This window comes from Monodon monoceros, unplaced genomic scaffold, assembly GCF_005190385.1.
Source record: "Monodon monoceros isolate NGI ecotype Baffin Bay Population unplaced genomic scaffold, NGI_Narwhal_1 Super_Scaffold_18, whole genome shotgun sequence".
NCBI classification, from domain to species: domain Eukaryota; kingdom Metazoa; phylum Chordata; class Mammalia; order Artiodactyla; family Monodontidae; genus Monodon; species Monodon monoceros.
The window spans coordinates 157,405,103-157,549,281 of record NW_021703774.1 but is presented as its reverse complement, the minus strand read 5'-3'; the positions used below and the strand labels follow the sequence as shown (position 1 = coordinate 157,549,281).

General features: G+C 49.0%; 1 pseudogene; it reads left to right on the top strand.

The window, feature by feature from the left end:
• Window positions 1-90,846: 90,846 nt before the first annotated feature.
• LOC114898011 lies at window positions 90,847-143,575 on the top strand (annotated as a pseudogene).
• The last annotated feature ends 604 nt before the right edge of the window (window positions 143,576-144,179 follow it).

Below are 144,179 nucleotides of genomic sequence, written 5' to 3'. Positions count from 1 at the left end.
ATGGAGGGAGGGAGGAAGGAATAGGGTGAACCCTGCCAGAGGCTGCTGGGAACAGGCTTCCTGAGGCAACGAGAGGCTTGGCCGTCTGCCCACCCACCATGGCTGCGTCCTCCACCTCTGGGAAACTCACCTGTGGGCTCGAGGCCACCCAGGCTTGGACACTGATGGACCTCTGTGTGGGTCATGGAAGGAGATCTCAGGCCATGGATGTCTTGGGAGATCCCCACAGGGGGCCAAGCCCAGCCCCTGCTGCCCAGCCTGGTTCCTCCAGGAAAAGCCTCCCTGGGGTGATCCTGATGACTGAGTCCAACTCTGTCCAAGCCATTTTTCTTTAAACACCAGAGAGAAAGTTATCCCAGGTTCTATTTTTAAACCTTAATTACACAATCACTTCAACAAAATAAACTATGCGGCTTTTAATGTTTACCTTAGTTATAAGTGTGAGAGTTTATTTTTATAAAACAAAAGTGAATGGGCTCTTTCAGCCAAGTCAGCTTAAGGAACTGCAATTATGTTATGTGCCAAACTTATTTCTGTATATTTCATTTTGCAGAGTGGTTCATGCATACAGTTGAAAAAAATAGCGTAGAGAGACTGATAATGAAAAGTAGTGGTCTCTTGAACTTCTCACCCTGAGTTCTGCTTGTCAGAGGTAACCAATTTTAACTTGTTTAGCTGTTTCTCCTACCAGTTTCCTCATAAAGCTAAATAACATGTTTGTACCACCATCTCCTGGCTTCCGGGGTGATTGAGGCTTTAGCTCATTCTACCAGCCGGTCTCCCCTTCTGCTAACATTATTATATTTTTAGTTCTTCTTTTGGTTACCTTGGAAACTTTAAGTAATGAACTCATACATGTCTTTCTGTAAAAATAATATTATAAGTTTTAAGGTAAAGGGGATTCATTTATTGGCCCATGGAACCAGAAAATACAGGAGAAGAACTCATTTCATTGGTGGCTGGATCTGGGGCTCTATCTCCTGCCTTCAGTCTCCTATCTCTACTTTCTTGTGCTGACCTCATTCTCAAGCAGGCTTTCTGCACCCTGTGGGAAAGATGGCTTAAGCCATTTGGCCTTTGCAATGAAAAGTTCTGCCTAAACACAACATAGTAAATCAACTATGCTCCAATAAAAATTAAAAAAAAGAGAAAGGTTCTGCCTAAAATAAACCACACTCAAGGGTCAAAACCATATTCCTAAAGGGAAGTGAGTCCTAGGACTGAGATGTGCAGCGTGTTTTCCAAGGCCAAGCTCCTAACCACACAACCTTGTGACATGTTTTTATTACACTGTCACTTTGTGCCAGGCCCTGGGGACTACAATGTAAGCCATGACCAGTACAGTCTCTGCCCTTGTGGAGTTGACAGTCTAGTTTGGCAAACAGATACTAAAGAACAACATAAATTAATGTGAATTCACAACTGTAATAAATACTATAAGGGAGAGGGGTGCAGTGCTATGAAGACATATAGATAGGGGGTTTGACCTTGTCACAGAAGGTCAGAGAGGGTACCCCTGAGGGGATGATGGGTAAGCTGGGATTAAAGAGTGAGGGGTATGTTGTGGAAAGGGGGGTCAAGAGAGAACTACAAGCACAAGGAGCCTGTGAAGAGGCCTGTGGCAAGAAGAAGAGTGTCAGTCACAGGGGATGAAGATGCCCAAAGGTCTGGAGGGAGGCGGCTGTTATGTACCATCCCAGGATGGAAGGGTTCTGGCTGTGCAGTGTCTTTCAGGCCAACAGAGTGGGTCTTTTCTTTATCCCAAGAGAAGAGGAGCCATGGCAGTGCAGGGAGGGCCAGAGGAAGGAAAGAAAGTGACCAGTTATGTACTCTGAGATTTCTTTTCTGCCATGTTGGGAACACATTGCGGTTGGGAAGTAATGGAACCTGGGAGGCCTGCTAGGAGCAGCTGCTGCTGCACAGGCACCCAGGCTAAGGAAGAAGCTCTTGTGTGCACTGGCTGCACCTGCCCCCAGAGCCAGCAGACACGAGCCGCCCTCATTTGGAAGAATCCCAAATGTCTATAAAATAGCTTTAATAATGTCCAAGATATAGGGCATTCCCTGGCAGTCCAGTGGTTAGGACTCTGTGCTTTCACTGCTGAGGGCCCACGTTCAATCCCTGGGTGGGGAACTAAGTTCCCGCAAGTCATGTAGTGTGGCCAAAAATAAAAAAATAAAATGATGTCCAAGATAAAATCCAAAATTACTAGAAATATAGGGCTTCCCTGGTGGCACAGTGGTTGAGACTCTGCCTGACGACGCAGGGGACATGGGTTCGTGCCCTGGTCCGGGAAGATCCCACATGCTGCGGAGCAGCTGGGCCCGGGAACCATGGCCGCTGAGCCTGCGCGTCCGGAGCCTGTACTCTGCAACGGGAGAGGCCACAACAGTGAGAGGCCTGCGTACTGCAAAAAAAAAAAAAAAAAATTATTAGAAATATAAAAGTGTGAACTAAAATCAGGAAAAGGGCAGTCAGTGGAGAACAATCTCAGGATGATCCAAACATTATACTTATCAGACACAGGATAATGCAAATGCTAGAATTACGAAGCAGGTATTATAGTTAAACTCATGATGGTAAAGAAAATTATGTTCAGAATAATGAATGAAAAGATTTAAAAAATCCCAGCAGCAAAATAAAACTATAAAAATGAACCAATGGAAACTGTAGACTTAAAATATACAATATTAAAAAAAAACAGTAGATATGTTAACAGAAAAGTGAAGACAGAAGAAAGAACCAAGAAATTGAAGATGCATCAATAGAAATTTCCAATCTAAAAGATATAGAAATTAAAATTTAAAAAAGAGTCTCAGTTATCTGTAGAATAATATCAAAAGAAAAACCTAACATATATGGAACTGCAGCCCTAGAAGAATGTGTGTGTATACAGACACATGTGTGAATGTGTGTGAAAGGTAGAAGAAACTACTTGAATAATATTGGCTGGAAATTCCTCGCATTTGGTGAAAGACAAATATTTGCAGATATATGAAGCTTAGCAAGCCCCAAGCAGAATGAATTCAAAGAAAATTACACCTAGGTGTATCATAGTCAAACTACTGAAACCCAGTTGAGAAAATTTTGAAAGCAGTTGGAGAAAATGACATATTACATGGAGAGAAACAACAATTTGATTGACTGCTGATTTCTACTGAGAAGCAATGGAGGTCATGTGACAATCAAATTGCATCTTTAAAGCATGGTCAATCCAGAATTCTATATCCAGCACAAATATCACTCATGACCAAAAGTGAAATAGGAACATTTTTAGGTAAAAGAAAACTAAGGGAATTTATAACCAGCAGAACTGAACTATAAGAAATACTAAAGAAAGTTCTTTAAGCTGAGGGAAAGTGGTGCCAGATGGAAATTTAAATATTCAAGAAAATATTGAAGAACAGCAGAAATGAGAAATGTGTGAGTATAAAAGACTATTTTTTTCATTTTATTTCCTTAAAATACATCAGACTCTTTAAAGCAAAAAAATATCATATTGCATTGTGGAATTTATAATTTATGTAGATATAATATATATGACAACTATATCACAAAGGATAATGAGGGAAGGCACAAAATGGACTTACACAGATGCAAGGTTAAAAGTTACAGATGTGCTTTGTAATCTTTAGATCAATCATTTAAGAAATACAAGTAGGTATAGCTAAAATGCCAATAGATAAATAAAAGTGGAATTCTAAAAGTTAGATTTAACTAATTCAAAAGAACACAGGAAAGGAGAGAAAGAGAAACAAACAACAAACCTAGAAGAGATGAACATAAAGCTGATAGTAAAATGCTGACCCTTGACCACCTCATAGCTACATTCAAGGTTAATACGCCGAACACTCTAATCAACAGAGTCCCTTTTCCTCTTTTCTTCCATTTTCTTTTTACAACCTTCCTGGGAGGTAGCCAAGGGCATGGTTCTGCCCCACATTACTGATGAAAAAAACCCACGGCTCAGACAGAGGCAGTGACCTGCATGAGGTCACACGGGGTCACAGGTAGAGTCCAGGTGGTAAACTCAGTCTCCCACTGGCCTCCACTGGGCTTTGCTGTGCCCCATCCCCCAGCTCTGATATGAGGAGATTTGGCGGGTGGTCAGAGGCTTTGTGTTTCTACCCTGAACCTCTCCACTGTTGAGACACAGCACTGACCTGCCATGTTCCAACTTGAATAACAAATAGAAAAGAATAAACCTCAGGCTGGAAAAGGGGATTAAACCTTGTTGAGGGGAGTTCAGAGTCCAGACAGAGGCAGATCATGAGAACAGGGACAGCTCCCTGAGAATGAGCTCCCAGCTCTGAAAGAACCTGCAGAGGAGACCATGGTAAAAAACTAACAAGGATGACGGCAATCACAGAACACGGGGTGGCATAGGTTGGGGAGCACAGGCATCCTTTATGTGTCTAAGTCTCCCTTCCTGAGGGGGAAGCAGCCCTGGGGGGTGCAGTGGGGATGCAGGGTTATGACTTGAACCTGAGCCTCTGGCCGGTGCCCTGTCCTCCCCACTTGCAGGGCAGGGGCTCAGAGGATGGTCAGGACCTGTCCTGGGGCCTGGAGAACTTGGACAGGTGTGTTGGTCTGTTTCCTTCCACACAGAACACCATGAGATGCTCTGGCTAGCTCGGGAGGTGGTGAGCACCCTGTCTGTGAAGGGGTCGAGCAGAGGCTGGGAGACCAGCCCCCGGGGCTGCTGGGATTGAGAGAGTGTGTCTAGGGAAGGGATCAGCAGGCCCTGGGTTCAGTCTCGGCTCTAACTTCCTGGTAGGTGATTTGGGGCAGGTCGTTTGGGGAGGGCTCAGATGGAGATGCCATGAGCACGTGCTTTACCCATGCTCATGGTGGAGACCCAGGCATCTGGCAGGTGGCTGCTGACCAGCCAGAAACCCTCCCCCTCCAGAGATGCTGAGTGTGGCCCTTGAGCCCCCTGGAGATCCCTCACACTGACATAGGTGTGGACAGAGTGCCCAGTGCTAGATCCTCTGAGCTGGGTCCGCCTGCCCCAGGTGGACCCCTCAGTGGGGATCTGGGCTCAATAGGTTTTGTGTTGTGCTGGCTGATTCCAGTACAGAGCCCACACTTGGAGAAGCTCTGGAACTTTCTCTGCACCCCTGCCTAAGCAGCCCTCATTTTCTGCAAACTCCATAGGCTCAGCCAGCCTTGGGAGGGACCTCCCAATGTCTCTGGCCCAAGCATTTCTGGGGGAGTGGCAGTCAAGATCATTCTGTGTGGAGGACACAGGGGCCCTGGGTTCCAGGGTAAGCAAATTGTCCTTAAACAGAGCTCTTGTGGGCCAAGGTCCCAGATTCCTGCTGAGTAGGCAGAGACTAAACTGCTCTTGGGAGCAGAGTGGAGGGGATGGCTATGAACACAGGCATGATGATAAACCTCATCCTTGTCACATCAGGTTCTCAGTTAATGCCTAGACCAATGTCCCTGCAGCCCCGAGATACTATGATCCTATGAATTTTGATATTTAGAACTTGATACTGATCAGAACTTGAGGGATCAGGGACAGTGCCCCCTTGGTGACTCTCATTTCCCTGATGGCTCCAGCAACCCCTGGACACTTCCACCCCTGCCATGGCAGAAACCCACCTGCAATAGAAGGGTCTCAGCTATGCCAATAAGCCCTCTTATCAGAGATGTGAATCCTGCTTCCTCTTCACTGTGACTCTACCTCTGACGGCTGACCTGGGTCAGGAAGTGGGTTTCAGGCCACCTGGGCAGGGAATTCTGGGGTCCCAGGCACCAAAAAGTGCCAAAAAGTGTCTGGAATTGTGAGGGTGTCAGGTAGCCTCCAGGTGGGCCCATCACCTCTTTGGCTCCAGAGACTCCTGATGCCATGGGGCGGGCATGGACAGAGCAGGGTCCTCTACATTGTCCATGGCACAGCCTCTTGCCCAGGCCTGAGGATGGTATGAAATCCAGCTCTGTTCCACCTGCCAGGTCATCTGCTTGGTTCTGCAGTGGGAAGGACCTGAGGCTGGAGCAAGACATTAGGGAGTGCAAGACTCATAGACCCCATGCCAAGGCCACAGACAAACGTCCAGAGTCAGGGCCTGGAGCCCCAAAGTGGAGTCAGCCAGAGAAGGGACCTGGGCTCAAGGGAGCTGTACAGGTGAGAAATGCAGGTGGGACCTTACCTGGCTGCGTCACAGGGCCGAGGCAGGGTTGAGGGACCCACATTTGCTGCATCACTTTCTCTGATTTCTCAATTTGAAACTGAGGCCATGAGCACCAGTAAGAAGCAGGTAATTACAGACAGCTCTACAGCGAAGCAATTCAAGCCCCCACCTTCCTGGCCCCATGAAATTGCCTGGGGTTATACACATACGGAGCCATATTTCACGCTGTAAATGAGTACGTTTTTAGGAGCCGCAACTTCCCAAGAGTTCATGAATTCCCTAGAATCATCACACTTTTGAGATCTCCCATGAGACAGAATAATGAGCAAGGGAGACTGTCAAGACTGTTTAAAAGAAAACAAAAGAAAGGAAAAAAGGAATAGCTCATACTGTGGAAATTCTGCTTTTTACATGAGGTGTCTAAAGAATTGGCTGCATTTTCCCCAATTGCTGGTGAGGAGGGAGTGAGGAGAGTGTGTGCAATCTGAATTGTTCATAGTTGCGCCAAGAATGCTGTGCTCCAGCCATTAACCAGGTGGAGGAGAGTAACGATTTCAGTGGGATACTGACGGCAAATGGACAGTTTTGTGAGCACAGAGAATCCATCTCCAGAGATGAAGTTCAGGTCAGATCGGCCCTGCCAAAGCTGGACAGAGAGACAGGATATGGTCAGGGGGCAGAAGAGGGACAGCCAAGGATCCCATGGAAGATTCTGGAAAGAACACCTGAAGCAAATGATCATTGTGGGAACAAACTTCCTATGGGTCCAGGGCTTCACTAAGAGGCCCCTGCAGAGCCCTCAGCTCAAGGTGATGCCAGTTGCCTTTAATCGAGAGTGCCTTCTGTGCAGGCCCTGAGCCAGGCACATTACAAGTATCATCTCACTGAGTCCTCACCTCGACTTGGAGGAAGATGCTATTATTATCCTTAATTTGCAAATGAGGAAACTGAGGCTCAGGAGGGCTTGCCCAAGGTCACAGCCAGGAGGAAGTGAGTGGAGCAGGACACGAGTCCCAGAAGCATGACGGTGTTGTCCTGGCCTGGGGTGGGTGGAGTGGGGGCTCTGATTATCAGGGACCTTCCATATGCCATGCTCTGGGTTGTGCCTGTTGCATATTTCAGGTTATATTACCCCCAATGCAATCTTTGGGGGTGCTATTACCCCTGCTAGAGACTAAATGTGTCCCCCCAAATTCATATGCTGAAACCTAGCATCCCCTGTGGTGGTATTAGGAGGTGGGGCCTTTGGAAGGTGCTTCAGTCATGAGGGTGGGGCCCTATGAATGAGATCAGTGCCCTTATAGAAGTGACCAGAGACCTTCCTTCCTCACCCCTTCCACCATGTGAGGTTATAGCTACAAAGAACCTCTAGGAACCAGACACTGGATCTGCTGGTGCCTTGATCTTGCTCTCCCCAACTCCAGAACTATGAGAAATAAATGCGGTTTATAAGCCATCCAGTCTATGATAATTTGTTATAGCAGCAGACCTGGGAGGTCCAGGGAACTCCTGTACCTTTGAGCTGCTAGCACTGCCACCCCCCAGTCCATTCACACAGGGGGCACCTCATACCTGCCTCTCCCTACTTGCAATATTATTCTCCAAAGCCCTCAGCCCTGTTTGGAACTATCTGCCCCTCCCTCTCAGCTCTGAGTCACCCCCCCTTTCACTGCCACCTCATCCCTCCAACCGCAGTCCTACCAGCTCCAATCCATCCCACCTTTGGTGCTGACTCAGCTCTGCCTTCTCTCTCATTCCAAGAGAATGACCTCTCCCTGTATGGACCCCAGAGCACCCCTCCACCCAAACCTAAATCCAACCCTGACACCAGGCATCACAGAAAGATCCCATTGTGTTCAACTTAGTCTCCACAACTAAGGAAATTTAAAACCAGAACCCAGAACCCATATTGTAAGGTTCAGCCCTCAGGTTCTCAGCAACTGTGGGACATTTCCTTTTTCTTCTCCCAAATCTGGCAACACAACTGGATCAGGGATCATTCATTTCACACAAATAGAAACCCAGATGTGTTACTGCTGCAGTTACATCTCAATGGCTCCTCTCCAGCCAGTTTCATCCCTCTTTTCCAGCTTCCAGACTCCCACTGCTGTGGTCTATAGGTTCTCTCTTTCTTTGCATCCTCTATATTTTTGCACATTGCTTTGGTCCCAGCAAAGTAGGTCTCCAGCTTTGCAGAAAGTTCATACTCTCCAGCCCTCAAAGATGGCTATCCACGCTCCTTCAGCCTCCTCCAGCCTGAGACTAATTACGTTTTCCTGAACTCCAAGGGAAGATGGAATAGCGTGTTTTCTGTGAGAGAAAGTTCTCTCTCCATGATCCTCAGTGTGGCTCTCCATGAAAGGGGGCTCACTCACCATAAACACGCTCCCCATGTGGACTGATGGGCCAGGTCATGTGATAGCCATCATAATAACAGTGATGAGCCCTAACATTGCTGGGGTGGTCACTGAACTGAGCTCTTTTCAGACGCTGCCTCTTTCCTCCAGCAGCTCTAGGCGGTGCGTGATGGCTTCCTAATGTGATAACCTGGGCACAGCTTTTTTCCCAGAATTCCCTTCTACCCGCATTTCCTGTTAGGATGGTACAACTCATGAGACTTGGCGGTACAGCAGGGGCAGCAGCTAAGGTGCAGCGCACACAAATTGCTGCTGATCTGCCGATTGTCAGCGGGAAGCAAGATGAGCCTGAAATTTCTCTCCATTCCCCCAGATCTTCCTTCAGTTCTCTGACTCCTGGGTCAGGTGTGTGGTGGGTTCAGCCCGTCTTCATGGGCTTCCATCCCACTTGTGATCTTCCCTTACTGCCTGCCTGCCTGTGGACTTTGGGCTCCAGCATCAAATGTGGAGACAGCCTTGCTTAGCCAGCTGCACTGTTACTGCAGAAGCTGGTTCCCTCTGATAAATCCCTTAGTAAACACACACATACACACACACATGTATATCTAATTTGCTACTGGTTCTGCTTCTCTGGATGAACTCTGATACAAGGTGGAAACCATTAATATACCTGTTCTATGGATGAGGACACTGAGGTGTCCAATTCTAGTTTCAACAGGTCTCCAGATGAAGAGGAGTTTTGCCCCAGGGTGTATCATACCCAGAATCTCACCAGATAACTGACTTAGATGATTTAGATCCTGAGATTTGGGGCTTTTGAGCTGAGGAGATTTTTCACTCTGATTTGATGCTATAAATGGATTGAGACTTTTGGGGATGTTGGGATGGGGTGAATGAGTTTTGCATGTAGAATAGACATGACTCTTTGGGGGCCAGAGGACAGATTGCGGTAGGCAGAATAAGGGCTGTCCAAAGATATTCACATTCTAATGCCTGGAACCTGTAAATATGTTGCCTTACATGTCAAAAAGAACTTTGCAGATGTCATTAAATTAGGGATCTTGGGATGGGGAGACGATCCAGGATTTTCGAGGTGGGCCCAATGTAATCACAAAGGTCCTTATAAGTGAGAGAGAGGAAGGCAAGTGAGCTGGAGGAGATGTGATGACAGCATCAGATTGAATGATGCAGGGCCATGAGTGAAGGCAAGTGGGCCACCTGTAGAAGATGGAAAAGGTAAGGAAACGATAAATGAAAAAGGAAAGGAAAGGAAGCTTTTCCTAGACTCTCCAGAAGGAATGGAACTCTACTCACCCATTTTAGACTTCTGATCTCCAGAACATTAAGATAATAAATTTGTTGGGTTTTTTTAAAGACTTTATTTTTTAAAGAGGAGTTTTAGGCCTACAAAAAATTGGGAGGAAGGAAGAGAGATTTCTGATATATCCCCCACTACCACACATACCTAGCCTCCACCATTACCAGCATCACTCACCAGAATGGGACATTTGCCCCCACGGTTGGACCTAAGTTGACATCATAATTACCCAAAGTCCACAGTTTACTTTTAGGGTTCTCTCTTACATTAAGAGTACAGTGGGGTTTTTCAGAGGAGGAAGTAAATTACTTAGGTGTTCATTTACTGAGATTTGGGGGTGGTTTGTTACTGCAGCAAAAACCTAACCTAGGGCTACCCTGATGGCGCAGTGGTTGAGAGTCTGCCTGCCGATGCAGGGGACACGGGTTCGTGCCCTGGTCCAGGAAGATCCCACATGCCGCGGAGCGGCTGGGCCCATGAGCCATGGCCGCTGAGCCTGCGCGTCTGGAGCCTGTGCTCTGCAATGGGAGAGGCCACAGCAGTGAGACCCCCGCGTACCGCAAAACAAAACAAAACAAAACAAAACAAAACAAAACAAACCTAACCTAAACAGATGCCTTTGAGAATCTGATGAAATCTTTTCACTTTCTGCTCAGGAGAATGCCTACCTGCCTGTAAACATTACATTTGGGCTCCCCTGGGTGTCTGCTACCTGAGATCTCAAAACTGTTGGCTTAAACCCTGGCTAGTTTCACGCTTTATGACCTGATTTACAACAGAGGTGACCTTCCCTCCCATCACAACTGCTCTTCCCCGCACCCTCTTCCCTCCAGAGATGGCCTCTGAGTTCCATATTCCTTCCCCTCCTGGATGCAGAGGTATCCAGCACCCTGCTCCCACCCCATCTGGGATGGACCTAAACCCATCAACAGGATATAAAATCATTGTTACATTCACTCAAGCTTAAGGGGTTCAGGGAACTTTGGCATCCCTGAAGCTCATCCAGGGACCTCCGATCAAGAACTTCAGCTCTCTAAGGTTCATGAAATCTCTCCAGGATCTCAGACCTGTCTGATGCAGGACACTGAGAAGAGCTCACAGTTAGAGGGAGCCCAAGTTTTGAAACCTCAGGTGCGATGAGAACAACCCCCAAACTACCTCAGTGACACTGGAAGCCAAAGCTTAGGCTTAGGCTCGGTGTGGCGGTCACAGAGGCACCCTGCCTGTACGCCAAGAAAAACTGGCCACTCACTGTGAGGATTGAAGGTGGCTGTGGTGCCTCTGGGTCCTGCCATAGTCCTCGAGGCCTGTCCCTGCTCTCCAGTGATGGAGCACAGCACAGATACTGGGGGCGGCCCTTCCTGCCCCATATGGGACTGCTGATGCCAGCCTTTACTCAGGTGCACCCCAGGGGGGTGATGGAAACTTGATTAGAACCTCATCAGAACCCGCCCCACCCAATTCTGATGTCTCCCTTTTATCTTTCACAGGTTTTACTCACAAATGAAACTGTCACCTTCCAGATTCCCTCTCAGTGTCTGCTTCCCGGAGAGCCAGGGCTGACAAACATGACGTTCTCGGCCCCAAGGGCTTCTCTGAGCCTCAAAGTCATGACCTTGAACCTCCTTTCCGAGGCTCAGTTTCTAGGGCTTCAGCTGGTGGAAAAACACCAACACCTGAAGACCCCAGACTCCTTCTGCCTGGGTCTCTGCTTCCCGTGAAGCTCTGCTCTCCCCTGGCAAAGGGGAGCATTCTGGAGACACTCAGATGTAGATTCAAATGCTGGATCGGCCACTGGCCAGCTGTGCGAATTACTGTGTGTGTGTGTGTGTGTGTGTGTGTGTGTGTGTGCATGCACGCAACTCTTTGCGTGAATGCCCCTACGTGTGCAGGTGTACCTCCTTCTCTGAGTGGGCATAAAGCCCACCTGGTATCTGTGTCTCTATCTGTCAATGAATCCATTAATTTTTCTCTCTCTGACTTGCTTACACCTCCCACCCCGTATTTGCTGCCAATGCCAACATGAGGATATGGGGCTCAGACCTGAGGGCTTCAAGGTCTGAGGGAGGAGAAGTCTGTTTTCAGCAGCAGGCAGCTCTCAGCTGATCCTCGGGGCAGGAACATGTTGCAAATCCCAGGGGGCTCTGAGTGCCCCCCACCAGAGTTCATTGAACTCTAAGACCAGGGGCTGCTGTAAGGAAGGAGTGGCTGGCATCTCCCGCTGCTGACCACCCCTCCAGGAAGCCTCCCCAGGATGCAGACCCTGACTCAGCCTTGACTTTGGGAACTCCCAGGCAGGGCAGCAAACAGCCACCCACAGGTGCAAGTCACCCACCAAACAACGTCAAGAACCAAAGTGCCGCAAACATGGTCAGTGCAGCCTAGAGGTTAGGAATCTTGGCTCCACTGAGCAGCAAAGAAAACCAAAACTCAGAGATGGGAGTAACTCACATGGGGCCACAAGTTCACGCCACCAGTGAGTGGTAAAATCTGGATTCACACCAGACCAGACTGGCCCTCAGCCCCTTTGCTTCCTCTCTACCCCATGACAGCTTTGAAATCATCTCTAGGTTTTTGATTTTTAAGACAACAATAATCCATGAAGGAAACTGGGGAGGTCCCTGGGGCACTAGCCAGGCAGGAGGAAGGAGGCCAGTCCCTACTTGTGGATGCACTGGTGACCAGTGCTGGAGTTGATGACCCACCTGAGGATGTACAACAAGGTGAGGGGCTGACCTCTGACTTCTCTGGGCTCAGCCAGAGTTGTCTCCAGCCTCCAGGAGAGTGACCCAACTGGAAGTTTCTCTTACACTGGCCACCTGCTTCATTAAAAGCACTAAATCTCTGAGCTTCCCTGTCAATGACCAGGGAGGGTCAGGAAAGCAACAGCAGAAGGTCTTGGGCAAGGGCTCGCCAAGCCCTGCAGTGGTAAACCTTCATCTTCTAACTTATTAATAACTCCTGCTGCCTGCATTTAGAGGCTCAGTGACTTTCCTGCTCGGTGTCACGGAGTCTTCAAGCTGCCTCTGGTCCAGCTCCATCTGGTGCATAACCCACTTCTGTACTTGCAGATGGGCCCAGCACCCACTAGACATCCGTGCAGGTTGCCGCTTTGAGGCATGGGAGGGGAAGAGTGGGGAGGGTCTTAGGGTGGGGATGTGCAGGCTGTGTGGAGGGAGGGAAGACATTGCACTCCTTGACAGGCCCTGCTGTGGAGGCAGAGGCTCTGGGCGAGGGTCCTGGGTGGGCTTCCATTGCCCCAGTTCAAGGCCAGCTTCTCCTGTGACCAGCTGTGTGATCCTGGCTAAGATACTCAATCTCTCTGAGCCTGGCCTCATCTGTTAATGGAAGTCATGATAGTGCCTACTCCAAGGGATTGTTGTCAGGATGCAATGAGACAATGACTGGATAGTGTTTCACCTGGCACTTAATAAATGCTCATCGTTGCTGTAAATGAGCTTCTGCTCCTAACTCTACTCCTGTCTCACATTCTCAACAACTCTGTGAGTAGATGACAACACCCCAGCTGATAGACGAGGAATCCAAGGCTCTTTGGAGAGGAGAAGGAAGTTTCCTAAGGCCACACACAACCTCATGGCAGAAGACAGAGATTCCAGCCCCAGGCCGACACTGTCTCACCTCAGAATCCTCAGTTTTCCTCCCATGCTGAGAAAGGCTGCTATCTCTCAGTAGTTCTCAGCATTTTCTTCTCCAGTGACGTTTGACAAATGTCCCCTGAAGTCACACACCAGCAGGGGAACCTTGCAGTCAGGGCTCAGCTCCATCAGAGAAGGTGTATCTGCCCCAGCCCAGAAGGTAGCTGGGCTTGGATGAGGCCCAGGGGCTCTAGGTGGCTTGAGGAGCCTCCAAGGACACCGAGCAGAGACCTGGCCCTGGTCTGTCTCCCACATCAGTCCTTGAAACTTAACACGATTCCAGAGGATAGACTTTTGGGACAGGGAGAACTAGGGTCACTCTAGGCTCCATATAAGTCTTCAGTGCAAAGGTCAGGAAGAAACCATGTCAGGGGAAGCCAACATGGCCTTACCTGTGTGTGGAGAATGATGTTATCACCAGCTGCTAACTTCTGTAAAGGCCGTGCTCTGTTTGCCAGCTGCTGTCCTGAATGCTCAGCATCCATTATTCTGCTGTGACAGCCTGTTGAGATAGGCTCTACTTTTATACCCATTTAACAGATGAGGAAGCTGAGGCCTACCTTAGGTCTCAAACACATGAAAGCTGAGATTGAAGCCCAGGACTGTCTTCCTGAAGCTGCTCTGTCACCTTCTCACCTTCTCATCCAACATAGGAGATGCCAATTTGAGATCTCTGGGGGTGAGGATCAGCAAATTGAACCTAGAGTCCCCTGAGAGGACACCTGTCTCCTGGTGAGCATTGTCTAAGTCTTAAAAAATGGTTTTAGGTGGGTCCAGGAGGGTATGAAGAGGCCAGGGCTCTACCCCACCCTAATCCCTTCCCCAGCCCCCAGGACCTCTTCTCCCATCTTTAAGGGGCAGGAGCTAAGCTCAGCACCTGAGGTGGCCTCTCCTGACAGCCCTGTGTGGCCCTACCATGCAGGTGCTGGTAGGAGGGCAGGGTCTGGAGCATGTGCCATTAGTGCAGGGCAGCCTAGCAGTTAAGACCACTGACATTAGGGTCACATGGAATGAAGTTTGAGATCCATCTCTGCAACTCACTAGCTGTGTGTCCTTAAACAAATTATCTAAACTTTCTGTGCCCACCCTTCCTCACCTGTGAAATGGGGCTGAGGATAGCTAGGTTTTAAGATTGTTTCAACTACTAAGTAATAACAAAGAGAGCTGATATTATAAAATGTGTACTTTGTGCCAGGTACTATTCTGAATGCTTTAACCTGAACTAGTAAGTGCTGAAGTCTGGGTTGCAATGCAGGTAGGCTGGATCCAGAATCTGTGCTCTGAATAGCTGGCCCAAAATGAATGTGAAGTCCTTAGAACAGGGCCTGGAATATCCTAAAACCAGGATTTCTCCATGTGTGCCCTGCACGCAAATTTGCATCAGAGTCACCTTGGGTTGGGAAGAGGTGGACAGAAGTAAGTGGGGGGTGCCTGTTTGAATTATAGATTCCGCAGCCTTATCTGATACCCACTGAGTCAGAATTACTGGGGCCTGGGGATCAGCTTTTGAACAGACATGTCTATCCTCCTTGACCAGATAATTCTTAAGCCCCCTGAAGAATTAGCATCAGGGACTTAGTGTGCCATGAAAGCAGCTATGAATTTATTTCACAAGTTTCAAGACTAAAGATCTAGAGCCCTATGTTCTGGAGCAAGCCCTGGCACAAGCAAGCCACAGTACCATGGGTCATTCCCTTGTCTCAGATTTCCCATATGTCTAACAGAGATCCTGGTCCCCATGCTGCCCACCTCATGGGACACATGTGAGCGTGATGGTGATGGTGACTGCAGAGATTGCCTGTAACAAAGCAGGCAGGCCCAGAGTCACACTGCCCCAAGATGAAATCCTACTGCTGACAGGGATGTCATTTTAATTTCCTTGTTGTTTCTTTTATTATACTTTAAAATTATTTTCTAAGCGGTTGTCTCAGGGATTATCATTAATGTTAATTTAAAACAATCTAGTTCAAATTAATGCTAGTTTAATTTCAAAAACATAAAAAAATCTTTGCTCCAATAAAGTCCTATTACCTCCTCCCATGCTATTATTGTTATGCAAATTATCTTCATATGTTCTAAGCCCATCAGCACAGATTTATAATTATTGCCTTGTGCAGTTATCTTTTAAATCAAATATGAGAAGAAAATGATTACAAAAATTGCATTTCCACTGCCTTTTATCTTTACCAATGTAGCCACCATGGCAGTGCTCTTTATTTCTTCATGTGGATTAAAATTGTTATCCAGAGACCTTTCATCTCAGCCTGAAGCACTGTTTTCAGTATTCCTTGCAGGGCAGCTCTGCTAGTGACAGATACTCAGTTTTTTGCATATCTGGTAAGATCTTAATTTCTCCCTCCGTTTTGAAGAATGTTTTTCCTGGATATAAATTTCTTGGTTGACAATTTTTCTTTAAGCACTTTGAATATGTCATCCCACTGCCTTTGGGCCTCCATGGTTGCTGATGAGAAGTCAGCTGTTAATATTATTGATAGTTCCTCATCTGTAATGGGTCATTTTTTCTTGCTGCTTTCAAGATACTCTCTTTGTCTTCAGCCAGACTGTTTTCCAAATGACTATACTTTCTACATTCCTACCAGCAATATATAGGGGTTCCAATTTCTCCACATAACACTTGTTATTATCTGACTTTTTTATTCTAGTAGGTATGAAATGGTTTTCCTGATAACTAATGATATGGAGCATCTTTTCATGTGCTTATTGGTCATTTGTATATCTTCTTTGGAGAAATGTATATTCAAATCATTTGTCCATTTTTAACTGGATTGTTTGTCTTTTTTTGTTGCTGAGTTGTAAGAGTTTTAAAAATATAGTTTATCTTTATTAGGTATATGATACATTCAAATACATTTTTCCAGTCTATGACTTGCCTTTTCACTTTCTTGACAGTGGTGTCTGAAGAACAAAAGTTTTAAAAATTTTGTTAAAGTCAAATTTACCTTTATTTTTGTTTGTTACTCAGGCTTTAGGTGTCAAATCTTGGAATTTGTTGCCAAATCCAAGGTCATGCAGGTATACCCTTATGTTTTCTCCTAAGAGTTTTGTAGAGTCATCTCTTACACTTATGTCTGAACCATTTTGAGTTATTTTTGCATATAATATAAGGTAACGGTCCAGCTTCATTCTTTTGCATGTGGCTATCCAGTTGTTGCAGCACCATTTGTTGAAAAGACTATTATTTTCCCATTGATTTGTCTTGGCACCTTTGTTGAAACTCAATTGACCACAGAACCATGGGTTCATTTTTGGACTCTCAATTATAGTTCATTGATTATATGTCTGTCCTTATGCCAGTTCCATGTTGTCTTTATTACTGCTGCATTCTAGCATGTTTTGAAGTTTAAAAATGTGAATTATCCTACATTGTTTCTCTTTTCCAAAATTGTTTTGGCTGTTCTGGGTCGCTCACAGTGCCACATGTATTTTATTTATTTATTTATTTATTTTTAGTTTTTTAAACAACTTTATTGAGATATAATTCACATACCATACAGTTCACCTATTTAAAGTCTGCAATTAAATGGTTCTCAGTATAATCACAGATATGGGCAACCACAGTCAATTTTAGAACACTTTCATCACCTCAGTAAGAAACCCCATACGCTTTAACTATCGCCCTCCTGCCCACCTATTCCACCCCCTCAACCCCACCCATTAGTGGGTGCCCTAATCACCCACTAATCTACTTTCTTTCTCTATAGATCTCCATATTCTGGACATTTCATATGAATGGAATTATGTAATCCATGAAGAGATGCACAACATCACTAATAATCAGAGAAATACAAGTCATAACCACAATGAGATATCACCACACACCGGTCAGAATGGCCATTATCAAAAAATCTAGAAACAATAAATGCTGGAAAGGGTGTGGTGAAAGGAACCCCCCTGCACTGTTGGTGGGAATGTAAATTGATAGAACCACTATGGAGAACAGTATGGAGGTTCCTTAAAAAACTAAAAATAGAACTACCATATGTCGCAGCAACTCCACTACTGGGCACATACCCTGAGAAAACCATAATTCAAGAAGATACAAGTACCATGATGTTCATTGCCGCACTATTTACAATAGCCAGGACACGGAAGCAACCTAAATGTCCCTCGACAGATGAATGGATAAAGAAGATGTGGCACAGATATACAATGGAATATTACTCAGCCATAAAAAAGAATGAGAGTGAGTTATTTGTAGTGAGGTGGATGGACCTAGAGTCTGTCATACAGAGTGAAGTAAGTCAGAAAGAGGAGAACAAATACCGTATGCTATTGCACATATATGGAATCTAAAAAAACAGTCTGATGAACCTAGTGGCAGGGCAGGAATAAAGACGCAGACACAGAGAACGGAATTGAGGACATGGGGTGGAAGGGGAAGCCACATATATTTTAGTAGCAGCTTGTCAATTTCTACAATGAAGTCATCTGAGATGCTAATAGGGATTGTATTGAATCTGCAGATCAATTTCAGGAGTATTGCCACCTTAACAATACTGCGTCTTCCAATCCATGAACATGGAATGTTTGTCCATTTATTTGCATCATCTTTAATTTGTGTCAATAAAGTTTCATAGTTTTCAGAACATAAGTTTTGTACTTCTTTGGTTAAATCTATTCCTAAATACTTTATTCTTTTTGATTCTATTGTAAATGTAATTGTTTTCTGAATTTCATTTTTGGTTTGTTCATTGCCAGCGCATAGAAATACAATCAATTTTTATATATTTATCTTGTATCTTGCAGTCTTGGTGAACTCATTTGTCCTAATAGGTTTTTAGTGGGTTTAATTTTTTATTCGTTTTAATAAATTTAGAGGATGACTTAAGACTTTCTATACACAAAATCATGTCATCTGTAATTAAACATAGTTTAACTTCTTCCTTTCCAATCTGGTTGCCTTTCATTTCTTTTTCTTGCCTAATTATCCTGGATAGAACCTCTAGTACAACATTGAATAGAAGGGGGTATGCCCACAGCCACCCTGGGGTGACCAGACCCAGCTGTTAAGTTCCACTTACTGCTGGCTAATTGTTCTGTTGTTTAAAAAAAAAATGCTCTGGAGCACAAACTGCTTCACAGACAAATCTAATCAATCTTGGGCTCCTTTGAAGGGATAGTTTCAGAGGTCAGTGTTAGAGATTTATTCTGACCTCCAGAGGGTTCTTCTCACCTGTCTCTTTCCCTAGTTCTCTCTGGGAAAATAGCTGGCCTTCAGTTTAACCTATATCTCCAATGAATCTATCAATCTCTTCCCAATTACATTTCACTACAACTTTCACTAATTTTGACAATTACCTTACACTTGAACTTCTCCACATTCTGCTGCAAATAAAGTCAGCTCCTTTGGGGCGGGGGTAATTTGGTGCGCTCTATTCTATACCCAGCTACTCCCCTTGAGCAAAATCATCTCTCAGCCTCATCTCTGGTTCTGGGGTGGGGAAAATGGCACACTTCTCTCTGTATGACATCCCCATTTCAGGATCTGAGTGTTTAGTGGATGAGGCAATAGCAGCTCCGGATCTCTTGGACTTGCCTCTTTGTCTGAAACTCCCACCCCATGATGCAGGGCAAGGACAGTGAGGGTCCCATTATTCTCAGTGATGTTGCACTCAAGTAGAGCCCATGAGTGGGGGATGGGCAGAAGACGAGCACCTCCACCTCTTAGTCACACTTACCCTGAACTTAGCCTTGACAACAGGTAGCTGGGGGCAGGATTAGAAATCCTGATATCCTACCCTTCCTGGGAAAATAGGTCTCTGGCTGGAAGAGGGATCCCTGTGTTCTCAGCTGTACCAATATTGAGTGCACTTTCCATCATGTAGAACTGGGCAGGGGTGGTAAGGATATGAGTCTTGGTTCAAATATCCCAGACTCCGCAGGTCTTATCAGTTTTTGTGGGGTTTCTTAAATAAATGTTTCTGTATTTGCTTTATGTCCATAGGACCATTTCCGAAGATTTTAAAGGTTTGGGTGGGGTTTATTTTGTTTTGGTTTTTAGTATTTTTCACCAGTTTCACAGAAAAATGGGTTTCTGGAGCTTTTCATGCTGTCATGTTAGAAGTGGAAAATTCTTATCATTATTTTTGACTTTTCCCGTCAAACATGCTCCTTTCCAGGTTCCCACTGAAAGATGCCACCATCCACCAGACAAGAGAGCTCAGTGTTGTTGTCCCTGGTTCTGTTCATCAAGTATCTCAGGGCTTGACCTTTCTGGTCTTCTTGGTTAGGGCTTGTTGGGTAACTAGCTCTCACCCACTCATTGTGAGTGGAAGCAGCATGTTTCAGTTCTGGCCAGGGCACTTAAACGCCAATGTGAGACACTCTCCTCTCTCTCCTCCTAAAGGCCAAAGTTATTTTTTTCTTCTTACACAGTGAGAAGAAACTTTCTAAACAGTGGCTAATTCAAAAGCCTGGTTTCCTGAGTGAAGAACATATAAAGCAGGGCCATAGCTGGCCATTGATGGACATGTAGCCCAAGCAAGAAGCTAGGCGTGGAGCGAAGCACTCCCTTACTCTGTATAATGAAATAATAGCATGACCACAAAACATTTATCTGTGCTTTACATGGTTGTCTCCAGAGGCTTAGAAAAATCAATTCATTTGCCTGAATCCCTGGGAAGGAGGGGGCTGGAAAGTGAACCCAGGTATGACCCACAGCCCTTGTTCTCAACTGTCCCCTTCAATGACCACACCAGGCACTGGACCCTGCTGGCCTTGTCCCTGACCTCCTGGGGTGGCTGTCTTTGTGCTGACTGATCTGACAGGCAGAAAGTGTTTCTTCCCTTTGAATTCTTAACTGCTTCCTGGAAGGTTCTAGCAACTGGCTCTTGTTTTGTCCTCTGGAGCCACACAGAGTGAGTCTAATTTTCTCAGAAACTGCAAAATAGATTTAATAAACTCCACTAAGGTGTGTAATCTCATAGACAGGATGCAAATGTTCTATCCTTTGGATTTTTTTTTTCATAATTACTAGAACCATGAAAATTGCAGGGATTAGAGACTTGGCTGGAAACGAGGATGGATTGTATCGCCAAGAAAGTAAAAATGAACTGAAACTCCTGCACAATAAGGCCAGCTAGGATTTGCATTAAATTAGGAGGAAGGTCCAGGGCCATTAATTCCATGGGGACCAGCAATGACCTTCTGGGGTTTGTTTAGGATACTCAGAAGCAGGGAGATTTGAGGTCTTTCTTTAAAAAACAAATTCATTACTAACACCGTACTCAATGGTGAAATACTGAAAAAGCTTTTCCTCTAAGATGAGGGAAATGAAAAAAATGCCCACTTCTACCACTTCTGTTCAACATAGTACTGAATGTTCTAGTTGGAGCAGTCAGCTTGTTTGTAAAAATGAACAATCTGAAAAGGAAATTAAGAGAACAATTCCATTTATAATAGTACCACAAAGAATAAAATACTTAGGAAATAGGTTAACTGAAGAAGTGGAAGACTTGTACACTAAAAACTATGAAACATTGCTGAAAGAAATAAAAGAAGATGTAAGTAAACAAAAACACGTTTCATGTTCATGGATTTGAAGATGTATTATTATAAACTTAACATTAATATGTCAATGCTACTCAAAGCAATCTACAGATTAAATGCAATCCCAATGATTTTTTTTTGCAGAAATAGAAAAATCCATCCTGAAATTAATATAGAATCTCAAGGGATCCTGAACAGCCAAAAATATCTTGAAAAAGAACAAAGTTGGAGGTCTTACACTTTCTGATGTCAAAACTTATTACAAAATATAGTAATCAAAACAGTGTGGTACTGGCATAAAGACAGACATATATACCAATTAAGTAGAGTACAGAGCCCCAAAATAAAGCTTTGGTATGTGGTCCAGAGATTTTCAACAAGAGTTCCAAGAGAATTCAGTGGGGAAAGAACAATCTTTTTAACTAATGGTATTGGGAAAACTGGATATCTACATGCAAAATAATAAAGATGGACCCTTATCTTAAAACATATACAAAAATTTACCCAAATTAGATTAAAAACCTAAATATAAGAGCTAAAAATATAAAATGTTTAGAAGAAAACATAGATGAAAACTTCATGACATTGGATTCAGCAATGATTGCTTTGATATGACACCAAAAACACAGACAACAAAAGGAAAAAATAAATTAGAACACATCAAAAATTTTGTAAAAACTTTTGTGCATCAAAGGGCATTATCAACCAAGTAATAAGGCAACCCACAGAATGTGAGAAAATATTTGCAAATCATATCTGATAAGGGAATAATATCCAGATTATATAAAGAACTCCTAAAACTCAATGAAAACAACAACAATTTTAAAAGGGGCAAAGGACCTGAACAGACGTTTCTCCAAAGAAGATATACCAATGTCCAATAAGCACATGAAAAGATTCTCACAAATGATAAAAATTAGGGAAATACAAATCAAAACCACATAAGATACCACTTCACACTCATTAAGATGACTATAATCAAAATGATAGAAAATAACAAGAGTTGGTGAGGATGGAACCCTTGGACACTGCTGGTGGGAATGTAAAATGGTGCAGCCACGGGCTTCCCTGGTGGCGCAGTGGTTGAGAGTTCGCCTGCCGATGCAGGGGACACGGGTTCGTGCCCCGGTCCGGGAAGATCCCACATGCCGCGGAGCGGCTGGGCCCGTAAGCCACGGCCGCTGAGCCTGCGCGTCCGGAGCTTGTGCTCCGCAACGGGAGAAGCCACAACAGTGAGAGGCCCGCGTACCGCAAAAAAAAAAAAAAAAAAAATGGTGCAGCCACTGTAGAAAACAATATGGCAGTCCTCTAAAAAAACAAACACAGAATATAATCCAGCAATTCCACTTCTGGGTAGATACCTCAAAGAACTAAAATTCGAGATTCAAAATATATTTTTATACCAAGATTCACAACAGCATTATTCACAATAGCCAAAAGATGGAGACCACGCAAATGTTCATCAACAGACGAATGTATAAACAAAACGTGGTGTATACATACAATGAAATATTATTCAGTCTTAAAAAGTAGTGAAATTCTGATACATGCTATGACATGGATGAAGCTTGAAGACATTATGCTGTGTAAAATAAGCCAGACACAAAAGGACAAATATTGTATGATTCCACTTATATGAAGTACCCGGAATAGTCAAATTCTTAGAGACAGAAAGTAGAATAGTGGTTAGCAGGTGCCTGGGGAGAGGGAGAATGTGGAGTTATTGTTAAATGGGTACAGAATTTCAGTGTGGAATGATGAAGTTCTGGAGATGGATAGTGGTGATGTGAATGTACTTAAGGCCATTAAACTTACACTTTGTGAGAGAGTGGTAGTGTATATTTGGACATATATACACTACCAAATGTAAAATAGATAGCTAGTGGGAAGCAGTCGCATAGCACAGGGAGATCAGCTTGGTGCTTTGTGACCAGCTAGAAGGGTGGGATAGGGAGTGTGGGAGGGAGGGAGACGCAAGAGGGAAGAGATATGGGGATATATGTATATGTATAACTGATTGACTTTGTTATAAAGCAGAAACTAACACACCATTGTAAAGCAATTATACTCCAATAAGAATGTTAAAAGAAGGTAAATTTTATGTTATATATATTTTACAATTAAAATGTAAAATGCATACAGAAGTTTGCATTTTAACAAATAAAACCCAGAAAATCCCAAATTTACTAAGTGTCTGCTGGAAGAATTCCTAGAGATCATCTAGGCCAATTTCACTTTCCAGGATAACATTCATCCACTACCACCATCTGTTCCCCCCTACTCCCCACCCCCAAGAGGAAGAGGCTTGCTCAAGGACAAGCAGCTGGTCCATGGGAACCCGGAACTAGAATATAGGCTTTCTGACACCTCCCAGTGACCTCCTCACTGCATCACTTATTCTTGGCTCCCCTTCAGCTTAGATAATGAAAGTTACCAGACTGTCATCAGAGCAGTAGGGAACACCATGGTGGTAAAAGCAGAGCCTTCTCTTCATATACCTGTGTGGTCCACAAGAAACAGTGGGATATGTGTGATGGAGCAGGGCCTGAACATCCCAACCTCTCTTTTACTTCCCACTTCATATATGGCAGCACACAAATCACAGCTTCTCATCACATGCACATGGCAGACATTGTTAATCAATTATAGCACCTGCCCCACTGAGTCTGGACCCAACCTCATAACTGTATTCAATACTAGAGTTTACACATGGGGTGAAATCTGTCTCCCCCCATATTCATAAGCTTCATCAAGAGAAGAATAATAAAAAAAAAAAGAGAAAAACAATACTTTTTTTCATTTCTTTCTAAAAGTACTATTGAATATCTGTTATGTGCCATGTGCTTGGTTAGGAACTTTACCAACATTACCTCATGTAATCCCCCAACCAACTAAATGATCCTTATTTAACACATGGGAAAGCTGAGATTCAGAGTTGCAAAAATATTTGCCCAACTTTGCCCTTCTAGGCTTTCACAGAACTGGAATTCAAACCCAGGGCTCTCTGACTGCACAACTATTCAGCATACCTGGAAAATCTCTAATACCAGGTAGGTAGACAAGTTTCATTTCACAAACCCATGCCAGTTGGCTTGTTTTGTTTTCCTGATATGTAGCCTTGGAAAGAAGATTGGGGCTGGGTTCAGGATCAGGAAGAAAGAGTGCTGTGATGGATTAGTGATGTCTGCCATGGGAATGCAGAGGCCTTGCATAGGCCAAAGCCAGTGTGTGAGAGAGTTATGGGTCACATGTCAGGATTTGTTTCTGAAGTGGGACAGGGTACATGTGAGTGCTGCCTGTTCTTGCCTATGATGGCCATGCAGTCTTACTCTACTCTCAGGCTCTGGGTCCCCCAGTTCTCTGCTCTGCTCTGTGAGGAAACCACCCTGCCACTTCCCTGGGTTGGCAATGGGATTGAAAAAGATAATGGAGGAGAAAGCACTTGATGCCTAAGTGAAAATGGTGGAGTAGACACATATTTACCTTCTTCTCTCAAAATCAACCTAAAACAACAATCACAAAAACAAAAATGAAAAATAGAGGAGGTGTCTTTTCATTGTGAATTATACCAGAAATTGGCTACAACTCCAACCACAAAATCTGAAACGTGCCAAGTTTTGTAAAATCTATCAAAACAAGTGAAGAGGGCTTCCCTGGTGGCGCAGTGGTTGAGAGTCCGCCTGCTGATGCAGGGCACATGGGCTCGTGCCCCAGTCCGGGAAGATCCCACATGCCACAGAGCGGCTGGGCCCATGAGCCATGGCCTCTGAGCCTGCGCGTCCGGAGCCTGTTCTCCGCAACGGGAGAGGCCACAACAGTGAGAGTCCCACGTACCGCAAAAAAAACAAAAAAAGAAAAGAAGCAAGGATGATGGCCTGAGAGGGGTAGGGGCAGTGGCATGCCAGAGCAGGCTCAAACCAGCTTACGGAACTGATGGTTAGATTTTCAGGAATTTCATCAGTCAGTTGTTAAACACAGCCACAATGAACACTTAAATTGTTTTACTTCACAATGAAACAGATTATATTAAAACCAAAGTTAATAAACACGCAAAACCTATCAATCCCTAATTACAGTATAATACTGTGCTATTGAATACACGTTTGAGGCTAGTTGCATCTATGGTGCAGAAACACTGTAGAATGGTGTACTCCTCTATGTCTCTTCCAAACCTCCCGTTCATTAACATCTCATTGGTAGCTTGAAATTGAACATGGTGGGAGTATTCACACCACAGAGACTGGCCAGCACTACAAATCAGGGCTTTGTTTCCTGGAGAGCCAGTTGTGAATTATTTACCAGTACATCACTGAGTGTGGGAGAAGTCCAGGGCAAGGAGAGAAGGGACAGATTCCAGTGTGGAGGCAGAAGCAGCACTCCATGTCACACAGCCCTCAGCCAAGGATGACATGGGCCCAGAAAGGCCCAGGAACTGGTCCACCATGACACAGAAAGTCTCTGGCTGCACACCTTCCAGGGTGGAGGGAGCCAGAAAGGGTCTGTGTCTCTGGAGGGGAGCCCCTGGCTCCCTGATGATGCCCTTCTGTCTCATGCCCAGAGCTCAGGGTGGGGGGTGCCCACCTATGAGAGGGTCCGCCTCACCCATGGTCTCTGTCGGGATGATGTAAGCTCATGTCTCTGTGAGTCTGCAGGGACTCAGGTTCCTTATCCCTCTCAGGGGGCCCCTGACTCCAGTGAGCACTAGAATTCCTCCATCAGACTGGAGGTTTGTAAAGGCAGGTCTGTTTTTCTGTCCAGACTAGGGGCTCCTAAGGGCAGGACCATGCCTCCCATATCATACTGGGGGGACAGGACTGCTTCTCTCTTCAGGTTTGGAACTTTGAGGACTGTCTTACTCGGAGCCTCTGTGGGCATAACTGTGTCCCCTCTTCAGGTGAGGCTTTCTGTTCAAGCATACCCCACTGGACATCTTCCCTTGTTCTTTGTAAGACTGGGATCTGGGGTGGGTAGAGTCTGTCAAGCCAGCTCTGTCCAGTCCAGGGGGACCCTGAGGGGAAGATAAGGAGCTGGTCTGGAAGAGGGAAGGAGAAGGATGCTGACTCTCAAACCCCTTGGATACAGGGGAACATCTGTGCCAGAAGGACGAAGGGCCCAGAGATCCTGAGGACAGTCCCCCACTGTGTCTTCCATCCTGGGAAAGACCAGGCAGAGCTAGGACCAGCCCCAACCCTCTTGAAGTCCTCACTAATAACTAAGGAACAGAGAGAGCTGGGCTTATCCACCTACTCATGCATCCATTCATTCATTCATTCAACAAGCATTTCTTGAGCACCTATTATGTGGCTGGCACCATGCAGAGCACTGGGGATGCAACAGGGCACAAAACAGACAAGGTCTCTATACCACAAAGCTTGCAACTTATGGGGGAGATTGATAATAAATACACCAATGAATGAATAAGCAAGATAACTTCCTACAGTATTAAATGCCATGAAGGAAATAAAGCAGGATGATGTGGTACAGATTGCCTGGGGTGGGGGTCCTTTCTCCAGGGGTCTGGGAAGGCTCTCAGGGTTTAGGCTGAGATCTGTGGATGAGAAGGGCGTCCCAGGCATCAAGACAGTGAATACTATGACCTTGGCACCATCTAGGAGTTCTCCATAGGCCAGGGTGGCTGAGCCGTTGTGCACAAGAGGGTGTGGGGCAGGATGAGGTCGTGAGAGTGGCTGGAGACAGCTGTCATTTCATGCACAACCTCGTGACCGTGGTGAGGACTCTGAAGTTTATTCTGGGAGCAGCAGGCGGAGTCAGACAGGTGAGGACAGCCTTGCAGCTGCTGGGCTGCTGGGCTCAGAAATGCTGCAGCGGAGGCCGCAGGGGCCCCGCGGGGCCGAGCAATTAAACATCAGGGAGGTGGGGTCTTATCAGCACCAGGGCTGGAGTACAGATTAGACTGACACTTGCTCTTTATTTCCAGAATTCAAGGTGGTGGCCTGGGGATGGGTGAGCACTGGGGAGGGTGGTGTGGTGGAGGTGCTATTGCGGGAAGGGTGTCAGTGCGCAGAGCTCAGGGGTAAGAGGCCAGCTTGGAGTGGGCAGGGAGTGACAGGGACAGCAGCCTTCACTGAGCTCAGCCTATGAGCCAGGCCCTGAATAAAGCACCCACATGTCCTCTAGCTCATCAGCACATGCTCTGTAAATGTCCGCCCTCCTCGCTAGCTTTCATGATCACAATCACCATCGTCGTCCTCCAGCTCCTTCACTGAGCACTCACCTGGCGCCGGGCCCTCTGCCAACTGGGTCTGTGTCTGTAACAACGACCCTCATCACACATCTGCATCAGGGCTGCTTCACCACCGTCCTCCCATGGGGAGTGGAAGCAAGGAGCTCAAGGTCATGCAGGGGGTGCTGAGGGTGTGATTCTGAGCCCAGCACACTGTGCACAACCACTGCTCTGCACCCTCTCTGTGTAGACTCCACTGATACCCCCGGTGGGGGTCCAAGGCTAAGAGGAGGGGAGGTCACACTAGAAGCCCTGCAGTGGAATCTGTACCCTGATGGGGAGGGGTGCCTACTCTCCTCGTGTTCTCTCCACCACCCTGACATTTGGTGGGGCTCATAGGCTCACCCCAGGACCCCGAGTGAGTGGTCAGTGGAGGGCCGGTGGGAGAGGAGTGGGCCCTGTTCCCCGACAGACCCAGGCTCATGCCACTGGGGCTTGCGGCTCTGGGCCAGTCATTCAACTTCTCAGAGCCTCAGTTTCTTCCTCTGTAAAATGGGGCAGCGGCAGCTTGTTGGGAGGCTGGGAACCGAGGCAGGCCCAGGTGTTTAGCACATAGTAGGTGCTCAGGAATGGCTGTGCCTTCCCATCCCCCTTGGGGCTGAGGTTCCTGCAGGCTGGGGCCTGGGGGTCCCCTCCCTTAGAGGGTCCTAAGCTCCCTCTGAGAGCACTGGGGGCGGGAGAAGAGGCTAGACTGGTCTTGGCACACTGTACCTCACTCAGCACGGAGGCCCCCTGAGGCCTTGGGAGAGCTCCACCACTGCCCACCCAAACGCTAGAGGGAAGCTCCGAGGCTGGCTCAGAACAGATTCACGTGCCTGAGGTCCCAGCAGTCTTGTGGACCCTCCACAGTGAATTCCCACCTAACATAGGATGGTGCTGCTGGAGCCAGATGAGGTCCATCTGAACAGGGCACTATCCACAAACTGCTTCCTGGGCCGAGGAGCCCACGATTCTCCACTGGGTCAGATGGGAAACGTTGTGCAGCCACAGCAAAAGCCTGCCTTGGGGACTGTGGCCTCCAACCAAGGTGAGCTCTTCCCCCTGCACTCCACAACCTGACCTCTCATCACCCACAGGTCATGCCCTGTCTCCTGGGAAATCACCACACTGCCCCTCACTAGATAGCCACTGTATGGGTTTTAGCCCAGAAGATCCTGAATCCCAGGGAATCCTTCAGACTTGGGCAAATTGGGAGGGTTGGCCACCTTAACCCCCCACCTTGCCACCCTTCAGTGGTGGGCGAATACTAATAACTAACTCTCCCAGAGCACCCACCTGAGCGCAGAGACCATCGCGCTTAATTCTCCTAATGGTCTTATGCAGGAGGAACGGTAACTGTGTCCACTTTGCAGGTGACAGAGAAGAGGTTTGGAGAGGAGAAATAAACAACCAGGAAGTGGGGGACCTACAGGCTTCCAGGGCCCCCCAGCTATCACCCCCAGGGCAGACCTGCACCCTATCACCCACCCCCAGGTACCCTCACACCACCATCTGTCCCCTAACCCCACTCCCACGTGCTGCCCCTGACCAGGTGCTGCCTGCCAGTCCTTGCACGCGCATGCAAGCACATGCTCACACACTCACACTTGCTGGTTGCACTCTGCACGCACTCGGGCACTGGTCCCCAGATGTGTCTCCACATCCATATTCACGCCCACCACCTTCCTACATGAAGCCCCCTCAGAGGCTTCTTCTCATAGCTCTTGTGCCAGGTGTGCTATGAAATCAGCATCACGTTCAAAGGTGAGGTGAGAGACAGATAAAGTAGAGCAGAGTCTCCTTTTAATTACCTGTAGAAGATCCCAACTTTTCAGATGACGATTATAAGAATTAAAAATTCTCTTATCAGGGGTACAGAGGGAGTTTCTAGAAGGAAGGACTGGAAGGGAGGGAGGCAATGAGGGCTCTAAAACAAGACCCAAAGAACCGCCTCTCCCTCCCTCAGTCCCTAGTAAATCCGCAGGAAGTTTTGGGGCTAGGAGTGTATGGGAGAATGGGAAGCTTGGAGAAGGGAGTCAAAGGATCACCCAAGAGCCTCTGGCTGGGCCTGAGGTGACAAAAGCAGCCAGTCAGGGCTCGTCCTCCACCTGTGGACTGATGCTCCTCAGGGAAGCTGAATGTCTTCAGAGAAGGAGATGACTTGACTGGGTTGAGGGACTGAAAATCAGTAGGATCCCGTGGTGGGTCCCATCACAGGGGGTGTGTCACGTGTTTGCTCTGTAGCCCTCTTGGTCTGGGCTGTGCTGATGACCCACCCGTGACTTTGGGCGTGTCACCCACGCACTCTGATTGCCTCGGCTCTTGGCCACTTGCAAATACCTTCCCTGCCAGCTCCTTGCTGCAGCCACCGAGCAGCCCACCACGATGGAAGCACCGAGAGAGCAGAGGCCTCTCCACTGTCCATCTCCGTGTCCTCAGTATCCAGACCAGGGCCTGGCACACAGGAAGCTCCCAAGAAATGTTTGTCTAAGGACTACGAGAGCGTGTAAATAATCAGGACACATCCATGAGGTAGGCATTCTCATCCGTATTTACCAGGGGAGGAGCCTGAGGCTCAGAGAGGTGAAGTGCTTGCCCCAAATCACACGGCTGGGGGAGGGGGCAGGGATTAGGAAGGGGAGGGTCAGTGGTAGGGCTGGGAGAGCAGCATGGATCTTGGGGAGAGACGACCAGAGGGCTCCTGCATTTAGACAGCAAATCACATGTTTTACAAGCCTCCAGCCATTCCTGGGGAAACTCAAGCCAGCCTGTGTGAGGCCCCAGTGATGGTGGCCTTGGGGGAAGAGGGAGGGAGGGAGGGAACAGCCTTATTTGCCTAAAGGCCCCACCTTGTCCAATCAGCTGGGCTCTCAGGGGCGGGAACACCAGGACCTGGCCAATCACCAGGAGGCTGGGAGCAGAGGCCAGTGGAGCAGAGCCAGGCCCCACCCAGGTCAGTGGCCAGGCCCTACACCCTGTGTTCAGGATGGACCCTCCCGACTGTCTTTTTGCTCCTTGACCTCCTTGAGGTCTCCCAATAGCCCAGCATCCAGGACAGGAATAATCACCTCTACTTTGCAGATGAGGCAACTGAGGCCGAGAGAGGCCAAGTGACTTGCCCAAGGTCACACAGCCAGTCAGCAGCAGCAGAGCTGACCCAGACTCTGACTCCCAGGCCAGGGTACTGAGTCCTGCCCCTCTGGCTTCCTCTCGGCTGCCATGGCCCAGGGTCCTGCTGAGCACCCCTCCCTGGGCCTGTCCTCCATGACCATCAGCCACCTCTTCCCACCAAACACCCCCACCCAGAGCTTGGCTCAGAGCTGCTGCCCACTCCCAAGCCCCCTCTCCAGCCTCCATCCCTGAGCCTCAGACCCTTTGCTCCAGCTGCCCTCGGATACCCAGACACTGGGGTCAGAGACCCTGGAATGTCAGGGTGGTCAGAGGCCGCAGGAAGGGTCTGGACCCCCCGGGGGCTGCAGGTGGGAACAGTGGTGGTCCCTCAGCACCACGCTGTGCCCCTCCCCTCCATGAAGCCCCCCAGGGCCTGAACTGGGGTGCTGGTCTTCTCCCTGCATCTCTCCCCCTGCTTCCTGCCTCACTTACCCCCAGAAGATTCTGAAAATCCAGGTCTAAGGTGTGACTTACAAACTTCCTGGGGAAGGAGGGCAGCGTCTACACCTGCAGTGACCAAGAGGCCTGGTGATTTACTCGGCCGGGAAATGCTTGCTTCTCCAAAGTGATGGTCTTGGCCACTCCTGGTTGAAGACTGAGACTTACTGAAGCTTCCCTCTCCCAGGGATTCACCTGATGGCTTTGGGGTGGGGGACAACAGAGGTGAAGGAGCCATGGGGACCCCCACACAGTGAGGAGCAAACCTAGACAGTGTAGTTAGAAAGAAGATACACTTAGGGGTCACCAGGGGTCTGGGTGTGAATCCCTGCCCCACCACGGCCAAACTGTGTGACCTTGGGAGGGTCACTTAATCTCTCTGGGCCTCAATTTCCTCATCTGCAAAATGGGTATAATCACACAATGGGGTTGGTGACATCTGCCCTCCAAAGATGATGAGACTTAGATGAGGGGGCGTGTATAAATGCCTGGCACATAGCAGGTGCTCAGGAAAGTTGAATTCTCCCCTCTAGCCCATTTGAAGTCTCTCTTTCCCTGCCAGATCACCTCCTCTAGGTCTCCTCCCCTAGCTTTCCTCTAAGTGCCCACTTGCATCCATCTCTGTCCTCGGGGAGAGCAGACCCTGTCAGTCTCTCAGGTTCCAGGTCCCTGTGGCTCAGGAAAGAAAAGGGCGAGGTCCCACTCGCAGGGCAGGCCCAGCTGCGTGCCAGGACGCCGGGCACAGATGGTTCACATGCCCAGGGATTGTTAGCAGTGCAGCTGCTTCCCTGCTGATGCGTTAACACATCTTGTCTATAAACAGTCCTTGGCAGAGTAAGGGGCCTCTGGGGCCTGAAGTTGTGCTGTGATCCAAGGGGTCAGCAGAACTCTTTAACCTGTCTGGGTTCTAATAAACCAAGGAGGGACTGGAGAGGTGGCTGGCCTAGTTAGCTCTGCAGACCCGGGTCCATTTAGACGCCGGTGGGAAGGGAGTGGGAGTCTTCCACACTGGAGCCAGAGACCCCAGCCTGAATTCACATCCTCCTGAAGGTGTGTCCAGGCCCCTTAAAACTATGAGGGTGAGACTCTGAGTCTGAGGACAGCCCCTGCACTGTGGCAGCCAGCAGGGTATAGGGTCTGAAGGAGGGGGCTCTGGAATCAGGCCGACCAGGACCCAGAGGGACCACCAAGATCTGGGCTGTCCCTGACAAATCCCGGCCACCCCCCTCGTCTCTTGGGCTTTGGTCTTCTCACCATGTGGGCATCACACAGGGGCTTGAGGGCCATCTGTCCCTGAGCTGCCCCATGTTTTCATGGAACTTGGACCCTGATAGCCAAGTAGGCCCCTTCATCGGGGTAGAGGGCTCATGACTCGTCCCTCCCACTAGGCACTGGGGTCTCTGTGGACCCTCTTGTCTGTCATGGAGGAACCATCTCTGAGAAATGTATGCCTACAGACCAGACCCACAAAAATGGGTGGAGTTTTAGTAACATAATGTTTTTTGTCATTTCATCAATTTGCTAATATATAAAATCTGAGGACTTCATGCAAAAATCTAGAGTTCTGTTTTTTAGAAAAAATCAGAAGACAGACATTGTCCCAGCAAAAGGCAGCAGGAACCAAGACGTAGACTGGGGTCCACATGGTCCCTGCAGCCTGTGTGAGTCATTTGCAATGCCTGCTTGACCCCTGAAGACCCTTGGGGCTGTGCTGCTGTCCTGGACTCCCCAACCTAGCCTGCTTTGTACGGACGGGTAAACAGCACCCCCTCTGTCCACCTTACACTGGAATGCCACATACATGTGGGCAGGAACTGCTGTGTCCACTGCTGTATCCCCAGTGCCAGAAACAGTGCCTGGCACATAGTAGGTGCTCAGTTAACACTTGTTGAATTTATTGACTCAGTGAATCAGAGGCAGAACCGTGGGTCAGACCCACATCTCCTGATTCACAAGCCAGGAGCCTCCTCAGCCCCAGTGGTTTATCCCTTGACTACCAGGCCCCACAACAGGGTTCCTACCCTCAAGTGCCCCCTCCCCCATTCAGAGGTACATACTCAGCCTTTTTCTCATTCGGCTCAGATGCATTATAGCCCGTTTCCAGTTAGCCCTGGAGAGGAAGGGGAGCCTTCTGCAGAAACATTCACTTATCATCATCTTTTTTGAGCACAAGGACTATCTTTAACATTTAAAGGAAGTGTGGGACACCACGTGCTATGAGCTCTCCATTTAAGTGGGAGGTGGTGGAGAGCAGTGGTGAGGCCATGGTGTTGGGAAGACCTAAGATCAAATCCTCAATGCACCATGTTCCAGCTCTGTGTCTTTGGACACAACACTTAATTCTCTGAGCCTCAGTTTCCTCACCCATAAAATGGGGATAATACAGTACCTACCTCCAAGGGGTGTTGTAAGTATTAAATAAAATAATCCAAGGAAATCACTAAGCTCCATGCCCAGCACACAGTAGGTGTTCAAGAGATGGTGGCTGCTATTGTTATATTTCTGCCCCAACCACCAGTATTAGATCCCAAAGACAGAGGAAATGCACAAGACAGAGGCCACCAGGAAGGCAGAAATGCTTCTCAATAACTTTCCCTCTCACTGTAATTGCAGTTGCACACATATAATACAAGGGAGCTGTGTTATGTGTTGATTATTCCATCAACAGACAGTGTTTGGTATCCAGGTAAATTCAGGGGCCTCTTGTGATAGGCACCTCCAGGAGTTCTGGGGCTCCAAGTTAGGAACCTCAAAGATGGCTCTAGTCAAAGCCAGTGGGGATTCCTGCCATTCAGTTATGGTGGCAGTGCAGTAGCAGGGGCCACCTGGGCCCAGCCTCACCTGCCTTCCTACCCCACCCCTTCCAGCCAGAGCTCTGGGGTCCAGGCAGCTCAGGCCATTTCCTGAGGCTGAGAGAGAGCAGTCCTCCCCACTGGCCCCCATTCACCCCTCCAACCCCAGGCACTTGCGGCTGAGCTTTGTGGCTCTCTTCCTTTCCAATGAATATATAATTGCCTCCCAGGATGGGCCGAGATGATGGCTGTAATAAAATCGCTTCATTACATCTCTCTACACAGAGCCGTTTAACGAACATGCAGCTTCAGGCCCTCCATGGCCCCTGAGCCAAACGCAAATGAAACACAGAGCACAGTATCCATATCATTTAATTAGCTGGGGATGGGGGAAGATGGGGAGAAGGAGGTGACATCAGAGAGAGGCAGAGGGACAGAAGTTGTGTGGGGGTGGGGTGAGAGGATGAGGGAGGGCGGGAAGGAGGGGAGAGGTGAAAAAGATGAGATTGTAAAATGATATCATTTGAGCCACTGGACTCAGCTGTGCCTGAAGCTATCAACCCTTGGACATTTTAGATGAATGAGCCAGGAGATGCCTCATTTTTGCTCTGATTTGTTTAAACCTATTGGAGTCAGATTTATGTTCCTGGAACTGAAAGTGTCCTGAAAGATAAAACACATTGTTGGCAAAGGGAACGGCGTTTGGAAAGGCCCTAAGGATAAAGAATCACAGTCTATGCAAAAAACCCCAAATAACGCCTGTGAGTCTGAAGAGTGGTGAACGAGACAAGATGAGTGTCTGTGTATCAGGCAGAATCAGAGGAGCCTGGAAGCCTTATCAGAAGCTGTGCAAGAAGTGAGGACCAACGCGGGGGCTAAAAGACTTAATGTACTCCACCTCCAACAATAGGCATCCCCCACAGTCTTCCCCAATAGCCTCACTTCTCAGCATCCCCAGATCCCACTTGGTCCACTCTTGGAAAGTCCAGAATCAAAGATCCAGGGACAGTCAGCGCCAGAAGAGACTGTTGATATCCACTAGGGCAATGCACTCTTCTTTTGTATTGTCCAAGTCATACGTGAACACATTTTCATGTATGTATTGCATCCTCATGCGTGTACAGGGTAAAAAGTCTAACCATATAGACAAAGGAAATATTCTCATGTTACATGAGGATAAGGGTGTCCTCTGACTCACCTGAGTTGCTGGGAGGGTGACAGGCAGTGCTGTATGTAAAGCTCGTAGCCCGTGCTGGCACACAGCAAGTGCCCCATGATGTTGGCTGGCTCTGGGATGCCCTCATAACACTGGGGGCTGTTGTCTGTTTCTCTGACTGCTCCTGCAATGATCTAGGAGTCCCAAAAGGGCAAGGACCAGGCCAATTTACAGCCTTTTCCCAGGATCCCAGACAGGCCCCGTGAGGAGTCAGGATGAGCAACGTTTAATGAAAGAGGAGTTGGGGTGCAGACATGTCAGGTGACCCAGAGAGCGTCCCTGAGGGCAGAGGGTGGACAGAGAAGTGGCCCCAGATCCACCCCCCACCCATCCCTTATACCCAAAAGGCAAAAGGCACCACCTAGTGGCCAGTGAACAGAATTTGTTCCCATGCTGTGGAAGACCAGTGCTGAACCCCTCTTGAGGAAGAGGTGGGTGAGGCCATTGCCTGGCTGCTGTCCAAGTCCAGCCTCTGTGCTGGGCTATTCACGTGGGTCACTTGTCAGCAGAGACACGGCCCCTGGGGTCTCCAGAGCTGCCCCCAGGTGAGGACAGCGAGGTCCTAGGAGCAGGTGTCTCTCTGCACACACATGTCCCCTAGACTCAGTCATTCCTGCTGACCCCTGGGGTTCCCCTGCCCCTACTTTCTGCAGGATCTCCTGTGCTCTGCAGGCCCTACAACTGCGTGTACCCTCCTGTCTCTGCTGGAGTAAGAACAAGGGTCCTCTTAAAGGGTCTAATTAATAGACATTCTGGGGTTTTTTTTTTTCATATATAATTGAATTTATTTTTTACTTATTTATTTTTGGGGTATAGTTGTTTTACAATGTTGTGTTAGTTTCTACTGTACAGTGAAGTGGAGTTCCTTGTGCTATATAGCAGGTTCTTCTCAGTTATCTATTTTATACATATTATTGTATATATGTCAATCCCAATCTCCCAATTCATCCCCACCTCCTGCTTTTCCCCCTTGGTGTCCATACACTTGTTCTCTACATCTGTGTCTCTATTTCTGTTTTCACAACTATCTCCTTTCACGTTTGTCCTGCCCCTGAACTGTCAACATGTGCAAACCCACTTCTCATCCACTCTCACGCCCGTTTTGCCTCTCTCACCAGGACGTGTCAGGGCAGTGTCCCCTCACAGAGGGACTGTGAAGCAATATTTCAGCACATGTGAACAGGTTGCTCTGGCCCTTAGGTCTCCATGCTGGGAGAAGGTGGTCATAAAAACCTGGGCTGTTCAGTGCTTGTCTAAAACCTCTGCACAGCACTCCATCAAAAACAAAGTCCCTTAAGTAACTGGCCATGTGTTGTATTTGAGTAGAGACCTGAGTGAGGGTGGGAGGGAAATTCACAGCTAGGGGAGATTCAGGGCTTATATAGACTTGGGTTTGTGACTCAGACATAAAACATACTGGCTGCATGACTTGGAGTGTGTCACTTAAACTTAACTGAGCCTCAGTTTCCTCATCTGCAGAGTGGGAACAATTATAGGATCTACCCTGCTTGGAAGGTTTAAAGTTCAAGTACATGGAAAAAAATGCACATTTCCCTAGACTTCTGCTTCTATGCAAGATGGAGTAACAGGAACTGAATTACTCTCCTGCCTGAAACAACTAAACAAAACACACAAAATATTTAAAACAATGTTTTTTAAGACATTTGACCTCATGCAATGAAAGACAGTGATCCCTGAGAGATGGGAAACAAATGAAGTGAGCCCTGTGATTGCCCAGCTTACTGTCTTGAGAGAGTTTCCAAGACATGGTTCAGGATAGGGGAATCCAGATGGAGCCTGGAGGACTCTCTTGGTTGAAGAGATGGAGCTGAGAGTCTGGGAGAGCTCCCAAGACAGAGTACCGAAGAGGGGAGAGCTGCACAGAGAGACCCCCAGAGATCTGTGAAAGATCCTCTTTGAATCTTTAGCTGAGTAATGACCAGCACATGCGTGTGGGAAAAGAACCATCTAAAAAGACTAGAATAGGAAATAATCCCTGTTGTTCACACAAGACTGGGGATAATATCTGTTCCAACCAGCCAACTTGGAAAACATAATTAATAAGGAACTGAGTACAATACTCAGAAGGATCTTACCTCAGTATTGGGAAAAATTAGTCCTAGATTAAATGCTGCTCTGGTCTGTCTATCAAGTCTTAAAAGCAACAACCAAAAGGATAAAACTCTTTTTAAATAATTTAACTGCATCTCAGAACAAAACTCATGAATACAGAAAAACAAAAATATCCAGCATGCAACAAAGTAAAATTCACAATGTCTGATACCAGCCAAAATGATCAGGAAGCCAAAGAGACAGGACAATATGACCTGTGATGAAGAGAAAAATCAATCAACCCGGAAGTCTCAGACAACAGAATTAGCAGACAAGAACATCAAAACAATTATTATAACTTTAGTCAATATTTTCAAAAAACTAGAGGAAAGATTTAGCATGATAAGTAGAAACATGGGAGATGAAAAAGATTCAAATAGAATGTCAAGAGGTGAAAATTTCAAAGTGTAAGACTTTTTAAAAAATGCAGATGATGGGATTGATGGCAGATTATACACTGCAGAGGAAAAGATCTGTGAGCGTGAAGACACAGCAATAGAAACCATCCAAAGTGAAACACGAAAGAAAGAAAATAATTAAAAAAGTTGAATAGAGCATTCATACACTGTGGGAAAACTTTAAGAGCCTAAAATATGTGTAACCGGTGCCCCTGAAAGATAAGAAGCGTGGAAGTACAGAAAAAAAAATTAATGAAATTATGGCTAAAAAGTTTCTGAATCTGACAAAACTTATTAACCCAGAGATGCAAGAAGCTCAGTAAACCACAAGCACAAGAAACATGAAGTATGACAAGGCACATCACAATCAAATTGATCAAAATTTTTTGTGAAAAAGAGAAAACGTTAAAAGCAGCAAGAGAGGAAAAAATTAAATTACGCATTGAGGAACAAAAATAAGAATGTGAGTGACAAAGATAAAAATGATAGCGAGTTTCTAATTAAAACAACGTAAAAGTGACATCAGTGAAAATGGCATAGTAAGGACTACTGAAAATTCTCTCTTCCATAAATCAATGGATAAAGTGGCAAAAATTCTCAGAATTGACTTTTTCAGAACTCTAGAAACTAACCAAACCAGGTTTGAAGCAATCCTGGGTGAATTTATTCAAAAAAAATAGGTTGAATCTCAGTAAGAACAGTGAGCTTTCTAGCATTGTGTCTTGCTGCAGTCCCATCCCACTCTCTCCAGCACGATGGTAACCTTGAAATCCAACATCTAAGAATCATGGTGAGAAGAGCAGACTGGCAACCATGGAAGGAGGCAGAACAAAGTTGGAGCAACTTCAAAGTCACATTTTTGGAAAACTGTCATTATTTGACCTGTCTGGTAGTTCCCTAGAAGATCCCACTCATAAGGTTGTCTTCATTTTACCTGAGTCAAAACTCGCCCAGTGCAAAAAGCCTTTCTCTGGGGAACATTTGTCAAAAACAATTACAGATTTGCCTGACACAGTGGACAACAGTTGGGGTTAACAATAGACTAACCACAAGCTTAAAAGACAAAACTGGGGAGTAGGCTGTTCATACAGGCTTTGAAAAGCTCCAAAATATTCCCAGAAATCTAGGATGCCATGAGCGTGGTAAGGCTGTGTACATACTAAGAAAATACCTGAGAAGGCCCTAAGTCCTCACCTTTGGCTGACCTCGGGGCTTTGTGAAGGCTAAGGCAGAGTCATAAACAGGTTGAGGGTTGAAGGCATGCCCTAATCCCTACACAGAGCCCCTCAACAAAGACTGAGAAACTTACTGTTTCTAGGTTTTTAAGGCAGCCTCTGTCCAATCATTAGCTGACCACCAAGTTGTCTGAGCAGAGACTTCAATGACTACACATGACAAGGAATACAGACTTTACAGAAACATCACTAAACACACACACACACACACACACACACACACACACAATGACTAAAACAAACATCAGCACAACAAACTCTGAGAAGTGGAGAATCTGATTTCCAGAGTTGCCACATTATATCATTTAAAATGTCAATAAATTTTAAGACACACAAAAAGAGGAAAATATGGCTCATACACAGCAGATTTGAGTTGGCAAAAGAAAGAATCAGTGAACTTAAAGATACATCAGTTGGGATTACCTGAGTCTGAGGAATGGAAAGATAAAAGAATAAAGAAAATTTATAGAGAATCAAACATCCATGGGACACCATCAAACATACTAACATACTAACATATAGATAACAGGAGTCACAGAAGGAGAGAAGAAAGAGAAAAGAGAAAGAGGAAGTTTTTTTAAAGAAATAATGACCAAAACTTCCCAAATTTGATGAAAACCATCCATCTACACATCAAAGATGCTCAACAAAATCCAAGCAGGTTAAATTCAAAGATCTATACTTAAATACAGCATAGACAAACTGTCAAAAGACAAAGAGAGAATCTTGTAAACAAAGAAGGGGAAATGATCCATCATATACAAGGGAGTTTCATCAAGCTTACTTCTTCATCAAAAACTGTCAATGCCAGAAGATGATGGCATGACACAAAGTGCTGAAAGAAAGCATGTTAATCAAGAATTCTATATCCAGAAAAACTATCTTTCAAAAATGAAAGAGAAACTTCACATTCCCAGGTAAAGACAAATTGAGAGACTTTGTCCCCAGTCGAGCTGCCATATGAGAAATACTAAAGCGGATCCTTCAGGCTGAAATAAAAGGGCAAGAGACAATAACTCAAATCTATGTGAAAAAATAAAGTGCTCTGGTTAAGTAACTATATAGATGGTACTGTCATGGACATCTTGGACTCTCCTCTCTACATCTATTCTTACTTCTCTTACCTCAGCAGATACATCAAGCCTTAGATTTCTATTTCAGCTCTTATTTACATTCACTCCTCCAATTCCATTTCCATATCCACCATTCTTTTTTTTTTTTTTTTTTTTTTGTGGTATGCGGGCCTCTCACTGTTGTGGCCTCTCCCGTTGCGGAGCACAGGCTCCAGACACACAGGCTCAGCAGCCATGGCTCACGGGCCCAGCCGCTCCGCAGCATGTGGGATCTTTCCAGACCAGGGCACAAACCCGTGTCCCCTGCGTCAGCAAGTGGACTCTCAACCACTGCGCCACCAGGGAAGCCCCATATCCACCATTCTTATTCATTCATTTACTATAAGTTGTATTTATACATCAAGATATGTAGCCACTTGAAAATTTGCAAGAAATAACATTTTGTTTCACAGAGACATCGTGAAATCCCAAGTCAAATTCAATATTATGGTATATCTTGGTATCCTTTCACTCTGTATTAAATTTTAGCAACACTGGCCAATTCTTGTGGAAGTTATCATCGTACAAATATAAATACAAAAATCTCAAAAAAATTATGTAAAAAGAGGGCCTTTGAGCTTCTTATAAAGATAAACATACATTTCCCATATAATCCAGAAATCCCCTTTCTAAAAGTATACACAAGTGAATTGAAAATTTACATTCACACAGAAACCTGTACACAAATATTTACAGCTGCCACATTCATAATTGCTCCAAACTGTACCAAGATGTCTTTCAACAGGTGAATGGATAGACAAATGGTGGTACATCCATTCGATGGAATACTACTTAGCTATAGAGATAAACCAGCTATTGATTCACACATACATGTGAGAATATTGACCTTTTAAACAAAAATAATAATTTAGTGTGGGGCTTATATGTATAAGTAAAATGCATGATAACACTAGCACAACCATAGGAGAAGAGCCTTACTTCTGTAAAGTTCTTAAACTAGTGAAATGTAGGTAAGGTTCTTAAACTATATGTCATGTAGGTAAACTGTGTTAGGCTCGAGATCTATACAGTAAATGTTAAAGCAATCACTAAAATAACAAAACAAAGAGTTAAACAGCTAACAAGCCAACACAGAAGCCAGAGTAGAATCATAAATGATAATCAATCCGAAAGAAGGCAAAGAAAAGGGAGCAGATACACAAAGAAAGAACAAACAGAAAACAAATAGGAAAATGGTAGATTTCAACCCTAAAACATCACTGCTATGACTGCCTTTCACCAGGGAAGGAAACCAAGGCACAGAGAAGGAAAAGAGCTTGTCAGGAGTTACAGAGCCGGGAAGGAGTAGGGCCAGCCTTTAATTCAGCCTGTGGACCTGTGCTCCTAACTTCACAAGGAATGTGCCCCCAGCCCTGAAGAGCCTGAAAACTTCTGTTCTCCAACCTTTCACCTCCTGACAGAATCCCCGATTGCTGTGGAAACAGAGCTGCCTGGGGTCACAGAGATTTTGTGTTCAATGCCTTCCTTTTATAGCTGAGGAAACTGTGGCCCTGAGAGGCAAAGGGGCTGTTCAAGGTCATGCTCAGAAGTAGAGACACATCTGGTATTGTGACCCAGCCACCCGGCCCGGCTCTCTTCCCCGCTTCCAGCTGCCAGGCTCCTTGTCCCTGTTCCCAGAGCCTTTCCTCCACCTCCCAAACTGCTGTGCAAACCTGGCCCTCGATTTTCTCTCCCATCCCGGCAGACGTTAATTATAAGGACTCATCATTGCATTTTCTTCATCTTGGAAATGCTCCCGGCTGTTTTCCAGGAGACATTTTTCTGGATTATTTTCCTCTGTATAAATTGGTTCAGTCATCCATCCCCCATAATCGAAAAACCCCAGGCTCCAGGTGTTGATGACTTCTTCCTTCTCAGAGGGCTCCTGGCCCGTGGGAGCTGGGAAGCCCACTAGTGATCACTGGTGCAGACTGGGGAAACTGAAGCCTAGAGTGGGAGGGACTTACCTGAGCTCACACTGCAGGTAGGAGCTGAGGCAGAACCTGAACCCAGATCTCTAGGCTCCTGGACCCTGCTCTTTCACTGCAGCCTGTTTGCACCTGCTAAGCCTCAAGTATGACCTGGAGACCCAGTTTCCGGTGGGGAGGGGTTTCATGATGTCAAGGTCACCTTGTTTCTGTCCTTGAGCATGAATTCATCTGATTTCCCTTTAAAATAGCTTAATAACACAAATGATTCACAATCTTTGTGAAAAATTCCACTGATACCAAAAGAAAAAGACTATAAAGAGCTCTCTGAAGTAACACCATTAGCTTTGGGGGGAATATTCTTCTAGCCCTCTCCAGCTGGTTTTTCTCCATAGTCCAGTTATCCTCCAGCCCTCTCTGTCCAGCTCTGAACCAGTGAGGATGACCCGTGTGTACCAACCGTATCAGGGCCTCTTGCCGGCTGGCTTCTGTTGAGTTCAGCCAATGGGAAGTAATGCCAGTAGATGAGGGATGGGAGGAGAGAAAGTTTGGGGTATTTCTTCCTGCTCCCTCCTGGATTGGACTCTCTGTCTGTAGCTCTTGAGCCCCCAGGGACAGGGACCAGGCTAGTTCATGAGAAAGGTGCCCTCAGGGATTCTGAGCCAACTCTGGCTGTCAGCTGGGATATTTCCTGGGCTCTGCCTGCAACACAGACTGGCCTCCTGCTTCCTCACTCAGTACCGGGGCCCTGCCCCAACTGGGTCACAGCTCTAGGAGTGGAGATTCTGAGGTCTCTCCAGTTCCTCTGTCCTCACCTCCACTTCCCTTAGGACTCTGCTTCCCACGGCCAGGCCTCAGAGAACAACCGACCTACCTGCCTATACTTCACTCATCCTCCCAACATTACTCAGCCCCAGGCTTGTACAAGGAGCGGGCAGTCATGGTGGGGAACAGGTGATGACAAAGATAGGGACTCCTTCACTCACCAGTTCCGTCCTGACTTGCCACCTCCCTTCTCCTCCCATGCAGGATGTCTTTCAGAACCTGGCATTGTGGAGCACATCTCCTCATTCTTCATCAGTTTCCCCCACTAGAACGTAAATGACAGGAGGGTAGAATTGGGTCTGACTTGCTCGTTTTTGTATTCCTAGAGCCTAGAACAGTACCTCTAGATGCTTAATAAGAAGTGCTCAATAAATATCTGTGTTATGTTATATGAATAAATAAATATAAAATATGAAGAAATGCAGAGCTCCCAGTCCAGAGGAGGATGTTGGAGGGGGACAGAAATGCTCAAGTAACTATGGTTACAAGGGTGTTTAAGGAGGCATCAAGGAGGAGGGGCCTGAGCAGGATGATGGACACAAAGGAGGAGGAAGTCCTGGGTCAGTGTTCTCGTGCTCACGCACCCACGCACAGCTCCATTCATCTGACGTTTCCTGAGCACTTTCTGTGCAGGCCCTGAGTAAGTGCTGGACACATCACACCCTGTACCTGCCCCAAGGAGCTCTCAGGAAGGAGACAGACACTCCCCAGGCATCTGAGATCAGGGTGATAATCACCAGGGTAAGACATGCAGTGACTTGGGCTGAAGTAAAAGCCAACATTGATTGAGCTACTAACTTCCCAGCTTGAATGGAGTCTTCAACACTTCCAACCAAAAGGATCGGCTGCTTTAACCAAAGAGGGACTTCAGTAGTTTGCACGACTGGGACAGATAGTGGGGAACAGCTTCAGACATAGCTGAATCCAGGGGCTCCAGTTGCATCTCTCATTCTCTCTATCTCCACACCTCTATTTTTCTTCTGACTGTGTGGGAGCATCTTTCTCTTTGCTATGGACTTATTCATGAGGCGGGAGGTGGGAGCGTGAAGCAGAGTTATAACCAATGGCAGCCCCAACTAGTGACTCCAGAGGGATAGCCATATATAAAGTCCTGGTCGAGGATTCTGATAGGTCTGCTTTTGGTCATGTGTTTCTTTGGACCAATCACTATTTCCTGGGGGAATGGGGTGCTATGATTGGTTCAGTCTAGGCGTGTATCTGTTTCTGAGGTGGGGGGAGGGGGATAGGGTCACTGATTGATAACCCTACCAGAAACTCAGGGCCTGGGGAGTACAGAGGCTTAGTTTCCTGAAGGAAGGTGGTGGGATTGATGGGTGCTGAAAATTAAAGGTGGAAAGGGATGCTGCCTGGGCCAAAACAGTGCATCTGCCAGTTACAGAAGATATTTCTATTTCCCTTCTGTAAATGAAGAAACTGAGTCGCAGAGATCTTAAGTAACTGGCATAAATTAGAAGATGACAGAGTAGGATCCTAAACCCTTTGGGATTATAAATGCTCTTAACAACAAAGCTACAGAGCTTCTCAAGGACCCTGGCTCCTGCAGCATCTCCAGCACTCCTGAACCTGAGTTCCAACAGGTTTAGACTCCTACTTCCTGTCCAAACAGGAAGATCCTCAAAGCTCAGATATTCAGGCCCCAGAGCTTATGAATCTAATCTTCATGAAGGATTTAACTGGAGGCTCCCTTTCCTTCTGGACCACAGGGTGCAGAAAAACTTTGCTCCTGGCAATTTCTTGTCGACTAAGCAGTGCTGACAGGGGTCACATCAAAGAGAACAGAGGCCAGGTTGGTGCTGCCAGGGGCACCATTATCAGGGAGATACAGGGAGCATTAAGGCAGCTGAAGTGTGAGCCGTTTGATGTGTGAACATATTCTCCAGTGAAGTGCACCACTCAGAACATTCCAACTCAGCCAAAGCCTCCCCACGTCACCCCTTCCCTCCGTCCCTCCTGCCAGTCCCAGCCCGTCCATCTCATTTAAGGAGTGATTCACAGTCATACAGCTCACGGGGCTGGAGTGAGCCTGTAGTCTAACCCCATTCACTTGACAGAAGAGAAAATGGAGCCCAGAGAGGTGCAGGCACTTGCTCAAGGTCAAAGAGTAAGTTAGGGGTGAGGCTGACCCTGATAATATCAAGCCCCGTGGAGGGAGGGCATCTCTGTTGCCAGGCCCTCACCTGGACACCTGCATACAAAGACCCATACAATGACTTTGTGGGGTGGACGTCATTATCCCCATCTTACTTAAATGATGGGCACAGAGCTGAGTCTGAAACTTGACCAGCACCAAAGTCTAAGGTCTGAACCCCACTGTATGGGTCATTTTGTCACTTATCCACTCGCTGTGTGCTCTCTTCTTCATTAACACCATTGTGTGATGCTGAAGCCCACCTAACACTGTTTCCCAGACCCCCTTGCCTCTGGTTAGCCTTGGACATTGGAAGGTGCTAGCGGAGCATGGAAAAGTAGGAGGGATAGAAGCTGTTTGCATCCCGTCCCTGCTTCTGGAAGAGATTCTGGCTGCACAGGGGTATGCCAGCTCCTCCACTCTTTGATGACACCGGCAGCAGCAATGGTGGCCAGTGGTAGCTGCAGAGGGCTTGGGTGGCTCTGGCATCTGTAGGGTCAGTGGCAGCAGCAAGGCCCCCAGAGCCAGCAAGAAATGCAGTTCCCAGCTCGGAAGCACCTCCCCGTCCCTTTCTTTCCTCTAGCCCTAGATACCCTCATCTTCCTTTTTCACTCTTTCAGCCCTTTCAACACTCTATAATCAGCTCCCTGTGTTAAATCCCCTCTGTTTGCAATTCCTCGTGGAATTTCTGTCTTTTTTTTTTTCTTCTTAAATGAGCCCTGAATGATGCAGCATTTGCTATCAGCAGTGACAGCAGGAGACAAGCCCTCACTGATGGGTTTGGGGCTGGGCTGTCTGCCTGGATGAGGCTTGAGCACAGTGAAGGAGGACCTCACTGCCAGGGCAGAGCAGGCCCTTGGTACTTCACGGCAGGTGGGGCGGTCAGTCAGTGGAATCATCCCCTGTGGTTGCCAGGGATGAAGTGCCCACATAATAGTGGCCTTTGTCAGACCAGTGGCTGCTGTGCTGGCCTTGGAGGTGGTAATGACAACTGTTATAAGGAATGAGGTGTGTAATGGCCACTCAGGACAGGACTGGAGAGTTTGCAGAAAGAAAATGACAAGCATGGCATTTTAACTCTCCGTGCAAAGCATGGCCAGAAAACCAGTGATCTTCTATGATTGTCCTAAGGAAGCTTTTATGCTTTACAGCCGTAAGTCAGATGCAAATGAAAATCAGATCTAAAATTTACTCCTGCGGGGTGTAGATTTGCAACAGAAACTGAACTCACAAGCTCGCTGTCTCTTACTTGAAGGTAAAGGCACTGATTAGGAATGAGAGGCACAATCTAAGGATGAGACACAACCCCGGGTGGGGGGCACTCTCTGAACTTTGGAAGCCACCTACATGACCTGCGTGTGTGCTGCCTGGGCCCACTTTCTGAATAACTGGCCAAGCTGGGTGGGGCTCAGAGCTAGAAAAGGTCCTGCAGCCATTTCAGTCTCCAGGGCCAGCTGCCCTGACACCTGGGCCTGAGGGCCCAGGCCGTCCAGTGGTCCTCAACTCTGCACGTAGGGATGCTCAGGAGCAGGCCTCACTAGGACCCTCACAGCACAGCTGTCTTGGTGTTCAGTACAAAGCCATGTCTTCTTCTGCAGGTAACTGTCACACATTTGAAAATAGCTCTTGGCTTTTTACTGGCCCTGGTAGAGATGGCACGAACGCTGAGTGCTGGGCCACCAAGTGATCTTGAAACCTGGTGGCCCATCTTTCCCTGGGTGTTGTCTGAACACTGGGGTATAGAGTCGGCCTCAGCACCTGTCCAGCATCCGGTGAAAGTGGCATGTGTAACTGGGGCTCAAGCCCATCCTGGAGACAGGTCAATCACATGAGCAGGTGACAAGAGTCTCACAGCATCCTCTCCAGCTGTATGACCACCTTCTCTCAATCCACACCATTGACCTCGTACAACATTCTCCATTGCCAGCCATATTCGCTTCCTATGGCTGTTGTAACAAATTACCAGATGCTTGGTAGCCATGCTCTCTCCTGGGGGAGAACCTTCCCGGCCTCTCCCAGTTGCCTCCACCTCCACATGGCCTTCTGTACCCTGTGTCCCTGTGCCTCCCTTTCTGTCTCTTGTAAGGACATTCATCATTGGATTTCAGGCCCACCCTAATCCAGGATGATCTCATCTTAAGATCCTTACCTTAATGACATCTGCAAAGACTCCTTTTCCAAATAAGGTCACATTCTGAGGTTCCCGGTGGACCTTTTTTTTTTTTGGTGGAGATGGAACAATTCACCCCAGTGCACCAGCTAACTGGTGGCCTTCCTCAGCCACGCTGATGACCCTGAAGACAGGAAGCAAGAGGAACCCTCCCAGGGGACAGGTCTTCGAGCAGCACACCTCTGTCCACTGAGCTGAAATGGGGAAACGGCCAGAGGCAAAGATCTACCCAATTCACAGGCAATGGCCAACAGTTTGGCCAAATGATCAGGGTCTGGAGAGAACCGGATGGAAAGATTGGGGACAGGGAGGTTTGGGGAAGACGTGTGTAGGTGGATCTCTCAGAACAGCATATAGTGTGAGAATATTAGGACCCACACAGATGCTCACCAAGGAGCGCTCACTGCATGGAAGTGGCCCTTGGTGGTCCCAGCAGCATTCATGGGCTCTCTCAGCAAAAGCAGTGGGTGGGCGTGGGCTCTAGTGGACCTTGATGGGTCTGGCAGTAGAGGTCAAGGGTGGCCCCAGTGGCAGCATCTCCACCAGCATCACAGCAAGTGGTCCTGGGCTCCGGCTACATTACCCCTCCCTGTGTTGTCCCAGCTCTAGAAACCCGTGCAGGAACTAACCTCTGGGTTATCTCTATTTCCCTTTGGTTCTTTCAGCCCTTCCAACACTCTTGTAACTTGTTCCTTTCATTAAATCCCTCAGTTTAAAACACCTGGTGTGGTTTCTGCAAGACTAACCCTGGTCCTGCCTTCAGAGGCCATGGCACCTGTATTACATGGGGCCACCTTCCTCAGTTCTTCAGCACAGCGCCCTGTGGCTTGGTCTGACTCTACCTGGAGGGAAGCTGGCCCATCGCTGTGCCCACCTGCCACCTCGCAGATGTGGTCCCTTCAGAATCATGAAAGTGGAGCTCCCAAGACTGCGGGGTGTATGAGAGAGAGACAGATCGAGGTATTAGGACATGACGTCCAATGTCCCATCCAGATGGGGGACCAAATCTTTAAGTTCATCAAACATCAGAGCCGGCAGGGGCATCCAGACCACCAGCCATGCCCCTCTTGGTTCTGAGCTATGGAGGCGAGTACACAGAGTTGAGATGAGCGCCCCAAGGTCACAGGGAAGGCCATGCCTGCTGGGATGAGAACCCAGGGCTCCAGACTCCCACCCTGGCTTCCACTGCACCACTTCACTCCACCCTATCCATCAGCCCTGAAGTTGGTGTAGAAGCGGCTGGGACAGCATCTTGCATCGTGACACATGTTGTGGGTATCTTATTCACAGTGTGATGCCTGCTTCTATTTCAATGACTAACAAGGGGAGGATGAAATTGCCACCCAGAAAATAAGAGAACAGCTCCTGAAGGAAGGCACACTTCCCCCCACCATCACCTTAAACTCCCTGCCAGCGCTTAGCTCACCGCCAGGGTAATTAAATTTTACATAGTTTTCTTTTTTATCACTTCAATAAATATCACCTGTGAAAATCAATTGGCATTTTCTGTACTTAATGCATAATAGCTGGTCTTATAAATTTAAATTATCCCTATAAATCTAAATTAAATGCTCGGGTTTCAATGTATTTAGGACATTTAATTAATAAGGTGCTAGCACAAACCCACCACTAATCTGTTTACTTCAAGCGAGCTTTCATTTTCAAAGCCTGTGTTTCTCTGCAGCATGTGGGTGGGAGGAAGGAGGGAGCCCGGGGTCCCTGGGCAGCTTGCTGGCTGCTGTGGGCACTGCCCATCTTCATGGCACCCTCCAGAGTTGCCTGGGCCTCTCTGTGTCTGGCCTCCTCCATCCTCTGAGTCACCTCCCTCATGGTACCCAGGGAGAAGGTGGCCAGAGTGACCTGCAGGTGGAGGAACCCCAGGCAGGCTCAACCACAAATGCCCTGTGTGGCCGTGGAGGAGTCGCTTGCCCTCTCGGCCTCTTATGTAATAAGGAAGGGCTTTTTCAGCAGCTGTGGGGAGGGAATTGTGGGGCATGGAGAGGTTGGTCCACGACTTATGAGCAGTGCAGTGTGACCTTGGGCCGATGACTTAACCTCTTCGTATCTCAGTTTCGTCTTCCATACCCTGGGGAGAGAGATAGCCCCTACCTGGCAGGGTTGTAGTGAGCCTGGGACAAGGTAATGAATGTGATGTGCTCAGTTTGGAGTGCTGTAAATGTCAGCTGTTGTTGTTTTCCCAGGGTTGCATCTCCTCAGTAGCTTTTCAAATGGTTATCGAAGTATGATAAAAAGATTTGGTGGAAGTGATATGAAAGCCAGAGGAATATAGGGCTAAAATACCAGCAGTCAGTGACTGTATCTTTCCCTGGGCCTCACTCCCTCCGCTGCCTCTTGAGTTTAGGACCTGCCACCTCTGCTCCCACTTTGGACAGCCCAAGGTCCCAGGCTCAGTGTGGCAGTTTCTCTGAACATCCAGGAAAAGGAAGCGCACATCTGGAGTATAATGCAGCCCCAGAAGAGGCCCCAACCTCAAAGCTCAGGGAAGAATATGGAGGCCTGACACAGACTGCTGTCAGGAGGTGGAGGAAAGAGCGGGGTCTTGGCATCCAAGTACCCAGAACGTTCCTTGGAATCAGGCCTGTGCCCCCACCCCTCCCAGAGGAACTTGTCTCCAGAAGGCTCTTGGGAAACTGCCTGGTAGTGGGCCTGGGGAGAGTTTCCTTCCTCTGGGGAGGGAGGCAAGCAAGAGCCTTAGTCCACTTGTGACCTGGCCCCAGTAGGAGGCTGGAGATGAGGCCTGATCTGCATCTCAGTCTGGAACTGTGGACAGCACGGCAGCCTGGGGACACCCGAGGCTCCCGGGAGGGTCGGGAGGAGGACCTCGGGAGGTTTTCTGGTGGATCCCACGTCAGAGCGCTGCTGACAGTTATAAGAACCTGTGTGCTAGCCGGCCCTGCGGGAGAGCCACGCTGAGACCAGCGAGAAGCAGCGAGGCCATTCCAGCAGCTGAGCAGGCTGAGGGCAACAGGTCTCTACGTGCTCCTGCTGTGCTTATCCTGGATGGGCTGCAGACCTGCTCATCAAGACCCACCAGCCCTCCACCCACCCAGCACCCTTCCCCCACCCCAGCACCCTTCCCCCTCCCCACCACCCTTCCCCCACCGCTCCACCCTCCCCACCACCCTTCCCCCACCCCACCACCTTTCGTCCACCTGACCCTTCCAACCACCTTTCCCTTTCTGGGTTGTGTGAGTCCTGAGTCTGCATCTGGTGAGCAGAGGCAGAGGGTGCTTGGGGGGAGGGACCGTGGGGCAGCAGACAGCTCGGCCAGGCCAGCCCAGGTCACAGGAGATTGACTAACAGTCCCAGAACCATCTTCCTTCCCTCCCTTGGCTGTTTTTGCTGCCTCTTGACACCATCCACGCCTTGGCAGATAAATGAACTTTCCTCACCCCTAGATTTCAGCACCTTCACTCCTGACCCTGTATGACACTGCCCCGGCACACAATAGGTGCTCAGTAAATAGCTGTTGAGTAGATGAACAGACACATAGCATGGATACAGTCACCAAAAGGTTGGTCTAACAGTTTTTGGTAAATTATTTGGTCTGTTAGTCCTTCTGTGGATAAGTTTTTGCACGATTGATCATCTGAGAGGTTGGGCTCTAAAAATGCATTTTTTGTTTGCGGTACGAGGGCCTCTCACTGTTGTGGCCTCTCCCGTTGCGGAACACAGGCTCCAGACGCACAGGCTCAACATCCATGGCTCACGGGCCCAGCCGCTCTGCGGCATGTGGGATCTTCCTGGACCGGGGCACGAACCCGTGTCCCCTGCATTGGCAGGCAGACTCTCAACCACTGTGCCACCAGCCCTAGAAATGCATTTTCAGTGAATTGACCTAACCCTGAGGGAGAGTGAAGCAGGTTCAGAGAAGGGTGTGATCTTCAGGGGTGGATGTGTCAGGAGATGCTGCTGGGAAGGGCCATGAAGTCCCAGAGGAAGCACGTGCGTGCTTGGTGGTGAGGAGCTACTGAAGGGCACTGGGAGGGGCACCACGCCCATGGCTCTGCTCTAGAAAGGGCACCCACAGGCACGGCCCTCAGCCTTTATCCTCTTAGAGAAGAGCCCTGCTCCTCTTCTTGCTCTTAGAACAAGCAGGTGAGCACCAGCCCTCGCCCCACAGCTCAGTTGGGAACGACTTCCTTGCTTGTCCCTTTATTTTGATTATTATTATTTTAAAACTTAGAAGCAATGTTTGAACCACAGCTGTGGGTGAGGAAGGAACACTGGCCCATGAATGGGAAGGTGTGACCCCAACCCCAGCAATCTGAACCACTCATTTCCCTCCTGAGGCCTCAGTTTCCTCATCTGTAGAATGGGACTTTTGGAGTCAACGATCTAAGCCCCTTCCAGTGCTATACTCAGGTTCCCTCTGGCTTGGGCTGCTCTCAGTCATCTTCATAGGTCACCATGAGGCCTGTGCATAGAAAGGGACCATTTATCGAGCACCTGCTGAATGCCCTCACTGTCCAGATGAGTGATATCAGGCTTGAAGAGACACCCTGTGCCACTCAGACAGGAAGGTGTATAAGCCAGGCTGGAGTCACTCTGGAGCCCAGGCTTCACCACCCTCCACTCAGCAGCTATGAGGCTTTGGACAAGTGGCCACATCTCTCTGTGCCTTAGGATCCCGTCTGAAATAGGGAGAGGGCTTCCCTGAAAGGGCCAATGTGAAGGTTAAACAGATTAGTATATGTGGGGTGCTGGATTCAGGCCTGGGCATACAGTAAGTGCTCAATAAATGCCCATTGCTATTAGGCTCACTGGAGACCCTGCTGAGTGCGGAGACTCCTCATCTAAGCCTGGGGGTGATCGTGACGAGAGCCATTGAAAAAACTGGAGCCAGTGAGTTCATCTATCAGTGTGGAGATGGCTCCTCCCAGCCCTCACTCGCTCAGTTCCAGGTCCCAAATCCCTTGATTTTTTTTTTTTGTTTACAAAATAGAACAAACAAGATGCTTAAGTGTCAAGTAGAGTCTCTGATCTCGAAGAATGAGGTGAAGAGTTTCTCCCAGAAGTCTCTCAGAAATTCCCCAGCCACGTGCCTCTGCACAGCTCATTCCTTCACGTGCTGTCAACGCTGTGCTCACCTTCCAAACCAAGCCCCCTCCTTGCCGCCTGTCACTTGGTTTGCTCCCTTTCTCCTTCACTCGTTCAGTGAACAAATGCCTGATTAGTGAGTAACTGCTATGTGCTGGGGGAAAGGCAATGGTGAGCATCCCCCCACCCCAGCCATCCCTGCTTTCCCAAAGCTGCGCACAGTCTAGTGGGGTGTACATGATGATCTAACAGCCACACCAACAAACGTGGAATTGGGGGGTGATGCGTTCCATGAAGAAACGTGCTGTGTTTGTGTCTGTGTGTGTGCACATGAGTGTGTGAATGTATGCGTGCATGCACGTGTCCATGTGTGTGAACATGTGCACGTGCATGTGTTTGTGCAAGTGTGTGCACGGGTGCATGCGTGAGTGTTGTCTGGGAGGTCAGGGAAGCATTCTCTCTCTCTGCCTCTTGTCTCACACACAGCCTGTCCTGATTGGCTCATGGAGTAAGATCAGTGTCTTCCTGGCCTTGTCTCCTCAGCCCCACTCCCACCCTCTGCTACCCCCACCTTCTCACTGCCCTCTGCTCTCTCCTCAAACCTGGCCTTCCTTCCCCCTGGGAGGGTCACCTGGACACTTGGCACTGTGGGCCCTGGAGCTGCCCAGCTCCCCACCCAGCAAGACATTAACTTGGACGAAGCTCTTTGCTAACTAAATCAGGAGCTAAAGGCGTGTATAGACCTCTCTGCTTTGTGATGCCCTTGTATTAGTGACTGTGGAACAAGTTACTCCAGAAGACCAGTAACCCCATGGATATTTGCATGATACCATGAGTGTGGCTACCTGTCAGTGAACCCATTCTAGCTTGTGCTTCTGGTATAGCCCCCTCTGCCTCCCCCCATATGTGCTTCATAGGACAGGGTCTGGCCTCTCTTGTTCTCTGTTTTCTGTCCACTTCCTGGTACTCAAGTGCTTAATAAGTGTCCATTTCCTGCAGAGTCCCTGGCCCTGCCCCTGGGGCCTCCAGGCACTGAGTGGGGCTGGTGTGGGCGGAGTATCCACTGTGGCTCTTCCCCATCTCCTTCTCTGTACCACTTATCCTCTGGTGACCCAGGGCCAGTTACTTCCCTGCCATGTGCCTCAGCTTCTCAAGTGTGAAATGGAGATAATATTAGCACCTGCCCCCTAGGGTTGAAATAAAGATGAAACACACTAATTTGTGTAAAGCCAGGGTAAAGCACATAGGAAGCTGTTCGTCAGTTTAGCTATCATCATCGTCACCTTCTGAACCTTCACAGCAACCTTCCAGGATAGGTGTTATGATCTCCATGTGACATATAAGCAAACGGAGGCTCCAAAGTGAGCCACCTACCCTGAGACCCCCAGCTCGAAGCCTATCCGGACAACTTGTGTGGAGCTGTAGAGAGAACAGTGTTTGCTGAGAGCTCCCTCAGCACCAGGGCCTGTGCTTAGCTCTCTGGAAGACTCGTCTCAAGCTAGTGCAACCACATCTCAAGAGGCAGGAGCTTTTATCGATGGCTCCACGATAGAGATGAGGAAACAAAGGCTCACAGAGGAGATGCCGCCTGTGCAGGGACAAGAGGGAGCTTCGAACAGCTGAGGCTTGAACGCACATCTGCTTGACTCCAGACCCCCGGCATTAACTGTCCATTCATTATCCGTTCCTTCACTCAACAAGCACGTTTGAGCCCCTACTGTGTGCAGATACTCTTCTAGCCAAGGGATCCATGGTGGACAGGATAGGTCCAGTTCTCTGCCACTGACCTGACATTCCAGTGCAGGGAAAAGTAAATAAGCAAATAAACATATGAACATATATTGTCTGGCGATGAAGGGCTGGGAAGAAAATAAAGCAAGGAGAGGGGACAGAGAGTGGCAGGGGGCTCAGGGCATTGAAATGTCTTTGCAGAAGGAATCTTCATACATTTTTCATTAGGAGGGATCTTGGCAGATGAGTGGTCCCCACCCCACCTGACTTTGAGGCAGCTTGGGGATTACGCCCCCCCACCCTTCACAGAGTCAAGGGATTCAACCAAAGGATCCCGGAGTCTGCTGGGGTGAAAAGTATCTAATCAGCATCCCCCAGCGAAGTGCAGTTGCTATTAAATAGCCATATCCTTCATCAGGGCTGACTGATGCTACCATGGGCCACACTCTGGGGACCCTTGTCTAGAGGGGGAAACGGACACATGGACATACCCCAAGGGTGAAGAAGATTGATGCTTTCATGGGGGACTCCTCCCCGAATGGAGGCTCCTGGAGGGGAGATCAGGGAAGGATTCCCAGAGCAGGTGGCACTTGACTTGGGCTTGAACTGAGATTGTATTTTTCCCAGTAGAAAAGTACACTGGTGTAAGGCGGGTGGAGGCTGCCCCAGACGGAGGACACAGCAGGTACGTCACTGAAGCTCAGGGTTAGGAACGCAGATGTCAGAGTGAGGTGGCCGATGTGGCATGTGGTGGTCAGTGCAGGTGAAACTTCATCTTTAGGTCCTGACGGCCCCACCCCAGAAGGTGAGGACTGAAGGATTTAGCCCACGGAGCGCACTTCCAGGGGTACCCGGAGCCAGTGCTCAATGACACCAGTGATCCACGTGGGGACAGAGCCAAGTGGCAGTGGGTGGGATGATGGTGGATGCAGGGACAGTGCTGTCTCTGAGCCCAGACAGGAGTGGCCCCAACCCTGGCTCTAGTCCCTTCTCTGGGCCCCAGTTACCCATCTGTAAGAGGGGGGTCAGGCCCACCTTGCAGGGCTGCTGGACCCATCACTGACAAACCAGCAAAGCACCTGGAGCCCAGAGCAGGCTTCCACGTGTGCCTTGTTTGAGGGCCTGGTGGCAGGAAGAGTCTCTTGGGGTGGGAGGGGTGGGAGAATTATCAACAGGGGGTGATAACAGAGGTTGCCAAGAGAAGGTTTCTTCACACTGACAGAGCCAGGTGACATCAGAAAGGTCCCTGAGAAGGCCTCTGTAACCCCAAGCGGTCCTGGGTCCCTGAGGATGGGGTCTTAAAGGATGGAGAAACTGCTGGCCCTCTCAGGAAGGACACAAATGCATAATCAAAGCCTTGGGTGGACCAGAGTCTGAGTTTTTACACAATTCATCAGCCCTGTGAGGTGTAACTATTCCCGTGTTACAGATGAGGAAACTAAGGCTCAGAGAGGGAAAGTGACCTGCCCAAAGTCACACAGTCCAGATTTGAATCCAGGCGGTCTTCCCAGTTCTATAAGCCTGCCTGAGCAGAGCAAGCATCAGGTTTTCTCTCTTATGGAGTCCAGCCCCTTCCCTGAAGGGGGACCTCCAGTGGAGGGGGTGTTCTGGGGTTCCATGCTGGGCAGAATTCTCATCACTGCTCTTGTCCTCTGACAGCTCCCAACTGCATTGATAGATCCATGGTACTGAAGCTTCTAGCACCATAGGCTCTGATGGACACAACATCATCCAGGCTGAGCACACCTTCAGACACCCAGCCCTCCCAGGCTGCGACCCTCACCCTTTACACAGGTAAGAAATATGAAGCTCAGAGAGGTTGAGTGACTGCCTGAAGTTGCATAGCAGGTCAGGGGCAGAGTCAGGCTCACACCCTGCTCACCCAATTTTCAGGCCACTGATCCACCAGCTCCTAGGTGGCTTTCCCTGGCTTCAGCTGCCTTCATGGATGTTATTGAGTCCATGGCCAGTGGCAGTCCATGTCTCTTTCCTGCCTGTTGTTTCCCCGGGGCCCATCTGTAAATATTTATTGAATAACTGAGGAGATGAACCAGATGCCAAGCCCTTTATATGAATTATGTCACTTAATCCTCACCATCACTCTTCATAGCAGGAGAGGTGAGCCCCATTATACAGGTGTGGAAATTGAGGCTCAGAGACAGGAGACACCTTGGCCAAGTTTTCCAAGCTGGTGGGATTTGAATAGGAAGTCACCTTCTCCTTCTTCCAACTTCCCAACTCTGCCTTTTTGCATCCCAGTTGCCCTCACCTGCCCTTATACTAGATGCCTGTGTTCTGCTCCACAATGTCTTTGAGGGGCCCAGAGGATCCAACAGGACCAGCCCCTGGAAACCTCTATCATAAGCTTTGCTGAGACTTAACACGGTCATGAGTTGTCTGGTCTTAAGACAAAGAAAGGAGGGTGGGCTACAAAGACTCCTGTTTGAGTTCCCCAGCCCCTTCCCTGGGGTTCACCTTTAACATAGCAAGGCCCCTGCTCTTAGCAGGATCTGAGGACATGGCTGGGAGCACACATGGGACTCGAGCTGTGGTTCTGGCTCTGGCCCTGAGAGTTGGCATTAACAGACTTAATACCATGCTCAATTTGATCTCCATGCTTTCTAAGCTTAGCAAAGCAGATTTTCCTCATTAATCTGCATTTATACTTAAAAGCAGTGCAGCAAAGTTCAACTCCTTTTACTTAGCTGAACGAACATGAAAAGGTCAAAAGACTTCTTCATAATTAGAGAGCATCTCCCTCCTGCTCTCTCCCCCCTCCAACCAGCCTTGCCCCCTTTCCTCTTGATCTTTCTCTTCTGCTCCTGCACTCCTAAATCCCCAAGAATGTGCCCACACCCTGAATTGGGTGAAGTGGAAGGAGAGATGAACTGCCTAGGGCTGAGGGGGGCTGACCTTGGGTCAGACAGACCCAGGTTTGAGCCCACACTTTTCCACTTCATCAGGTGGAACCGGAGAAAGAGACTTGATTTAAACATCTGAGCCTTGATTTAAACATCTCTGTGATGGCAACAAGAACTGCACCTACTCCTCGGGGCTGTTATAAAGATTAAATGAGATAATATGCATGAGGAGCTTAGCACTGTGCCTGGCATGAGGGAACTAATCAATGGCTGTACTAGGTAAGCTGTAATTTGGGTGCTAAAGGGCTCTCCACTGGGCACCAGGAGCAGGGGTTCTAGGCCCATCTTGCCCCTGACCACATGTGATGTACCTAGCTCTTAGGTGAGGGGGTAATCTGGTTTTTCACTCAGGAAATGAGTGGTTTAAATTGAGTTTAATCAGAGGACAGTGAAGCTGGAAGGGCCATCGGGAATCATTCATGTGATCAGTGGTAAAACTGAGGTCTCCAGATTCACTCACTAAAAAAGTAAGTGATGGGTCACAGTCTCCTGGCCATTTACACTCAGCTCCACCCATGGACCACAGTGAGTCAGGGACCATGGAAACTGAAAGGGCCCCAAGAAGGTATTTTTCACCTAAATGAAAAAGAAAACATAACATATCAAAATTTAAGGAATGTGACTAAAGCAGTACTTAGGGGGAAATGCATAGCACTAAATGCCTATATTAGAAAAGAAAAGAGGTCTCAAAGCAATGATGTTAGTTCCCATCTTAAGAAACTAGAAAAAGAATAGAAAATGAAACCCAAAGTAAGCAAAAAAAAGGAAATAAGAAAGATGAGAGCTGATATTAGTGAACTGAAATCAATAAAAGAGAAAACCATGAAACTGAAAGCTGATGCCTTAAGATCAATAAAATAATAAATATATACCCAGAGTGATCAGTTAAAAAAAGAGAGAAAACACAAATTACTAATACTAATAACGAGAGAGGTAACATCACTATATATTCTACAGATATTAAAAGGATAGTAGGGGAATATTCATGACAACATTATGACAATGTATTTGACAATTTAGATGAAAGTCTTTCAAATTCCTTGAAAGACTCAAACTACAAAAGCTCACTCAAGAAGATAGTGGTAACTTGAATATTCCTATATCTCTTCAATAAATTGAATTTGTAGTTACAAACATTCCCATAAAGAAAATTCTAGGACCAGATAGTGTCCCTGGTAAATTCTACCAAACATTTAAGAAATAATATGACTTCTATATAAATAATACCCCCCCATCTCATTTTATGAGGCCAACGTCATCCTGATACCAAAACCTGGCAAAGATGTTACAAGAATGGAAAACTGCAGACCAATAGCCCTTAAAAACATACATGTAAAAATTCTAAATATTATTTTAGCAAATAAAATCCAATGGCATATGAAAAAGTTAATACATCATGTCTCAGTGGGGGTTATCCCACAAATACAAGATTGGTTTAGCATTCAAAAAGCAATCAAAGAAATCCATTATATTAACAAATTAAAAAGGAAAGACCATATGCCTAAGTCTATAGATGCAAAAAAGCATTTGACAAAATCCAACATAGATTTCTGGTGAAAAGTCTCAGCAAACTAGGAATAGAAGAGAACTTTTTCAGCCTGATGAAGTGTGTCGATGACAATCCTAGATCTAACATCATACATTATGGGAAAAGAGCAAATGCTTTCCCACTAAGATGAAGACACAAGACAGGGATGTCCACTCTTCATTGCTTGTATTCAACATTGCACTGGAAGTTCCAACTAGTGCAATAATACAAGAAAAATAAATAAAAAGCACCCAGATTGATAACAAAGAAGCAAAACTGCCTTTTCTTACAGGTGACATGATCATCTACATAGAAAATCTGATGGAATCCATTTAAAAGCTACTAGAAATAGTAAGTATATTTAGTAAAGTTGCAGGATGTACAAAAATCAATTGTAATTTTGTATACTAGTAATGAACAGTCAAAATTGAAATTAAGAAAACAATACCATTCATAACAGCATCAAAAATAAAAAGTACTTAGAAATAAATCTGGCAGAAGATATGTATCCTGAAAACTATAAAACACTGTTGAGAGAAATTAAAGAAGGCTAAAGAAATATAGAGATACACTATGTTCATGGCCCAGAAGACTCAATATTCTTAAGATGTTAATTCTCTTCATGTTGTTGTTGTTGTTTTTTAGCCCTTCTGTTTTATTTAATGAAACCGTCGCAACTTAGCCTTTTATTTTATTTATTTATTTTTAAAGTTATTATTTATTTTTGGCTGCTTTGGGTCTTTGTTGCTGTGCGTGGGCTTTCTCTAGTTGTGGCGAGCGGGGGCTACTTTTTGTTGCGATGCATGGGCTTCTCATTGCGGTGACTTCTCTTGTTGTGGAGCACGGGCTCTAGGCTCACGGACTTCAGTAGTTGCAGCACGTGGGCTCAGTAGTTGTGGCTTGCAGGCTCTAGAGCGCAGGCTCAGTTGTTGTGGCGCATGGGCTTAGTTGCTCTGTGACATGTGGTATCTTCCCGGACCAGGGCCCGAACCCGTGTCCCCTGCATTGGCAGGCAGATTCCTAAGCACTGTGCCACCAGGGAAGTCCCCATGTTGGTCCTTAGATTCATTGCAATCCCAATCAACAGAATCCTTTTTTGAAAAAGTTTACAATCAGATACTCAAATTCATATGGAAATTCAGAATACATAGAATAGGCAAAGCAAGTTTATAAGAAAAAGGAAAAAGATGGAGGACTAACACTAACTGATTTCAAGATTTATAAAGTTATGATAGTAAAGACAGTGTGGTATTGACATCAAGATGGACAAATAGGTCAATGGAACAGAATAGAGTCTAGAAGCAAATTCTCATATATATTTACACCTGACTTTTGACAAAGGTGGAAAGGCAATTCAGTAGAGAAAAGAGTATTTTCAACAAATGGTACTGGAATAATTGGAAGTCTATAGGCAAATTTTTGAAATTTGATCCATATATAAAATTTAACTTCAAATGAATTACAAACCTAAATTTAAAACCTAAAACTCTACTCTTTTAGAGGAAACCATAAGAGAAAATCTTTGTAATCTGGGATTAGGCAAAGATTTCTTAGATTGGGCACCAAAACCCCAAATTCATAAAAGAACAGATTGATAAATTGAATTTCATAAAAATTTAAAACTTCTACTCTTCAAAAACTGCTGTTAAGAGAATGAAAAGACAAGCCACAGACTGGGAGAAAATATTTGCAAATATGATAAAGGAGTTGTATGCAGAATATTTAAATAACTCTGGTAACTCTCAATTATAAGGAAATAAACAACCCAATTAAAAACATGGACAGGGCTTCCCTGGTGGCGCAGTGGTTGAGAGTCCGCCTGCCGATGCAGGGGACACGGGTTTGTGCCCTGATCCGGGAAGATCCCACATGCCGCGGAGCAGCTGGGCCGGTGAGCCATGGCCACTGAGCCTGCGTGTCTGGAGCCTGTGCTCCGCAACGGGGGAGGCCACAGCAGTGAGAGGCCCTCGTACCGCAAAATAAAACAAACACACACAAAAAAACATGGACGAAAGATTTGAATAGACACTTCACCAAAGAACAAATACAGGCAGCAAGTAAGCACATTAAAGAAATGCTCAATATCATTAGTGATTAGAGAAATGCAAACTAAAACCATGGTGAGATTGATCCCAACACTGCTTACCTAAATGTAAAAAAAAATGTTATAGTCACTTTGCGAAAAAGTTAGGCAGTTTTTTAAAAAGTAAAACTTACATATAGCATAAGACCCAAATATTCCCCTCCTAGGTATTTACCCAAGAGAAGTGAGAACATATGTCTATACAAAGACTTGTGCATGAATGTTCTCAGCAGTTTTATTTGTGATATCTCAAAAGTGGAAACAACCCAAGTGTCCATCAACAGAAAAGTGGACAAATTGTATATCCATGCAATAGAATAGTACTCCATTATAAAAATGAATAAACTCTTGATACACACACATAAATAAAGAAATCTAGGGAACTATATTCAATATCTTATAATAACATGTATTGGAAAATAATATGAAAAAAAATATATATATATAAAACCGAATCACTTTGCTGTATACCTGAAACTAACACAATATTGCACATCAAGTAAAATAAAATCAAGTAAAATAAAATAAAATAAAAAGAATTGTGCTAAGTGAAATAAATCAGGCAAAAAAGAGTACATCCTGGGCTTCCCTGGTGGCGCAGTGGTTGAGAGTCCGCCTGCCGATGCAGGGGACACGGGTTCGTGCCCCGGGCCGGGAAGATCCCACATGCCGCGGAGTGGCTGGGCCCGTGAGCCATGGCTGCTGAGCCTGCGCGTCCAGAGCCTGTGCTTTGCAACGGGAGAGGCCACAACAGTGAGAGGCCCACGTACCGCAAAAAAAAAAAAATTAAAAAAAAATAAAAGAGTACATCCTGTTTGATTCCATTGATGTATTCTAGAAAATACAAACTAATCTATAGTGACAGAAAGCAAATTAGTGATTGCCTGCCGGGGGGAGAAGGGACTTTCAGGGGAGATGACTAAGGACCTGGGGGAAAATTGGGGGAATGATGGATATTTTCATTATTTTGATTGCAGTGATAGTTTCATGAATGTATACGTACGTCAAACCTTATCAAAATATCCCTTTAATTATGTCTTTAAATATGTCGTTGTTAATATGCTTAGTTTATCATATGTCAGTTACATCTCAGTGAAGCTGTTAAAAGTATCCACCGCAATTGATGACATTTTCTCAAGAAACAGCATGTCTCCCAACCAGGGAAAGCCCGGCCTGAGCCCTGAGGGTCAGGATGGGAGGGTTCAGCATAGGAAACTGAGACAGAGGGGCCAAGCAGATGGGAGGGAAGCAGGTGGTACCAGGGAGTCAGAGCACTTCCAGAAGGAGGGGGCATGGCTCTTCATGTCATACACCTCCAGCAGAGAAGTGGTCACAAGACATGGCAACATGAAGGTTATGGGTGACCCTGACAAGTCAGAAAGCAGTAGTAGGTGAGGCATGAAAGTTTCCAGGGCAGGAGGTGAGGAGCGCCCTGCAGTTCACCTGCTCAGGGTGGAGGGGAGGAAGCAGGGGCCAGCAAAGTGCTGGTGAAGCAGGAGGGGCTGGGGTTAAGGGAGGGCTTCTTGTTTCTTCTTTGCTGTTTGCCTTGCCATGCTTCGCTTTTCACGTGGGAGGTGAGAGCTTGCTTTGCAAACTTGATGACAGCATGGAAAATGTGAGAATGAAGATGCTGGGCAGCAGGGGATGGAATCCAGGGGAGGCTCGACATTTGATGAAGCAGAGTATGAATTTAGGGTGATTAGGGAGATGACAAAAAGGTGGATATGACTATCAAGGTCAGGGAAACCAGGTGCCAGCTAGGGTGCCCTTGACCCTGGGAGAACTGAGTGTAACTGGCTTGAGCCCTGGGCAGCCTATGGCCATGGGTGGTCCTGAGCCCCTGGATCCCTCTTCCTGCGGTTGGGCCCTTCTGTCTGCCTGGCTGGGTCTCTTTCATTTTGGGTTATTTCAAGTGCAAAGCTCAGCTCCATCACTGGTTTCTCAAATATCCACCCACATTAAGTATTTCTGAATTTATTAGCTTTATTGCAGATTTGCAGGGAGAGGGGAGAGGCACAGACTCACTGCCTCCCTGGCTGCTCTCCCCTTGCCCTGCACCCCCTTCTATGGAAGAAGCAGACCTCCCTATTTCCTGCAGACTGCTTTTACCCTCTCCTTCGAGAAAGTTTTGGGTATTGGCTTTTGTCATCACACAGATTTCTCCTTTCAGACTCTTTTGTACTCTTCCTAGAAAGAATTCTGATAAACAAAAATGTTTTCTTCATCTTTCATAGGTATTATCATCTCTGTTTTACAGGTGAAGAAACAGAGGCACAGAGAAGGTAAGCAACTTGTCAGGGGTCACGCAGCCAGGGAGACACTTTGGCAGCAGCAGCTCCATTTAGGGTGTGGCAATGCGCCCTCGGGTTCTGTTCAGATAGCAGTGGTCTGGTCCCAGTCCACCACTGATCAGCTGTCATAGTGCCCACGTCACAGGTCATCTGTGGGGTAAATGAAATGACACGTCTCAGGTGCTTGCAAAGTCTGGGCACGTAGTAGGTGCTCAAGTAAGTACAGCTACTGTTGCTCTCATTGATGAGCTGACTGCACCTGTAGAACCTTCCCCACCCCAGTTTCTACACCTGGACTCTCCTCTCCCCCACCTTCCCTGCCATCTGATTCCTGTTCCTTTTTGGTTTCCAAAACCAGATTGAAACTCAGGTCCTGGGAGAAACCCTCCCTAGTTCACCCTACTTAAAATCCTGCCTGGCAGTCTGGCGAAGGATGGGGGGAATGTAATTGGGGAAATAGACAAGCTTAAACTCAATTCTGTTTTCTCCCCTCACTAGTTAGGAGGCCTTAGACTGGCCCCTGAACTGAGTCTCGGTTTCCTCATCTGCACAGTGTGGACAGTGCTCGGGACCAAATGGAAGAATGGGGGGAAGAGAGCTTGGCAAATGGCAAACCACTGCTCAAAAGCTGCCTTGGCAGCCTGAGTGTCTAACCTGTGCTTGCTTTCTTTGGTGTAGGAAGGGTCCACCTGCAGAAATGGCCACACCCAGAAGGGGTGTGGAGTTGGAGTCTGAGTGAGGCAGGCTCCTCCCACGGCCCTCTGTGCTCTGCCTGTGTCCTCTGTCCCTCCTGGCCAAGCTCCACTCACTCTGCTGCGCTCACCTGGCACATGCTCACCCCTTCTGCTGGGAGCACCCTCCCCTGGCCTGTGCAGATGCCAGAGCAGCCTAGCTCACCTCTCCTGCTCACCCTCCTCTCTCTCTGTCCCTGTCTCTCCCTCTCTCTCCTGGGAAGTCCTCCCTGACTCCATGACCTTCAGTCCCTGTGGTACACACCCCATGGTTCACAGAGAATTAGCAGCTTCTCTTCCATCTTACACTGTGAATTTCCCCGGGGATGCAGACCGTGTCTGCCTGATTAACCATGAATCCCATGGTGCTGTGTCTTGTCTGGCCTGCAGTTTCTATGGAATCTCTATCCACTTAATAACACACTGTCTGGGTCATAGCCTCAGCATGTGATCCTGGGCTGGTCCCTACCCTCCCTGGAACATCGTTCCCTCAGCAGTTTAATGAAGGGGCTGGGGATGATAGTCTCCAAGGTCCTCTGTTGCCTCTGCCCTTGACTTTGAAGGCAGCCTTTGGACAGGTGGAGATCGATGCTGCCCAGTCTAACGATGTCAGCAGGACAGGCTGCAGGGAGCCCCTTCCCCCTGTGCCCCTCGTTATAAACAGCTCCATCTCCAAGCGCTGGGGTCACCCTCCCCTGAGGACAGCAGTAGGTGGCCAATTACCCTCAGTGCCTGGAGAACCAACAGAGAGAGGGTGTCAGGTCTTAGGCGCCCTGGCCCTGAAGATAACCCACTGGTCCAGCTGCAAGACCAGAATGGAAGGTCAGTTAGGTCCCTGCTCTGGGCAGGGGCTGCAGCCGCCTGGCAATCATCTGTGGCCTAAGACTAATAGACGGCTCTGAGATTTCAGTTACTCCGGACCAGTCAAATGACTCAGAGCAGAGAGCTGACTGCAAGAGCCCTGTCCTGTTCAGAGAGCGATGGGTAGAGGACCCCTTCACCTCGCCCGTCTCCCAGCTCCAGAACTGGTGACTGTAGGGCTGTCCTGCGGACTCACTGAGCTCCCAGCTCCCTGGTGAGCACTCTCCCGGGCCCTGAGTTGGTGGGATCTGGAAGGAGTGGCCCCAGTAAGTCCATCTGGACCCCTGGCTCCCAAGCCGTTTGTATCATATAAGGTCTGGTGGGAGGAGATGCACCCAGGGCTGTGGGAAAATCAGACTATGCTCTGGTGACTCTAGACTAGGGGTCTGAGCTCTCTCCGTGTCAGTTTCCTGCAAAATGGGAGGCTGGAGATGCCCACCTGGCAGATGTAAAAAGAAGGCTGTGACATAATGTGGTCAAATGGCTGAGCACCGCCTGGCACATGCAGGGTGTGCCTGGATCTGCGGGATTCTGGTGGCGTGTAGTAGGATCAACTCATACTGGCTTAAGCAGACAAGGGGGGTTATGATAGTGACACTGGGACATCTCCTAGAACCCAAGGATGAGGAGGCAGCATGGCCTCGGAGGGAGACGGGCCCAGGGAATGGGCTGGACCCTCTTACTGCTGTTCTGCGGAGACAGAAGATGGCCCCTCAGATCCTGAGCCCAAACATCTCCATTTGAGAGAACAGCCCAGATGGAACTAGATTCCCTCCGCTAGAGAATCCACCTGGTCCACCTTGGATTGGTTTTCAGCTGGTCTGCTCTGGTCTCGCCTGCTCTCGTCAGAGGCAGGTCAAACAGCACAATTGTGGCTTCTGGGAAATGCCTTGTAGGTGAAGAGGGCTGAGCAGGGGCTCATTATGAGCTGGACAGATGCTCTCAAAGCACCAGGTATGTGTCAGCTCTGGGGGTACTGACTGAATCCTGAGGGGCCCTGCCCTTGAGTAGTGCATGCAGGGTGGGGACACAGAGGTGCATCCACGTGTGACCAGCACGCCCAGGGAAGGTGAGCACCAGAGGCTCGGTGGGGTGAGAACCAGACTCTCTGCACACCCGCCTCCTCCAGCCCTGCCGGTAGACACATCCAGGAGAGGCAGAGTGAGCCACGCAGCAAGGACTTGGCAGGACCCGGACTGGACGCTAATCCTTTTCACGCAGACGTGCCTTTGGGGCAGTAGGCTTCAGGCCCCAAGGCTGCCAGGGGAGAAGTTTTTCATGGCTCTGCCTCAGCTACAAGATCCCATCAATCCAGGTCTCTTTACAGCTGCTCCAAAGAGCCAGCATATTTTCAGCTACAATCCTGAGCCCGGAGGGAAGCAGGAAATGATTCATCCTCTTTCTCAGACATGAAGGCAACCCTGCATTATTAATATTTACCCAGGGGCTCCTCCAAGGGCCCCAAACAACAAATGAATCATCAGGAGGGAAGGGCATGGATCACGAGCTTCACTGAGGCCGCTGGCTGCCTCTATGTAGAGCAAAGGGATCCCCCAAGTGTCAGGGCTGAAAGGGGCCTCGTGGCTCTATCTCCCCATTTTACAGAGGGGAAACTGAGGCCCCAGAAGACAGAGGCTGGACTAAAGAAACTCAACAGGATGGTGGCAGAGGAAGGAACAGAATCTAGGAGCTCAGGTGATGGAAAGAGGACAGGCAGTGAGCCTCAGGTCCCTCATCTGTAAAATGGGAATACAAGAGCTGGTCAGGTGATGTTTGACCAAGATGTGAAACGACCCCTCAGAGTGTCTGACAAGGAGCAGGTCCTGCACCTATGACACCAGAAAGAGGGTGTGGTGAGGATGCCGGTGGCATTCCCTGCCCCCATGTCCTGGTGTCCTTTGCACTGCCCCCAGCAGCCCTGTTTGTGTCCTCTGACACTGACCTGTTCCACCCAACCCCGTGGGGACTGGATCGTGGCAGACACCTGCCCCAGCTGGGCAGCATCTCTCCTATAAATCTGAGGTTGAGACTAAAAGGCGCTCATTGGGTCTGCTGGTTATTTGAGCTGATGATAAATAAAGTGCAAGTGTGTAGGATACTGAGAAAGGTAGAGAATGAAAGTCCCATGGAGAGAGAGAGAGAGAGCAAGCTGCCTTATGGCTGGTTCCCTTCCCTGGTCTGGGTCCAGGTCCCTCAGGAGTTCTGGTTGTTTGATTTTCCTTGGGCACCTGAGAGACCCTTTCCCCTGCAGCTGAGCAGGTTCTGTTACCTGTACCCCCAAAATAAGGAAGGACTGCTGAGAGGCATCCAGAGCCAGGTGGCTAGCTGACCTCAGGAGGGAGAGCCCTGCCTGGCAGTGCTGAGGCCCTGGGGACGGTAGAGGGGGTCCTTCACACCTGGGGGCTGGGGTGCCCTCCTCAGTGCTCTCTCTCCTAATCCATCTCTTCTCGGCTTTGTTTTCTTCCTCCTCCTCCATGTCTCTCTCTGCCTTTTCTCCCACACTCGGCCCTTCATCGGATCATTCACTCATCCTACAGGCATGGTCTGTTGCCCACCTGTGCCTGTTCAGCCCCTGGGCTGGCCATGAAGGGGACACCGAGGGGGCCAAGGCCGTGTCCCTGCCATCAGAGAGCTCCCAGTCTGGCTGGGGAAACAGATGAATCAATCACAACCCAGAGTGGTCAGTGCTGAGATGGGGGGAAATGCAGGACAGGACGGGGAGCCCAGGGGCGGTCCCCAACCCTGGACAGGGGTCAGGTGCTGAGACCTGGAGGAGAAATGGGGGAGCCAGCAGGAGGGGTAAATGGGGGAGAAGGTTGTTACTTGCAGCAGCAACCCGGCACCTGCAAAGGTCTGGCAGAGAGGGAGAGCCGGGACCCTTGGAAGTGGCAGGCAGTGCTACATGGCTGGGGCTGGGATGTGAGGGTGGAATGGGGGGTGGGAAAGTGGAGAAATACGGGCAGCGGTCCTCCAGGGTCAGACCACAGAGGATGAGGCTGGGCTGTGCAGGCTGGGCTTCACCCTGAGGGCCCTGGGAGCCATGCAGGGATGGCGGAGGGGGTAAGGGAGGAAGTGACCCATCTTTAGGCATTGGGGGGAAGGGGTTTCCGAGAGGATCGGGCTCATCCAAGCCCCTGGGATGGGAAGAAGTCTCCTTCTTCCCCTCCTGCTCCCCTTCCCGCCCTAGCATTTTCTCTCCTCCCTCCTCTGGTCTCCCCGCTTCTCTCTGTCCTCTCCTCCAGTCCTTTATATCCCCCTTCTCCCCGCTCTCTGCCTTTCCTCCTTCCTCCGCCCCTCTTTCCCCCCATCCCCGCGCTCTGTTCTCTCCAGACCCTCCTCACCTCCAGGCACTGGGCTGCATCCCTGGCTGAGCTGTCCTTGCGAGAGCCTGCAGCGCCACCTTCAGGCCGGATCCGGGACCGCCGCGGGGCCTCCCACACCAGGAGGAAGACGCTGGTCCTTCTCTGCCTCACAGATGAGGCAGAGGTTCCCGCCCACCTAGCCCCGTCCCAGTGCCCGCCTCTGCCGCCCGCAGCCTCGGGTGTGGCTGCCCTAGGTCGACGCCGGCATCAATACTAGCCCCGCCTGTATCTCCCCTAACAACCCTAATTACCAGGCAAGCTCTTCTCCCCAAAGACCAGACGCTAGAATTGATGAGCTTAATAGCAGAATTCCTTCCCTTTCGCAGCCCCTGCCCTGGAGTGCCGCCGGCCTAAGGATGCCAGCATTCTTTGCTCTCCTGGGAGGGAGGGCCCCACAGGGGCTCTCACAGCCATATTACAGATGGGGCATCCGAGGCTCAGACAGGGTGAGTCACTCAGGACCCAAGAGAACCTGACGTTATGCACTTGGTTTGTTTGTTTAGTAATCACTCGTGGACACCCACGCTGTGCCAAGTGGGGTTCTGGGACCAGGGACACAGAGATGGAAAGACAGCGGAGGGAGCCCCTGCCCTGGGGAATGTAAGAGAAGGTGCTGGTGCTGGGTGATTGGAGGTGGGACCTGGAATGTGTCAATTACTGCAGGAGCCCAGAGAAGGTGCTGGCAACCCAGGGGGCTTCCAGAAGAAGTGGGGGAGGGGACCTCTGAGCTGGCCTCACCGAGGGGGTGGCATCTGAGCTGATTCATGCAGGCAGGGTAAGAGCTTGCCAGGGAGAGATGGTGCGAGAGCCTTCCAGGCAGGGGGAGGGCATGTCCAAAGGCAGGGAGGCCAGAAAATACGGGAGGAGGAGGGGAGTTCCGTGTAATTGAAAAGATGGTGGGGGGAGGGGATTGGATTGGAGGGAAGGGCCACACCAGGGAGGGGTTTGAGGGCCTCCTGCCTGCCCTGCATCAACAGGCACTACTGACACAATATAAACTAATAATAACAAAAATACAAATAATTACTATAAGTACTATTACTCTTATTATTATAGTCACTAACACGTATTGTGGGCTGCCTGTTTGCCAGGTGCTATCTCAAATACTTTACATGTAGTGACTGAGCTCATTTTTGTGCCAGCCCATGAGATAGGCAAGGTTGGGAAGTGGCCCAGAGTGGTTAAATAACCTGTCTAATGTAGTTCAGCAATGAAGTGGCAGAGTACCCCGTCTCCAGGGGCTGCTTTCTCTACTTTCACAGCACCCCTGCCCACCCCGCCCTGCAACTCCCAACCTAAGGGCTCTGAGATTCTGCCTCCCAAGGAGAAAGCAGCCACGCACTTCCGCAGAGGTCAGAGAGAATTCACATTTTGGAAGAAAGACCAGAGAGCCAGGAGAAGACAGCATTTAACCTAAAGCCACGGTTTGATGATGATGGGCTCTTGCCTCAGTTGGGGACAGGCTGGCTGGATGGGCAAGTTTGAGGTGGCCCCTCCCCCAGTGATGACCCCCACTCCACCCCACCCCCCAACCTCCACCAAGTTTGCAGCACTCGACCCCAGCAAGCTTTAGCATTTCTGGAAAAGAGGAGTGTAGCCCCACTGCTGCACCTGGTGGCTGGTGGAGATGCTGGCAGGTCTGCACTGATGGTGGGATCCACTTGTGGAAGATCCAGCCCCAGGAAACCCCAGGTTTCCCTCTGAGGGCCCTGGGAAGACAGGGGTCTTCAGGTTCCCGTGGCCAGCCTAGAAGTCTTCTCTGGCTGGGCAGAGAATGGGTGCCATCCCCAAATGGGCTTGGCTTGCGACAGCATGACTTACCTTTAAATGGACACAGGGGAGGTTTCCATTGAAACACTGGGCTGGGGAGAAAGAAGGAAAATGGACTTGTTTCCAGAGATTACCCAAGAAGGGAATTTGGAATCTGCTTTGTGTTTCCGAGTTATTTTTTTCTTTCCCTATTCTACACATCTGTGCTTCCTCATGACTAAACCAGGGAGAAAGGCCCATGAGCAGAAGTGGGGTTCATAGGGCCAGGCCAGAGGGGCCAGTGGGAAGACCCAGCCGGCCTTAGGGCCTCCATGCTGGCCCGGCCTCCAGGAGGATGACAGTGGAGCTGGGTTTAATGATGGGGAAGGAGGTGTGAGGATGCAGACAGGCTCCGGGAGGGAAAGAGCGCGTGTGCCCAGCACTGCCGCCCCTCCCTGCCCCCACCCCGCCTCATGCTGCAGGTGTAGTGAAGGGTCCTGTTCCTCAGGGCTGCCAGGCTCCACCGGGCCTGCTTCTGTGCACGTGCCCTTCCCCCTGCCCAGGAGCGCCCTTCTCTCTGCCGGTTAAACGCCTCTCACCCTTCCAGCCACATGACCCCTCCTCTGTGAAGTCTCCACTCTCCCCCACCCCCTGCCCCTGTTCCCCACCCACACAGGGACACACATGGCCCTCATGAGACCTTCCCAGCCCCAGACACTCTTCCTTTTAGAAACTCCTTCCCCCATCAGATCAAACATCTTAAAATGCTCCCACATCCCGCACTAAATACAAATTATACGTAACTATGCAGAAGCTGAGTTGGAGGAAAAGGTGAGCAGTTGAAAATGTTATGTTTTGTAGACATTCGATTAAACATTTATCAATTTCAACTTTGCAGCTTTCCTTTTTTATTTCGAAACCAAATAAATTGTTTACCTGGACCTTAAGCATTCTCATTGGCCCTTAAGAGCTCTTAGACCCTGGCACTTGGCCTGGAACAGAGAGTCTTATGGAAAAAACGCTTCCCTCTCTCTCTCCTTCCCACCCAGGCAGAAGCCAGGTCTCCTTGGGTCCTTGCGCGGTATCACACCATGAGTGAAGTGACGTTGGATTTATCATTTGTCTGGGATCCCACTGAGACCGGATATCACACCACAGAGAAAATTTAGCTACAGTTTGTTGGAAGAAAGGAGCTAGGGAGGGAGGAAAGGAGGAAGGAAAGAAGAAAGAGAGAAGGAGGGAGGGAAGCAAGGAAGGCGATCTCAGCAGAGCCAACAAGCAGAAAGAGCAGACAGGATTGTCTGTAGGTCGTGATGGGCTCTCTCTGGTCCCCTCTTCCCCTTAATATTTCCTACACTGATCTCAGGGACCCCATCCCTAGGGGACCAATCTTTTTCTTCCTGTTAATATGTTACTGGAATACAATGTTCCTGGGACTCTACTGTGAGCCAGGTGTGGGGTGAGCATTGGCCTGTTACCCTCACGCTGGTCTCTACACATCACATTGCGAACAGAGGCCTGGGGGCGGGCTGGCACAGGTGTGCTCTCTGATGCTCCTCTCCCAGTGGAGACGTCCTTCGATCTCTCTCCCAGCCGGTCAGGATGGTGTGGAGGGGAGAGTGTGGGCAGCAGACGGGGCAACTCTTGAAAGTCTCTCACGCCCTCTGCAGGGGGATGGACATTCCAGCAGCGGCGTGGCTGGTTAGGCCTGGATTTAGAAGTCCCAAGGTCACATTATGGTCACATTAGGATTCTTTCTGACCCCTGAGAGGTGACATTACCCACTGTCGCATCTCCCCACACCCCTCCAGCTAAGGTCCACCAGACGCTTCCTGGCTTGACGCCACCCACCTCTCCACCCCCATTTCCCACCATGTTCCCCGTCATTCATTCCTCTCCAGCCACACCAGCTTCTTGACACCCCTGGAACACTCCGAGGACACACCCACCACAGGGTCTTTGCACTAGCTGTTAAGGCTCTTCCCACAGATACTCCTGAGCTTCACTCCCTGACTTCATCCATGTCTCTGATCAAATGGCACCTCCTCATAAAGATGTCCCCTGACCACCCCACCTAAAAGAGCCCTCTTGCTTCCTCTGGGGAACCCACAGAAGGATTGGCTAAATGTTTGGTGAAGGACTATTGGTTCAGGGGAAACTCATGGCAAGAAAAGAGATAATGCGTGTGGGCAGGCACCTGTTGTGTGCCGGGCCTTTGGCTGGTCAGAGCCACGTCTGTGACCTATTTGATCACAGAGGACCTTTAAGTGAGGAAGATGTCATTTTCCCCCTTTTATAGGTGAGAAAACCAAGGCTCAGGGAAGTGAAGCAACCTACCCGAGGCCTTTCTGTGTAAGTGACAGAGCCAGTCCCATATCTCTATCTACCACCCTGGAGATGGAAGTTTGGGATCCTTAGCTTTGGAGGTGGTAGCTGATGCCACGTGTGTGGACAAGACTGTCCCGAGAGAGTGTAGACAGTGATGAGAATGAAAACAAGTCTTTGAGGAACACCAGTCACGATGGGTTGGTTGGTCCAAGGTAAGATGAGACGGAGGAAAACTCAGCTGAGTGGACTGAGATGAATCAGCCAGAGAGGCAGCAGGCGAGCTATGGGAAAGAAGGGGACGTGGAGAGAGAGTGGTAAGAAAAGTCAGGAAGCGGGTGGTTGAGAATGGTCGACAGGGCATCGTGGTGGGTCTGACCTCCCTACTTAGCTGCTCTGTCCTGGCGTAGCCTCTCTGAGCTCAGTTTTCTAATCAGTGAAATGGGGCTGAGGATGCCTGCATGTACCAAAGGGATGGCCTGGGGATTAGGTGAAATGATACCTGTATTGATCTTACTTAGCGCTGTGCCCATGGTAAGAAGGGCTTTAGAACTAACAGCACTTCCTGGATGAGATGACTTTGGACCTAAGGCCTCAGTTTCCCCACATGTAAAATGGGGATAATAATTGTGCCAACTTAGAGTTGTTTCGAATGAGGCAATGCCTGTAAAGTGTTGTAAATGCTTTAGAGCACAGCACAGCATAGAGGAAGCGCTCAAGAAATGAAAATGAGCAGCGGCCACAGTGAACGGGATGCCCTTCTCTCTCTTTTCTGGGTGGATTTTTCTGCTGCCTTCCCAGGGTCCAGGGCTCTGTGGGTCTAGGTACAGACTGATCACAGTGTACCTGGGTCTTAGAGGTGGCAGGGAGCCCCAGGGCCATCTGTCTAGTCCAGGAGAGGTAGAGAATCAGGACCAGAGAAGGAAGAACACACCCAAGGCCACACAACAAGTTCTGGTGAAACCGAGGTGGGCATTTTGAGCTCCTGACTCCAGGCCAGAGCTGTCCCCCTTACAGCTCACTGTGTGGGCTGAGATTGGAGCTGGGGGTGGATCCACGCTCCAGAAGGGATGCAGAGCCCATCAGGCCAAATATAGTAGAGTGGATGGTAGGAACTGGGTGCTTCCTACTTGCAAAGTGCTGGTCTGAGTACTTCCTGTGTCGTTACTCATTCCATCTTGCCATGACCCTGTGAAGTGGATACTCTCTGGTATCATTTTACAAATGAGGCTACAAAGGCTCAGAGGTTAACTAGCTGACATACAGCTGGTACATGGCAGAACCAGATTTCCAACATGATGACTGAACCTGATGATTCAACACCTACACTATGTGGCCTCCTTGGGGAGAGGAGATTCTTAGCTCCTGGATGTCTGGGATGAGACCCCCTCCTCACTCTGTGGAGCCCCCACCCCTGCTGGGCCAGGTTCAGCTGCACACAACTCGGGGTCACATGTGTGGACCACCTGACCCTCTAGCTTGACATGAAGGGTGTGCCTTATTCCTGAGCAAACCCTCCTGTCCCAGGGACCCCAGGGAGGAAAAGTCCTCCTCAAGACTGAGCTGGTTCAGCATGGACAGGATGACAGAGGGGAGAAAGTCGCCAGACAGACCTGAGCCAGGTCCCAGCACTGCGTCCTAACTGCACAGAGGTGGACAAAGCTCTCCCTGTCCCGACCCTCAGTTTCTCCATCTGCCAAATGGGCACAATATCTAACCACCAACTGGTGGCATTGTTGGGGAGACACAAAGGAAAGGAGACAGAGAAGGCAATCGATGCTCAGAGATGCTAAGAAAATGCACCTGAAGTAAACAGTAGAGCCAGACTCAAACCCAGATTTGTTAGCTGCCAAGGCTCATGTTCTAACCACTAGGGTATACTACCCTCTCTTGTTAAGTACTCTCCCCACAGTCACCAGCTGTGAGGGCTTCGCCAGGGCCTGGTGTTTGTAAGCCTTGGTTTTCTCATCTGCAAACTGGGTCCAATGATACTGCCTCAGGAATTTTCCATCAGGGTTTTTGATCATGTATGGAAATTACCTAATACACAGTACCAGCTGGGACCTGGTGGGTAAGGTGGTGATGGTGATGATGCTGCTGATGGTGACGCGGATAAAGGTGGAGAACACTGGTAGAAATGAAGAGATGTGATTGGAGGAAGAGGGTTCATCCTATCCCATCCTTAGCAGGAAAAAGGAGAACACTGTCTATTTAGAAACACCTCACCCTGCCCACCACAGTCCCTCCCGCTGCCCCTCACCACCTGCCACCTAGGAGAAGATCCAGGAAGCCCCTGAGATGGACGTGGGAGGAGGGTGGCAGAAACACACTTTGTTCTGGGCACCGGCTGCCGTCCTTCCTTCCAGGGGAGGTCTGGCAGAGGTGTCCCAGGAAAGACTATGGCTCCATCTCCCCTGGGGACAAGGGCTTGGGGAAATGCGAGTGGACAGTAGAGCAGGTAGTGTTGGCCTTTCTGGCTTGTTAGAGGGAGACCCGTCCCCTCCACCCCCAGCAGCCCTGCCCTGAGCCCAGGCTGCTTTCCTGATCTAATTAGCATCGCTGAGAATTACACTGCACACTCTGGAACGCTCTGGCTCTCCTGAGAGCATCGCAGAACTAATACTGCTTAAATATGAAATGGTTCCTGCCCTCGGGGCCCGAATCTAGGAGGGAAAAACCAGAAACAAGAGTTGTAATTACCAGCTCTGATTAAGCAGTGTGAGTTACAAAATATAAAATAAAAAACAGCCCCCCCCCATACAAAACTTAACAGCACTCTGAGTTTTATCTGTTCTTTTAAGGAACACAGGCTGCTTATCTCTTATGTCCTTTCCATTCTTATGCTCCCATTTATTCATCCAGGTCGTTTGCTGAGAACCTACCATGTGACAGGAGCTCATGTTTGGTGCAGGGATGACAAACACACCAGGCAATGTGCCTGAATCCTGGGGCTCACTGTCAGGAGGGGATTGTGGCCCTTCAAGGAAAAGCCACATAGACAACTGCACCTCAGGATGGGGCCAAGCATGCCATGTACAGGATGTGGGAGGATCTTGAGGGGGACTAACTCAGATGGTGGTCTTAGGGACTGACGTTTAAGTTGAGACCTGCTGGTCACCTGAAAAGTGGGGGGCAGAGTGATCTACGGAGAAGGAACAGCATGTGCAAAGGCCCTGGGGTGGGAAGGAGAATGTCAGAGGGATGAAGGAAGGGCACTGGGGTAGAGTGTGATGAGGAGGGAGCATGAGAAGGGGAGGAGAGCAGCCAGACCCTGCGGGGCTCACGGCCTTGTCTGGCAGGGCTGGGATTACTCAAGGTTCCCCGAGCAACCCTGAAGGGTTTGAAGTAAGGGAGGAGCCCGATCAGTTTGGGGATTTAAGAAGCTTCCCTGGCTCCTCCCTGGAGGTTGGAGCAGGAGCAGGGGGCCCAGTGAAGAGGTGAAGGGGGTCGTCCAGGCAGGAGTCAATGGCAGCTTGGACCAAAGCAGGGCTGCAGGGATGGAGAGCAGGGTGCGGGTCCAGGAGGTGTTTTGAAGGGTGAAACGCCCCACCTTGGGGGGGGGGTGTGGAGGTGAGGGATTTGTCATGAGTGCACGCAGGTTTCTGGCTGAGGAGCTGAGGGATGAAGCTGCCATTTCCTGAGTAGGAAGGTGGACGAGGCGCAGGCTGTTGTGTGAGGCTGGTGTGGCGTCTGGTGTGTGTGCGGCTCCCCAGCTGCATCGCAGAGAAAGGGGTGGGAGGCAACTGGGTGTCCGGAGGATCACAGGGGAGAGCCCTGCAGGAGACGCCCCTCCTTCAGGGAGAGAGGGCGGATGGGGGAGAAGGGACCAAGGAGGAAGGAGACCATCCTCATCCCTCCCCAGCGCGACCACCCCTAGCTGAGGGCTAGAGCCACATGGCAGTAACAGCCCCTGGCTGCCCCGAGAGGCCCCGGGGGAGGCAGTGGTGGGGATCCCTGGAGGGAGGTCTTGGGGAAGCTTCTTCTCATTCTCCCTCCCCCACGGTGGCAGGACAAGGCCTGGGCATTGGCCAGGGCATGTTTTTGTCACACCCTCTCGGCAGGTGAAGTGGAGGCCCAGAGCTCTTGTGGAGGGGGCCACCTGCTCCGGGGCACCTGCAGCCATAATCCTAGATCTTTCCAGGTCCCTGCCCTCAGCTGCCCCGGGTACCGCTCAGCAGAAGCACAAATCTCTCAAATCTCCATCCCTCTCTCCTTGCACCGTGTCTGCCTTCCCAGGGCAAGAAGGGGCCTCTGCCCATTGGGTTCATTTGATTTGTTTATAAGCTTTTTTATTGATAAGTATTTATTTATAAGCTTTCTATTTCTTGAACCTGAATATCCCCCTCGAGTGACTGATATCTGCTCTACCAAGGGCTTATATGGGAAGTTAGAAATGGCACATGCGAGAGCTGAGAGCTGGTTTATTTTTAAACCCTGGGCTCTCAGTGACACCCTGCCCATCTATCCATCAGCTCCCTCACTTGGGCAGAAACACTTGCTGATGTTATCGTGTGCTTGGCCCCGCGCTGGTGCTGGGGTACAGAGGCAACTGAGCCAGGGCCTTGTCCCAGCTGAGCCCAGAGTGGCTGGGCAGGGGGAGAAGGGTCAGGGCAGAAACAGGCTTTTACAGCGCCATGTGATCAACACCCTCCATTCACCCATTTTTTATTCCCCAAATATATCAGTCTCTGTGTGCAGGCACTGTTCTAGCCACTGGAGATACAGCTGTGAACATCACAGACAAAATAAATTACCGCCACACTGGAGCCACAGTCCGTTGGGGAGACAGATGATAAACCATCGAGTCTGTCACCTCTGCCAGGCTGTGGTATATGCTATGAAGGAAAAGAGAGCAACAGAAGGGACGGAGGGCCTGGGGAACCTCTGAGGAGGTGACATCTGAGTAAGGACCTGAAGGAAGTGAGGACATGAGTCATGAAAATGTCTGAGGCTTCTGGGAGAGTATACAGCACATGCAAAGGCCCTGTGGTGAGACTGTGCCTGGCACACTTGAGGAACGGCAATGACTGGGAGATTCCAAGGCCTGCCTGATAGAGGGAAATTTGAAAACATAGGGAAAGGTGTGGCCCTGTGTGGGTGAGGGTGGAGGAGTTTCAGGGAGCGCCTGTAGAATGTGGAGTGTGAGGGAGTGTATGGAAAAACATCTCTGAAGAAGGAACAGCACAAGTCACAGAGGAGTGAGAGAGTAGCACATTTTGGTGGTGGTGGGAGGTGGCTATAGGGTGAGGATGGTGGTGGGAGGGGAGCCAGAACAAAGGGGTTGCATTAGTCAGGGCTCTCCAGAGAAACAGAACCAATAGGATATAGAGAGAGATAGAGAGAGATTTATTATGAGGAATTGCCTCATGCGATTATGGAAGCTAAGTCCCAAGATCCGCCATCTGCAAGCTGGAGGCCCAGGAAAGCTGGTGGTATAGTTCCAGTCCAAACCCAAGGGCCTGAGAACCAGGGGCTGATGGTGTCCCAGTCTGTGTCTGAAGGTCCAAGAACCAGCAGCATTGATGGATGTCCCAGCTCTAGCAGGGACAGAATTTTCCCTTCCTCTGCCTTGCTATTCTATTTGAGCCCTCAATGGATTATTAGATGATGCCCATCCACATTGCTGAGGGCTCTTTACTCAGTCTGCTCATTCAAATGCTAATCTCCTCCAGAGACACCCTCACAGACACCTGGAAATAATATTTTACCTGCTATCTGGGCATCCCTTAGCCCAGACAAGTTGACATACAAAGTTAACCATCACAGAGGCCCCGCCAGGCTGGTCCTCAAACACACCAGGTTTGTACTTACCCCAGGGCCTTTGCACTTGTTGTTCCTGAATGCTCATCCCCAGATCTCCACAAGGCTCATTCCTTCATATCCTTTTCGGCTGCTATTCAAACGTACCTTCTCACTGAGGCCTCCCTGCCCAGCTCTGCCTCTCTGAGCCCTTCCCCATAACTTCTCCCTCCACCCACTTTATTGTTCTCCTTAGCTCCTACCCATCCCTGTGTTACATACTGTGCACATCCCAACCGTTTCTTGTCTGTCTCTGTCTACTAGAAATGTGAGCACCGTGAGGGCAGCAACCTGTGACTATTTTATCATTGCTGCATCCCCAGAGGTATGCAGCCCATAATAGTGATTCAATAGGTATCTGTTAAATGATTGACTGAATGGGCTTAGAAGTCGTACCAAGGAGCATTGGTATTATCGGTGTAATATTGGTATGGTCCTCAGAGCAGAGAGGAATCACCCAAGGCATTGAAGGAGGGAAGTGATGAGGTCTGATTTAGGATAATCTTCTGTACACATTGAAGGAAACTAGAGGCTAGAAGGAGAGAGGAGGCTATTCCACCCCTGGAGCGTGAGTTGACAGGTCTGGACCAGGGCAGCAGCAGTGGAGGGGGCAGAGGGGCTGGAACATGGAGACCCCAGGGGGTCTCGGTGCCTGCTTAGCTGTGGGGAGCACGGGGGGGAGCACGGAGCTGGGCGCCGCCAAGGGCAAATGCCCAGTTGCTGATGTTGGGGGCTGATTGAGAAAACAGAGTGGGCTGGAGGGGTCAGAGGGGTTTAGAGACGGACTGTGCTGGCGGGTGGGTGGGCCTCTGGGCATCCAGGCTCACGCAGCAGGTCCTAGTGATAGAGCAGGACATTGACCGAATGATGGCAAGTGGAGGCAGGGGAGGAGGGCACGATGAAGGGCAGAGCTGTGGACATCTCTGCAGAGGCATAGTGACATTAGAAGTGTCCCTGGGTGTGGGTAAAAGGTGGGAACAGGAGAGGCCTGCTTCTCCGAGAGTATGAATCCCACAGCCCGCTGGTGGCCCTGCCCGATCACTGCCACCTTTGAGGCATTTGGGGCCAGGAAGGACCTCCCAGGCAGCTCCCAAATCCCACCTGCCTGGAGAGCCCCTCCCTGTCTATGGAAGGCTGGCCCTGCTCCCTCCCCCCACCGTGCCCCATCTTCCTGCCAAGTGCAAGGCCCAACTGTCCTTGCCATGGACTTTTCAGGTCCCAAAGCTGCAGTCTCTTTTATTTTCCATCAAGTGTTTCCTCAGCTTTCAGAGCAGCTCTTCTCTGAGGCTAAAAGGTGTCTGTGTCAACAGCCCTTAATATAGATGTCCTGCCATCATTCGTCTGACAGCTGGCCTGGGAACCAACCCACGGGGAGATGAGTAGTCCAGAGGAGGGGCCACATCCTGAGCCCAAGCCAACATCGGCAAGTGTAGGGGGCATGGGGTAGGATGGGGCTGAGCCCAGGACGGTGATGGGAGCAGCACACACAGGCTCTTCCTCAAGGGCTGAGCTTTGGGGTAGACGTGACGTGGTTCCTGCCTCTGCCCTTCCTATGCATCTTGGAGAGAAGCGCTGGCCCTCTCTGAGCCCTGGCTCCTCACATGCACACAGGGATGCTGACAGTGCCAAGGGTGATGCTGGCAGCTCTTGGCACGGGCCCCAGGGCATTGCGGGAGCCCCATCAGTGGCAGCTGTTCCTGAGATGCGCTGACTCTCCTCCTTAGTCACTGCAGGCACCGTGCCTCCCAGGTTTGGTGCCCAAGGGCGGAGTGTCTTTCTGAAAAAGAACTGAGAGCAGGTCAGGACCCCTAGCTCAGGCCCAGGACAGGAGCCTTGTGTCTGTCTGGCTCTCAGACTGGGGGTGGGGTGCGCAGTAGGGAGGCTGCACCCCCTGGGGTATTTTCTGACACCTCCATAATGTGTATTTAACCCTGCGACCTCCCTAAACCACACCCTCCTGTTCCATCACTGTCACATCAGTGCCCAGCACTCGACCTGCCTGTTGTCTTCAAGCTCCCAGGACATGGGTGAGGCCACTGATCCTGTTCACAGATAAGGGAACAGAGAGGGAGAGTGACCTGCTCAAGGTCACACAGCAGGCAGTAACAGCACCAGGTGGCAGAGGTCCCTCAGCTACTTAGAGGTAGAGATAGGGTGGGACCCAGGGTCTGGCCTCAGATCCTGTGCCTTGACTGTGCCTGTCCTGTCCCTCATGATGCTGTCCTTGTGTCCTTCATTATCCTGTACCCACCGAGGCCTAATGACCACCCTGCTAAGTTGGCCTCATCATCCACACTCTACAGATGAGAAAACAGGCTGGAAAGAAGGGAAGAGGAGTGTGCAAGGGCTGGGGCTGGAACCTGGATGTCTGCTGCCTCCAAAGCCTGAGCTGCACCTGGGACCCTGTCAGGGACCCACTGCCCCCTTGGAGAGATCAGTAGGAACCAGTGGGCAGCAACCAGGGCAGGGTCAGCTCAGAATGGAAGCGGGCTGAGCCCAGGGAGGACCAGGCCTTTGCCAGCTGCCACCCCAGGTGCCAGGACTCCCACCGGGAGTTTCCCTTCTAGGCCCCATCAACCTCACCAGCTTCCGGGTCCCCAGTGCACAGACTTAAACCTGGGTCCTGCCCGGGACCCCTGCTCTGACATCTCTGAAGAAGACAGTGCATTCAGCTTCACAGGCTGAGAAGAAGCAGAAGCATCAGATTTCCTGTCCTAAAGCCTCCCTGATTTGTATCAAAAACAGGTGGGGGGGCTTCCCTGGTGGCACAGTGGTTGGGAGTCTGCCTGCCGATGCAGGGGACGTGGGTTCGTGGCCCGGTCCGGGAGGATCCCGCGTGCTGCGGAGCGGCTGGGCCCGTGGGCCGTGGCCGCTGAGCCTGCGCGTCCGGGAGGCTGCGGCAGTGAGAGGCCCGCACACCGCAAATAAACAAAACAAAACAAACAAAAAAAACCCAAATGGGGGTGGAGGATGCCTGGATTCTGGTCACCTCATCACCTGGTCATGGATGTCACAGACTGTGGCACCCACGCAGGCCCAGCTGTGATGTCCTCCCACCTGCTCACCTAGGATAAAGGCACATTCCCTCCCTAGGGGCAGGGGTGGCGTGGGCTGGGGAGGGATGGGGGTGGGGCCCAGGTCCAGCCAAAGGGCTCTGGTCACCATGGAAACAGGTAGCTGGGGAAGGCAGGCCCTGAGGCAGAGGCTCTCAGCCAGGCTCCAGCCTCCAAAGCTGGGTCCACTGAGCCCAGGCTGGGTCTCAATCCTCGGTTCCATCACCATTCTCACTGTGCAGGTAGAAGGTACCCCTCCCCACCTCAGAACCCCGGGGCAAGTAACCCAGGCTCCTGGAACAGCTTCATCTGCCTCCAGATCCTGCCAGCAGAGGTGAGAACAGCAAAGGGTGAGCCTGAGCCTTTGGGGTCAGAGACCGCAGCTGCTGAGGCTGTAAACTGAGGCTGCTGGTGGGGGAGGCGGGGGGCGGACACCCAGACCTTGGGCTTGTAAAGGTCGCCGGAGGCCTTGGGCTCAACCTGCTCCTTTTCTGGACAGGAGAGCTGAGGCCCTGAGGGTGCAGAGGGCTCACAGTCCCCCGGCATCAGCACTGACCTCCTGAGGATGCTTCTTCCCAACGGGCACAGTCCCTGAGCCTAGCCAAGCCTCTAGCACCTCGGCCATACCCTGCCTCCCCCCAGCAGGCAGGCTCCGGGCTGGACATGTCCCTGTAGACACTGAGCACCTGCCCTGTTTGTCTTCATGGCACAACAAGGCTCAGTCCCAGTTCACGGAACCTCTTCACGCGTGGCTGGGCCTGCCATTGGAGGAAGATGCCGTCTCTCGGCCTGCGGGGGCTAAAAGAGCACTGGGCAGGGATCAATGTGACTGTCCTGGGTTTGGGACGATCACTGTCTGGTGGCCGGGGTGTGGGTGCAGGTCGCCCCCAACATGTGCAGCCCAGGGCACAAGAACCAGTGAGGCCCCCAGACCAGTGGGCTAAATATCTAAAAGTTATAAAGCAACTAACGAACTGTCAAATCAAATAAGTTTTTCCTCCTACCTCCTCAAATTCCTGAGCCCAGGAATGTAGGGAGCAGAGACAGCTGGCCCCTGACCCCTGGCCCCTGACCCGGCCTGGACCAGCGCCTTCCCTTCCCTCCCTCAGCTCGGCCACTCCACGGTCTCACGCACAGTGTGCGACACCCCAGCCCACAGACTCTGTCCGCACCTCCCCACCCACAGCTGCACTTCGGGGTTTAGGGGGCGCGTGCTGGCTCTGCGGGCCACCCTCGCGGGGGCAGACCCCAGAGGAGGCCACACGAGCCCTGGAAGCAGGTTCGGGTCAATCAGGAAGGGAGTTCTGGGGTTGGGGGACCGGAGCTTGTCCCTTGTCCCCCTAGTCCCTGAGGGGAGAGGCACAGCTGGAGAGGCGGGAACAGGACCCCTAAAGCATGGGGCCCCAGGCAGGACGCCCCTGCTCACATCTCAGGGTCACAGGATGGAATGCAGGGGCCGTGGTGGGGCTGAGGGACCAGGCGGGGCTGGTGGGGAGTGATGTCTGGCCGGATGGAGATGCTCAGGGCCTGAGATGGGGCAGGGATGGTGGATGTGGGGAGGGGACTCCAGAAGTTAAAGGAGTTCAACTTGGCAGGACCTGATGGTCCCTGAGGTGTCAGGAGAGTCAGGGATGCCCCTTTGTTTCTGATTTGGGTGAGTGGGAGCTGCGGGGGCAACACCAAGATGGGAACCGTGGGGAGGACCAGGTTTGAGGGGAAGGGGAAGGATGAGACTTTGAACATGTCAAGGGGCAGGAGGCTGTGGGCCATGCAGGGGGCAGAGGCCACAGGACACCCCATACAGGAAGGTCCTGGAGGTGGGACAGCCTGTCCAGCTCAACACCGTGTGTCCAGCACAAGGCCATGTGGTACATCAGAGACTCTCAATACGAATTATTGTTGCGGGGGTGGTGGCAGCAGATAGAGATCAGGGGCTGTTAGTCCATACACAGCCGTGGCTGAGCTCACTCAGGGAGCGGGAGAAGAGAGGAGGGCCATGAGGGGAGCCAGGCACTGTCTTAGCTCAGGCTGCCACAGCAAAATGCCACCAGCTGGGGGATGTTAAACAGCAGTAATCAATTTGCTCTCAGTTCTGGAGGCTGGGAAGTCTGAGATTGGGATGCCAGCATGGTGGGGTTCTGTTGAGAGCTCTCTTCCTGGCTTGCAGATCTCTGCCTACTTGCTGTGTCATAATGCAGAGAGAGAGAGAGAGAGAGAGAGAGCTCTGGTGTCCCTTAAAAGGGCACTGATCCCATCGTAAAGGCCCCACCCTCATGATCTCATCTAACCCTAATTACCTCCCAAAGGCCCCATCTCCAAATACCATCACATTGGAGGTTAGGGATTCAGCATATAAATTGGAGGTGCGGCACAATTCAGTCCAAAGCGTTCCACCGCTGGCCCCCAAATTCATGTCCTTCTTGAATGTAAACTACATTCATTCCATCCCAACAGCCTCCAAACTCTTAACTCCTTCCAGCATCAACTCTAAAGTCTGAAGTCCAAAGTCTTCTCTAAATATCACCTAAATCACATATGGATGAGACTCGAGGTATGATTCATCTTGAGGCAACATTCCTCTCCAGCTGTGAACCTGTGAGAAGAGATAAGTGCATCTGAAATACAGTGATGAGACAGGCACAGGCTAGACATTCCCATTCCACTGGGCAGAAATAGGAAAGAAGGAAAGGGAGGCAGGTCCCAAGGAGTCCAAAACCTAGCAAGGCAGATTTCATGAGCTCTTAAGGCTCTAGAAGAATCCTCTCTGGTTCAGTGCTCTGCCCTCCAGATCCATTGGGGTGGCAGCATCACCCCCACGGCTCAGCAGGGCAGCCCGATCCCTTTGTTGGACAGGGCACCAGGCAGTAAGCTCTCTGTGAGGGCCCCATCCCACCCTTTCAAGCCCAGGTGGAAGCAACCTTGCCTCCTGAGCCTGTGCACTCTGGCTGTACTAGGAGTGGCAACCCTGATGATCCCTGAACTGCCTTTGGGGTCCTTGAAAGATAGTGCATGTTCACAGCTGCACTATCTATGGCCAGTCCCATAGAACTGAAGAGATCTGACGGCCTTCCTTCATCTCTTCTCACCTTCTCTGTCCCCTTTATTGCAGCTGGCAGTGTCTCCACTAGTGCAGTCCCATCTCCATGCCAGGCTTCTGCAGAGAAGGCTGATCAAGTCCATGAGTTCTCTGCAGAATAAGTTTCTCTCTCTCTCTCTCTCTCTTTTTTTTTGCAATATGAAAAGGCTGAGAATTCTCCAAATCTTCAAGTTCTGGCTCCTTTTGGCTGAACAATTCCCTCTTCAATTCATCTCTTTCCTTTCTCATTTCACTCGAAGCAATCAGGAGAAACCAAGCTGCTCCTTCAACACTTTGCTTAGAAATCTCCTCAGCTGAATGCATGATTTCATCACTTGCAACTTCTGTCTTCCACAAAACACCAGAACAACAGTTCAGCCAAGTTCTTTGCCATTTTGCCTTCACTCCAGTTTCCAATAACATGTTCCTCTTTCCTCCTGAGACCTCACCAGAATCTCCCTTAACATCCATATTTCTAGCGCACACCTCAACCCTCTTCTAACCTCTCCCCACTACCCGGTTCCAAAGCTGCTGCCACAATTTTAGGTATTTGTTACAGCAGTACCTCTTCTCAGTACTAAAACCTGTCTTCCTCAGCTCAGGCTGCCAGAACAAAATGCCACAGACTGCGGACGGGCTTAAACAACAGAAGTGAATTTCCTCACAGTTCTGGAGGCTGGAAGTCTGAGATCTGGGTGCCAGCATGGCAGGGTTCTGGTGAGAGCCCTCTTCTGGGCTGCAGACTTCTCACTGTGTCCTCACTTGGAGGACAGAAAGCAAGCTAGCTCTCTGGTGTCTTCTTATAAAGACATCAATCCCATCATGGGGCCTCCACCTCATGACCTCATCAAAACCTAATCACTTTCCAAAGGGCACAACTCCTAATACCATCCTATTGGGGGTGAGGGCTTCGACATATGAATTGGGTGGAGGGCACAATTCATTCCAGAGCAGGTACCAGTGTGTAAGAATGAGGAGAGACAGAGGAGGGTCAGAGAGGTAAAAGGAGCTCTGGGAGATTGTGGAGAGCTCTCGGAGGGGCCTCAGAGGTGAGTCTAGCATAGAGTGAGGAAAGAAGTCTCCTCCACACAGTAGTAAGAGGTCAGACAGATAACTGTGGTGATCGTGGTTTAGACCAACTGTTCTGGAAACACTGAGAAGTAGAACATTGATTTCCACTGGGAGTTGAGGGAGCCTCACCAAGTTCAACTTTCAAACTTGGCCTGGAAGGTAGGGTGGGGATGGGGAGATGGGGCGGTGAGGGGGGAACAGGTGTGGAGGTGGGAAACGCAAGACATGGGACTGGAGCAGAGGGACCTGGTGAATCTGGGGTAAAGGTGCTGGATTTGGGCAAAGGGGACGGAAGAGAAGTAGTAGGGCTGGCGGGAATCAAGATGCAAGATTGGAAGAGGGAAGAGGGAGGGAGGGAAGAGGGCCAAGGAGATGTCTCAGACCTCAGACCACCTGCAGGGGCTGAGACAGGCTCCAGTGATGGGGAAAGGAGAGTGAATCTGGAATCACAAAGCCTCAGGTTCCTACGAGCATTAGATGGGAAGAATAACACCACCACACTGTCTTGAAGCCTTAGGATCTTATGAAGTCTTATCATCTTAGGGCAGATGAATTATAGAATCTCAGAGATTTAGGTTTTTTGAATCACAGAAATTTTGAATCATAAGTTGCTTGAGTGTCAAAATCCTGGCCAGTTCCCCCTCCTGGTAATGATAATCCGCACTCCGTGTTCAGTGCTTTGCACACATTATGTACTTTTGTCTCCATAACAACCCTGGGAAGTGGAAACTTGTTTTGCCTGATTTTCCAGATGAAGAAACCCAGGCTTGGTGAGTATAAGTCATTGCTGAAGGTCAGACACCTTGCAATCAACGTGACCAGGACTCAGTCCAGATCTCTTGACTTCTAAAGCCCATGCCCCAGCCTCTATGTTAGTTTGCCTCCTGTGAGGCTTTTCTGCTGAGTGCTCACCCACCCTCTGTGTACACCTCCAGTGACAGGGAGCTCATTACCCCTCCCCAGATCCACCCATCATTCCCAACTGTGGACACGTCTCTCCTTCACAGGGCACACACTGTTTGGTCTTAAATCTGTACTGGGAGACGCCACAGAAGAAGACAACCTTCATCTGGGACTCTTGTAGGGAGAGAGAGCAGCTACCCGAGGTGGGTCAGTGCTCATACAGGAGCGGGGAGTCTTGGGTTAGGGAAGCCCCAGCTGCAGCCCCTCCCCCACCTCAATGAAAGAGAAGGGAATTTTTCCTGAGGGAGGGAATCAGTAGGAGACATTGGGAACAGGACCTCTCAAAGAAAAATGAAGATGGAGCCCAGAATGTTGGGAAGGCCATGTGGTTGCAGGGGTGGAGGGGATGCAGAGCAGGGGGTGCACAACACAGAAATCCAATTTTACTCCAGAGGTCAGAGCATGGGGCCCAATAAGATTGGAAACGTGCGCTGTGCCTTTATTTTCTCAGCTCTTCTCTCTAAAAACTTATTCTGCAAAATGTGCCTTGTGTCATCCATACTCCCAGATGGCTTTCTAAGTGAAGCTGTTTGTTAAGTGGGAGAAGAAAAAGGGGAGATTGATCAAGAGGGAAGAACAGGCAGAGCCACTGCAGGCCCCAGGGCAGGAGACATTGCAGGAAGAGCGAGTGGGAGGGATGGGCAGGGAGACAGGACTTGAGGCTCAGCTGAGTCACATGACCAGAGATCCACTGTATGCCCAGCTCTGGGTGAGCATTTTGGACTCACTGTCCCAGTACTTCCTCACACAACCTGTGTACCAGGTCCCATGACTCTCTTAGTCCGTTCAGGCTGCTATAACAAAGTACGATAGACTGGGTGGCTTACAAACAACAGACATCTATTTCTCACAGTTCCGGAGGCTGCAAGTCCAAGATCAGAGTGCCATGATGGTCATGTTCAGGTGAGAACCCTCTTCTGGGTTACAGACAGCCTCCTTATTGTATTCTCACATGGAGAAGAGAAAGTGAGCTAGCTCTCTGGTCTTCTTATGAGGGCACTAATCCCATTCATGAGGGCTCCACCCTCATGACCTAATTAGTTCCCAATGGCCCCACCTCCAAATATCATCACATTGGAGATTAGATTTCAACATATAAATTTTGGAAATACACAATCATTCAGTCCATAATGATGACCATCCTCATTGTACAGATGAGAAGCTCAGAGAGGTGCAGATACTTGCCCACAGTCACACAGCAAGTGAGAGGCAGACTTAAGATTCAAGTCCAGTACTGTCTGACTCCATAGTCTTGGCTTATAGCCAGGCTATCACATAGCCTCAGGCTGACAGAGTCTGAGTCTCTGGGCAAGAGGTCCAGGTATCTGTATTTTTTAAAGCTCCATACCACCCCGGGACATTCTAATGCACAACCAAGGTTAGGAACCCCTGAGCTGCCCCAACTTCCTCACTGTCAAGATGGAGAAATCAAGATGCCCCCGCAAGGGGCAGCACTTGCGTAGGGTCACACTGCAGGTCAGAGGGTCTAGAACCCACACCCACTCTCCAGTGAATGTTCGAGGTAAGTATTACGGAGCTGATCACTGGAGATGGATGAGGAGATAAGCTTGGCTGTGATCCCACATCACAGGCAGCCCAGTGGGAGTGTCTGTGATGGATTCGGTTTCCACCTCCACTTTTGGAGGCCTCTTTTGTCCCCTCCTCCTTCTTCACTGCAGCCCACTCCCTCTAAGCCAGGCCTTGAGGAGCCATGATGGATCACCGCTGTCCCTAGCCACAGATGGCTCCTCCACTGCCTGACACCAGCTGCCCCAGCCCAGTGTCTACAGCAGGGGCTCAGTGAATGATTATGGATGAGAAGAAGAAGGGAGTGTCTGGGGGTTCTGAGATAGGGATGTCACAAGAGAAAGCAGAGCAGCTTCCTCCTCAAGGCAGCCCAACTCCAGGCCCTGCATGGTGTCCTTCCAAGCTTCAAATCAAATATGTTACACCAAATGAGGGGGCTCAAGAACATCTCAACCAATAAATAATGCTAGGAAATGGCAGGCATCTCATACTCGCAAACAGGAGCTTTGTCTCTCCAGAGACAGAGGGCAAGTACCTGCACCTCTCTGAGCTTCTCATCTGTGCAATGAAGATGGTCATTGCTATGGACTGAATGTTTGTGTCCTCCCAAAATTTATATGTTGAAATCTAATCCCCAATGTGATGATATTTAGAGATGAGGCTGTTGGGAGGTAATTAAGTCATGAGGGTGGAGCCCTCTAGAATGGGATTAGTGCCCTCATAAGAAGATCTGCCCCATTCCCCAGAGGGGCAGAGCAAGACAAGGTGTGAGGCCACAGCCAGAGGCCATCAAGGTGGAGGGAGAAGAGGAGAATGCAGCAGCCTTGTTGCTGCTGACCAGGCCAGGAGCCTCAGAGCTCTCACGGTCTGAGCCACAGAACCCCCTCCTCCCTGGGGTTTCCTAACCCAGAAAAGCCCTCGGAAACCCTGAGAGACCCCATCTCCTTCATCACTCTCCCAAAATTGAATTAAGTCACTCCTGTCCCCATTAATTCACCACACATACCAAGGTCCACTGTGTGCCTGCCCTGCACCTGGGACACATCTGTGACCGAGGCAGCCCCGTCCCTGTCTTGTCACCTGGGGGTCACGATCGAACAGGGGAGACGGAAGCAGGTAAGTGCACAGGTGAGGAAGCACAGCTGTGCTGAGGGCTGTGCTTGGTGCTCACAGCTGCAGAGCAGGAAGTGGAGGGGAGACCCTGGGCAGAGGGGACAAGTGTGCAGAGGTCCCTGAGCGGGGGAGAGCTGGGGGTGCTTCTCTGCAGAGGGAGGTCCTGGGTTCCCAGCTCAGAGAAGCCCCACCAGTGAGCCTGAAAGGATGCTCTGATCCCATTTCCTGTTTCTAAAACAGTTAGTTCTCTGCCCCAGGCTGCCCCTCACCCACACAAGTGGTACTGGCCCCTCCCAAGAGCCAGTCTGGCCCCGTCCACAAGCCGGCTGTGCCCTTCAGGCCCCTGTGCTTCCTCCCGCTGACCACCGCCCACTGACCTTCTCCTTTTCCCCTTTCCCAGCCTCCTCTGCAGCCTGAGGTCCCCCACAAGGCCCCCCACTCCTTTGGATGTTGAGGGTCCCCTGGGGGTCCGTGGGGACTGCATTGTATTTGACACCATGTCAAAAGGCTGCTGACATCTCCCAGGCCCCTTTGGGGACAGTGTCCTGGTCTGTAACTGGGCATCATCATCACCCCTCACAGGGCGGCCAGAGCTGGGGAAGGCGTGTGAACCCTGACACTGTGCTCTGCTAGGGAGGCCCAGGGAGCGGAAGGAATGTCACCTCGTGAACCCACAAGGACTTTGATGGGGACCCTGAGGGGAAGACATCCTGTCCCATGAAGTCCTTCCTCAGGCAGATAGGCCTCTACTCACCCGTCCTCTGGTCCCAGACACCAAGCCTCCCTGGACCGGGACTATGTAACTGGACTGTGGTCAGAGCCCAGGAGCATGTTCTGGAAGCCCTGGTAGCGGCAAGTTGAGTGGGGGCAGGGTAGACACAGCAGAGGGGGCGTGTGCTCCAGTCAAATCCATTTTCTCTCTAATGCTGGTCCTGATGCTGCCTCTGGTCCTGGGTGTGGACAGGCCATAACTGTGTGAAAACTCCAGAGAACAGTGGTCGGCCAGGAATCCAACAGCCCTGGGGGCATCTGATCATGCTGCTAAGAACCATAACCAACCACTGCATGTTGGATCCTGGGCCAGGCTCACGTTGGGCATCGTCTCTAGAATCCTCCAAAGCCTCTGGAGGAACACACTGTTATTGATCCCATTTTCGAGATGAGGAGGCTGAGGCTCTGAGAGCTGCCATTACCTGCTTTCCCCTCACCTCTGAGTGTACCCGCCAGCCACCAGATTTGCTGACCAGTACTGCCTCACTCAGGCTGCAGCCCCTCTGCTCATGTTCAAGGATGACCTGTCCCATTTACAGAGTAGTTGCAGAGGTGAGTGTCAGCAGTGAAGGGGCACTGGGTCCTCCTGGACCAGCCTTGCTGAAGGCTCACATCAGCTCAGGGATGCATGGAGGAAATTGCTCCAAGGACAGCGAAGTGAAGGGAGGACCCATGAGCCTGGAGCAGGGTGACACTGCCCATGACCTACAATCAGGTGGAGGCTAGCCCTGCTGGGGTTGGGGGCTTGGGGACAGAAGGCTTTCAGCATGAACTCCGAGGACATCAACTACTGGGTTTGGAATGGATTCGAACTAGTCCGATATTTAGAATTGTGAGGTCAGTCCGGAGGAGCGGGATGCCTGCGAGGGAAGCCAGCCAGAGGGAAGCTGAGCCTAGGAATGGAGCCTCAGGGACGGGTCGGGACACAGGGGCTTCAGCACCTGGGTCAGCCACATCTCACCCAAAGTGAGACTCTCCCTTAGACTGTGTATTAATAATAATAACCAAAACAAACACTTCTGCAGCATTTACATGTGCTCAGTGCTATTCTAAGCACTTTATACACATGAATGTGTTAAATTCTCACAACTTTATGAACCAAGAAGCATCATTATTCCAATGTTACAGAGGGGGAGACTGAGCCACAGAGAGGTTGAGTCACTTGCTTGGGGTCACACAGCTTCTGAGTGGCACAGCCAAGATTTAAATTCCAGGTTTACTGACTCCTCTACTGCACTGCAGTGAAATGCAGCAAGAAGCAAATAACTACATTGAAGCGAATGCTGGCAAAGGCTGGGATTGGGAGTATGACATGTTCAAATTGTCCCTTATAAAGTGCACTTTGGTAGTTCAGGCTTCAACAGATAGTCACTGGACACCTACTGGGTATCAGGCCCTGTTCTGGGCACCAGAAGGGCTAGAGGGAGGGAGAACAGCTGGGGAGCTATTGCAACAGGTGCATAAGCGGAAACCCAGAGGAGGAGAGGGGCCAGGCCATGCACCCAACAGGTGAGAGCAGGTGGGGCAGAACCAGCTCCTCTGACTCCCTGCCCGAGCTGCCCTCCCCAGGCTACCTCTGTCCTTGTTGTCAGGCTTCCAGACACCCGGGAATGTGATATGATGATTGTGTAGCTGGGAAGAAGGCCAGGGCTGTGAGTGGTGCAGTGGGCACCCTTGTGGGCTGCTGGGGGGCATCCATCGGGACAACTTTCAGGAAGATGGTTGGATGACCAAGACCCCGAGTCTGAGAAACACGGCTGCTCTGGATGCCATGATTCTGCAGCAAGAACCTGTCCTGAGGGTGCGGTCATGGACTCAGCACATGGGTCTCTGAATGTTCATCAAAGCCTGATGTGCATAAGAGAAAAGCCTGAAATCCTCCAAGTGTCTGGCAGGCGAGGATGGTGAGGTAAATTATGGTGCATCTAAATGAGGTAAATTGCGAAGCTATTAACATCATGCTTTTGAGGAATTTTCAGTGATGTGGGAAAATGCTGATGATAGAATGGTAAGAAAAAGAATTGACTACGGAGCATGTCCCAATTGCATAATATTTCAGGGTGTGCAGAGAGAAGGCAATGACGATGATGATGATGAAGAAGAAGACAGTGTTGACAGTGATGATCATGATGCTGATGGTGGTGGTGACGATGCTGATTGTGATGGTGGTGGTGGTGGTGATGGTGAGGAAGAAGGCTGCTATTTACTGAGCACTGGCTATGTCCCTGGCTTTCCTTCCATTAGCTTGTAACCACCCTGTGTGGTGAGAACCCTTATAGTCCTCATTTTACAGATGAGGAAAATGAGGCACAGAGAGATTAAGTAACTTGCCAAAGGTCACACAGCTCACCAGGGGTTAAGCCCAGGTCTGGCAGCCTCCAAAACTCCCCTCTATACCCTCTACTACTGGCTGTATCTGCCAGGCTGGAAGCAGGGTGTGAGGAGGCCATGAAAGGAGTCCCAGGAGCTTTATGGAGGGAGGCTAGGGTAGTTACAGATCACTCCTCCTTTCAGAAGTTGGTGTCATTTTCTACCCCATTTACAGTGACTCAGGACCTGCTCAAGAGAAGTGGTGATGGGACTTGGACCAGGTCCACAGATTTTACCTCCCAAGCTCCTCCCTCTATTGTGAGTGGCTGGATGTGTCTGGGGGGTCAGGCTCAGGCTTGGAGCAGCATGGTCAGAGGCCTCAGTACTTCTGGGATGCTCTGGGGCTGTGTGGATGATGTACAGAGCTCCCCTGTGATCTCATCTGCCCAGGCTCTCCAGTGGGCAGACCCAGTGACCCCACTCGGCTGAGTGTGTCCCTGCAGAGTCCTTGAGTTTATCCAGGTGTCTCCCCTACAGGCCATAGCAGTTGGAGCCAGGTAGGGACAGATGTTGGTGGTTGCCTGGTAACCCGCACTTTCACATCCACCACCTTCAGAGAAAGACAAACACCAGAGCAGCAGTATCCGGGATCCTGCTCAAGAGCTCCTGGGATGCAGAAGCTGCAATTCCTTCCCTGATTCATGATGATTTATTGAATTATTTTCCTGAGCACTAATTTCTGCTAGACACTCCCACCCTCACCACATCACCTCAATACTCCCTGCATCTCCTGTGCCAAACCCAGGCCTCGCGGGAACTCAGCAGCAGGCAGGCGGGTGGGCTCTCCACCCAGGACACGTGCACATTCACACACCAGAAGAGGAATTGCACGAGGCCACCTGGATTATCCTTCCCCCACTGAATATGCAAATACCTCGTCGGCTGCTTGTGTTGATGGATCAAGATGTTCTCCCAAATGTGATGCAGCGGCCGAGCAGAGCAGGGAAGTGAGGCTGCCCAGAAGGAGGAAGAAGGAATCAGGCATTCCTCCCTCTACCCCCACCCCTCACTGCCACCCCTCTGTGGTCCACACCTCCCTCCTGGGGGTGCTCAGACCTGGAAGCTTTAATTCAGGCTGTGCTGATGTTTCGCCAGCGAGAGACTAGATGTCCAGGCTTCTTTCCCAACAGGATCTGGTGTGGCCAAACCCCCATCTTGTGGCTGTCAGCCCGGACCACGTGGGTTCACCGACTCTGAAAACAGGGGGAATATCCATTGACTCTGTGTGTGCATTTTTCCTTTACAGAATATATTTCCTTCCCATTCTCCACAGCCCCTTGTGCCTCAGGAATTAGTCAACCGTCCATATCCGCAGGTTCCACATCCATGGATTCAACCAACCGTGCACTGGTCAAAAATATTTTTTTAAAAATTCTGGAAAGTTACAAAAAGCAAAACTTGAATTTGCTGTGCACCAGCAGCTATGTACATAGGATTTACATTGTGTTTATAATGATTTACATAGCATTTACATTGTATTAGGTATTAGACGTAACCTAGAGATGACTTAAAGTGTATGGGAGGATGTGCATAAGTCATATGCAAATAATACGTCATTTTATATAAGGACTTGAGCATTCTTGGATTTTGGTGTCTGCTAGGGCTGAGGGGGTCCTGGAGCTGATCCCCCTTGGATACTGGAGGGCAACTGTATTAGTCCCACTTACAAATGAGAAAACTGAGTCACAAAGAAGTAAGCTGTTCCTGAATTAGTTAAGAAAACAGAGCTGAGCTCATGTTTGACAGACCCCAAATCACTGCCTCGACCTGAGAGAGGAATCCAAACTCTCTGGGAAGAGCAGACAGGAGGGGTGTACATGCGGGGCCAAGCAAAGGTTTTCCAAGCAAATCTACATCCCAGCCAACACCTGCATCCCCTCCCTCTAAGAACCCTGAGATACCCTCCCTCCTGAAGCTGCCCATCCCACCGGTGACAACTCTGATGCTGTGAAAAACCCCTCCTTTCACTGTGTTGAAATTCATTCATTCATTCACTCATTCATGTTGAGCACCTCCTGTGTGCCAGACACACTTCTCAGCCCCAAACACACAGCAGTGAACGTGGTAGACATGCCATGAAGGAGAAGAAAAACAGCCAGTGAAAGGTGCTGGGGTGGAGTATTCATGCTGGGCCACTCTGGCCACCACCATGGACCATCCACGCCTTTGTCTAAGCCCTGCTGCTCGGCTCACAAGCTAGGAGGCCACCACCCTCCGACTCCATAAGCTCGTCTGCTCCGAGAGTCTCAGCCACCTCCCAGGCTCCTCCAGCATCCCATGGGGTCTTGGCCAGCAGGTGGGCACTACGGGGACTTCCGTTGGGCCACCGTGGCCACCACAGAGGGCAGCGTCTCTGTGGCTTCCTGCCAACTTGGGTTCTGCCTTCCCTTCCCGGGGCCACAAGCTGAGCATTTGAAACTTAATTCATTTTGCGATTAAAAGGTGCTGAGGACAGGTGATCCAATTAATTTACATAAACATGTTCAGGAATAAGGTGTTCCAGCCTTCAGTGCATCCTTAAAGAGTTTCTGCTATTTCTCCACATGTCGATCTGGCCGCTCACACAGCTTGACAGAGAATTCTTCATTCCGCCTTCCTTTCTGGGGTCTCTCGTGTGGTTCACTGGGTCCTGCCGATGGTTCTAGTTTAGGAGTAACGTAATTTTCTCTGTTTTATTGACAAAGAGACAGAGGGTCAGGGAGGTGCAGTGACCCACCCAAGGTGCACAGCGAGGCTGGGGCAGAGGAGGGACTCCAATCTCCGGCTCCTCCAGCTCTGACCTCACTGCTCTTCCTGTCCCACTGTGCATTTAGAAGCCAGAAAAGTCTGAGCTCAAAGACAGCATAAGTCCTTTCGCCAAACAAAGCAGCCTGGTGTATCTAGCTCCCATTCTATGCCAGTTCCACACCAGGCCCTCAACTTGTATCACCACATCCAACCTTCATAACAGCCTTCCCAGGGGGCGTCATGTTCCAGTTTTACGGATGAGGAAACTGAGGGTCAGAGAAGCTCAGCAACCTGGCTGAGCCTGCACAGCAGAGGGTTGGAGCCTTGGCCTCCTCTGGCTTCTGGGCAACGTGTTCTTCCCAGCACCTGCAGGTGCGGGTTAAGAAAAAGCCTTCTGAAATCACTGAGAGAGGGAAAATATGCCTTTATCCAAATAAGTGGAACGAACTTTGAACACAATGTGCCTGGAAACATTTTAACACTGTGTCTACAGGTCTATGCTGGGTACTTTGTCTTTTTTTTTCATTTGATCCTCACAACAGCCATTTAAGATACATGTTATCATTCCCATTTTACAGAGGAGAAAACTGAGATGCAGGGAAATCAATGAACACACTCAGAATCAGAGAGCAAGCAAGTGAAGGAAGCAGAATTGGGACCCAGGTCTTCCCGATCCAACAGCTCCTTCAGCCCAGGGAAGTACCTGTTCTGTGGTTCCTGTGGTGACAGTGCACCCCCTCACTCACTGAGACCCCCTCGTCCAGGGACAGGGGGAGGCGGGGAAGACAAGCCACAGCTTGTTGTGTATTCTTGATGCAGGCTTGGATCCTAGCACTGCTGCTTCCCAGGCATGTTGCCCATGCAAGTTACCCACCTCTCTGGGTCTCTCAGCCAGTTTTCCTGGCTGTAAAATGGGTTCAGGAGAGGATCTTCTTGTAAATACAGGATGCTTTGTTAGAATGAGTGAGGAGGCAAAGTTCCGTCTCGGCCCTTGTTGGTTTTCTACATGGCACGTACCTCACTGCTTCACTCTTTCACTTAATTGTTTATTTGAGGGGTTTTTACCCCATCTTCTTCACCTAGACATGAGCCCCATGAAGGTAAGACCACATCTGTTGATTCACTTGTCTTCCCAGGTCTCAGCCTGGGGCCAGGCCCATAGTAGGTGCTCAATGAAATGTTGTGAATGAATGGGTGGATGTGTAAACTCCCTGGCACACAGTAGGTGCTCAGCCAGCAGTGGACATTTGTCTGTATTCTCTGAATCCCTCAGAAACCTGCACACACCCCAGGTGACCTTCCACTTGACTCTCCTGGCCTCTCTCCCAACCCTGTTTCCCCCTCACCCTCAGCAAGCCTCCTGTCCCACCCAGGGGAGCATTTAAAAGCAGCCACAGGACACTGGCCAGTGTCCTCGAGTTTGTTTACAAGTTGCTGAAGTGAGTCCTGAGCACTGCAGAGGCCCCATTATCAGGCCATTCTTTACTCTTCTGGTGACCCCGCGGCCCAAGCTTACACAGGGGTCCTGGATAGAGCCTGGACTCGAGTTCTGGCCTAACATACTCCCATCTACCTGGACACAGCCACCTCCTTGTGGTCTGAGGCCACACCTGGGTGCCTCCACTGCAGCCCACCCTTTTCCCCTGACAGTCCCTTCTCTTCTCCAAGAAGAACACCCAGGACCTTTACTTGGCACCCCATGCCCCCCCATCCCAACCTGGCTTCTCATCAATCCCCTTACACCCCATCCCTCTCTCCTATGCGCCCAATGTCTGGCTCCCTCTGGCTGTGTGGGGTCCTGAACTGAACACGTTCAGGCTTTTATTAAGCATCCACTGTGTGGTCAGCACCTACCCTTGAGTTGCCTACCCCTGAGGGAGCATTCTCCCCCTTATCCCTGAGGTGCCCAAAGTCTCAGAGTCTTGCAAGGTCTTCCCATTCCTCAAACACACCAAGCACATTTCTGCCTCAGGACTTTTGCACTTCCTGCTCCCTCCGTCTGGAAGTCTTTTCTCTCACATGTATGAATGATTTGTATGTTGACTGGGTATCTGGGCAAGATGATAATTTAGGTCCCTAAAATCCTATGATTCTGACATCTGACATTAGGTTTTATAGTTTAGGATTCTATAAAAGAGTCTAAAACTCAGTAACATAAGATTCTAACTTTTGATAATTTCCAGGTTCTAAGATGCTGAGATTCTCATGAATGACTCTGCCACTGGAGAAAAACCCATCAGAATCTCCCATCAGCTAGGAGTGGGTTTTCCTTCTTCCTGGGTTCCCCACTCAGCCCTGTAAGGCACCACGGGAATGTAATTTTTGTGGCTTAGACACAGTAAATCTATTCTGCATTTTTAGCACCATATGCTCACCTTGTCTCATAGTTTGGTCTTCTGCATAAATATTAGAAGATGATGAATCTTTGCAGATTTTCTGTGTGTAGAGGACCTACGTCTTCCGGGAAAGGATTTTGATGCCAGGAACTGTTCTTGCACTCACTGCAAGGTAGACTGGTGCTGGGCCACAACGAGCCCAGAAGAGGGACAAGCGTTCCTGTTTTTGCAGAAGGGACTAAGCAGGGCCCTTTGTCTGCAGAGGCTACAGGCTGTGGTGGGGAGACGCCAGCAGGGCACTTCCCTTCAGGTTGGGGCCGTACATTTTGAAAGCAAAGAAGTAGCTTGCGTTGGAGATATTACTTCCCCATTTTAAAGAAGAGAAAACCGTAACCCAGACAGCTTTTGCAAGTTGCCCGGAGCTGCAGACATAGCTAGAAGATAGCAGTTAGGTAAATTTTAACCCCTCTCCAGGCTGTAAATCTCATCTAGAGGGAGTTCAGGAGAAGCCATTCAGAAGCTGAAGCTGTAAATGTGCCCACTCCCCTCATCAATGCCAATTACACCTTCCTACAAACACTCTTCTTTATGTCACATAAGCACATCATTCCCATTTAATCAATCCGTAATGTTAATTAAACGTGGGTTGATTATCAAGGGATGCATTTAGGCACCATGTAATTAACTCACAATAACACAGGAGGCAAACATGGGATCTCATGAATACAGTAACCTTGCAAGCATCATGTGAAGCTCTTCTTTGCAGCCCTTGCACTTTGAGCCTTAAACACTGTTGCCCAGTTCTTATCTATCAGCAAACCATACAAAATTGATGGAAAATTTAACTTAATTGCCCACAGTGAGAGGTGAGTTTGACTCAGGCCAAGGGTTCTGTGGTGCGGCTTAGGTGAGTCCGGAATGAGGAAAAACTCTGTAAAGGAAGCACCAGCCACACAGAACCCTCTGGGGTCATTGTACCACAAATGGCGCTCATGGGATCTCCATCCCAGCCAGAGTTCAGTCCATCCTTGCTCACCTGCTCATCTGCACTGTGGCCCCAGCTTGCCATCTTGCTGGCTCCAATCTGCCCTCTGCCCTAGCCACGTGATTGTTATAAAATCATAACCTCCTGAAGACCTGCTATGGCTCTCTATTTCCTAAAAATGCCTTTGCCTGGCATGCAAGCCCTTCACGATGAGGACTCACCCCTCTCTCCATCCCTTCTCCCTTCTCGTACCACACTTGGCTCTGGCCACGCTGAGTTATTGTCCCAATTTCCTGCACTGAGGTCTGCCAGGCCTACAGGCTTTTGCTCGTCTCTGCTCTTTTGCCCTCCCCTTGTCATTCCCCTGGCCAGTTCATGTTCACCATTAAACCCAACTTGCTTTACCTCCTCCAGGAAGCCTTCCCAGATAACCCCAAACTGTTCCTTCTTTTAGGACTTGAATCAGTTATCTATTACCACGGTTAGATTGCCTAACACAAATCATAGAACCTCATTGACTAACGTCAAACACATTTTTGCTCACTTCTTTGGGATCAGCTGTGGGTTGGCTAGGTAGCCCTGATGATCTTGGCTGACTCACAAAAAAGCCTAGGGGAGAGGTGTTCATGGTTGTTGGCTGATCAATGTAGACTGACCTTGACTGGGGTGACCAGAGCAACCTGGCTCTGCTCCACATGTCTCTCATCCTCTAGAAGGTCAGTCCAGGCATGCTCTCATAATAATGGTAGAGATGCAAGAGGCAGCCTCAGCACACAGCCTGAATCTGTATCACAGTAGCTTTCACATCTGCTGACATCCCCCTGCCAAAAGCAAGCCATATGGGGGAACCATATGCTTTCTGTCAAGGGATGGGACAGGCGCCCATCCACAGTGGAAGGGCGCTACAAAGTTACATGGCAAAGTGTGCTGAGGCAGAGAAGGAATGAGGAACTGGGGCCAGCAACACACTCTACCACGGAGCATTGTGCATGCATCTTTCAGAGCTCTCAAGACACTGCAAAGTAGCGACATCTTAAATTTTTTTAAACAGCTTCACCACAGTACGGTTGACATACAACAAACTGTGCATATTCCATGCATCAATTTTGATGAATTTGACATATGTATATACCCATGAAATCACCACCATAATCAAGATAATAAACATGCCTGTCTTAATCCTTTTGCACTGCTATAACAAAAATACCACAGAGAGGTGGTTTTAACAACAAACATTTATTTCTCACCTTCTGGAGACTGGACAGTCCAAGATGAAGGTGCTGTGGGATTGGTGTCTTGTGAGGCCCCACTTCCTGGTTCATAGACACTGTCTATGTGTCCTCATGTGGCAGAAGGGAGAAGGAGCTCCCTGGGGCCTCTTTTTTTCCTTCCAGTTTTATCAAGATATAATTGACTTACAGCACTGTATAAGTTTAAGATGTACAGCATAATGATTTGATTTACGTACATCGTGATGTGATTATCACAATAAGTTTAATGAACATCCATCATCTCGTATAGATACATTAAAGAAATAGAAAAAATTTTCCTTGTGATGAGAACTCTTGGGTTTTACTCTCTTTACAACTTTCATATATAACATACAGCAGTCTTAATTATATTTATTATGTTGTACATTACCTCTCCAGTATTTATTTATCTTATAACTGGAAGTTTGTGCCTTTTGTCTGCCATCTTCCAATTCTCACCCTCCGCCTCTGGTAACCATAAATCTGGTCTCCTTTTCTATGAGTTTGTTTCTTTTTGAAGTATAATTGACCTACAATAATATGTTTGTTCCTGTTACACAACATAGTGACTTGTATTTCTATACATTTCAAACTGATCACCATGATAAGTCTAGTTACATGTTACCACACAAAGATATTACATAATTATTAAATATATTCCCTACACTGTATATTTCATACCTATAACATTTATTTTGCAACTGGGAGTTTGTACCTCTTAATTTCCCTCCCCCATTTATTTCCTCCCCCCACCTTCTTCTCCTCTGGCAATCACCTGTTTGTTCTCTGTATCTATAAGAGTTTCTGTTGTTATATTTGTTCATTTGGTTTGTATTTTAGATTTCACATATAAGTGAAATCGTACAGTATTTATCTTTCTCAGTCTGACTTATTTGACTTAGCATAATACCCTCTAGGTCCATCTGTATTGTCGCAAATGGCAAGATTTCATTCTTTTTTATGGCTGAGTGATATTCCACTGTCTATATATATGTCACATCTTCTTTATCAACTCATTGGCTAATGGGCACTTGGGTAGCTTCCATATCCTGGCTACTGCAATTAATGTTGCAATGAGCATAGTGGTGTATATATCTTTTCAAATTAGTGTTTTTATTTTCTTCAGATAAATACCCAGGTGTGGGATTGCTGGACCATATGGTAGCTCCATTTTTAATTTTTTAAGGAAACTCCAAACCGTTTTCCATAGTGGCTGCATCAATTTACATTCCCATCAATGGTGCATGAGGGTTCCCTTTTTTCCACATCCTTGCCAACACTTTTTATCTGTTGTCTTTTTGATAACAGACATTCTAACAGGTGTGAAGTGATACTTCATTTCATTGTGGTTTTGATTTACCTCAAAAGTCATGAATAATAATGATTAGTGATGTGGAGCATATTTTCATGTGCCTGTTGAATACCTGTATGTCTTCTTTGGAAAAAAAATATCTATTTCTCTGCCCATTTTTTAATTGGGTTGTTCCTTTTTTGATGTTGAGTTGTGTGAGTTCTTTGAATATTTTGGACATTAACCCCTTGTTGGATACATTGTTTGCAAATTCTTCTCTCATTCAGTAAGTGGACTTTTCATTTTGCTGATAGTTTTCTTCCCTGTGTGGAAGCTTTTTAGTTTGATGTAGTCCCATTTGATTATCTTTGCTTTTGTTTCCCTTGAACAAGAAGAAATTTGCAAAAAAATATTACTAAGACCACTGTCAAAGAGCTCACTGCCTAAGTTTTCTTCTAGAAGATTTATGGCTTTAGGTCTTACATTTAGGCCTTTAATCCATTTTTTAAAATTTATTTTTGTACATGGTGTGAGAGAATAGTCCAGTTTGATTCATTTTCATGTAGCTGTCCAGTTTTCCCAACACAATTTATTGAAGAGGCTGTCTTTTCCCCATTGTATATTCTTTTTTTTTTTTTTTTGCGGTACACGGGCCTCTCACTGTTATGGCTTCTCCCGTTGCGGAGCACAGGCTCCGGACACGCAGGCCCAGCAGCCATGGCTCACGTGCTCAGCCGCTCCACAGCATATGGGATCCTCCCAGACCGGGGCTCGAACCCGTGTCCCCTGCATCGGCAGGCGGACTCCGAACCACTGCACCACCAGGGATGCCCCTCCCCATTGTATATTCTTGTCAAAAAATTAATCAACCACGTAAGTGTGTGTTCTTTTCTGGGCTTTTTATTCTGTTCCATTGATCTATGTGTCTGTTTTGGGGCCAGTACCATGCTGTCTTAGTGACTGTAGCTTTGTAGTATAGTTTGATATCAGGGTGTGTGATACTTCCAGCTTTGTTCTTCTTTCTTAAGATTGTTTTGGCTATTCAGGATATTTTGTGTTTCCATACACATTTAGAATTATTTGTTGATTTGAATTTTTAGTCCATTTACATTTAAATTAATTATTGATAGGTATGTACTTATTGCCATTTTGTTAATTGTTTTGGGTTGTTTTTTTTAAACATCTTCATTGGACTATAATTGCCTTACAATGGCATGTTAGTTTCTGCTTTATAACAAATTGAATCAGCTATACATATACATATATCCCCATATCTCCTTCCTCTTTTTTTCCCTTCTTCTTTTGTTCTCTTCCCTTGTGATTTAGTGACTGTCTTTAGTGTTATGTTTGGATTCCTTTTTTTTTTTTTCTTTCTTTTGGCTGTGCCCTGTGCAGGGATCTTAATTCCCTGAACAGGGATTGAACCCAGGCCCTCAACAATGAAAGTGCAGAGTCCTAAGCACTGGACCGCCAGGGAATTCCTGATCCATTCTCTCTTATTGTGTGTGTATCTATTACAGATTTTTGTTTGCCAAATGCATTTTAACAACTTAATTTTATTCACCACCCCGACATGTTTACTGTTTTTGACATTATATTTTACATCTCTTTGTTTTGTGTATCCCTTAACTACTTATTTTGGATATAGATGATTTTACTACTTTTGTCTTTTAACCTTCCTACTAGATATGTATGTAGATGATTTACTCCCTTTACTGCATATTTGCCTTTACCAAGGACATCTTTCCTTTTGCAATTTTCGTGTTTATTTTTGTGGTCTTTTCTTTTTCACTTAGAGAAGTTCCTTTAACATTTCTTGTAAAGTTGGTTTGGTGGTGTTGAACTCTTTTAGCTTTTGGTTATCTGTAAAACTTTTGATTTCTCCATCAAATCGCAGTGAAAGCCTTACTGGGTAGAGTATTCTTGGTTGTAGGTGTTTTTCCTTTCATTACTTTAAATATATCATGCCACTCCTTTCTGGCCTGCAGAATTTCCACTGAAAAATCAGCTGGTAGCCTATGGGAGTTATTTTGTATGTAACCTGTTGTTTTCCCCCTTTTGCTTTTAATGTTCTCTTTTTAGCTTTAATTTTTGCCATTTTAATTACAATGTGTCTTGGTATGGTCCTTTTTGGGTTGATCCTGTTTGGGACTCTCTGTGCTTCCTAGGCCTGGATGTCTTTTTCCTTTCTCAGGTTAGGCAAATTATTAGCTATTATATTTTCAAATATGTTCTTGGCCCCTTTCTTTCACTCTTCTCCTTCTGGGACCCTTATAATGTAAATGTTAATATGTTTGATGTTGTCCCAGAAGTCTCTTATACTGTCCTCATTTCCTTCCCCCCCCCTTTTTTTTTTCTGTTCTGCTTCAGTGATTTCCACTACGCTGTCTTCCAGTTCACTGATTTATCCCACTGTATCATCTAACCTACTGTTAAATCCTTTTAAGGTATTATTCATTTCAGTTATTGTACTCTTCATCTTTATTTGGTTCTTCTTTGTATTTCCTAATTTTTTGTTAATAACTTCTAACTTCTCACTCTGTTCATTCAATCTCTCCTGAGTTCTCTGAACATCTTTACAATCACTACCTTGAACTTTTCTTTGGGTTTCCTATCTCCACTTCCCTTAGTTCTTCTTCTGGGGTTTTATCTTGTTCCTTCATTTAGAATATATTTCTGTGTTGTCTCATTTTGCCTAATTTGCTGTTTTTATTTCTATGTATTCAGTATGTTGGTTATGTTTCCTAACCTTGGAGAAGTAGCCTTTTGTAGGCGATGTCCTATGCATCCCAACAGTGCACTCCCCTTTGGTCACCAGAGCTATATGTTCCAGGTGTGCCTCTATATGGACTGTTTGGGTTCTTTTGTTGTGGAAGGCTGACTACTATGGGTGGTATGGTAGATGTGGCTGGCTCCTGGTCTAGTTGGTTGCCAGGCTCTGACTTGTGTGGAGGCTGCCACCTGCTGGTTGGTTGGTCTAAGTCACCAGGTGGCTGGCTGTGGAGCCACAGCAGGCCCTGGGGCTAGTGCTGGCTCACTGGTGGGCAGAACCAGGTTCTTGAGTGGGTAGTTGGACCAGGGTTCCCATATCTGGAGTCAGTCTGCTGGCAATCAGGGCCAGTTCCTGACGTGGCTGGCTGTGGGATCTGGGGTGTCCCAAATCTGGTGTTGGCCTTCTAGTGAAAGGGGCTGGATCCTGGTGTGTCTGGCTGAGGGGTCAAAGGTATCACAGAGCTGGTGTTGGCCTGTTGCTGAGTGAGGCTGGGGCCCAGAGGGTCCAAGGCTAATTTCAGCCTGTTCATGAGTGGGGCCTGGGTCCAGGGGATTCCCAGGACTAGTGCTGGCTCACTGATCGGTGGAAGCAGGTCCCAGGGTTTCTGGCTACAGGCTTCCCAGTGGTCCTGGAGCTATTATTGGCCAACTGGTTGGCTGGGCCATTTTCTGACCTGGCTGGCTGGGGAAGTAGGGGGTCCAGGGGGTCCCTAAGGTGGTATTAGCCCCCTAGTGTGTGGGGCTGCATCCTGGGGCTTCTGGCTGAGGAGCTCAGGTGGTCCTGGAGCTGGAGCCAGGCTGCTGGTGTGTAGACTGGTTCTTGACATGGTAGGCTATGGAGCTGTGGTGGTCCTGGGGCCGTTGGCCACCTGCTGGTGGGGGTGGCTGGTGCTCAGGTGTATCCCAGGGCTGGTGTCTATTCTCTGGTGGATGAAGCTGAGTTCTGGAGCTAGTGCTGGCTCACTGGTGGGTGGATCCAGGTCCTAGGGTCTCTGGCCACAGGACCCTGGTTGTCCTGGAGTTGGCATGTTGGCCCACTGGTGGGCAGGGCTGGGTCCCAGGGTGTCCTTGGGCTGGTGCCTACACACTGGTGAGTGAAGCTAGTCCCACAGCTAGTGCAGGTCAACTGGTGGGTGGAGCTGAGTCCCAGGGTGTCTGGCTGCAGGGCCCTGGGGGTTCTGGGGTTAATGCCTGTGCACTGATGTATATAGGGCTGGGTTCTGGGCCCTCTCTTGGACAGGGCAAGGTCCCACAGTGGCTCTGGGCTCAGGGGGTCTTAAGTCATCAAGCCTGCTGGAGAATGGGGCTATGTCTCCATCCAGCTACTTGCTTGACCTGAGGCATTCCAGTACTGGTGCCAACAGGCTGGTAGGCAGGACCAGGTCTCAGCATTAATAAGCTAGATGGAAGATTCCAAAACAGCACTTGACAGCACCAGTGTGGTAAGAATGAGCTCCCCAAAATAGTTGCCATCAGCGTCTGTATCCCCAGGGTGAGCTCCAATTGCCTCCTGCCTCTCTGGGAGACTCTCCAAGATTAGCAGGTAAGTCTGACCCTGGCTCCTTTAAAATTACTCTTCTACCCTGTGTTCTGGAGTGTGTGAGATTTTGTGTGGAGTCTCTGTTTACCACAGCCCTCTGACTCTCCATAAAGACTTGCTGGCCCCAAAGCCAAATGTTCTAGGGGCTCTTCTGCCCAGTGCAAGACCCCCAGGCAAGGGAGTCCAATGTGGGACTTGGACCACTTGCTCCTTGGGGAGAACCTCTGCAATTGTACTTATCCCCCCACTTGTGAGTCTTGATATGAATCTTGATTACCTTGTCTCTGCCCTTCCTACCTATCTCATTGTGGTTCCTTCTTTTTTTTTTTTTTTTTTTTTGCGGTACGCAGGCCTCTCACTGTTGAGGCCTCTCCCATTGCGGAGCACAGGCTCCGGACGCACAGTCTCAGCAGCCATAGCTCACAGGCCCAGCCGCTCCACGGCATGTGGGATCTTCCCGGACCGGGGCACGAACCCGCGTCCCCTGCATCGGCAGGCAGACTCTCAACCACTGCGCCACCAGGGAAGCCTGTGTTTCCTTCTTTATATCTTTAGTTGTAGAAGGTCTTTTCTGCTAGTCTTATGGTCTTTTTCACTGGTGGTTTCTCTGTAAATAGTTATAATTTCGGTGTGCCTATGGGAGGAGGTGAGCTCAGAGTCTTCCTACTTCATCATCTTGGCTACCTGGGACTTCTTTTATAAAGGCACTAACCCCATTCATGAGGGCTCCACCCTTATGACCTAATCAAGCAAAGACCCCCACCTCCTAATACCATTACATTGGTTACAACATAGGAATTTGTGGGGGAACACAGACTTCAGTCTATAGCAATACCCATCACCCTCACATGACTCTGATCTTTTGTAATCTCTCCCTCCCATTTGTCATCCCCACAACCAGTCTCCTGCCCTAGGCAACAATCAAACTGCTTTCTGTTACTATTGATTAGTTTTCCTTTTCTACAATTTTATCTAGTGTAATCATACAGGATGTGCTCTCACTTGTCTGGCTTCTTTTAGTCAGTATAGTTATATTGAGATTCATCAATGTTGTATATATTAATATTTAATTCTTTTTTATTGCTGAAGAGTATCTCATTGTATGGATAGACCACAATTTGTTTACCTATTCACCTACTGATGAACATTATTTTTTTCCTTCTAGTTCATGGCTATTACAAATAAAGCTTCTATGAATGTCTGTGCCTAAGCATTTGTACAGATGAATGCTTTCTTCTCCCTTGGGTAAATACTTTGGAGTGAAATGATCAAATCATATGGTGGTATATGTTCAACTTTTTAAGAAACTGTCATACTGTTTTCCAAAGTGTCTATACTCTTTGGCATCCCTGCCAGCAGAGCGGGCAAGTTCCAGTTGCTCCTCATCCTCTCCAGCACTTGATATTATCAGTTATTTTTCCATCCTAGTGGGGGTGAACTTGTCTCTCACTGTGGTTTCATATTGCATTTCTCTAATAACTAGCAATGCCAAGCATCTTTTCATGTGCTCATCAGCTATCCCTACCTCTTCTTCTTGCTGTAGCGTCTGCTCAAAGACGATCTTTTTTTTTAAATTAATTAATTAATTAATTTTTATTTTTGGCTGTGTTGGGTCTTCGTTTCTGTGCGAGGGCTTTCTCTAGTTGCGGCGAGCGGGGGCCACTCTTCATCGCGGTGCGCGGGCCTCTCACTATCGCGGCCTCTCGTTGTGGAGCACAGGCTCCGTACGCGCAGGCTCAGCGGCCATGGCTCACGGGCCTAGTTGCTCCGCGGCATGTGGGATCTTCCCAGACAAGGGCTCGAACCCATGTCTCCTGCATTAGCAGGCAGATTCTCAACCACTGCGCCACCAGGGAAGCCCAAAGAAGATCTTTTTTAATTGGGTACTTTGTTTTGTTAGTACTGACTTTTGGGAGTTCTTCATATGTTCTGGATACAGACCTTTATCAGATATGTATTTGGCAAATATTTTCTCATGATCTGTGGCTTGTCGTGGGTGACACTCTTAAACACATTGATCCCCTTTTGCCCCAACAATCATGACTAAGAGCTTGACCAAGGAAACCAGTGCTGATAGAACATATCAGCATCTGATTCATCCCCTTCATAAAAATAAAGTGATTGCCAAAAATTAACATGGAAAGCCTCATCAAATCCATCTTCCTGCCCCAGATTACCCTGACTCTGGGAATGTCATCCTACAAATCATGGTCACAACTGGAGGCAGGTGTGGCAGGTGTGAGGGAGATTAGATCCTTTGCCCAGCATCATTTTCCTGATCCAAGATCGCCCCCTAATGGGCCAGGCTCATCCCGCTGCTAAGTTCAGCCCCCTTGGAGCTCTGGGAGGCACTAGAAGAGAGATAAATGGAAGCATCACCTTCAGCTCCCAAGTTTCTGATGAAAACAAGTGTTTTCATTCACTGGGCAAATATCTCAGTGGAGGTGGGTGGAAAGAGAGCCGCGACTGAGGAGAATCAATTTCTTTTCCTCCAGACGAGACTGCTGAGGGAGGGATGATGGGGTGAGGGTAGGGATGAAGGAAAAGGCTGTGCATACACAGGGCATAACTCCCATGACCCATGTCCCATCCCGGGCCTGCATTTCCTGAGGGCACCCTTTCCTTGAATATGCTAATAACTCACCCCCAGCCAGAACCCCTGAGTGCGGGATGTCCAGCCCTGTCCTCAGGGCCACAAGGATTCCTGGTGTTGGAAAGTGACCCCTTGGCACCCCTTGTTCTGAGGTCCAGATCTAGTCCTTGGCCCTCCACACCCTCTTCTGCCTCCCTGGTCTCCTGCAGCCACCACCTTTTCTCTGCCACACGTCATCCAAGCCTGGGAAAACTTCCGGCCTCCTCCATTCCCCATAAGACCACTAAAAGGAGGCTCTTACCCGTGCAGACACTGCAGAAGGTTAGGACACAGTGCAGGAAATCACAGCACGGGAAGGAGACAAACGCCCCTGCCCCCAGGTTCTGGAAATCTCCCTGGCCGGCTGCTCCCTTCTTTGGCCCCCAGCCTGTTGCTCTGGTGCTAAGCCCCGAACTCTTTAGGATCCCTCTCTACACCCCAAATGCCATATTCTCCAGACCCTTCCCTCTCAGGCTGTTAGGGTCTCACGCCGATTTCACGGTGTTTCTAAGAACTGTGTTAAGTTCTGGGTACTGAGTCCTGCCTCTGCACATTCCTAAAGGCCCAGAAGCAGCTTTCTTTTCCCCAAGAGAAGAATCATCTGCCCCAGACACTGGAGACTCCATTCCAAGCAGCGTAAAGAAGCCCTGAAGTCCAGCTCCAAATCCCGACCGAACCAACTACTACCTGGGGGCCTTGGAAAAGCTCCTTAACCAGCTGTGCCTCAGTTTTCCCACTTATAAAGGGAGGAAATCGTAGTCTATAGGCCATAGAGTTTTTGAGAGGATTAAGTGATTTAAAACTTTTAATGGGTTTAGAATAGTGCCTGACACACACTAAATGCTCAATTAATGTGAGCTACCTCACACATGCTACCTCCTACCTGTCCCCACAAATGACCTGCTCTAAGTGCATCCAGGGATGGACCCCTTTCTCTGTCGATGGGCCCTGGAAGGGGGGAGAGAAGCAAAAGATGAACGTCTGTGCCCCAGCCAAGGAAGCCTCAGAAGTGCAGGGAGGAGGGAGCTGTGCTTCTGCACGCACAAGGGAACTTGTAAAGCACCTTCTGAGACTGTGATTGCTGAGGCAAGGCCAGGTTGGGCTGAAATGTCGTCCATGGAGGCATGAGGGGCAGAGGGGACACAGGAAGGCAGGCAGAGGGTCCCATGGCTGGGGACACATCCTTTGGAGGTTGAATCTATACAAGAGTGTACACTTCTGGAAATTAATCACAGAGTGGATAAAGGTAACTCATACACTCACCTGTTCTGTTCTTTGTTTTTTCAACATATATTTCATTGAACATCTCTACATGTGCCAGGATCTGGGTTCACGCAGGGGATACATTGTTGAACAAGCCAGAAACAATTTCTGTCTTCAGGAAACTTATAGTCTAGGATCTAAGAAGACAGACATCAAACAAGTACAGATTTGATTATTTAATGGAAGGGTTCATGTCCCATATGGGGGCAGGAGACAAAGGCAGAAGAGGCTTCTCAGTGGAGATACAAAGATAAGAGTTAGCTGGATAAATTGTGAAGAGAGAGAGAGAAAAAAAAATGAGGCAGAAGAACCAGTATGTGCAGAGGCCTGGAGAGGAGACGGGGCCTGGCCCGTATGAGAAACTGTGTGGAGAGCTGGGTGGCTGGAGGGTGGTGACCAAGAGGGATGAGGCCCAGGATGTAGTCAAAAAGGGGCCACTGCCACACAGGGCCACTGCCACACAGGCCACTGCCACACAGGGCCACTGCCACACAGGCCACTGCCCAGTCAGGCCCAACATCTCTGGCAATGACATAATCAGTAAACCTGCCACAAAACCCAGACCTCAGAGGCCCCTCACTGTCTCCACGCAGACGGGGACTCCAGACACACCAATGAGAGTCACATTTTTCAAAAATCCCAGCAACTAGATCCTGTTCCTGTGACCTGCCATGTAGTAACACACAAGAAACATTCTTAAGAGACTGATAACATCTAAATTATAAAGGGCAAAGTCACAAGCCCAAGGCTTTCTTAGGACATTATTTTCCCTGCTGGTGTTGGAATATCCCTCTGAGATTTCAATGTCATAGCTGGATCAGGGGGGCGGGGCTCCATCTCTCTGTGCCTCTCACTGGATGATTTATGACCCCACAGGGTAGCAGGATAGAGCAGACACCTGTTCACATCTCCCAACACTGAGCACAGACTTCCAGGAAAGCCCAGCCAGTTCTGGGAGAGTTCATTGACAATTCACGCTGATTTTGAAATGTCAGCTTTCCCAAATTGGGTTCAGGGGAACGCAAGTTCTGGGTGGTAGTAACTGATTTCAAGAATGAAGACTTATCATTAGTCTGAGGAATGTTATACACAAAGCACATTAGTGCACAAAATGCTAGGAGAGTCCTACAGTGATGGAAAATCCCACAGTTGCAAAGAAAGTTTCAAAGCAGCAGCTAAGATCTACTCTCACAGTCCTTTCATAAAAGAAAGAAAAGTTCAACCGAAAGAATGGCAGTATTTCATCATAAAAAACAGGCCTTTCCAAAAAGAATAAATGGCAACAACCTTATACTGACAGACTACCTTGACCTGATTTTTCTCATTTCTCTGAGAGCCTGTGACAATTTCATCCCAGGCTGCCCTGCCATCAGGTTCAGGTTTGTGTACTGGCTCAGTCAGGACTGCAGGGACCCTCAGCCACTGTTCCCTCCAGAACCCAAGTGGCCAGCATGAGGCTTTTACTCCATGGGCTTAATATCACCCCCTCCACACAGGTCCTGCCCATACCTGCCCCTCCCTCATCTGTGCCGGGCTTGGGATTCTGGCCCTTCCAGCCCCAGGCCTAGGATCCATGTGGCAAAGGCAGAGCTGAAAGAGCATCAACCACGGGTCAGGAGGGCGGGGCCTGGTCCCTGTTCTATCAGTGACCCTGGGCAGGTCACATCACCACTCAGCCTCAGTTTCCCCAACTGTACCTGGAAGGGTTGGACTGAATCATCTCCTAGCTCCTCCCTACTTTGCTGGCCCAGCAATCGATGACTCTGTGCAGGGAGACCTTGCTCAGATCTTCGTGGGAAAATGGCACACATTCTGGCAAGGCAGTCTCTCCGCAGGAGGTGAGAAAGAAGAAACGTTGGCCTGCTTATGAACTGTGAACACCAGGATCAGAATGAGAAACACACAGCCTCGTACTGGTCAGTGCTGGCCTGGCTGCGGGGGGCACTGGTCCCCAGTGTGAGCAGAGCAGGATGAAGCCTGGAGCCAAACACAGGTGCCCTCCTTGGAGATGCGGGTTTTAGGATTAACTAAGCCAGCGAGAAGGAGAGAAGCCCCTCCTGCATGACAGAGCCTTGGGCGAGATGGGCCAGCCAGGAGGGGGCTGACCCCTAATGACTGGAGAGAGGACGTGGGAATAAGGAGCAGGGAAGGGGGACTGTCACCACCACCACCACCACCATCATCATAATCGTCATCAGAATAACAGCTAAGAATTATCGTGAGCCTACTATGTGCCCGCCTGCTTCTCCAGGCTCTGTAAGCAGCAAGCCCAGGGCCCAGCACACAGTGGGTGCCCATGAGGCTGGGTGGATTAATCCATGATTGCCAGTGATGTCTATTTTTGCTCTTGCTGAAACAGCATCTCCTCACATTTCTGCAGTTCACAGCCCAGCTCTTGGCAAACTTCTAAGATGAGATTAAAAGAAAAAGTGGACAGGGCGCCCACATTCCCCAAGGCAGAAGTATCATTCAGCAAGGCCCCCACTGCTGTGAGCGCAAGGCCCTCCCTTCAGGCCACTGGGGCCAGTTGGCATCTTTATGCCCTGAACCCTGCTATAAGGCAGGAGTCTCTGAAAGGTCTAGAATTAATCCTGCCTGTGCGTCCCTGCCATTCTCAGGCACTTCTCAGGCCCCAACAGTGACAACAGCTCTGTTTCCATCAAGCTCCAGCTGTTTTAATGGAGACTTTAAATACCCCTCTGCTGCTAAGAAATTTATGTCCTGCAGAGACGTGTGTGGCTGGAAACAGACATTTTAGAGACGTTCAAGGCCCGGCGGCTTTTGGACAATGAGCACAAAATGCCCTCCCCTTCCCTCCATCCTTTGAGACATCAGTTTCCAATGACTCAGCAGATGTCACCACAGAGCACCGGGCCGTGTGCAGGGCTCTGGGCAGAGAGAGAAAGCTTGGTCAGGTTCTGTGCTTGAGGAGGTCATGGTCAGATGGGAGAGGCTGACCGCCAGCAATACACACTGTCCCGCCTACGAAGTGCCAGACTAGAGGGCATAGCAATGGCTGTGATTCCACGAGCACCTCCTGTCTCCACTTCTTCACGTTAATGCCTAGTATGTGCTGGAGACCAGGTGATTCATAGGTATTGTCGCCAACCCTCACAAAAACCCTCCCCTGCTACAAGTTTGGTTAATCATTCCCTTTTTAGAGATGAGGACACAGGCTCAGAGAGGTTGAGGAACTCACTCAGAGTCACACAGCCAGGGAGGCAGTTTGAGTCAGTGTGAGCTCTGTGGAGAGCCAGCATCACTGCAGCTCTGCTCACCCAATGCCCTCTCAGAAGAAGGCCAGGTCTGCTGGGGTGGAGCAAAGGCAGGTGAGGTCACCTGACCCAGAGGGTCAGGATCTGGAGGGGTGCTAGATTGCAGGTGCACTGTCTCCTGATTGTGGAGGTCGCCAAGGTGACCCACATTAGCCCAGGTGAGTTTGCCTTCCTAGCCCAGCAGCCAAGCAAGATGCAGGATTTAGATTCATCCTGTAAGTTGAGATTGTTTGCACCTGCTGAGAACCCACCTCCCACTTCCCCTAACCCCCCACCAACGTTCTTCTCATTTTCCTTTGGAAATTATGCTCCTCACCCACCATCCACACGGTCTAGGTGCTTTGGCCAGCACCGAGCCCACCATGGCTCTAAGGGTGAATGCGTGACTCAACACTGGCCAATCCGTGCCTTCGATTCCCCTGGACTTAGTGATTGGCTCAGAGATGGGCACATGACCCAGGTTAATCCAATCAGAGTTTGCCCTTGGACTTTGACTGAAACTAGCATAAATAAGGTTTTCCTTTCCTTTAAGTTTTCTGAGCTTATCAGATGTAGGGCCAAAGTTGCTGTTGGCTGTCATAAGAGAAGCCTGTCTAAAAATGAACAAATGAACAAAAATGAACACAGTTGAACAAATCTCTGAAAGATGGAGTGAAAGAGGGATGGTCAAGGCAGAGAGAACATGAGCCCCCCTGTTTGTCTCCCCGCTGTACACCCAGTGCCAGAACACTGCCTGCACAGACTGGGTGTGACAGCTGGAGTCCCAGGATCAAGGCAAATCTGAAGCCAGCAGCCCCCCAGATGTTCTAGCTTCAGGAGCCAATGCATTTCTTTTTCTGTCTCAACCAGTTTGTGATATATTTTTATCACCCACAACCCAATGAGACTTAATCCTCTTCTGTAGTCACCACTAGGAAACACAGTGCCTGGTGCATAATAGATGCTAAGTAAATATTTGTAAATGAAAGAAAAAATGAATAAACCTGGCCATCTCTCCTTCTCTGCTTCCCTCAGCCTCACCCCGCTCTCCCCACCCCCAGCTGTAGATTGCCTAACTGGGACCATCCCTCCAAGGACTGCAAAGGAGTTTTGATGAACAGTCAGCTGCTTTCCACACTGCAGCAGTGTCTGTGCATTGGGCCCTTACGGAGGTGATGTGAGGTAATGTGACCTGCCCAGGGAGTCACAGAAAGTTAGGAAGAGTGAGGTCTGGAGCCAGGGCTTTCTGCCTCCCAGGCTAGTTCTCCAGACACTGCATCCTGGGGTCTCAGGAGGAGGGCGACAAGGTACTATCTGGCATCTCCCAGAGGATCAGGGACATAGGGACCCTTCGTTCCTTCATGGCTGCCTAACCATGTGTCACCCCAGGATGCCCAGAAGCTTGGCACCCTGCAGAGAACACCAAGGGCAGGTCAGGGAAGGGAGCTGAGTGCCAGAATGTCAGCCCTCACATTCCCACTAGACGCTGAGCTTTAACAGAAACTATACCTTAATTTCCATCACCATAGAATGCATGTGTGCCAGACACATGAATGAATGAATGAAAAATACATCATTTCACATAAAGGAGATGGAGTCCCAGAGAAGTCAAGTAATTTGTCCAAGGTCACAGAGCTTGAATGGCAGAGCATGTCCAAACCCCAGCCTTCTGCCACTGAGGCCCATGCATGTCCTTCCACCACCCCACCCTGCCCTGAAGAGCATGGGAGAAGGGTTAAGAAAGGAAGAGGCCAGCATAGGCTAGAGGTATCCAGGAGGGCTTCCTGGAGGAGGGGTATCCCTAGCTGGGCCCTGAAGGATAAACTGGAGAACATTCAGGGAGGGAAGAGCACCCCGCAGTTTGCTGCTTCTAGATTTCTAGGCCTCTGGGTCTGCAATTCTCCATGAGAATGTTCAAGGTCTTCCCTGAGAAGGTACCTGAAAACCTCTCCCCAGAGCAGGTGGAGCTGCATCCCAGGCAACTTCTGGGAGGTGGCCCCCAGGTAGGGAGTTGTGGGCAGGGCAGAGTAGGAGCTCCCAGGAACACTGTGTTCACTCGGTTTCTGTCCCAGGTTCTCCTGAATGGGAGCGAGGATGGCAGTGTCCTTGTCTGTCTACTCTGAGAGGACAATGGCCTCACAAGTACTCTGATGATGTTATATGCCATCAGCCAAGCAGCTCCACCAGACACAATCCCTGCAAAAATGTCTCATCAGTCCAAGAGCTGCACTGCCTGCAGGCTTTATGATTTCCCTTGCAAATTCCTCATTGAGCACATCCTGCAAAGGTAAGAATCCCTCCCATTTTGTCCACAATTGGGAAAATTAGTCCATTCCCCTCCCCGTTCTGCCTCTGAAGCCCATTTCCCTATAATGAGCCTGCAGAAGTAAAACAACATTACACAGGCATAAAAACATACAACAGTTCAGCTGCCACAGGGTATTCTTGGGACTATTTTGGGAGCCAGATGCCTGTGTTGGTGGGAGATTCATCCATTCTCTGCACAGGTGAACTTTCCAGACATAGGCCCGGGAGCTGAGTCAATGATTCTTTTAAATCTCAAATCCATTTTTTCCTCTTGTCTACACTCTCCGGTTGGCATGAGGCATTTGAGGATAACAGAACACCTCCTTAAATATATAAATACCCGAGGGACTTCCTTGGTGGTGCAGTGGTTAAGAGTCCGCCTGCCAATGCAGGGGACATGGGTTTGAGCCCTGGTCCGGGAAGATCCCACGTGCTGCGGAGCAACTAAGCCCATGCACCACAACTACTGAGCCTGTGCTCTAGGGCCTGCGAGCCACAACTACTGAAGCCCACACACCTAGAGCCCATGCTCCACAACAAGAGAAGCCACCGCAATGAGAAGCCTGCACACCACAACAAAGAGTAGCCCCCGCTCGCCGCAACTAGAGAAAGCCCACGTGCAGCAACGAAGACCCAAGGCAGCCAAAACTAAATAAGTAAATAAATAAATTTATATATATATTTAAAAAGCTCCTCTTATTAAATATATATATATATATATATATATATATATATATATACCCTAGACACCTCTCCTGCCTGACCCTCGTACCAGCCCAGTGATTGAGACATATTCCCCACCCATGGAGGTCTCTGAGACCTGCAGTGACAATATTCATTTATTTATTTAACACACTTGTTGAGTACCTACTGTGTGACAGCCACTGTGTTAGGAGAATCAAAGCTAAGAAAAAGCATCAGGGACCCTGTCCCTCAGAGCTCACAATCTAGAAAGGGAGACAAAGACTAATCTAGAATTGCACAAAAAATGTGTAAAATTACAGGTGCTCTAAAGGAGAGGCTCACAGTGCTATGAATAGAGAAGTTCAAGATTTTCCCAGAGTAGATGAGCTTCCATCTGTGATCTGAAGAATAAACCAATTATCAGGTGAGCTTGGGGCTGAGAAAGAGTGTTCAGACCAGGCAACAGCATGTGCAAAGGCCCAGTAGCTGGAGGGCTCTTGGCAACCAGGAAGAACTCCAAGACCTGTGTGATTGGAGGGCAGGAAGTGGGTGGGATCCTGGAGAGGGGACAGGAGCAAGATTGTGGAGGGCCTCAAACGCCACTCTCAGGATTTGGGTCTTCATCCCACCAGCAGGGGACCAGTGGAGGGTTGTAAGTATAGGGCAAAGGGCAGGAAGCAGGCTTGATGTGATTAGATCTGTTTCCAAATTAGTCCTCAGGCCACAGGAAGGTGAGTGAGGAGGGAGGGAGGCATCAGGACAGTATGACTTGAAGGTGGAGTACTCAGCTAGCTGGCAGGGAGGAGGATAGCCTCCAGAGGAGGAGGAGATGGGAAACACTAGCAGCTACATCTGCAGGATGTTCCCTCAGTCATTTGACACACATTTATTGAGCACCTACTACATGCCTGGTCCTGAGGTTGGAGAGGGGTACCAGGAAGAATAAGAACAACTAAGTCACTGTCCTCAAGCATCTTACCAGGAAGAGGCAGATGTGTCTCTAAGATTTCAGAGAAGGCCAGCTTCTGTCAGAAATGCATGGGAAGTTGTGAAAATCCACTGAATCTCTTATCAGAAGAGAAAGAAAAGACCTGCCAGGGCCATTTGGATAAAAACAAGAGAAACACAATCACTCCAAGTCAATTAAAGGGGTTTGGTGAAAGGACAGAGGGTGGAGCCAGGCCTTTACAGGACTGACAGTCACCAAGCCCATGTCCCTCTCCTTCCTGTGCAGCTGTCAGAGCTCACCCAGCTCTGACAGGGCCTGTAGATACCGCACCCAACTCTACTGCCAGAAGGAGGGTCTTGATCACATTCATTCATTCATTCATTCATTCATTCATTAATAACCACAACCTTGGAAAAAGGTCCTCATGCCATGCTCTGCCTTGGCACTGCCTTCTTTTAGTCACACGCATTTATCCTAACACTCAAGTGTTAGGAGCTCAAGTGTCTCCTCCTCCAGGAAGCCCTCCCTGATACCCAGGGTTAGTCAGCCCCTCCCACTTTGTGCTTTTGCTGCACCCTGGGAGTGTCTCCCGATTGCCATTTCTGACATATGTGCCAGTCTCCAGCCCCAGGGTCCTGTGAATGGGCAAGTTTCCAGAGGGTAGACAGGGATCCCCTTAATGATTTCCTCTGTTGTCTCCTCTGACCTGCTGGAGGCTCCAGGGTGAGGCAGGGTTGTGTCCCTCTCACCTCCTTTTGTTTCCTTGGAACTTAGAATGCTACGGGGCACAGAGCATGGTCAGAATGACTGTGTGGAAGAAAGAAGGGAAGGAGGAGAAGAAAAGTAAAGAAGGGCGAGAGGGAGGGAGAGAAGTGCAAAGGTACAGGTGAGGACAGGAGGCAGAGGAGAAACTTGGAAATTCATAGGCTGTGAGAGGGCAGGGAGGCAGAGAGCCTCGAACGTTAAAAATGGTCCCTCTCTGACCTATGACATTTCACTTAATCAGGAACAAATTACTCTGCACCTGGTAGATCTGAGAGCTCTTCAGACTTTGCCCTCAGAAGAGCTTTCTGGAGTAAAACCTTTCTCCAGAGACTTGTTTCATGCTGAGCCACATATACCCAGATTCCATGGGTCAGAGAGAATCTCATCCCCTTGGCCTCTTGGAAGAGAGCAGAGGACCTGACCCAAGGCTGGTTTGGGTATCTGGTCTACCCAGCTGTGTGACCTCAGACAGGTCACTCCAAACTTCAGCCTGCCACCCTGAAAGGGCATGGATGACCAGAGTCTCACCCTCCCTTTTTTGCTGCTTCTCCAACACCCTCCCTGACCTTGGCCTCAGCTCTGAGATCAGACCCCACCTCTTCCAGGAAGTCCTCTCTAGACCTGAGTAGCTCAAGTGCTTGGTCTGGGAGTTGAGTGCCGGCTGTGGGTCAGACCAGCGGGGTCCAAATCCAGGCTGCTCCCTGTTCTAGATTCTTACTGTTCACAGTGTTCACCAGCAGTGGTGGCATCAGTGGGGAGTTGGTGAAACTTTGGGCCCCATCCCAGACCTGTAATGAGCCTGACTCTGCACTTGAACAAGCGCCCAAGGTGGTGTGTGGGCACATGTAGGTGTGAGATGACCTGGCCCTGTGCATGGGGAGAGACAGGTGTCAGAGCCTGGCAGGAGGTCTGCCTTTCCCCAGGTGCCTATGACTCTCACAGACACATCTCCTCGTAAGGAAGAACAAAAATCAAAAAAGACATGTGTCCTGGCTATGTGACTTAGCTCCTTCAATCCACCTCTGGGGCCATAGTCTCTCCCCTGTACAATGGGCAAATAGAAATTCCCAGCCCCCTGAAGTTGTTGTGAGGATGGAGTGAAATAATTTGCATAAAGCTGGTGTTACGTGGCCAGCAACCTGTTCTCTCTGCAAGAAGCTCTTCCAACCCAGCCTCTCTGTTCTCCCTCAGGTACTATCCAACAACCCTGTTAAGGTCACCCCATCCCCACCACCTCCTCAAATCTGTTATTTGATGTCTTATCACCCAATCTGTTGTTGTTGTTGTTATCATTTACTCCTTTTGTTTGGCTATTTCCCAAACTACATTTGAGTTCCCTGAGGGAAGGGGCCTATGGGTCTTGTTCATGGCTGTGTCTGGTGCTCAGCACAGAGCCTGGTACCCAGAGGAGGCTCATAAGTATCTGCTGGATGAAGGGTTGGATGAGGTGTAGGACTGGGTTGTATCAGTCAGTACAGGTGAGGTGCTGTAACAAATAGCCCTCAGATCCCAGTGGCTTCACCTAGGAAGAACTGATTTCTCTCCCACATGAAGTCCACATGAATGTTGCTGGTCTGAGGATCTCCTCCAGGGAGGCACCTCCTCTGAGCAGTGATGCAGAGATCCAGGCTTCTTCCATCTGTGATGATGTCATCTCTACACGTGGCCTCTGGGATCACCAGGGAAGGGGAGTGAGTGAGGCGAAGTTCACCAGGTAATTAACCAGCTCAGCACAGAGGGGTTCACATCATTTCCACCCACATATCATTGGCTAGCATGAATGTGCATCCTGCCCCACTTGGATGCATGGGGGCTGGGAAATGTCATCTCAGGCTGGGAAGCCACTCCCAGGACCAGCCCTGCACTGTGGAAGGAGATAGTGGTCAACGGCCATCTCTGCCCCTCTGTGGTGGCAATTGATGACTCTTGTCACTTTTATCTTCTTTCTGAGACCCCTGGGCTCCATGTCCTCTTTCTAGGCCTCTGGCTGATTCGATGCCTGGGTCAGGAGGGCACAGAAGAAGGAGCAACCACCCAGAAAAGGGCTCACAGCACTGCTCCCCACACTTGGTTGCATGGGGAGAAGTTCTGGCTGTTTTGAGTTGATTGTGTTTGGAACGATCTGTGTCTGCTGAGCTGCTAATTCCGGTGCCATCTGCCTGTGATTCCAGCACCAAAGCCCTGGGATAAACAAGTTTTCTTCTGGAGTTCCTAAAGAAAGTTTTGGCAGGGGGTGGGGAGAGAGAGAGAAAGGAGGGAGGCCTCTGAATGTCTTGTCTCTGAAGAGGAGGTGCTGCCCAGCCGAGGGATGAGGGACATTGAAGGGACGAGGATGTCATGTACATCCTTATCCTGCTGAGGATGTTGTGTGGAGCGCACGGTGGGCAGAGAGGGCCGAGTGGCCTGGGGGATGGCGTTCCTATTAATTCCTACCTCCCTCCACCAGACTGGGAGCTCCTTGGAGCTGAGTCATCCCATTCCCAATGCCCAGCCCAGGGCCTAGCAGCGAACACCTGCTGAATGAATGATTGAGTAAATGAATGTACAGTGATGAAGGGTACGGATGGGGAGAGGTTGAATGGGATGCAATAGGAAGCCAAGTGACTGCTGTGTTATGAGCTTTAATGAGGGGCTTCCCTGGTGGCACAGTGGTTAAGAATCCGCCTGCCAGTGCAGGGGACCGGGTTTTGAATCCTGGTCTGGGAAGATCCCACATTCCACAGAGCAACTAAACCCGTGTGCCACAACTACTGAGCCTGCACTTTAGAGCTCACGAGCCACAACTACTGAAGCCCGTGTGCCTAGACCCTGTGCTCCACAACAAGAGAAGTCACTGCAGTGAGAAGCCCTCGCACCACAATGAAGAGTAGCCCCTGTTCGCGGCAACTAAAGAAGGCCCGTGCACAGCAACAGAAGACCCAACGCAGCCAAAAAAATAAATAAATTAAGTAATTAATTAATTAAACCTATAAAATGAAAGAAGAGCTTCAATGAATTACCCTGCAGTGGGGACACTTCTAGGATGGCCTTATGATCCCTGCTTCCTGGGATGACAGGGTGGGCAGGACCCATGAGTCATTTCTAACAACTGAATACAGCCAAGGTGATGGGATGTTACTTCTGTGACCTAACTACAGAAGACTGTGGCTTCCTTCTTGCTAGTCAACTTTTTCTGTTGCCTTCTTGGCTTGCGTGCTTTGGTGAAGCAAGCTGGTATGGGGGATACCCTCATGGCAAGGAACTGACAGTAGCCTCCAGCCAACAGCCACCAGCAGCCTGGACCTGAGGCCCTCAGTCCATCAGCTTTCAGTGAACAGTCCTGCCAACAGACACATGAGCTTGGGAGCAGCTCCTTCCCCACTTGAGCCTTCAGATAACACCTCAGCCTCAGCCTAAAACTTGATTGCAACCTTGGGTGAGCTGCTGAAGCAGAGGATCTAGCTAAGACATAAACTTCATCTAAAAACCCACAAGGAACAGGAAAATCTAAAACTTGAAAGATTTACTCAAATATAAATCAGACCTTTCCCTCCATTGCCTACAATTCACTCTAAGTTCCACTGGCTCACAATGGGGAGGAGACATGCAGATAATCTAAAAGCAAATCACCTCTGACAGTGACAGCCCTGTCATTTACATGCGGGTTGTCTCGGGCAAGTGCAGTTAAATATACTGTGACTATGTCAGGCGGGAGTAGCCTAGGAAGCAGATGCTGGTAGGTTTTTCCTTTCTCCACTCCCATTTTTAAAGTGAAAGAGACATCAGAATGCCTACAAAGCTATCTCCAAAGAAGGACTTTGCACAGGTAGACCCTGGGGTGGGTCGAAGGGGAGGTATTTGGTAGAAGGGGCTGGAAGGCCAGGAAAACAACGAAGCTTCAAGGGTGCAGTCACAAGTGTCCCCTGGGAGATCCCTTTCCCGTGTGGGCCCTGGAGGGAAGGCAGCTTTGGGTCACTCCCTGAAGAGGGAGGGTAATGCAGGAGGCTTGGCCTGGGAGTTGGGACCCACAGTACTGTGGCTGGCTCACTCTGATCCGGGAGTCACCCTGACTCCTCTGACTCCCAATGTCCCCACCTGCAAATTGCAGGGTAAGCTTTGAGGATTTGTCACTCATGGAACCCAAGCCAGTAAGAACAGACACCCAGTTCCATCCCATTCCCATCTCTCCCTCTAAGCACCATGGAGAATGAGAGACCATCAGAAATCACCCCAGGCTGCCCTGGCAGGAGACATGTCCCCATCTCACACCCTGCTTAGCTCGTGCTGACTGCAGCAACAATTGCACAGGCTGTCACTGAAATGCACCCAGTCAGCATGGCCTCCTGTGAGCTGGGCCCCGGCTCACCTGCATTCATCCTGCACACTCCCTCTGCCTGCAAGAGCTGCCTAGCGAGGTGCCCGGCCCTGAGCCTGCCACTGTGGCTGTCCTGACAATGAGTTGTAGAGCATGGAGTTAGGGGTGGGTGATCCACGCTCCATGGAATCTCATAATCAAGACCTGGAGAGTCCTTTGTGTCTCCCAGCTGGATCGGTACTCTTACAAATCCTAATAGATGGGGGCTGACCCATGTCAAGTGCCTGTTACACCTCAGGGACCATGTTATACATTTTCTAGGCACTGCCTCATCTCATCTTCACATTGTTATCTTTGTCTGTGACAAGGAAACTGAGGCCCAGGGGTGGGAAGTGCCTTGCCCAGGACGTGGTTGAACCAGAACTTGAACAAAGAGCCTGTCCCTTAAGCACCCCTGTCACATCCCTTCCATGAGGACCCGCAGGATGGACCCAAGCTCTGCTCCTGTGTATTTCAGGGCAGGAGGCATGCCACCCAGATCATGCAGTGGGGGATCAGGATTAGGTCAAGCACCCCAGATCCCAGGACCTCCCACCACCTTGGGCCCCCTGGGCTCACAGAAGCCCTTTGCCTGGTGAGCTGGAGTGAGCCGGCTGACCATGCCCTGTGATGTTAGAAAGATGCTCAAGGCGAGGAAGATGTGTCTCCAAGAAGCCTGGCCAGGTGGTGGCCAAGGGGCTGCCTCAGGGTGCTTCTGGCCTGGTGAGATTGTCCCTTATTTACTGTTGTTTCAGCTGCCCTCCCCACCCTTTCCACAACCAGAAAGAACAGCTTTGAAAAATTAGTCAATGCTGGATGAAGGAGAACCTAGAAGGTGTTACAGGATTGATCTGGGTGGAGTCCCTGCATCCTGGGGGTAGAAAGATTGGCCTTATCCTGCAGCCTGTATACCAGGAGGGAGAGCAGGTGGGGAATGGAGCCCCCTCTCTGCACTTCACAGAAGATGAGGGAAGCCTGACCCATCAGGCAGCTTCGTGCTGTAGATAGCAGACAAAGAAGTGCTTTTAACACATCAGCCTCTCAGACACTCACTATTTATCTCAGGAAACGTAAGTGTTTTTCTTTCTGTCTTTTTTTTATTATTATTCTTTTCTCTGCTATAAAATGCTCAGGGAGTAGCACAGAGAGAGATGAAGGGCTGATACACTGGGAAAACTCATTTTTAGAGGATTCGATTGATTTCTATCAGCTGTGCTCTGGCTGAGCAGAGCATAGTGGGCGTTGGGTTGGGACGGGCAGGTCCAGGCTAGGCGGTGGAGGTGGACACACTCGTGGGTGCTGAAGATGGAGGCTGGGCAGCTCTGGCAAGGGGGCACCCACCGGGATGAGCTTCTTTAGGGCAGGGATTGGGAAAGTGGGTGACAAACATTTCAGGCAGGACTGCCCTTAAACTAGGTCAGGAGAGGTCCCTGTGCTTTAGAGGATCCCCCCCTTCCTTTACCAAGCTCCATCCACAGGGTGAGGACTCTGCAGGGCCCAGGGAAGGGGGACTGTGCGCCCCTTTCACCTCACTCTGGGACCCTAGAACCCTCTGTCTAAATGACCCTGAGCCCATCTCTAGGAGCCTGCCTGCCCCTCTTGCCCAGGCCTGGGCTGCTGAGGTGACCGGCAGGGTGAGCGCCACCCCCAGGGCATAAAGACACTCAGGCCAGAGGGCAGCTGAGGTGTGAGGGATGCTGGGCTATGAGGGCAGCTTTTGCAGTGGGGGGAGTCACTAAGTCTAGAGTCAAATTAAACTCCCACCCCCAGCAGTGTCATGACATCTCTGCTCAGTCCCCCCAGGCGGGGACCATGCTGCTTGCTTCTCTCTCTTCCCGTGAGCCTAACATGGGCCTGGCTCCAAGTGGGGACCTGGTGAGGGCTTCTCAGGGCTCATCAGGGAGGAGCAATGCTCCTCAAGTGCACCCAGCGGTGGGATGGACAGAAACCCCTGTGTCCAGGCCTTGGTCAGCTCAGAGCTCTCCAGCCTCAGCTCCGTCCCCCATCAGAGAACCTCCAGGGACCCTCAGGGAGACCCATGGATAATAACTAGTGTGCAATTGTCTCAAATAACATTAGCATTAAGCAGGGCCCCTTCGTCTCCATGGGACACGGGGGAAGCTGCAGAAGAAACTTTCCAAGAAGGGCGGGGGGCATTGGGCAGCTCCCTGGAATGAGGGGCAGAGCATCCAGCACCATGGGTTCTGCGAGGTGGGCCCGCCACTGCGTTTCTCAGAAGCCCTGTCTCTCCTGGGAGTTGTAGTGGCCGCCATCTGCCTACCAGACCTGAGGAACCTGGGGTCTGTCCTCCTGGTGCGCTCCCTGCATCCAGCCGCCAGGGAAGCAGAAAGAGGTTCGGCTTCCAGGTCAGGCCCTGGCTCATCCATGCACTCAGAACCTCCAGCTCTTGCAAGTTCTTTTTCAATTGAAAATACGGAAGCAGCTGTTCACACCATTATGGGCGGCGGTGGTGTCTTAATCAGTGATGTTATTGGACCAGTCACCATTGCCGGTAGTCAGAAACATCAGTGGTTCTGCTGGAAGGACTCGGTGGAATGAAGAAGCACAAAGGCTCTGCAGCAGACCAGGCCGGCTCAGCCCTACTGCACCACAGAGAACCCTAGTTTCCCAGAGTCACACTCTCCTCAACTGTAAAATGGAGCTAAGTGTCCCTGTCCACAGGATGAGGGGAGGATTAAATGTGCTGCTGTCCTCCGTGTGCCCCTAGACCCACCCTCACCCACCTCCTCTGCTCTGTGCCCGGGAGACTGACCTGCAGGGGCAGCACCGACAGGGCCCTGCTCCCTCCTGGGGACCCGTTTTCTGTTGGGTCCTGGAGGCCAGGGGCAGGAGGAGAGAGGTCAGGTGTTGGTTCCCCAGGTACTCCCACTGACCACGCTTGGCAGTGGCTGCATCTCTCTCCTGTGACCCCAGCTCCATCAGACGGCCCCTCTCCTGTGGCTGCAGCTGTCTCTGGGGTCTGGTAAGTGCCCCCTCCTTTGGTCCCTTCTGGACTGGGATGGACACAGCTCCCCACTGTCGCTCACCCCAAGTGCATCAACATCCCCTGTTGGTTTCCTGTAACCCGCCCACACCTTGATACTTGTCCCTCCATTAAACATTTCAATTACCCCCTCTTGTGTCTGTTCCCCACTGAGAAACTGACCAATAGAGTTTGGGTTTTTCTTGAATTCCAATGGGAAGAGTGGGCTGGGGGCAAGAATGGGATCCAGGAGCTGCTCTGAGTCTTGGGCAAGAGCTGCCTTGAGCAGGAATATCAAGAAACCGAGAAATTCCTGCAATTCTCATTATCCTGCATCTCTACAAGGCACCAAATTAAGGCACTAAACCAGCAGCCATAATCCTCATCTTTTCTCTTCATCTAATTGTTTCAGCACCCATACACCCCAATAGGGGAAGGTCCTGAGGCAGTGCAGTGATGCATACTTCCTCATGAGTAGATCCAGCTGAGGGCCATGGTCATGACCTGTGTGTGTCCCTCCCTCTAGCCCTGGGGCCAAGAGGTGGGTGGAGTTGGGAAGCACATCCTGGTGTGAAAGCCAGGAAGTTCAGGGGTCTTTTCCCAATTGGCCAGTTTTGCATTTAGGAGGGTTCAGCTGTGGGGCGCTGGGCAAGTTGCTTAACCTCCGTGAACCTTACTCTCTTCATCTGGGAAATGGGTTAAGACCAGCATCACAGGGCTGATGTGAGCCCTGAGTGAGGTAACCCAGGTGATGTGCCTGGCCCTCAGCAGGGGTTCCACATGGGTGAGCTCCGTCCCACTGTGTAGAGTACTAAGGATGCTCCTAGAATGCAGCCCCTGCCCCATTCTCCCTTTGACATCCCCATGTCTGCCTTCGTCCCCCATCTGGACAGTCAAGGCATTGGGTGGATGGTCACCAAAGCCCTTTTCAGCTTGGACAGTATGGGGCCCTTTATTTCCTTACTGAGCAAGAGCCTCGCAGCCCGAGCCCTAAACCGCTGCACCCCCAGCCTCAGGAGCCTGTCGGGGGCATTCAGGAGACCCTGAAACCTCCCCTGCTGGGCCCCTACAGCTGCAGGCAGGAGAAGAGAAACCCGCTGAGTAAGGACCCGCTGTGTCCGGGTCCTGGGCTCACAGGGAGGCCCTCTTCCCGCTGAGGTCATGTGCCTGTCAGCAGGAGGGAGCAGAAACCACAGGGACGGGCCCTGGGCCCCCACGCACCCCTGGGAGCAGGGCGCTCACTTGGAGACCCGGGAATAGGCACGCTGGGTGCCTGTGTGAGTGCTGGGCAGTGGCGGCAGCTCTGGCCCTGCAGCCTGTCAGCACCGGGAACAATTAGAATCTTGAAAAAGCCCTCATTATTTCTCCCAGGGCCGAGGCACCCTTTGGAAAAAGGAATGTTTCCTGCCAGATCGTCCCCTGAAAGTGCGTTTGTCACAGGCTATTGTGTAAATCCGTGTTTGCCCCATTTGAAAAGATGTGATTTATCCACTTGACTGGCCTTAACGCTCCCTCTCCAACCTCAAAGTGTGGCCGTTATTAGGAGCCCAGAGAGGAGCCATGAAGCATGACAGGGGGAGGCTGGTAAAGTCACCCCCGGGCTCTGAGCCCCTCTTCCTCGTGCTGCACAGGAGAACCGGAGGGAAGGGGACGGGATCGCGCTGCTCAGGACCTGGGACACTTCAGGACGTGGGTCGGTCCTCAAGGAGACAACCTGGGATGCTGCATAAAGGCCCAGCATCAGGTCTGCTCGTGCCAACTGGCTTGTTGAGGTCCTACTATGTGCCGGCCCAGATGGGAGTGAGGGTGCAGCAGCGAACAAACAAGGTCCCTGCCCCCAGGATCTGACGTCTGGAGTGGGGAGGCAGGAAGGAACAGGTAAACCATCATCCACGTGTATCCCAGGTGGGAAGAGGCGCTGGAAAAAGGTAAACAGGGTGATGTTATAGCATCTGGCTCTGGGGCTGGGGATGGACAGTGACAACCTTGGACTGTGGGGACAAGGAAAGCCTCTCTGAGAAGGGGACCTTTAAGCGGAGACCTGAGGAATGAAGAGGAACGGCCTCTGATGCACATTTCAGAGCAGATGACCCACCAGGTGGGGGCATCCTGGGCCAAGGCTCTGGGGTGTGACAGCCTCTATGGAAGCTCTGGTGACGAAGTAGGTAGCTCCACCTGGTAGGACCAGAGGACACTTCAGCCAGGTGACAGCAAGCTATTCGCTGGTCCATACCGAGCATTTCACCAGGTGGGGAGAGTGAGGGATTTCCAAATGAAAGACAGAGACAGAAAGACCCGGACCCGGGCAGGCACACATTAGAACAACCAGCCTCCAGCGTAATGGTGGAGGGTTTCCTTGGGAGGCGTCGGTCTCGAGCAGAGCTATGAGGATTGGACTGTCTCTGAAGGCAAGGAAACCCATTGTTTAAGCAGAAATCAAGTCAGCGTCTTCGAAAGTGTTAGGTCCTGCGACTTCTCAGGCCTCTTCCAGCTCTAAACCGCTACAAGCAACAAGACTAGCTTGAGCTGTTATTTGAATAAAAGTTCAGACTTGCTGCACTTGGCTGCATTTGGTTTGGGTTTCCCATCCTCACCCCAACCATCCAGAGGCAGGAGGTGTTCGTACCCTGAATTCTCTGCACAAATGCAGAGCTGTGTGCTGACTGGGCCCCCGAGTACTGGGTCCTGGAGGGGGGGTTTGGGGGGAAAGTCGCAGAGACCAGGGCTGGTGGGGGAGACCCGAGCCTCAGTAACCAAGGCTCTCTTGCATGGGGACCTCACACAGATGGACACAGTGGAGGACAGGGACTCCCACCCTCCTCCAAACAGCCTCTCCACTCAGCTCTACAGCCCAGAAGTGCCAGCAGCACCTGGACCGCCCACTGCCCCTCACCCAGCACCCTCGGGAGCAGCCCGCAAGGCCAGCCCCCAATAACTGGCCCCGAACCAGGTCAACCTCCCTCCCCTTCTATTTTATTTTATTTTATTCCCCCTTCTATTTTAGATCAACCCAGTCAGGCTCCCCTTGGGGAGCAGCAGACTCTCATTTCTCTCCCGGGTTTGCTAAATTGGTAAGATCCTGTGACTGGCCCAGCAGGCAACAGAGGGAAAAGTTTCCCAGAATTTCAGGCCCTTTGATGGAGAAAGTCTGCCTAATAAATAATTGAGAGGTACCTCGGCTTCCCGAGAACTATTCCGAGAGGTAAAGGCGCCTGTTCCAGTTCCTTCAGCAAAGCAGAACTTCTGAGCACTCCAGCAGAGGTGAGGAAAAGTCCTTACTTACAGATGAGTCAGGAAAGGCAAGAGGGCTGTGGTGGAGAGAGGCTGGAGGCACCAGGAGAGGTAGGCGCAGGGAGGGGCTGCTTCAGGGAAGGATGCAATTGTGCCCCATCCTGAGGGCCCTACTCAGTGCCAAGTGCCTAGTCAGGATCCCATCTCACCCCCAAATGACCCCATGTGGTGAATCCTCTCCCTGCAGACCCATTGGACAGATGAGGAAACTGAGATGCAGGTAAGCCGAGCCCTTACCTGACGCCTCCACTGGGGAGGCCTGGACCCTGGCCTGTCAGACTCCAGCCCGCACGCTCTTCATGTCTCTGCTCACCTGGAGGCATTCAGAGACCCATAGGATCCTGGAGTCTTTGGTCCTCTGGACCCTTAAGCTGTGCATTGAGAGATGAGTGTCCAGAAGAGCTGAGTTCAATTCCCAGCTTATTCACTGCTCTGGAAAAAATGGAGATAATAATCCCAAGGTCATGGTCCTATTGAAAGGGCAGATGTGTGACATGTGGAACACAGGGTCCTGCACAAAATAGATGCTCAGTGAATTCTGAGTATCACCCACAATAACACACGTTGCTCTAAGAAACCAACCCCAGAATGTATAATGGCTCCAATGCAACAGAAGTTTTATGTAAACCCCAAACAGTATCCTTGAAGGGTGGGTGCCACAAGATGGCAGGAGACTGGGTCTGGGATACCTTCTTGGTGGAGGCTGTCTTGCCAGCCTGTGCCCTCTATTGCCTTCTTGGTTTGCACACTTTGATGAAGCAAGCTGCTGTGTTGGAGAGAACCCTATGGGCAGAAACAGGGGGCAGTTGGTCCTCTGCCTGTATCAGACTGGCAAAAGAAGCTAGGGAGTTCATGGGATGATCTCAAAGGCCTGGAGTGGAAGTCACATATGTCACTGCTGCTCATATTCTATCGTCTGGAAGGCAGTCACGTGGTCCCACTTACCTGCAGAGGAGGCTGGGAGATGTAGCCTTGCCATGTGCCCAGGAAGAAGAAGAAACATATTTGTGGAACAGCTAGACACTCTCTACCACACCTGGCAAGGTGAAACCATGACCCAGGAGACCCGGCAGGTCAACAGTGGAGCCCTCCTTAAAGCCCAGGCTCTTCCCTCTACACATCACATGGAGTGTGGTAGAGTCACAGGACTGGCCACGGGGACCTGAGACAAGGTCCACCTGAGTAGGGAAGGGAGGCTACAGGTGGTCAACATGTTGCCTTTGCTGCCTGCAGGAATTACGGGTTGGGGGCAGTGAGCCACAGCTCCAGGGTTCTTGGCTGTGAACTTGGTCCAGATGCAGAGTTGGCCTCAGGGCCCCCTTGAGATCAGTTTCTTTATCTGTCAATAAGTCTGCAGTGAGAAGACTGGTCACATGCGGTCATCTGAGTGAGATCGTTGATGCACTCATACTTGTTTATCCCTTTACTCTCTGGGTCTTGCTTCTCTGCTGGGAAGATCTGATATAGTCAAGCTACAATACTTTGGATAATGCTGGTTCAAAGGATGCCTCCTTCCTAGGGGTGTTCAGGTACAACAGGAAGCCTGGGAGAGGGAAGACGATCATGCAGGTCATCTCAGCAACAATTCCATAATTCAAAACAATTGTGCAGAAGACATAAAATAGCATAGGAAGACTTTTATGACATAGTAAACATAAACAGAAGATTACAGAACAGAATGCACAGCATACTCTCCTTTTTTATTTTTATTTATTTATTTATTTATTTATTTATTTGTGGTATGCGGGCCTCTCACTGTTGTGGCCTCTCCCATTGCGGAGCACAGGCTCCGGACGCGCAGGCTCAGCGGCCATGGTTCACGGGCTCAGCCGCTCTGCGGCATGTGGGATCTTCCTGGACTGGGGCACGAACCCCTATCCCCTGCATCGGCAGGCGGACTCTCAACCACTGCACCACCAGGGAAGCCCTCTCCTTTTTAAATTTTTAAATAGATCTTTATTGGCATATAATTGCTTCACAATACTGTGTTAGTTTCTGTTGTACAACAAAGTGAATCAGCCATATGCATACATATATCCCCATACCCCCTCCCTCTTGATCATCCCTCCCATCCTCCCTGTCCCACCCCTCTAGGTCATCACAAAGCACCGAGCTGATCTCCCTGTGCTATGCTCCCACTAGCTAACTATTTTACATTTGGTAGTGTATATATGTCGATGCTACTCTCACTTTGCCCCAGCTTCCCCCTCTCTCCTTTATTTATGAGAAAAATATAAACATATATAAACACATGTGTTTATATAACCAATATTTGACAGAGTGTTTTTTTGGTGGTGGTTATTATGGGTGGTTTTTCTCTTTTACTTTCTGCCTGTCTGCATTACCTGTAATGAACATGTATAATATTTACATGAGGAAGAAAATACTCTTAAAATAAAGGTTGACATATTGTTGTCCCTAAGACTGGATGATGTCTCAAGACAAAGAGATTCTGACCTTTTGTGACTCTAAATCTTAGACACTGATGGGTCTGAAAATGAGCTGAGATCACTGGATCACTGGATCCAGATCACTGGAAGGTCAGGACTTCTTTTGCCTTTGAGATCCTTAAGAATCGGTGGTCAATTTGAAAATGTTTTAGATTTCAGCTTTCTTAGGTTTGTGATCCAGTTATGCCTTCCTAAATAACAAAGACATCCTCTTGATTGATCGGAGTACATGTGAAACATTTCAATCACACTGCATCAGTCTGCTATTGCTGTGTAACAAACAACCACAAAGATCTGAGTGACATACAATAATAAGCATGTATTCCTCACACAATTGCAAATTGCTTGGCAGTTCAAAGCTGCAGATTTTGAATGCAGGTCTGCTCCATTCTCAAGTCTGTAGGGTGGTGAGTGTGGGGGAAAGGGATGCAAGGGTCAGAGTGGGCAGGGTAGAGAGGGGAGGTCTTGCAGACCATACAGCAGAGGAGGTTAAGTTTTATTCCAAGTGCAATAGGAAGGCCTTGAAGGTAGTAGATGTAGGTGCCATGGGTCTGAAAATTTTACCATTTTGAGAATTCTCTTTAAGAAAAAGACATAGAATTTGGAATCAAAATTAGCTAAATAACTAGTTAATAGTTATTTAGAATGAGCAAAGAAATTATAATAAATTGTAGGTATCAAAAAGCAAGCAATTACCAGAAAACATAACAGAATTGAGGAAAATCTCATTCTATTTATTACTTAGCATCTTGACACTGCTTCCCAGCTTTCATTCTCCCCTGAATTGTTTGGACTGCATTCTCTATATTCACATGTTCTTAAGACAATGATTTTGTAATATCATCTTCCGTGGAGAGAATAGAAAGTTTAATCAGACTTTCCTCCCACAGAGCCTGATTTTCACGGTTTTCTACATGGGTAGGGTTGAATTTTTTTCACCTTCACAGTTCATTACAGATCATGCCATGTAAATGTTCAGGACTGTTGTCAAATTTGGGAAGCCTCCTGTCAATTCCTCTTATATCTGAGCAGTAAGATTTCAGGGCATAGCAAGTTTTCCTTGCAGTTTCTAATCCTAATTAATCTTGGAATTGACAATGTTCATTAATCACATTACATGGGGCCCAACTGGGGCCTTAAGAGGGGCCTGGAGAGTCAGGGTCCCTGAAGCTTAAGCTTCTCTAGCCTCTGGTAAATTTGCCTTTGTCTGGAGGCTCTTATGGGAGAGGGAGATTATCTAAGCAGAGGGGCTGCTGGGCAGAGGACAGCAGACTCTGGAGGCTGTGGGGTGGATGCAGGGAGCAGGGAGTCAGTTAGGGGGCTTAGTTCAGGCTCCAGGCAAACAGTGGTGGGGCAGAAGATTCTGGGATTTTCTGGGATGTGCTAACCTGGCGAAGGAGAAGGGAGGCCTCAGAGTGGTCCAGATCAGATCTGTTACCTGATTTCTCTCTTTCATCCATGTTCTCTGGGGGCTGAGCCTAAGCAGACGTCCTCACTCAAGACTACCACCCCTCATGGAGATCTGGAGCCTCAGCCCCTACCAAAGTGACTACAGATGGAGGAGCCAACAGAGACATCATTCTGACTTGTGACGTGATGAGGTGCTGAGCAGATGAGTGCAGCTTGGTCTCCTAATGAGCTCACTGGGGACTTGTGGAGGGGTGGGGAGGAGCCAGGCCACAGAGGAGGTGGGAGGAGAGACCGCACTCTGTCTGCGAGGGAGGGAAGAGGCTGCTGGGGCACAGGAAACAAGGCTATCGATGGTAATACCTAGCAGGCCATCACTGCCCTGCCAGCTGCAGACTGAGAGAGGCCAGAGGATTTGGAAATGGATTTGTTGACAGTGGAGAAACTCCACCTCTCACACCCGAGCCAGGAAATAAAGGCATTAGGCCAATCTGTTACGTTAAGGAAGAGAAAGAGCTCAATAAGTTGCCTGAGTGGAGGGCAGGTGTCACTGCATTGAGGCTGAAGTTAGGGGACATCATTGGCCATGGGTGGCCTCTGATAGCTTTGAAGCCACTGTTATTCCCCACTTGGGTCCCTCAACCAGGGTCACCTGGTACCTAAAGCCCACCCACCTGCAAAGACCATGCAGGTTGGACCGGGCATGGGGATGAAGCCAATGCAGGACCAGAGATGGGAGGGGATTTCAGTGGGGGAGATGGCCCTGAGCGACATGATTAATGTTTGTTTTAGTCTCAATTAGGGTGGAAACTCACTGAAAACAGTAACAAAAAGGAATGAAATATCGGAGGGAAAAACTCCATCTTCCACAATACGAGTAGAACCAAGGGCTGGGTGGTTGAGGATGTAGGGGGTGGTGCAATTCTGCAGTTTTAAACTGTGAGGAAAGACTATGCCTCATTGAGAAGGTGACTCTTATAAGTTAAATTGTGTCCCCTCCCAAATTCATATTCATGTTGAAGTCCCAATCCTCAGTACCTCAGAATGTGGCCTTTTTAAAAGATATGGTCCTTACAGAGGTAATTAAGTTAAAATAAGGTCATTAGAATGGGCCTTTATCCAGTATGACTGGTGTCCTTCTACAAAGGGAAAATTGTGAGATAGACACACACAGGGAGAATGACACATGAAAATGAAGGCAGAGATGGGGGTGATGCATCTATAAGCCAAAGAACAACAAATATTGCCAGAAAACCACCAGAAGAGAGAGGCATGGAACAGATCCTCCCTCACAGCCCTCAGAAGGAACCAACCCTGCCAACACTTTGATCTAGGACTAATCACCTCCAGAAGTGTGAGACAGCAAAGTTCTGTTGTTTACATCACTCAGTTTGTGGTACTATTATACAGCCCTAGCAAATTGATACAGTGACGTTGGATGAAATACTTATAAGAGATGAGGATGTTGGCTAGGCAGATTCTAGAGAAGATGTTCCAGGCAAAAGGAACAACTAAGGCAATGGCAGAAAGAACAGGTGGACAACAAGGGAGGATGACTTCAGGGGCAAGTGGGGGGTGCAGGGCAGGAAGACCTCACAGTCCACTGGACACCTTTGGATTTCACGTTGAGTGAAATGGGGAGACACAGCAGGGTCCGGACCTAACAGTTTCACAGGTCCACTCTGCCCACTGGGTAGAGAAGAGCACAGGAGGGAGGGGGAAGCAAGGGGACCAGGTGGGAAGCTACTGCAATGATGCAGGTGAGAAATGATGGTGGTGCAGGGCAGGTGGTGATGGGGATCAGACTCTGGACCCATTGTTGATGGGAAAGGAGATAACAGGGTTTGCTGGTGAGCTGGGTGTGAGATATGAGGAGACGGAGGACTGCGAGGCTTCGGGTCCAATCAACTTCAGGATGGAGTTGTTCACTGGGCAAGAAAGATGAAATCTAAGGTGTGCAGTCCTTGAAAGGCAGTGACCTGGTGATTGGAGAGAGGACAGGTGAGTTGAGGGACAGGCCACAAGGGACTGAGTTCTCTAACTCAGCATTGCAGGGGTGATGATCTGAGAAGACAGCAAGCTGGCAAGCCATTGACATTCTCCACCCTTGGCCCCCTTAGCTCTGACAGCCCAAGGGAAAGAGGCATGAAGGAGGGTGTGGGAGGGACATCTGGGCCACAGCTCACAGAGACTTAATGAGATTTGCCAAGAACACGCCCACCTGCTGACCCTGAAAACTGAGGAAGATCCCTCCCCCAGGGCAAAGGAAATGATGAATTTGCTCTGAAGGTGTTTGAGATGGTGAACCCAAACAGAATGTAAGGACTACCCAGCTCACTGCCCCACCCAGCCCCACACCAAATGGCCACCCCACTGAGATGAGGCATGACCAGCAAGGAGAAACACAAGACCCACACACAGGAAGTGCCTCCTGCTAACAAAAGGAAATGCACAGTTGAGCAAAAGATGGAAGAACTTGCCTCCTAAGAGGAATTACCCAAGATCCAGGATCAGGATGACTCAGTACAAAACAAAACAAAAACTCAAAGAAGAGAGTGAGATTCAAAGAAGAATTATCCGTGGAAGTTATAAAATGAGAGAAGAAAAATGAGCTGGTCTACCTCTTAGGAGAGAAATGAAAACATTGCAGAGATGAATGTCGCATAAAAACCAACCACAAAGACGATATATCATAACTGGAGATTCTATCAGGGAAATAGAAATCGGCTTCAGGAAATCACTCAAGTCAAAGTGGAAGAAAACAAAGTTGTAATAACGAATGCAATGAGGACAAAGGACATGAGAGACAGAACAAGGAGATCTGGTATATTCATAATGTTGCTGAAGAATAGAATACACACACACGCACACATAGTTTCCAAAGAACCCCGATATGTTATACAACATCAGGCTACATTTCCAGGGCACTTGCTTTGTGGCAGGACCTGGGCTAGGAGTTCAGAATACCAGTTGCCTTTGTGCCAGCTACAGGTAAAGAAAGCAGATGATTTGATGAAAATAAGAGAAACAGGATAAATGCTAAAAAAAAAAAAAAAGTTCCTCTGGAGTGTGGGCTATGATTTATTGAGTCACATGTCAGACACTGTGCATTATTGTATGTGTATGTGTGTATCATCAACAGGTTGGGAATGAGTTGTGTATGAGCAGCATATGATGGAGCCATAATTCAAGAGCCAGGTGTGTCTGCTTCCCAGTTCATCCTCCTTCTCCGTGAGTGTGCTGCCTCCAGTCTCACATCAGCTGGAAGTCATCCATCACGTCTGCAAGGAAAACACCAGCGATGATAAATCCTGGGGGTCTTGTTATTAGGGCTTATTACAAGGGGTCTTGTCCTCCTGGGGCTGGGGAGGAGGACATGACTGATACCTGTGTGAATAGCACAGGTGTGTAAATAATTTCCATACCCAGGCAGGTGGGGCTTGGAAGAACAGTAAGCAAACTCATCAAGCAAAATTACAATCCAGGGTCAAGTCTCTTTTCAAGATAAACAGTGGAGTATCCATCAAAACACAGCTGGGGCCCAGGATGAGCTAAGAATTCAGGATCACAGGATAGTGGGAGAGACCAGCCGTTAGAGGGGACACGTGCCAGAGGAAACAGGGGAACAGGTCTACTGAAGAAAGAACATTTGAAGACCATTCTGTGCTGAGCAGAGGAGAAATGCAGGCTGCCCGCCTCTGCTTTTAAGATGGCCTGATGGGGTTCACTACCCTGCTTGTTTAGCCACAAGCACAGAATATACGATGTAGGATTGATTGCGCTGGAGCTGTGAGTGGACGTGGAACTGTAGCACATAATAGTTCTTTGAGTCCAGGGCTCGGTCCCTTAGTGTTCAGCCCAAACTCTCACTTGCTTTTTGGCAGTATTAAGATGCTTCTGATTCCTTATGCCTCCTTTGCCTGGTTACCCAGGTTCCTCACTTGGGGTCAGTATCCCAGAATTCCACTCATGAAAAGAGGGAGCTGAGGAAAAAACCTCGAGGATCGCCTTCAAAGTAGACTCAGGGAAAGAGACAGATACCGAGTGGACAGATGGAGAGGTGTGGGCTAGATGAGTCGGGGGCACAGAAGCTAGAGAAGAGGGTTGGAAGGAGGCATCAAGTTCTAGGAGGCTAAGGTCCAAAGTGAGGGTTTGGTGGTGAGAATTGGAAATGAGAAGGCAGTTTTGGCAGCATGGTAGGCTAAGAAGCCAATTTGCAAGAGCTTCAGAAGCAGTGGAGGAGGAATAAGAACAGCTTTCTGGGCAGCCCAAGCCCCAGCATTCATTCCTGCATCAACCCTACACCACCAACCCACCCCCACCTGTGTGTCTCAGACCACCTGCTCCAGCGGGATAAACCCTTCCCATTGCCTTACTTGCATAACCTTCTTTGCACCTGTGTGTTGACCTTTCATTCTGGAACACCTTCCTCCCCTCTCACCACAAAACCCTGTTTTGGAATCCAGATTCTTAGTATTGGAAGAGACCTTAGAAATCACTCAGTGGTCAATTCTTTCATGCAAAATTTAAAGAAACTGAGACCAAGAGAAGAACATGACATGTAGAAGGTCACACAGCAAGAGAATGGCAGGGTATGTCAGTCATCTATCCCATAATACTGCTGCATGATAAACCAACCCAAACTTGGTGGCTTCAAACAAAAACCATTTTCACTCATGTCTGTGGCTTGGCAGCTACGGCTCTGCCGACCTTGGTTGGGCTGGGCTAGGCTTGGCTCCAGACCATGGGTTTGGCTCAAGTTCACTCCATGAGTCTCTCATTCCTCTGCTACCAGCAGGCCAGACAGGGCATCCTCTTTTCATGAGGTCAGAAGAAGCACAGAGGGCAAGCTCAGCCACACACATTGAAAACCTTTGCCTGCATCACATCTGCTAACATCCCACTGACCAAAGCAAGGCACACGGCCAAGCCCAAAGCCAAGTGGCTGTTCCCCAATGTTATACACAATGTTAAGACACAAAGAACTTATAAGCAACCATATGAACGTGTTCACTACCCAGAGAGGCAATCCACAAAAGAAGATTGAAATGGCCGATAAACAGAGGAAAAGATGTTTAATTTTTCAACTGATCAAAGAAATGCATGTGCAAAGAGAGGTTTGTTTTCCATTCACCAGATAGGTAAAGATTAAGAAAATTGACAAACCCACATAGCTCATTGGAAAATGGACACTCTCATGCCCCAATGAAGGCAGTGCTAATTGATTTAACCGTTTTGGAAAGGCAGTTTGGCAATATGAGTCAAAATGTAAAATGAGCGAGTCTTTTTTCCTGATAATCTCACTTCCAAGGAGTCTATTGATGGAAGCAATCATGTAAACTGACAAAAAAGAGGTGTGCTGCAGTGGTTCATCAGGGCGTGGTTTATTTCATAAGATCAAATAGCCATAAGGAAGGAATTGATTTGTTAAATTAGTGCAAATCTATAAAATGGAATATAATGCAATGATATAAAATGATGTAATTCTGCAACTATTAAAGTGGAAAGACATTCACAATACCTTGTAGAGGAAAAACAAAAAGTGGGCACAGACCCAGAAGCCCATTTATTGGTATCAAGAAATATAAACAGGATAGTGATCAAAATGTTAGCAATGGTTCTACTTCAGTAGTACAGTTTTGGGAAATGTCTACTTCTTTGTATTTTTCCCTAATATTTGAAATGTTTATGATGACACACACCGTTTTATAAAACACAAAACTTTAAAAGAAAATGAATTCAGTTTATGCATTTTTGCTCTGAAAAAGACATGAAGAAGAGTTATGGTAATAAATCACACTAAATTTTGAACAGAAAAAAAATCTTTATAATAATTTTCTTTTTTAGTTGGTTTTCTGGTAAGTTAACTAGAAAAAATTTTAAATGTAACTTAATTAGCCCCGCTTTGGGATTCAATAGAAGTATTAATTTTACCATGTGCTTTGAAAATGCTTTCTTTAGTGCTCTTTACTTTGGAGGGAGGAAGGTGCTGTCTACCAATTACTTATAGGTCAGAAGCTGTCACATGACAGCTGTTTCTGACTGTTTCTGCCTGGGGACCATATTCTAAGCACAGTCACGGAAATGCAAGAACACATATTCAGAAACACAACTCCAAATGTATGCTGACTCCAGGATGAGCTAACATTTAACAGATATTTACGATGTTCTAAGGATGTGGCATCCTTGGTTTCATTCACTTTTCATGCCTACTCTTTGATGGAGGTATATTGATTTATGAGGAAACTGAGAATTGCACCATTTAAGGGACTTAACTAGGATCCTGAGGTTCGTAAGTGACTAAGTTCCAGCAGGAGTCACACCTCACCCCAAAATTCCAGTAAACGATGGAAGGTACCAAGAAATAAATCTAGGAAACTATGTGCAAGACCTTTAAGGAGAAAATTATGGAACTTTATTGAAGGACATAAAGGAAAAGCTGAATAAAGGGAGAGATATAACATGCTTATAGATGGGAGGACCAATAGTCTAAAGATGTCAATTACCCTCCAAGCAAATCTATGAATGCAGTGTAATTACAATTATTAAAATTCCAAAAGAGCTTCAGGTAAAACTGAGTGGCTGATTCAAAATCTCATGTGGAAAATAATTTTGAATAACAAGGACAACTCACCCTCCCCAACACCAAGGTTTATGATAAATCTCTCGTGTTTCAGACAGTGTGGTGTTGGTTTAGTTCAAGGCAAAGAGGCCAGTGGAGGGACGAGAAACAGATGGGATGTGTGCAGGGACTCCATATACAATAGAGAGAGCATTGCAAATAAGAGAGGAAAGATAGATGGCACAATAAGTCATGCTAGGAAAGTGACTATATGTAGGGGGAACTCCTTATGTCTTATAGGAAAGGTAACTGTACAAAGTAAAACTTTACTATGAGAACCATGAAAAATAAAACTTAAACAATAAGAAAAAATAATTCTCATTAATGACCTTAAAAGGGAAAGAATTTCTTAAACAAAACATGCAAACGTCCAAACTGTAATGGAAGAGGTTGATAGAATTGAATACAATAAACAATAAAATTAAAAACTTGTCTATGATAGAAGAATTAGTCAAAGTTGAAAAAGAAAAAACAAATCACAGCCTGGAAGAAGATATTTGCCATGCATATCACCAATTAAGAATTATCATCCAGAATACACAAAAATTTCTTACAAATAATAAGAACATGACAAACTACCCAATAGAAAAATGTATACAGAGAAAATAGAAATGCATGACCGATAATCAAAAGATATTGATTATCTAGTGACTTCTAGTGACTTCCTCACTAGAAGTCAGAGCAATGCAAATTAAAATAATAGGGATATGTCACCTCACACTCTCATGCATGGCAGGTGAAAGTGTAAATTGTTGCATACACTGAGACTTGGCAATGTCCTCCAAAGTCAAAGACATTCCTACTCTAAGACTCAGCAATTCCACATCTATGAATAAACCACAGAGAAACTCAGGCACATGTGCACAAGGAGACAGGCAAGGGGGTTCCTGCACCATTGCGTGCAGTAGAGACAACATAACATTCTAAATATCTATCACTAGGAATATGGCTATATAAATTGTAGTGTAATCACAAAAGGGAATACTACAGAGCAGTTAACATTAATGAGTTCTGTCTCTAGATATCAACCTGAGTGAATCTCCTAGACATCTTGGTGAGTAGAAGATGTCTGTGGCAAGAAGACATGTGTGTGTCACTATAGAATAGTGGCTGTGGAGGCTGGTTCAGCCCCAGCATCAACACTTCCAGCTGTGGGTCCTTGTGTAAGTTCTCTTAACCTCTTTGTTCCTTGGCATCCTTGTTTGGGGTAACAATGCCAGGGTTGTGGTGAGTAGGGAACGTATTACTGCATGGAAACAACTTAGAATGGAGCTTGGTGCACAGTAAGCACTTGCCAAATATTAGCTATTTTGGGGATATACATATATGATACCTTAAAAATTGTGGTCCCCTCTGTGGATGGAGGGTAGGGAATAGGATTGTGTTCAGAGTTCAACTGCACTTGAAATATTTTATTTCTTTAAAAAATAAGGATGGGGCTTCCCTGGTGGTGCAGTGGTTGAGAGTCCACCTGCTGATGCAGGGGACACGGGTTCGTGCCCCGGTCCGGGAAGATCCCACATGCCATGGAGTGGCTGGGCCTGTGAACCATGGCCACTGAGCCTGCGCGTCCGAAGCCTGTGCTCCGCAATGGGAGAGGCCACAACAGTGAGAGACCCACGTAAAAAAAATTTTTTTAAATAAAAAGTAAGGATAAACAGATAGCATGAGAAATTTCCTTTATGATGACATAAGAGTTCGGTAATGGCCACATCGGCAATGTATGGATCTGTACTTCCCATAAAACGGCAGAGAACTTCACAAACAACACACGTACACACAAATGAATACATATAAAAACTGGTGAAATCAGAATAAGGTCTGTATCTAGTTAATAGAATCATGCCAATGTTTTTTGGTTTTGTTTTCATTTTTTGGTTTTGATGTTATACTATAGCGAAATAAGCTGTTACAGTCAAGGGAAGCTAGGTAGAGGGTACCCAGGAAGTTCAGTGTGAAGAGTGCCTATTAGGAAGCACCCCGAGATCCACAACTGTGGGAGGGAGGGAAGGAAGCAGGGCTGGTGGAGGAGTTGGGGTCTGATGCAGTCTGGAGGGTGGCCTCAGCTGACCACAGGGAGCACGAGAATGAAATGGCCCAGGGGAGTGGTCAGCCTGGGGCCTGAGTGTTGGCCCTCTGTCCCACCCCCTCTAGTCCTGGGTGTGTATCTGGGAAGAGTGGGATTGCAGCGCTTCTCCAAGAGATGGAGGTCCTGGAGGGCAGGCGTAGGGGATGAGGGGACACTGCCATGCACCACCCAGACACCCCCATCCCTGAAAGAACTTGCCATCCCACTTCCTAATACAGGCCCTTCATGCTGAACTTCCTCCAAGACCATTCCCAAGGCACCTGCCGGAGGAGGGACAACAGGGTGGAGGCCCAAGGGGTTCCTGGGGGTACGTGAGGAGGCCAGAGGAGGCCAAAGCACCCTCCAGGCAGGATCAGAGTCCTGTGGCCTTGCAGAGCCTGTGGTGAGAAACTCAGACGCTGCCCCATGAGGGCTGCCCAGGGCCCAGCAGCAGCCAGGGAGAGAGCAGGCGGGGTGACCATTGGGCCAAGGCCACGGCAGCACTTCCCGTGGCTCATCTCTTACTTTTAGCCCAGGTGCCTCTGTGACAAAATCAAATAACTGAAGCATTTTCACTGCCAACCCCCTGGTTCTGCACTGCAGAATTTTGTCAACAGGGTTGAATCTGGTTTTCTCCCTTCCTATATCCCTAACTTCTTTCTCAGAAAGTGAGAAACCTGGTGCTCATTAACCCCCCATTTGAAATCAATCTTCCAATGTAGCCTTAGCTGCCCGACTTCACACTCCCCCCTGGTGTGAGCCCCCCCCACCCCACTGCTTCCCAGTGTGGACACTGCCTATGTGCTGGGGTAATTTATTCCATGCCTGTGGTAAGCACTTAATAATTGTTCATTCGGTGAATGAATGAATGAACGAATGAATGAATGTTAGTTATCTCCAACCCCTAGCATAGTGCCCATGGCAGTTTATAATACTTATATTATTAATAAATGAACAAATAGATATGAGAAGAACAGTAGAACCCAGGAACTCATAATTTAGCACAAATCAGGCATGAAGTTTATCCTTCATGCATCTGCAAACAATGTTCTGCTGAACCATTTGAAAGTGTCGGCAAGATTAGGAATGGCATGTCTGTCCTATTAATATTCATAAATTCATTGCCCAGAATTGACTTCAGTGATGATATAAGACCAGGAGGCAAAGACTGGTGTGGGGTCCTAGCATTATGAGAGGAAGGTCAAGGTCAGAAGTGGGCCTCTTGGCTCTGCCGCTCAGGAGGTGCTCTCACACTGCAGGTGGACATAGTAATAACAATAAGATGGTAATGACAAATGACAGAGATTTGTGTGTGTGCGTGGACACTGCCACCCTAGGAGTTGAGTGCTATGGTCATCCCTATTTCTCAGAGGAGAAAACTGGGTTTGGGGGATCTGGGGGACGAGAGTGAAGGCCACGCAGAGCAGCCCTCAGACCGGCACGAGGGGCAGAGAGGAACAGCGGCCGAGACACTGAAACTGTAGGCCAAGGAGCCACGGACAGAAGTGTGGGTGAAACAGAAAATGGAGATACTTTCCTTGAGCTGAAGAAGCAACTGGCCTCCAAATCCCCCCATCACTATACAAAATATAAGGATTTCAGCTCTGGGATGCCTCACAGAAATCAGTGTCCTCTGTATTGATGTTTCCTTGAGAGGTGAACTCCCCACAGGAATGCTCTTTAGCGTGCTTGCCTAGGGAGGAGCTCTTGGATATTTAAGAACTCCCTCATTCCAAACAGAAGCCTCCGTGCCTCTCTGAGAAATACGACAGTGATGGTGTCTAGGACCCTGAGAAGTGGCATGTCTCCCTCTACCCAGCTTCAGGGCGGAGCTCACCAGTGGAAAGTCTGAAGAAAGAGTTGGATACAGATCGGCCTTCCCTGGTGTGCAAGATTGTAGATCCTCGAGAGCATGTGAAAGAAAATGACTTAGATGTTGTTCTCAGCCCACAGAGACGAAGCTTTAGAGAGCGCTGCCACGTGACTGCTGCTGTTAGCTCCCAGCACTCAGGAAGCCCATTGGATAAAGACAGTGATGTGCTCCATTTGCTTGGCGGATGAAGGATTGGCAGTGGGAAGATAATCTCCCCTCGGACCTTTGAGAAGGATTGCCATCTTAGCCATAAAGACCTGCAAGACTTGAGAGACAGAGACTGAGAGAGGGACTACAAAGACAAGCGTTTCAGGAGGGAGTTGGTGGATAGTAAGCATGTCTTTGAGCGTAGAAGAGATGATTCCTACACAGAAGAAGAACCAGAATGGTTCTCAGCTGGACCCACAAGTCAGCCTGAAACCACTGAGCTGACTGGCTTTGATGATAAGATATTGGAAGAAGTTCATAAGGGGAGAAAAAGAACAAGGCAATGGACAGCCTCTGTGAAGGAAGGCGTAGTCAAGGGCAATGGAGGAGTGGCCAAAGAGGATGAGGTGGAAGTCATCCTCTAACAGGAGCCCGCTGCTGATCAGGAAGTGCCAAGGGATGTCATCTTGCCCAAGCAGTCCCCAGGAGAATTTGACTTTAATGAGTCCTTCTTTAACCTTGATAAGGTGCCATGCTTGGCTTCGATGATAAAAGATGTTTTGGGAGAAGAGTCAGTCTCTGCCGGCTGGTTCCCTAACCTGAGCCGATCAGGAAGCCGATCCAGCAGTCTTGGGTCAACAATGCATGAAGAGCTGGAGAGGTGTGCAGGTCTGGAACAGGCCATCCTCTCTCCCAGACAGAACATGGGAAATTATTTTGCTCCTATACCATTAGAAGACCATGCTGAAATTAAAGTGGATATTCTAGAAATGCTACAGAAAACCAAAGTGGATTTAAAACCCCTCCTTTCCAACCTTTCTGCAAATAAAGAAAAGTTTATAGAGAGTTCACATTCAGGGGTTGTGCTTTCAGTGGAAGAGGTAGAAGCAGGGCTCAAGGGCTTGGAAGTGGACCAGCAGGTGAAGAATTCAATTCCCTTTATGGAAGAGCATTTAGAGGAGACCCTGAGTATTGTGAGCAGCAATTCACAGATCAGAAAAGATGGAGATATGACTGCGTTCAACATGCTAGTGAGCACCATGAAGGCAAGTGGGACTGCCTTCTCAGCCCAAAGTCAGCCAAACCCTTGAAAGCCCCTGCTGAGATTCCAGGCCAACCTGTCCCTAAGAACATCTTGCAGGAACTTCTGGGTCCACCTGTTCAGAGACCTGCTTCTTCCAATCTTCTGAGTGGCCTTATGGGGAGCTTGGAGCCTAAGACATCTTTACTGGGCCAAAGATTACCCTCTCCTCCCTTATCACAGGTGTTTCAGTCAAGAGCAGGCTCAGCAGACTACCTTGGTCCCAGAATACCATCACCAATTTGTTTCACACCAGGACAACAGCAGCTTCTCGGAGATCCATTCCAAGGCATGCGCAAGCCCATGAGCCCTGTCACAGCCCAGATGAGCCAGCTAGAATTGCAACATACAGCTTTGGAGGGGCTGGCCTGCCACATGACCTTGCAGTGCAGGCAACAAACTTCTACCAGCCTGGTTTTGATAAACCGCAGGTGGACAGAACCAGAGATGGATTCAGAAGCAGGCAACCATGAGTGACCAAGTCTCCAGCACCTGTGCACCCAGGGAATTCCTCTTGCCCTGCCCCAGCCACCTCCATCACAAGCATGCTTTCTCCTTCCTTCACTCCTACCTCAGTGATTCATAAGATGTATGAGAGCAAAGAGAAAAGCAAGGAGGAGCCAGCATCCAGAAATCAGCTCTTGGTGACAGTAAAAAGGACACTCAGAAGCCCAGTGAAGAGAACCTCCTGTCATCCAGGTCTGTGCCCACCACTGATTGAGACTCTTCTCCCACTATAAATCCCAAACTGTCAGCCCTACAGTGGTTTTCATCTTCCACTCTGCTATCCCAGACCAAACGTTACACCAAAGAACAAAATTATCGACCTAAAGCAACTGGGAGAAAAACACCCACCTTGGCGTCCCCAGTTCCAGGAACACCTTTTCTCCACCCTGACCACCAAGTCCCCCTTGTACCCCATGTCCCCATTGTTCAACCTGCTCTCCAGCTTCACCCAGGGTTGGTCCAAATGATGCTGGCCCAGGGAGTACATCCACAGCATCTTCCAAGTTTTCTCCAACCTGGTGTGCGTCCTCCTGGGGTGGACCTGAATCATTTACAGGGAATATCTGGCCCAATCTTGGGTCAACCTTTTTACCCTTTACCTGCCACTAGTCACCCTCTCCTAAACCCTCATTCTGGGACACCTCTGCATCTGGCATTGATGCAACAGCAGCGACAGCACTCAGTTCTTCATCCTCCAGGCTCTGGTTCCCAGGCAGCTGCTGTCAGCATTCAGACGACTCCTCAGAATGTGCCCAGATGGTTAGGCGTGCCCCATGTGCACTCCCAGCTAGAGCACTGCCCCATCCATAGGAGCAGCTCCCCCCATGGGCCTTGCCAAATTGTGTGGCTCAGATGTGCGAGAGCAGCCCCTGCCCTCCATGCCCGCCAAAGTCGTCAATGTAGATGAATTGGAGTACCGACAGTGAACAGGGCAGCAGGCTTGCCTAAGCAGCTTCTCATGGCACCCTGGTTAGGACTCTGTTTCCTCATCTCATGTTGGTTTACGGACTTTTACTTTGTAGCACTCTGTGCGAAGCTGTTTAATGGCACCCAGGCACCAGGTGTGGTCTACATTATGATGGAAGGAACTTAACCAATCCAGTGGAGCCTACATGGTCTGAGTACAGGATGCAGTGTTGTCAGTCCTGGAAACAGTCTTTTTTTTCTGTAAGATATGTGAATGAAGTGTTGATGTCTTCACCAAGAGGTGGCACCTTAAGAGTTCTGAGGAAATAAATGTATAGACCCTTATGTACAGACCTGTGTATAGACAACTTTTGTACACACATATAGGATAGCTTTTTTGAACTTATACAGCTGTATGTAAAAGTAGCTGATATTAGTTAAGCCTATGTCAACAGTTTGGATTTTTTTTTGCCCTTGTACATCTGGAACTTTTTCTTTTGGTTGATTAAAGTTGCATATGCTAAGTGTGAAAAAAAAAGAAAACTTGGTTTTGTAAACAGGGTGGATTCTAGTTTACCCCTTCTTCATGTTGGTCAATCTTTTCTCAGATGTTGAAACTCTGGC